The 144,179-nt window shown below is 41.3% G+C and overlaps 4 protein-coding genes across 8 annotated transcripts; 2 read left to right on the top strand and 2 right to left on the bottom strand.

Annotated features, from left to right (window-relative positions):
* Positions 1–36,490: 36,490 nt before the first annotated feature.
* map2k6 (mitogen-activated protein kinase kinase 6) lies at positions 36,491–79,764 on the bottom strand. Of its 2 annotated transcripts, XM_031750439.2 has the most exons (13): positions 79,644–79,747; positions 79,355–79,478; positions 61,022–61,088; positions 59,294–59,342; positions 58,652–58,765; positions 56,858–56,977; positions 56,329–56,445; positions 56,153–56,204; positions 54,042–54,169; positions 49,641–49,718; positions 48,733–48,872; positions 44,659–44,704; positions 36,491–43,803 (listed from the first exon to the last, which is right to left on the bottom strand). In XM_031750439.2, the coding sequence occupies exons 2-13, from the start codon at positions 79,443–79,445 to the stop codon at positions 43,726–43,728; spliced, it is 1,080 nt and encodes a 359-aa protein (XP_031606299.1). In that variant the 5' UTR covers positions 79,446–79,478; positions 79,644–79,747; the 3' UTR covers positions 36,491–43,725. The 2 variants fall into 2 exon arrangements, with proteins under 2 accessions (XP_031606299.1, XP_031606298.1); XM_031750438.2 differs by having other exon boundaries at positions 79,355–79,764.
* Positions 79,765–82,576: 2,812 nt separating this feature from the next.
* Positions 82,577–86,439, bottom strand: LOC116328599 (BTB/POZ domain-containing protein 17). Its single transcript, XM_031750420.2, has 3 exons — positions 86,367–86,439; positions 84,644–84,935; positions 82,577–83,651 (listed from the first exon to the last, which is right to left on the bottom strand). The coding sequence occupies exons 1-3, from the start codon at positions 86,416–86,418 to the stop codon at positions 82,577–82,579; spliced, it is 1,419 nt and encodes a 472-aa protein (XP_031606280.2). The 5' UTR covers positions 86,419–86,439.
* A 14,395-nt stretch (positions 86,440–100,834) lies between these two features.
* Positions 100,835–112,787, top strand: gpr142 (G protein-coupled receptor 142). The gene is made up of 3 exons (XM_039616236.1): positions 100,835–100,992; positions 106,731–106,885; positions 108,892–112,787. Exons 2-3 carry the CDS (start codon positions 106,747–106,749, stop codon positions 109,848–109,850), a joined length of 1,098 nt encoding a protein of 365 aa, XP_039472170.1. The 5' UTR covers positions 100,835–100,992; positions 106,731–106,746; the 3' UTR covers positions 109,851–112,787.
* Positions 112,788–116,930: 4,143 nt separating this feature from the next.
* Positions 116,931–127,530, top strand: gprc5c (G protein-coupled receptor, class C, group 5, member C). Of its 4 annotated transcripts, none has more exons than XM_039616522.1 (5): positions 116,931–117,149; positions 119,831–120,841; positions 122,876–122,976; positions 125,047–125,173; positions 126,372–127,530. In XM_039616522.1, the coding sequence occupies exons 2-4, from the start codon at positions 119,869–119,871 to the stop codon at positions 125,137–125,139; spliced, it is 1,167 nt and encodes a 388-aa protein (XP_039472456.1). In that variant the 5' UTR covers positions 116,931–117,149; positions 119,831–119,868; the 3' UTR covers positions 125,140–125,173; positions 126,372–127,530. The 4 variants fall into 4 exon arrangements, with proteins under 4 accessions (XP_039472456.1, XP_031606287.1, XP_031606286.1 ...); XM_031750427.2 differs by having other exon boundaries at positions 119,804–120,841; positions 125,050–125,173; XM_031750426.2 differs by having other exon boundaries at positions 119,804–120,841.
* The last annotated feature ends 16,649 nt before the right edge of the window (positions 127,531–144,179 follow it).

The following is a 144,179-nucleotide window of genomic DNA, read 5'->3' as shown; positions in this document are numbered from 1 at the left end:
ATGCATTGAGTTTTCCTTTCCAGTCACCTTTCTCACTCACTATGTGTTAATAGACCTCTCTGCATCGAATCATATCTGTTATTAATCTCTGTCTCTCTTCCACAGCATGTCTTTCATCCTGTTTTCCTTCTTTCACCCCAACCCGGTCGCAGCATATGGCCACCCTCCCTGAGCCTGGTTCTGCCGGAGGTTTCTTCCTGTTAAAGGAGTTTTTCCTTCCCACTGTCACCAAAGTGCTTGCTCATAGGGGTCATATGATTGTTGGGTTTTTCTCTGTATTTATTATTGTGCTATCTACTGTACAATATAAAGCGCCTTGAGGCGACTTTTGTTGTGATTTGGCGCTATATAAATAAAATTGAATTGAATTGAATTGAATTGAATTGTTCCTAAGCACGCACACACACACACACACACACACACACACACACACACACACACACACACACACACACACACACACACTGAGTAAAAAGCTGAACTGACACCATATTGAGTCTCCTGGGTCAAAGTCCTATGACCAGATGATGTACATATACGATTAGCTGGTATTGATCCTAATAAAATATTATATTATATTCCATATTATATGCACATGGAAATGAAGCTAGGATGCCATCTATTGATTCAGAGGCAGTTTAAAATCACCAGTTAACATAACTGCATATCTTTGGACTGTATGAGGAAGCCGAAGTACCCAAAGAGAGCCTGGACATGGCAGGGGGCGACATCCAAACTCCACACAAAGGGCCCTGCCATATGTTGGATGGTGTTAAGCAGACATTCAGTTTGTGCCTGTTGACGAGTGACGGTGATCTGATTTTCTGTGAGTCTGAAGTTTGTGAAACCTCTCGTCACTGCACATGCACATATTGACGGTGATCTTCAGTTCAGCACAGAGTACCACTTTCTCAGCACATTCCTTTTTTGTTTTGTTTTTTTAGAAATGTGCTACATAGTTTATAGACTTTCCACATTTTTAGCGAATTTTTTCCAACGTGTCTTGAGTCAAATCTATGAATTTGCTATACACAAACTTTCCTGAACTAATTACATCCCCTTCGTTTACTTAGTTCTCCAAACCAGTAAAACCTCAAGCACAGAAGTGTTGCCAAAAACCCTTTTTCTGTTTGTTTTAACACTGTGGTCCATATGCAGAGAAACTGCTAAAAAAAAGTGCAGGAGGCCTGGCAAAGTTAAAAACGGTCAAAAAGTAAGAAGTTGATGTTTAACTTGCCAACAAAGCATAACACGAGGAAAACTTGTTGCAGATGCACAAAGAACCACAGGCTTGTGCCTCGGCTTCCTTAAAATTTCAATTTCTTACTGCTGATCTATTTAAAAGTATCTAATTTAATCTCAAGACGATCCGTCTTAATGATGCAATTAAGGAGGAGGAAGGATGGCACAGAGCTTTGTTTCCACATCTAATCAGGATGGCAGGTATTAGGGGAGGCATGAGATGCATCCTGAGATAAAGAGGGGAGGAAAGAGAAGCTCCTTTTATTTGATCATCAATAGGCTGTTTGTTTCATCAGCTCAGTCCCCTTCAAGGTGCTTTTGACACACTGGGACCACAGCGCCTGGGAGAGTTCACTCTTTGTAAAACTGAGATTATATCATCTTTAAAATGCTCCACAATGACCAGCTTGATGTGAATGCTTAGAATTGGTCATAAGGTTATTCAGTACAAATCTGCTCCCATTAAGAAAGAATGCTGCTAAGGCAACACAAGAAAAGCAAAGTGAAAAGCTGAATCTCTTTAGTTCATGTTTACGAACCTCGTTCAATACTCAACTTGGAAGCATCGCAGTGTGATAGCTGAAGGCTGAAACTAAAAAGGACGCCTGTCCCAGTAGATTTACTGTGTAAATCGCTTATTTAGTGAATTCTGTAAAAATATAGGACACTAAGGACACATAAAGATTTACCCAAAACTACACCTGTAAAAAAGCAAAAGCCAGCAACTCCTTGAAGTGATGAGTCAGTACCATAAACTGGATAAAAAAGATGCACACTGTCACCCATTGGTTAAAGAGAAACCTCAAATAAGCCTGAAAGCACCTGATTAATAAACCGAGAACATCGCACACCCACTGACAAGACTCGCCAAATAGCCCCCAAAGGAAACCCCTTATCTTTATCAATGATTTTAATGAAGATTTTAATGAGGGTTTCACTTTTGTTGCATTTACTAGTTAAATACACATTCAGTTTCTTTGATTAATTCATTTTATGACAGTTCAGTGTATTTTAAATGATGACACGCACAGCAGCTCTGCTCCTTCCTGGTTTAACAAAAGAGGAGGATGAGGGTGGAGCTGGGTGAAATCCAGAGGCCTGACATGAAACAACCATCTGCTGTGAAACCAACTATCAGTTTCTCTCATTTATTTCCACCAATCATTATGATGTCATTGGGTAAATTTCTGATTATTAAGCTGGTTGGTTTCCTCATTAAAAAGATATTAGGTCTCAAAGAGAGTGCGCTTCTTCTTGGTCGGCTTTTAAGTGTCACTCAGTAGAAAAAAACAATTTAAAAAACTGTTTTTCTTTTTTTACTAATGTCATGATGGCTGTCCGTCATGCACAGTAGTCATAAATAAAACTCCCAAATATTTTAATATCAGATTAAACTGACTGATAACAGCCACATCAAACACTCACTAAAAAGTGCCGTACATTCCATATTTTTAAGAAGAGGAAGCATAAAAATGTTCCCAAAGAGCTAAAAGAAAGTTACTTTCATATGTTGATTATTAAAGATGAACATCTTGACCCTCCTCATCCTTTCTGAGCTGTTCCTGCTGGTGTTTATGTCAGCCGCACCACACACGCTGTCATTGTTCCTGTGCTGTTTATGGAAATTAACCATTAGCCCTCTAACAGCAGTTTGACATGACATGGACCTGTTGTACTTTTCCACTCATGCCACATATCAGCATCAGCGGGTAACCTGGGATACACACGTCAAAGCCACATGTGCCTGGTTAGTTGTGAAAAAAACAGAAAAAACTGAATACTGCACATGTTCAGAGAGCAGAGAGGACCTCCTCGGCTGTAAAGGACGCGTCTCTCTTTCTGAAACTGCGGACTGACTGATACGTTGCTGAGGTTTGATGGTAAGAGGTAAAAGTCAGAGGTGCAAGTCAAATTTACTGTTTTCAGTATAATAAATTGTTACAAAGAACAATGGAGAGTAGCATAAAAATGTTGTTAGCAGCAACAACAAAAAAAGGTAGTTAAAATAATTTGCAGCATTTATTTATCAAAAAAATTAGAGTCATTTTATCTAAGATCTGTGTCAAGAAGCATCATCTAATCTGCTGGTATCAGATGGCCTGAATCTTAATGTCCCAGGGCTTTTCTATTGGAATTAAGTCAGGAAATAGTGCCAATTCTGTCATCTACCGGGAACTGCCTGCATACTCTCATCACATGAGGCCAGGGTCTGACGATGGGTCTACGGATTTCATAATGATAACTAGTGGAAGTCAGGTTGCTGTTGCTTAGCCTGTCGAGGTCTGTGCGTCCCTCTAAGGACCATCACTGACCCACCACCAAACACTTTCATGTCTGTCACATGAGCTCAGGGTGAACCTGCTCTAATCTATGAAAAGCACAAGTCGCCAGTGGTGGACCTGCCAATTCTGGTAATCTATGGAAAATCCAATCTGGCAGTGAGCACCGGGCCCACTAGAAGACGTTGGGCACTCAGGAAGTTTGTTTCTGACTGTTTGGTCAGAGACATTCACACCAGTGTCCTGCACTCTGGCAGTGTTCATCCTCTTCCTCCTTCACAAAGGAGCAAACACCAGTCCTGCTGATGGGTTAAGGACCTTCTACGGCGCTGTCCGGTTCTCCTAGATTAACGGCTTGTCTCCTGGAATCTCATCCATGCTTTTGAGACTTTTTCAAACTTTATGTTTTACCTTTAAAATCAATGAGATATCATCAATAAACTGGTCAGTGCCGCACAAAATACCAGTCTGCTTTTATCTAGGCTGAAATAATACAGTTATCAGTAACGATGATGATGTCCACAGAGACATGTAGCTGCCTGCACTCTCAGCAGTTTGGCTCATAGTTAACATTGTGCATACGCTTTGTTTAGTGCTGACAACAGAGGCAGGGCCAAGCTTTCAGCACGAAAGGTCCTTCTATTTGGGAATCTAGTCTCTCGATGTGTTCTGCTCCTTTTAGATATCTGAAATGTGACAGCTGCTCTATGAAATTGTGACACTGTCTTCTAGCACAGAGTGCACGCGGATCACAATGGGAAAAACAGCTGTGGGAAATTTGTCAAATTTGTTACTTTTTCAGTTTAATTTCTTCCAGACCAGAAAGAAAGAAAGCTTTTTTGTTCTAAAATTGGTAATGCTGTGATCTTTACTGGAGATCAGTTAGACTGGTTTTATATATTGCTGTGTTTTTGAGTCCTTATTTGGTAAAAGTGCAGTAAAACCACTATTCCTGTAAGTCTGATGTGAAAGGAAACATCTCTGTCTGTTACATCATAATGCCAAATAAATTAAATAATTTGCTTTTACTTTTGTTAGTAACTTGACTCTAGGTAATTTATTTTGAAGGAAGATTGATTGTATTGTCTGAGCCTGTGGGTAGGATTTGGTTAATGTCCACACTTTTAAAGATTTTCCACTGGTTTTTAGCAGCCAAAGAGGTCAAGTAGCCAACTTGTGATTTTACGGTGAAAGAATTAACTTAAAAGGTATCATTTTAGTATCTCCATATCCATGCATTTATTTTTAAAGCTTGGTTTCTCTTACAGTCAGTTAATTCATTAAATATTTGAATTCTGGAAAGATTACCAACTACACTACGTGTTCCAAATTATTATGAAAATTGCGTTTAAGTGTCATAAAGATTAAATAAGTTGTTTTTCAAGTAACCCATGGATGGAATGGTGTCTCATGACTCTTTGTATCACTGAACTCAGTCTCGGACACCTGTGATCATTAGTTTGCCAGGTGAGCCCAATTAAAGGAAAAACCACTAAAGAAGGATGTTCCACATTATTAAGAAGATCACCATTTTCAAGCAATATAGGAAGGAAAAATGATCTCTGCTGCTGAAAAGCTTGAAATAGTTGAATGCCTTGGACACGTAATGAAAACCTTAGATATTTCCCGAAAATGTAAGCGTGATCACCATACTGTTAAGGGATTTGTGGCTGAGTCAGAGCACACACGGGTTCGTGCAGATAAAAGCACAATGAGGAAGGTTTCTGTCAGACAAATACATCAGATTAAGAGAGCAGCTGCCAAAAGGCCATTACAAAGCAGCAAACAGATATTTGAAGCTGCTGGTGCCTCTGGAGACCTGCGAACATCAAGGTGTAGGATCCTCCAGAGACTTGTTGTGCATAAACCTTCTATTCGGCCACTCCTAACCAATGCTCACAAGCAGAAACGGCTGCAGTGGGCCCAGAACTACAAGAAGACTAATTTTCAAACAGTCCCGTTTTCTGATGACTGCCGTGCAACCACCACTGCGTCCAGATGGATGCAGTGGTGGATGGTTGGTGGACAGCCACCATGTCCCAACAGGGCTGCAACGTCAGCAAGGAGGTAGTGGAGTTGTGTTTTGAGCCAGAATCACGGGGAAAGAGCTGGTCGGCCTCTTTAGGGTCCCTGAAGGTGTGAAAATGACCTCTGCAAAGTACGTGGAGTTTCTGACTGACCACTTTCTTCCATGGTAGAAAGAGAAGACCTGTGCCTTCTACAACAAAACCATCTTCATGCAAGACAATGCACCATCTCATGCTGCAAGGAATACCTCTGCATCATTGGCTGCTCTCGGCATAAAAGGAGAGAAACTCATGCTATGGCCCCCATTCTTCCCTGAATTCAGTCCTATTGAGAACCTTTGGAGCAAAGGCAAAGATCTATGAGGGTGGGAGGCAGTTCACATCCCAACAGCAGCTCTGGGAGGCTATTCTGACATCCTGCAAAGACATTCAAGTAGAAACTTTCCAAAAACTCACAAGTTCCATGGGTGCAAGAATTGTAAAACTGCTATCAAATAAGGGGTCATATGTTAATATGTAACTTGACCTGTTAAGATGTTTTTGATTGAAATAGCTTTTGATTTCAGTAAAATTGATCTACTAATGCTGCAAATTCAACAAATGACCATTTTCGATTCTCTACAACCTATAAAAACTCTGTGTGCGTAATAATTTGGAACAGTGCATTTTAAGTTTTTTAGTTTTGAAAAAAATACTGTTTGTTCAGTAACATTTGAATTATACTCTAATGGTTGATGACTCTAAAATTATGCTGGCTGTCATTTGAATCGACTATTTAGGAAAATCAGACAAAAATATAATTTGCATAATAATTTGGAACGCGGTGTAAAGTGAGAATATATGAGAATCAGGTGAAAGACAAACGAGAATAAATGGCTGGCCGAGACGCTGTGTAAGCAGATATAACGATTCTCATGTGGAAATGTGAGCAGACTGTGGCGTCAAACAAGTAGTTTTGAACTTGCCCAGGACAGCTGACCTTTGACCTGGAGTCGCTTCACCTGTTTCAACCCCCCTGACCTCTTTTGTGTTGTTTTTTTTGTGATCGTGAGAGTCCAAAGAGAATCAAAGAAAAGCTTTGTCTGCATTTCCCAGGAAGTTTCTCAATTTGCTCCTTTAGATCTTTATGAAAAATACAAACCTGTTATTTCCTCACAAAGCTGCTGATCAGAAAACCTTTTTTATAGAGTTTTTATACTATCAGACCTGTTTTCACATCTTTAAGGTGGTAAAGGAAGTAATCTTTTACTCGCATCAAACATTTGGTTTGTAGCTAATGAGCTGTGCATACTTGCGTGTGGTACAAATTTATTTAACATCATGACAATGTAATTAAAAGAAAGGGATTTTTGGGGAGAACACACTGTTATCAATCCTGCTGTGTCAGAGCTGTTAAAAGACAAATGAGGCATTTGTGAATTCCACTGATAAATAAGAATAAAAGTTAATGTGAAGAAATCATTAGTTAAAAGAACGAGAACACAGCTATTATTTATTTATGTAAACGCATGCCCTGGGAACATTTTGAAAATTACTCCCAGATTGAATCTTTTTATTTCTCCTAAGGATTTGTGGCTGTGCACCTGAACTGGAAAGTGGTATTAATTTGCATTTTATTTGCCAATTTTCTCCAAATTGAGTACGTTTGGATTAGACGCCTAGTTTCTGTCATAATTGTAAGAACAAGTGGCCTCAAGAGCAAGAACCAAGGAGAGCGATGCAAGTTTAACTCTTTACATTAACAAAATTTACAGTCAAGGAAAGCAGGGGTGTGCAACATGGAGAAAAGATGGTCCTGGCTTCAATACACATAATAATTTGTTTTGCGAGGCTATAATCTGCTAACCTGTGCTGCTGCTCCAATAACCACTCTCGTTCATGCTTTGTGGGTTTAGCTAACAAAATTCAGCAGAACCAGGCTGAGAGAGGGCCAGCGATCTGCCGCCTGGTTGGATGTGAAGGGAGGAAGACAGGACAAAAGACATGCTGTGGAAGAGAGCCAGAAATGAATAATAGCTAATGATGATCATGGGATTCTCCCAGCAGCCTACACCTATTACAGGGTAACTTAGTGAGGATTCAGCGTCACCTGATCCAACCCTAACTATAACCTTTATCAAAAAGCCTAAACCTAAAAAAGTAGAGATAGTGTCTGTCTCCTGAATCCAAACTGGGAGCTGGTTCCACAGAAGAGGGGCCTGAAAACTGAAGGCTCTCCCTCCCATTCTACTTTTACATACTCTAGGAACAACAAGTAAGCCTGCAGGCTAAGAGTGAGGTGCTCTGTTGGGGTTAACGAGCACTTACATTTACAATTTTTTTTTTTATTTATTTATTTATTTTTTTACACATAAAAACTCTGCAGAATTCATCACGTTTGAGAGGGAATCCTATCTCCCTTTATCCATCCCCGTGAAATATGGTGAGTCTAACTTAACTAGAAGACTTATTTTGTGACAGTTTGTGTGTAGGGTGATGTTAGTTATAATCCTTGATTTGTGACATGCATTAGCCTGCCTATCAGATTTAATACCTTGTTTACTGATGGAAAATGCCATTCCAGCCCACTTTAACCCATGCAGGTAAGTAAAGTCACCATTAACATTAATCAGAGACTAGAGACGAGGTTAATGGTGTTTTAGTTATGGTATTGTAGTAATGTTAATGGTATATTCTGGATGTTTTATAATGTAGCTTTATTAGAATTCTTTTTTAATATTTAATTTGTGTGCTTTTATTTTGAAAGTATAGTTACTTCCTACCCACAACTCCCCAATTAAGACAATGAGTAGTTTACACAGTGGAGAAATTTACAGCTCATGCAAACACGGGCGGCAACAGGTTTGCGTTTCTGTCTGGATTATCGTACGGAGGCTGTGGAGACGCTGCAGGTGGAGCAGGCGGACAAGAAAGGCATGAATGGCGTCCTGGTTTTTGTGCTGTGACACAGAAGGAGAGGATACCAGTGGCAGACAGAACTCAGACCTCTGTCCAAGCCTCCTTCATTATTCAAACCACACTCGTGTTAGCTTGGCCAAGTGACTGTTGCCATTTCTCTCGGCACAGGAGGTCAGAGTCTGGAATGGAAGACGGGTTGCTCCATGACAGTGAACGCTCCACTGCCCTGCAAACTTTTACTGGACTTTTAGGGCTGTTTCAGGAGGCTCTGGGGACTCTTGGTGGTGAAGATTTTATCGTTCTGGTTAGCTCCACGGTTGTAAATTTTGTAAATATATTTTTAGCATTTCATTTTATTATTTTATTTGTCCCTGGCCAGGGCTGGGTTATAGCTTTATGGTTTTATTGCTCTTACTAGCGTCTCTGAATCCTTCTTTCCCCGCCACAGTCTTTGTTGCTCTTCGTTTAATTGGAAAGATCTTCTCTTGTCCTTTTTCAGGAGGTCTGAGGAATGAACTGAGATGAGAAAATCTGTGGTTTAAGTTCTTGCTTGAGTCTTTTTTTGAGTGCAGGTGTGAGAGGCAGTTGCGGAGGACAGGGGCTGTGCAGGTGAATATTGCAGAGCAAGTGTAGACGAAGAATTGCCAGCTCTTTGTTTGCAGGTAAGTCATGGAAGAGGATCCAGCCAAGGTAAAGAGCACAAAAAAGGAGGAGCAGAGAACAAGGTCAGAAAACTAGGAAGCACTCAGTAAAGAGAGTCGCCTGATACCACCACAACGGTGACAACGATCTGGCAAAGAGCAGAGGTTGAAGCTGGCCTTTTAACCCGAGGACTGGTGAGTAAATGGGAAACAGGTGTGCAGGCTGGCTCGGAAAGTAGGGCAGCACTTCTTCTTTGACCAATCATAATCATAATCACAAAAATGCAGCTGCAACCAGTGTAAAGTTCACTGAGAGACAATGGAGGGAGCATCAAGGTGAAAACTTCGAGTAAGGCAGTTGGAGTTTAGTGTGAGCTACAGACCTGACCATCTGTTTTAGCTGCCTAACCCTAACTTGACCTTAGCCAGGGCTGACCCCTCAGAGCCAACTTTAGACTCGCCATCTCCGACAAACTCCCAGTGTGACAAAACAGAAGGAATGAAGTACAGAACTGTGCAAAACTCTTGAGCCCTCATTTGTTTTTGCTTCCAGGGAGCCAAAGTGTATTTTTAAGGTTGGCTTGAGCAATAGTTCCCCAGACTTGCAAAGTTTGTCTTTGGATGTTTGTTGTTTTTTTTTTATTATTATTCATAGCAGTTACCTGAAGGCTGTTCCCAGTAATTAGTTACTAATTTTACTTCTTCACTGCGTACGACTCTGGATACTGTCATTGTCAAACACTCACCTTAAAGGAGATAACTCGTGAGCTGGAGAGGAAATGGTGTCTCGTTAATTTAGAAGATCATCATTTAGCCTGGAAAGTTTGCTGCTTTGTAAAGAAAGAACATCTTACTATTCATCACTGGTTGAAGAAAATAAGAACATCTGTAGCCAGGCTGACAAAAACACAGCGCACTGTTGAGCCAACCATCCCTTTAACGTTAACTAGTAATAACTTCATGAACTTCACAAATAAAATTTTAACCATTAGAGAAAAATTACCCATAATCATCTCACAGATGTAACATTATCTACAGCTACTTTCAGTACCATTGATATTCAGTTAGACTCTTTTTCTCCAATTGAACTTTCTGAGTTAACTTCAATAATTAATTCCTCCAAACCATCAACGTGTCTTTTAGACCCCATTCCTACAAAACTGCTCAAAGAAGTCCTGCCATTAATTAATGCTTCGATCTTAACTATGATCAACCTATCTCTAATAATCGGCTATGTACCACAGGCCTTCAAGCTGGCAGTAGTTAAACTGTTAGACCCAGCAGTCTTAGCTAATTACAGGCCAACCTCCAACCTTCCTTCCATATCAAACATCCTTGAAAGAGTAGTTATCAAACAGCTAACAGATCATCTGCAGAGGAAGGTTTCAGAGCTCATCACAGCACAGAAACAGCTTTAGTGAAGGTTACAAATGATCTTCTTATGGCCTCTGACAGTGGACTCGTCTCTTCTTTCTGCTAGACCTCAGTGCAGTGTTGTTGACATACTGTGATATTGTTGTTCAAGTTATCATCAGCATGTACAGGAGTTCAGAGGTCACAGGTTAATAAGATACATAAAATCAAGGTTGTAGCTTTTGTCTCAAACAATAGAACGTATTTGATTTGATTTTTGTATTTTTAGAGCTTCCACACTAACCTGAACAAGCATGATGAGCATGTTGTGAGGCAACCACTTAACCCCTGCTATCATATGTATTTACCATCCTCACATATGACAGGGAGCCTGGAATACCCCCCAGTGAGCCACTGCCAGCTACAAAGCGATGTGTGATGACCGAATCGCTTTACAAATAAGTCAGCAAAAAAGTCTGATTTTTGTTTTCAGTTTCCACATGTGGGTCAGGGAGCTTTATAAGCCCCAGTTCACATGTGGCTGCTGTAAATCAGATCGCACTCACGCTCAGTTTCTGCTCAGTCATGGAAACGGGAGCATGACTGGGACAATTACAGGAAGGTGAGGGCACACAGCCTCACTAACCTCCACACAAAACCGCCTCTATTACGAGAGGATGAAATCCTTATTTTCAGAGGCTCTTTGATGGAGTGTCAAGTTGCAGAGCAGTTGCACTGCCCTTCCTGCAGCAGTGGCCGAAACACTCCCAGATCCTCTGGAATCTTTGGATGACACTGGAAACGGGTCAGTGGAGTCTAAAAACGGACGTCAACCCTCCGACAGTTATTGTCTCCTGTCCGTCACACCCTTTTTCCCTTCTCACACGCTGCTCTCTCACAGAAGCAACATGACAGCTGGTTGCAGGGAATGCGCACATTACAGAGGTCAGCGTGGTTAGGAACCACACCGAACTGTGGGAAATCCTTGGGCGGGAGGTCCTGAGAGCAGCTAATGGTCAAAAGCATCTGCCGGCTATAAAACCAATAAAGATGAACGAGGATTCACTTTTTATTTCACTTTCTTTTTCAGAGTATTTGGCACAATCGGTTTTTATTTCTCAGTCTTCCCATCATCGAGGGATGATTTCTCAGTCCGTCCACTTTCTCAGCTGCTCATCAAATCAGCCACAGTTTCATGTTGTTTTGGGTGCTTGTGCACCTCGTGACAGGAGTGTACCCCGAAGCACAGGGGTTCCCAGATTATGCAAAAGGAAACACTGGAACAATTACATAAGATCAGTTTTGACTTCTTCTATTGCTACATCAGCGCTTCTGTGGAAGTTTTGTCTAAGTGGCGACACCTGTCATTAAAGACAACATCGTCAGTGATGGTATAAATGGTGACAGTGCTGTCCGGCCAGTTGGCTCCTGACTCAGTCCATGCAGCGACCTGTCCCTGGTTATTCTTACTTAAAATCACAGACCAACAACCACACACTCATGTCCACACCTCCCACCATTTTAGAGCTTCTAGATAACCGCGGGAATAAAGAACCATTTACATGGCACTTTTCTAGTTCTATTGACTGGAGCTTCCTGTTGACGATACTTTATCTGCCTCTGTGGCACAGGAGCTCACAGCAGGTCATCTACAAACTGGAAGGTTGGTGGTTTGATCCCTGGCTGCTCTGCATGGCAAACTGTGCAAGAACGCTGCATGTGTTTAGTGATAGAAAAAAGTGCTTGCATGTGTGTGATAGGTGAATGATGCATGTTGTCAAAATTGCTTTGAGTCCACATGTAGAGAAGAAAAATGCTGTATAAGAACCAGACATTTAAACACGTATCTGTGCTGGAATGTACAAAATGTGGGAGCTTTAATGCACTCAGCTCTGCTTCCTGTGATCCAAGCACTGAACGTTTAAATGGTTTCAGGCTCATTTATAGATTTTTGTTGTGTTTTTTCTCCCAAATAACACAAAACAAAAACAAAACACCATCCTTAACATTTCAATCTTTAAAATAAAAATAAAGCCCCTCATTGTTTCCCAGTGCAGGAGGTCAAACTTGGGCTACAAATAATGATCATTTCTTCTTGATTATTCTGACCACATTTTAGAGACTTCTAACGATGAAACTACAATTTACTGTACACCAACAAACAAAAGACAAGAAGAAACACGAGCCGTTTGATTTGTGTCGTCAGTGTTTCTGAATTAACGCCGCCTCTTCGACCTTGTTTGGCTCTGGCGTGAGTTTACCTTTTAACTTATTTGCTCTCACCCTCCATGAGTCATTTGGGAGCCTTGGATATTTCCATGGTGGACAGCTGTGATCTAAATATACCGAGGGACTTCCTAACTTCAGGAAAAAGATAGAAGGAAGGGCCGGATTCAGGTCCTCCGGCAAATTTCCTGTAATCTCGTCCCTCGGTGACCAAAGAAAAACACGTGGTAAACATGCAGACATCAGGGTCAAAGAGGTCACAGCCTGGTAGCTTCGGGGGTTTTTACCCACCAGTTTGCTCACAGGTTTCAACCCCAGAGTGATGGTCTGTGTTTGCCCTGCAGCAGCCCGCAGGCGTGTTCAACACGCAGCGCTGTTGTGGCGGCGCGGTGCACCTGTCCGACTGACATTTCTGCACGAACAACTGACAGCCCGTCCAAGCTGCTGCAGGCTCACAGACACACCCACAAATGTGGGCTGTGGCTCGAATACAACATTTCACCTGCTAATCTGACGCAGGACTGAGCCGAGGCTTTAGCACAAGTATGCAATGTGGACGCGTCCTTCAGCAGCAGGCTATATCTGAATGCTTTACTCTGTGGGCAGCTATTTTATTACTCTGGCCAGAAACACGAATAAAAGTCCAATATAAAAGTCATAAATGAAGTTTGTCAGTAGGTTTGCAATCTTTTCACTTTGAGGAAAAGAGGACACAGGAGAGGTGTTTTGTGATTTACTTTAAAATCTATTCTTTAAAATCTGTTTGTTTTCCGTTTCTGGAAGATAAAATTATTGCATTTTTAAATGAAATGTTGACTTTTTTATTGATTTATTTTCTCTGACTTGTTGTGACAGGCAAGAAAAGCAGGAACTTAATACATTTATACAGTTTATACTTCTATTACTGTAGTTTACATAAGTATTTATGAATTGTATGACCTGTTTGTACAACACATGCAGTAAAATACTTGCTAGATTTGCTAGTACTGAACTGTCATTGTACTGTATACTATACAGTAACAGTTTCTTATTGTAATAATATGTTATTATACTGAATATTAGCGAATATAAGCTCAACAAAGTAACATTTTCTGATGTTTGCAGCCAGTAATGTCCATAAACTGTTATTACTGTGATATAATATAACTACATGCTCTCATGTTGAATTCTGAATTCAGTTCATTATCTCTCTTGGAATTTAATAACAATTTTAATGCACAAAAATGTATCATTTTGTGAAAATGTGCAGCAGCTTGCAGTTTAGTGTAATTGTGGCATGTGTGTGTTTAGGGGAATGGCTGCAGGTAAGGGAAAGCAGCCAAGACAAAACAATGGAGTAGTGGTATAAAAACAATGAAAATGTATTAATAGATTTCACAGAAAAGTCAAGTCTTTACAAAAAAGTATTGCCTTCAATTTTTGAGGCAATGCCATTTCATGCTTTTGCCCTTATCTACGTTCTCATTCGTCCGAGTTTCAGTCTCTCCGCTTCTTTTGGAGCTCTCCGTTACAGGCCTCCGTTTTTTCTGACAGATTGAGATGAATTGTGTGAACGAGGAGCCTTGGGTCGCTCTGGGGACACCCTTGAGAGGTGTCAGCATGACGCTTTCACCGGGAGCCGGGAACAATAGGCGGAACCAGCTGCTGCGGGAGTCGGTGTGACACAGTGGAGGAGCTGTTTACAAGCAAGCTGGCCACTCGGCTCAGGCCGGACGCTGGCCAACGTCACCTCTACTAAAAGTTTATCGCAGCTCGGCCCTACAGCGCTGCGGACCCGTGTCTATCCATGGCCTTCACCGCAAGGTCTCCAGAGCTGCACAGTCTTATCTTAATAAATGTGCAGGATTCGAAACCTAAAACTCCAGACTAAAATTGCACTGAGATGGAGTCTTTGAACTTAACATAACTTAAGGTCTTCTACGTGTTTTATATCACAGCATCTCTGTTGAACACAAAACATACCTCTTCTGATGATTTATGACAGTTTGACCACTCAGATAAATTGGCCTTTAAATGAGTGGCTGAGGATCACTTAAATATGTGCAGCAATTTAAAGTAATGAATGAAATGAGGGGAATTTCCAGCATAAATAGAATAAATGTTTGCCCCAATTTCAGTGGACTTTTATGTGACTTTATTACTCACTCACCAAATCTTTATTAGTTCATTCAAAAGCACATTTTTCTCTTGTATTTCATAATGGAATACCAAAGAAGTCACTTGGATGAGCGATGAAACGTGAAAGCGCACATGAACACCTTTATGGGAGTTCACTGAGCACTGAAATGCAGGCAGTGGCTGACTGAAGGGGACGGCGTGCAGAAACTTCTGGATTTTGCAGCTTGACTGAACAGATGGCGTCTTGTTTGGTCAAGCTTTTGAATTGTTTTGCCTGGCATACAGAGGGGCGTTACAGCGAGGACGACCTCAGTGACCTGGTGGGAGAAGAAGTCGGGAACTTATTGTGAAGCTGTAGTCTTTCACGTTTAGCCAGAGCAACTGAACAAAAACTCCTTTAAGTTTAATGGAAATATTATGCATGTAATTACACACACAATTAAAATTTAATTAAAGATGGTTATGCAGTTACTTTGCATCCTCTGACACATTTCAGCCTCCTCAGTCATTAAGACTTTATTCACTAAACCAGGTTTTTTCAGCACACCTGCTTTTCCACTGTGACTTTTTGTGCAACTCAAATTAACTGTCATGGAAATAAATGAATAAGTGTTTTCTAAACTTGAAAAGTCCAAAATGATGTAATTTATAACTTTCATTGCACTTCTCCCTTTTGTTAGTTTTAGTTAGTTTTGATTAAATTTGTAAAGTTTGTAAAGTTTTTGAAGCATTATGGTGTAAAGTGAAAGAACCATGTTCCCCTGCTTCCTGTGCAGATGGTCATCATGTAGCTAAAAACAGCTGGGCTGACCTGCTGGATGTTAAGCCTCATCATCTTGAAAGCTAATCCCACGCATCAGTCTGAGTGACAGAATATTTGTGCTTCATGTTAAGCGCTGTTTTCTGATTGGCTGTATTAGAAAAGTGAAAGCTAATAAAGTTTGAATTGAAGGACAGCACTGCTGGGCTGCACATCAGTGCTCTTCCTCTGTGGTAATTTTCCCAAAGAGAAGTTTTAGTAAACTCTTACTCAATCTCGGTAAATCAACTCTGATTGCAACAAAGTAAGAGCTGACGCAGCTTCCTAGAAATGCATCTCTTTAAGGAAGTACTAACAGCCACTGTTGCCTCCTCTGACCTCTGCTTGCATGTGTCTGTACGAGTATTTCGTGGACTGGCAGCTGTCCCCCTTTACTGACAGGTAAATTATGAGTGCTGTCTTTCTCCTAAAGGCTTCATTCAAAAATAGTTCCTTATGAGCACGTGTCAGAGATACCCAGGCTTGAGTTACTCTGTTGGTGTTTCCCACCTTTCCTATTAACAGAATGATTCCCATTAAGGATCTCAAGTGGGAATAATAGAGTATTTGCACCTCCTGTTGCTCAGTTTTCCACAGCTACAAAAAGAAACACCTGCATGGTATCATATTATTTTTTCCGAATCTCGCTGTGTAAATATTAGGGCAGGGTTGGGTTTAAATGTGCCACGTCAGTCACAGTGGAGTGATTATGACCTGGAAATAAGCTGTAGGCAGCCTCCAAACAAAGCCTGCTGAGTCATTACTGTGCCAATAGAGCGAGGTGGATCGAAGGAGGGTAAGGAAAGAGAGACGGCAGCAAATTAGGCTTATTTTTAGCATTAATTAGCCATCTGCGCATCTGTCCTACTCACAGAGGTTGATGCGTATCTTGATGTATAGTCAACAAGACAACGCAACAAACAAAGATGATAAACTCACAGCGTGACTCAGAGCGGCCACAATCAGCTGGTATTTAATTTTCATTAAGGCTCCATTTGACAACAAACATTACAAAGCAGTTAAGAAACATGCTTTGACACGCGCGTTATGATTCCCACAGGTACTCATGCACATTTAGTCTTCAGAGAATTTCTGGTGTGCAAGAATTATTTTAATTCCTGATTAATTAAAGCGATGAAGTCGCTTAAAAGAAGCACAAACTGTCCCCGCCCTGTAGAGATGTTTGAACATTCAGTTTCCTTTCATGCAAAGTCCTCAATAAAATATGTCTACATGAAATAATTGCTTCAGAAAAAGATTCATATGACCACGTTTTTCAGTTTCCTGTGCAGACCTGTGTCCTCATACACTGCATTTTTTGTATAAAACAAATAAGGAAAAATTCTATTGATTTTATTTTCATTTACTTTTTCTTAATTTTTAATGGACCTAAAGAGCTGTCGTATTAACATGAACCAATAAAAGTGTAAAGGACAAACCCCGCACCCATAAATCCCACGTTTTTGTCAAAAAGTGATGAAAATTTCTGATTAAAGGTTAAAAGTTCTGAGACATTAATAGATACTGGTTCAGTAGCAAACTGGCCATTAGGACATTTCCCGGCGTGCTGATGGTTGTTTTGGCCTGCTGTGAACTTCTTGTCTACTGATGTTACAGACTCCTCTGAATCCATGCACAAGGCCTGACTCTCGTCTGCTCTGCACACCGGCTATAATGTGCAGCAGAGGATCATAAAAATGCACAAATCCATCTGCATCCATCTGATTAAAAAACAAACTTTGATTGTGCAGCCACAGCCTTGGCACACCTGGAAAACTCAACATCCAGACAGGCTGGATGGTCGCTCGTATATTTTTGCGTTTGTAACCCATTCCTTTATGAGACAGCTTAAAAACCTTTTTATTATAACCCGCTAATATCTCCAGTTGTTTTGGAGCTTTCAGTTAAACGCTGTGCAGCAGTATCGTTGCTTTATGGTTGCTCAGACCCATCAATCAAGATCAACACCGCTTTTCACACTTGCTATTTGAAGGGATGCATACAAAGACAGGCAGACAGATGTAATGAGCCATTACAGCAGATGCTGAAGTTTCCGGGTAGATATTCAGCAAATCTAAATTTAACTCTTTCTATTTTCTTTTTAACAAGGGAAAGAAGCCGCAATGAGGGAACCTGATCGGGCCAGGCTTTTCAGACGGAAAAAACGTGACGAGTCGAAGCAGCAGCAGCAGAAAGGAGGGGAAAGAATACACCATCTCTGGGCTTTTTTTATCCATTCAGCAACTCCCCTTTGATGTTCCGGTTTTACCCCGAGACAGTGTTGGGGGGTCTTAAATTACACAGAGGAAGAGTGAGTGAAAATAGAGAGGAGCATACAATGGAAGCAAAAGGGGAGAAGTTGCGTGTGGCTGCCAAACTTCTCTGCTGCTCTGCTTTCTGCTAACCTTTGCGTGGATTTGTCTGGGAAGTTTACACTGTGGGAATCAAATCTTCCCTGCGGTCTACCATGTGAAACAATTCCATGACTTGTGCACAGTGTGGGGCTCTTATTTTAGACTTTGCTGACATGATGTTTTCGGTTGATGGAAAATGCTATTGTTCAGAGTTATTGCCCTTTCTGTAGTCTTCATATTTAATCACAAGAGGTCTTTCTGGACTTATTAACTTACGGCTATTCCAGAGTTTCCTAAGGAGTTTGCAGATTTCACGTATTTAAGTTTATACACTTGACCGTGCGCCTTCATTTACAGATGATCTGTGTATAGTCCATCTACTTGCTGTACTGCTGTTCTTGTAGTATTTGTGTCCATTACTGGCAATGACAACTAAAATAAACTCAAAAGACCCAGTTTATTAGGCACACCTGGCTGAAACTAATGGAGCCTAATAAACAGCCGCGCAGTAAAGCTGCCTTCATGAGGACAATAATCAGTTTTTGATTAAACTGTTTCAGAGCTGTTGATCCAACTTTATCACTTTATTTATCTCTACCATTACATGTGGTAAGTGTTATCCGCACGGAGGTTCCAGGTGGATAACACCTGCCATCATGCAATTCTCCCTGCAGGTTGTGCTTTTTGTAAACTGAACCTAACATCATATATTTATATAGTTTCCACTGCAAGGGTGTTAACAAGAACATAAAACTGATTTATTTATGTAAGATCAAAGAACGGCAACAAGACAAAATAGACCTAAATTTGTCTGGATAGATCCATTTTAACCCTTTAATATACGTTTATATTTGTATAAAAGGTAAAATCAGAAATTCACCCTCTCATCTTTTTTTAATGAGATCTTTACAGCACCAGCAGTGGGCGGTGGGTCCACGGGACTGCTGGCCCATGTGGCTCCTTTGGGTCAAGCTCATGGGTCAAGCCATGAGCCAGGGCTATGAGTCTTCTGATTTGTGCTTGGTCTGGATGGGGGGGGGTGAGGTGTGTCAGGAATGTCCTTGCAGGAGGGGCAGACCCAGGACACACTGGGGTAATTACAGCTCTTAGCTGGTTTGTGAATGTCTATTTGACCAGAAGAGCTGGAGAAGGCTGCTGGGGAGATGGAGGTCTGAGCTCTCTGCTTAGACTGCTATATTAGAGGTAAAGTTTAGAGTTACAGTTTGGAAGCTCAACAGAAAAACTGAAATACCAGCATGAATGTGAACTGAGAATTCATTTAAAGGTGACATCGTCTAGTTTCTGAAAATAAACCTATTTTCAAAAACAATCACAACCCTGGACAAGAATTATCTTTAGTCTTGTTAACAGACTCTGAAAGTTTTAAATATTGTTTTGTATCAGTAATAAATAGCACCTTTCTGTGTACGTGATATTCTTTGCTATTTAGAGGTTTCTTTAAAATTAGAAAGTAAACTTTTGGTTGTGGTGAAGACGCCGTGTTCTGGTGTCATGCTTCTGTAACAAGAAGCTGCCTTCATACATGTGAAGGCCATGTCAGCTTGTGACTCCAGAGGTTGTTTACCTCGAGGAGCTTGAGAAGACTTACTGAGGCTGTTGACCCCGTCCGTGGTTGGATCCTCTGGCAGGTCTTTCACTGTCACCTCCACTTTGTCCCTTCAAGCATGGAGCTGCCTTGTTGTTACCGGGTAGAGTTTCACGTTTGTGGCATAGCACGGCTGCATTGCGCTGAAATGTGGGAGAGTGGAGATAATCCTCAGTTCCTACTTCGGCGGCCCTGAACTTGTGCGACCTCGGAGCAGCCGCTGTGAGACGTGTGAGCGAGGCTCAGCGGACGGTATCAGGTTGGTCACACTCGGTGGTCTGCAAATCGTCTGTGTGAAGGTCAACGTTGATGGAGGCCATATCAAAGTGCATTAATTATATCTGTGATACACAAATAGAGCACATGCTTACCATGAACTCTTGGAGCTCAACATTATGGAATCAGATCTTTCATCATTCTTCGTTGTCGTGCTGGTGGCTTAAACATCTTTTCTCTGGTTCTACCGGTTCTGGTGTCTCAAGTTTGAGCTGCTGGTTCACATCCAAACACCATCAGTGCTGAAAGGTATATACAGGTTTCGAGCAACATCAAAAAATATGATAAAGAGGACAGAAGACTGTAAATTAGCTAGAATCCTCTGACAGAAAACAGGACAACATTCCTCCCAAAGGTCCGGCAGCTGGTCTCCTCAGTTCCCAGATGTTTCCAGAGTGTTGTTAAAAAAGAGGGGATGCTGCTCAGTGGTAAACACAGCCCTATCCCAACTTTATGAGACATGTTGCTACCATCAAACTCAAAATGAGCTCACATTGAGATGAAAGTTGTGCATTTTGTTTATGAGATTTAAAAACCATTGCATTCTGTTTTTATTTACATTTTGAACCAACCAGCCCAACTTATTGAAACAGGAGTTCTACCACTTTAGCAGGCAGGTCTCTGAAGGTATGTTTAGGCATTCAGAACATTTTATCTGTGTTCTCTTATACATAATTTATGTGTAATATGTATTCTTTGAGCTTTTTTGAGCTACCCAGGAACCTTTGAGCATTAGGAAAAATTTTTTTTCATGTATGAAATGCTTGTTGTCAATGTGTGGATGGATTGTAAAGTATTGCTGGTTGCTTCAAACATCCTGTGGGCCCATTTCTAAGCTGTGGATATAATCATAATGCATCCTTTGGATAATGTTGGATAATAATGATGTATCTGTGAGAGGTGTATATGCAAAGAATCTGAATCTTCTCCTCTTCAAACCTAAAGTGTTGGAAGTTCCCAGTAAAGAGACTTTGCCAATGCTCTTCATTGTAGGTTAGCACATGGATCAAATCCAGGTGTGTTATAGTGTGGTGTGTGTGGCCTTTGATCACATGTCATGTGCAGGTTGTTCTCAGCAGAGGAACAGGCTGCAGCTCACTTTGTTCTAATGATGGTCCATTATCAGGATTCTTCAGTGGTCACTGTGAATTGGTCGCGACCGAGTTCACGTTGGCTTCATTCTTGATTTCAGACAACTGCAGCATTAAGCTCACCTCTGATTGTTAACCCAAGAACAAGTAACTGATGAAAGAGCGAGGGAGAAAACAGCAGCAGGGTGGTCCTGGTATGTGCTGTGTGCATCATCCTCTCTCTCCAGGGCGTGTGAGGTGTGATTGCTACAAGAGTTCTGATAACAGCTGAACCTGTCAGTGCCAGCCGACCAAACAAAAGCCAGAGGGGTGGCCTTTGGCAGGGGTGGTACGCATGTTTTGGCACTGGGTCACATCACGTAGGCACAGCAGGGGCACCTACAGCCCCTCTGGACCAGACAGGCAGGCCCATACGTGTCTGAGAGGACACACAGGAATAGACCGGCTTTAGGAATCAGATGGCAGGGAAGCTTAAACACGTACTCCCCAAAGTTTTCAACATTAACCAGCAAAAGGAAAACTCTGCTTTGACTATGTCTGCTTCGTTTTGGTAACTGCTTCTCCTGATTTGCTTCTCTTCTTGTCTTCCCACCTCTGTATTGCTTTCATACTCAAAAATAAAAACTTTGCAAAAAACATCATGGTCACATGATGTTTTTTTCTTGAGCAGTTAAATCCCTTAAAACTTGGCTGCTCTAGCTGTGGTCATGGCTGCTCGGCCTGCCAGCTCCTCATCTTCTCTGCTATCCAGCGCCTCAAAGGTCCCACTCCTCTTCTTTTCACTGCTGCTCACCCTGCACTCTGGTTAACAACGCTCCATTTCCAGTTTCTTTCAGGGCCAAGTCAACCTCAAATCACCTTTCCTGTTCCAGAGCCTGCTAGCATTAGCTACAGCCATGTTTGCTCTAGAACCACCCACTTCCTGAATCGGCTCCAGAGTCACTGAAGCCTGTTCCTGCTGCTACTGTTAAAGATTCTGCTCCTAGATCAACCTTCATCTCTGGAGTTCCTCCAGTCTGCTCTCCTGTCTGCATTTTCCAAACTGTCCGCTGCTCTGTTTGCATTGAATCAGGATGGCGTTCAGCTAAATCCAGCCTTTTCTTCTGGCTAATATTAGCTGAAATGGAGACAACTATCTCCGTCCATCCAGTCTAATAAGAGACGACCAGACTTTGCAAACTTGGCAAGCTCACCATTTTTTTATTATCATCAGATAACGGCCTAGCTGCAGATTTGTAGCAGATTAGCTAACTCAGGTGATGCAGAGCTCAGTTCATTTTTTTAAATTGTATTAAATCTGCATGCAGTAATATATTTAAGGTAGGCGTACATCTTCAGATGATGACTTTTCCACAAAATCTTTCTCATTATAAACAATTTACAGTCAAATGCAAAATGGAAAAACTCTCCTTTTACTGTGCAAATGCAAATATTATAAAACACCTTTGTTTTTGTTGTGGTGTGACTTAACAGATTTTTTTTCTTAACGTGTTCGTGTTCGGGTCAAATCTGACTGATTTACAAATTTTAAAAACTCATAAATATTGCGTTTTACATCCGATTGCATCGAGGCCTTATGACATCCTCCGTACTGTGCACTTGAACACATAAAAGTGATGAGCACCTCTTTCGTTGAATTTTGAGTGTTTTAATCAACTTTGTTACATCTGTGGTGTTCCCGGTCAAAAGTGACCGCCATAGGAAATGAATGGGAATCCACCCCACCCCACCCCACCCCCTTTGGCCTCTAACCCACTGAATAGCCCACTGAACGACCCATTGCTCTACCCACTGAACTGAATTTGGTGGTGAAAAATGTTTCTCGTGTTAATTTAAGAGCTGTTAAAACTAACTGGTCAATTGTGACCAGAACGTTGCAGTTAGGCGCGTGGGGGTGCACACAACAGGAGGGTGAACGTGACATTTTTATTTTTGCACGTCAGATTTTTCTTCTTCGGTTTTTCCTGCCTTTCCTGCACAGCTGACAGTACTGTCCAGAAACAGACAGGAAGCAGGATTCCAGAGAAAAAGAAAGTATTTGCTGCTCACTGAGTTGACCGTTTCGGGAAAGCTTTTACTTTTAAGTTACTTCCTGCTCATGCAGGTGTATCCCAGCTGCAGCTGTTATTTCATTTTTGGTTGCAGCACGTTTGGGACTCCTAACTTATGTGTCCATTTTTACTTCTATTCATGGTCTCTTATTTTGTTTGATTGATTTCATTTCCCTCTGAATAAAGGGGATTTCTTCAACTTATGTAAAGTACCCCTCTCCCATTAACCATGTGATCCCTTAAACACTGCTCTACAACTAAACTTCACTGATGACTGCAAACAACCTCTTTTTCTCCCGCTCTCCAGCTTATTTCACATTTTTCAGTTTAAGCCTAAAACCCTTGATGAAAACAGTTCCCAAGCCAGAAACAGAAAACCCAGATTGAAGAGAGGCGCATATGTCCAGATCCAGGGATGAAAACATCCTGCACCTATTATCTCGATTCTGATGAGCCTCGTCAGATCACTGTCGGCTTCAGGTACAGCGCTGCACAACCTGTGGCTGATAAGGGCAGGCGGAGAGCCAGGAACATGGCTTTGTCAATCCCGCTGCTCTGTTGCATCACAGATTTTATTCAATAATTTCATAATGTCCAGTAATTTGATGTTCTCTGCAGTTTAATAAGCTATCCGTGCTGCAAGTCAGGAGGGTGTGTGTGTGTGTGTGTGTGTGTGTGTGTGTGTGTGTGTGTGTGTGTGTATTCAGGAATGTGCCTGCTAAAATGAAAAACATAGACTTTCCATTCAGGAGTGTGAGGACCTCTATAGGAGCTGGCTGTAATTTCCCGTGGGTGCTGTATAGTTTCCACCTGTGTGTGGTTGTTAGCAGGTTCACGTCTGGAGGTTCGAGTTCTCCGTTTTCCTCCGCTCTCCGCTGCCCGTCCTTCTCTGCTTGTTTTGAGACGTTGTGGGCAGGATCAGGAAGCATTTGTTGTGCACAGGATGCCCCCTAAATGCACCGTTCCCACTCGGCTAATAACTTTAACACTTCTTCTTCCCCTTGGCCCCACATACAAGTTACATGCTCACTTCCTCCTTGGGCAGTTGCTTCCTCTGTGGTCCACAGGCATGAGGAGCACTCTGTGCATGTGTGGTTAGTTCAGTAAAGTATAGCAATACTGTGTTATGCAAGAAGCGTCTCCCCAAGTTTTTTTCAATGCATTGCATCAGCTGTGCGACTCAGTCTTTACAGATGAATCAATCTGCTGATGAATCACGGCAGACAGTGCTGCTGGGCCCAAGCTGTGGGCCTTTTTAGGGTTTTTCACTATTAAAGACTTTTACTTTAAATAATCCAATGACATTTAAGGTAGTGAGAGAAAGTTATTCGATTTAAAGCCAATAAAGAAAAGAGGTTTTATTTTTCTGATAATGAAAAAAACAGTTAAACAACATTCCCATGACCCTGATATCTACATTTTTCCATGCAGCGTATAAGGTATAACTTACATACATCAAAGGCATTTTGTGGTTTACTATGCATGCTGATGATTTGGAGGAAAAACAATAAGCTGTGCAAGCCAGGAGCAATTTGATGATGTTTCCAAGCATGTTGGAGCACCACACCACGGCACTATATCCATAAATCTTCTCTGTGGTGTTCCTCGTTTCCTCCTGCCTGGAAACTCCATCCTTTGCATCCTTTGTAATATATCAACTATCTCTCCTCTGCACCCGTCCAAACCAGCTCAGCCTTGCCTCTCTAACTTTGTCTCCAAAACACTCAGCCTGAGCTGATGTGCTCATCTTCAGCTCATTCTTCTGTCTCTTTGTAAACCTTCACTTCCTTCTTTGCTGCTGTCCTTCTGTCACCCCTGCCTGTTTGTTGCATTGATGTTTGACCCCAGGTATTTCAACTCATCTACCTTCTCTACCTCTGTTACACCTGTCTCCTTCTCATTCACACACATGTATTTCTTGCTTCTACTGACTTTCATTCCTCTTCTCTCCTTGCTGCACCATCGAAGCACACAGACATTAAATCTTGATTCCTTCCTTTGCCTCGATCATATCAGCCAACTCTCTCACTTTACATCTAAAGGCCCTACTCTCACCTCCAAACTCCTGCTCTTCTTTCTCTCCCGCTGCCTCCTAACATGCCTTCCCCTTTTCCTTTTCCTTTATCTCCAGCCAACAGTAGCACCATTTCCACCAGTGCCCTGTTAACAACAGCACCGGAGGTGGTTGTTGTTAACCAAGTTCCTGACTGATCTGGTATGGAAAACTCATCTCCATGAATGATTTTGCAATGATTTTACACCGGATGCCCTTCCTGATGCAACCCTACCCATTTATCCAGGCTTGGCATTGGCACTATGTTTACCCTGGTTTATGGCTCCACGTGGCTGGGTCAGCTCAATCGTTCTAAAGGAAATTAAAAAGTGGCTCAGACTATGGACAGTTCCACACAAATTCCGGCTGGGAGAGACTTGTGGACTGAATAATCAGGCCCCATCTTATCTTAATGACCTTATAGTACCCCCTTATAGTACCCCATTAGAGCACTTCGCTCTCACACTGCAGGCCTACTTGTTGTTCCTAGAGTATTTAAAAGTAGAATGGGAGGCAGAGCCTTCAGTTTTCAGGCCCTTCTTCTGTGGAACCAGCTTCCAGTTTGGATTCAGGACACAGCTACTATCTCTACTTTCAAGATTAGGCTTCAAACTTTCCTTTTTGCTAAAGCATATAGTTAGGGCTGGACCAGGTGACCCTGAATCCTCCCTTAGTTATGCTGCAATAGACGTAGGCTGCCGGGGATTCCCATGATGCACTGAGTATTTCTTCTTCAGTCACCTTTCTCTCTCACTATGCGTTTATAGACCTCTCTGCATTGAATCATACCTGTTATTAATCTCTGTCTCTCTTCCACAGCATGTCTTTATCCTGTCTTCCTTCTCTCACAACACAACCGGTCGTGGCAGATGGCCCCGCCCCTCCCTGAGCCTGGTTCTGCTGGAGGTTTCTTCCTGTTAAAAGGGAGTTTTTCCTTCCCACTGTCGCCAAAGTGCTTGCTCATAGGGGGTCATATGATTGTTGGGTTTCTCTCTTTTTTGCTTGTAATATTGTAGGGTCTACCTTACAATACAAAGCGCCTTGACGCCACTGTTGTCGTGATTTGGCACTATATACATAAAATTGAATTGAATTGAAATATGTACTGTTTAATTCTAATTAATCATTTAAAAATGTTACAGTGGATATTTTTGGTGTATAATGTATAATGACAGTATTATACTGAACAGCTTGTATTCAGTACTGTTCTGTTTTTACAGTAATAAACTTTTGATGTAACAGTTAAAAGCTTTCAAATCCAGCTTCCAATAATGGAGAATCTTTACAGTGTACTAAGTCTACAATTGCAAGGATTTAATATTATTGAGGAGATTGATATGGAACGCGTAAAACAAGACACGTAAAATAAATGTTTACTGTATTTTGTCGTTTTCTTTGTAGTAGTTTTTTGTAGCAGCGCATCCAATTTCATTTTCCTGTTTTTCACTGGTTGACTGCTATCTTGAATTATGGGCTAAGTGAGGAAAACATGGACTGACTTTAGGCACGTATCACTGCAGTACGTTTCCTCGTTTCTGTTTTTTTTTTTGTGCATAATCAAAATCACCTTAGTCACTGTTTCTCTTCTTTTATCCTCCGTCCCTGTACTCCAAAAAAAATACATCAAGGAAGTAATACCTGCACCAGGAAGCGTGTGCACGGCTGGATGTGATTCACAAGTGTTACAGTATTTGGTTGTTGGAAATTTTGTTTTTCCCAAAGCAGGGAGCAGTTTTACTATAAAAGAAGTTGCGTCACAGGCAGCAGTCGTATTTTAAGATTAGAGCAGAGTGATGATGTGTTATTGTGTTTTCATTCTCCACATCAGGATCATACAGGCGCTTTTTCCCAGAGGGACTATTTGAATAAAAAAGATGAATGAACATGTCAGCGGGAGATGGAAGTTCCCCCTTACCCATCCGATCCTTACACAAGTCTAACTCCGACTGATTCATCTCTTTCTGTCTCTACAGTGAGGAGCAGGAAAACCCGCATAAACATTTCTGGGATGAGGTGAGGTGAAGGAAAGGAAGAGGTGGGGGGTTGCAGGATGTTGTTTGACTTCCAGATCCTGTTTTCTTTCCCAAGAAGCTACACTAATGCAGGTGCATGGGCCGCTCTCCCCCTCTACACCACCTCCAACTTCACCACCACCTCCAGGGCCGGCCCTCATCCTCCTTTCAAATAAGTCCAGCCCTTCCCCTCCTTTGTGTCAGCTCTTCTCCTCACAAATACTTTTTTGGCATGCCTGGTGTATTAGCAGAGCTTTTTTGTTTATGTAACATCTTTTCTCACCTTGAGAAGACTGAAAATATTCCCCAAACTGCATTTAAGCTCATTTCAGAGCAGAAAGAAAGAGCTGAGTGAGTCTTTGATGAGCTACATCTACAGTTAGAAGCTGTGGGGGCTCCTTTAAGGCCCCACATGTCTACAGGCTGGACATGGCAGGATGTAAAAGCTGCTTTTCGTTACCTAAAAGCATAAATTTAATGAACATTAAAAACCTTTCCCCCTTCAGAGTCCAGCACCGAACCCAAACCTCCCTGAAAAAAAGTCTCAGGGGCTGCATTTCATTATAAATCATTCTCCAGTTTTTTAAGTGTGCTGCTCAGAAGAGTTTCCATGACATCATCAGCTGTCGGTATGAGAAGCCAGTCGCTTATATTCAGAAATTCAAACCAGGGCACGCAGCAGCAACAGCAGCAGGATGGCAGGCGTGCGGCGAGGAATCTCCTGCTGGGCTTCACGTATAATTGGTGGCTCGGATCCTGCAGCACGAACGCTGTGCATCAGGGGTCAGCAATTAGGTTCAACCAGGGGCCAGTTTTTTCCATCTCCGCTGAACATTTTTTGGTCATATAGTATTTCATGTCATTTGAGGTTTCCATCAAGATTCCATATGATGGTTAACAGAGCTAGAGGGGCTTATTTAATGCTCATTTGGTAAAACGAGCACACAAAAACAATGTTTCATTTACTTATTATTATTTTGGTCGTATTTCTTTGGACAAGCTTTAATTGCACTGCAACATACAACAGAACCGTGAGGTATTAGGGAAAAATCTGGAACACAAACATTTCAGTGGAAGGCCCCTGTTTGCCTATCCCTAGTGTATATGACCATGAACTGCCAGAAAAGAGACAAAAGAGAGGAGAGCTGAGAGGTCTTTATTGCAAGAATTGAAAAAGGAAGTCACTGCAGCAGGAAAGTGACACATCCTACACTGATCGTTAATCAAATTAACAGCTGAGGTGGCTGTTTTACTCGTAAACGCCCCAAACTGGGAACATTACAGTTTCGGTGTGGAGTTCGGATTTGATAAATAATAAACAGATATAGAAACACTATTTTACATTTCTTGTGCTTAATAGCCCACATCAAGTTGGATGGATTGCACGACTCCACTGAGTTTAACATTTTGATTAATTCATCTAAATACTGTATTAAAATCAGCCTGGAAAGGCGGGAGAGAAACACATTTGTGTTACTTCAAAAGCTTGTAAAAAGCCTGCATCATTCGGGCCGACATTCTTGGTCCAGAGCTACTGTGTTTTAAACAAGTCTGTTTATGTGCACACACTTCATCCATCCATCTGTACTAGCTACCATAGAGCGGGGGGACCCCAGGACTGGTCGCCAGTCTGACTCACAGACAATAGCTCACACTTGCAGTCACACCTATGAGTAATCATCATCTGGAACTGAACATCCTGAATATTTTGTTATTGTCTTTTACCTTGTAAATGATTCTTACAACCTTCTTGCGGTCAAACATGTGACTTCTTTGCTCGTACAAACCTGCCACTAGGTGGAGCTGTCTTTACTTACAGGCTCCGAATTCGTTAGTTGTTGTTCCTCATATGAGACTAAAGATTGTCAAAGGAGTTTGCAAAGAAAAGCGTCTGGGCTTCTTTAAGTTGCTTGAAGACGTTTCACCTCTCATCCGAGAAGCTTCTTCAGTTCTAAGGTCAAATGAGTCTCAGATTTAAACCCAGTGGGAGTATCCCCCCAAAGAGGGACAAAGGACCCCCCTGGTGATCCTCTAATCACATGAGCCAAGGTGTGAAAACGCAAGAAGGTTGTAAGAAGGTGTGAAAACAGTCCCACACCCGTTTTCACACCTTGGCTCATGTGATTAGAGCATCACCAGGGGGTCCTCTCTCCCTCCTTGGGGGGATACTCCCACTGGGTTTAAATCTGGGACTCTCGGCCATTTGACCTTAGAACTGAAGAAGCTTCTTGGATGAGAGGTGAAACGTCTTCAAGCAACTTAAAGAAGTCCAGACGCTTTTCTTTGCAAACTCCTTTGACTACGATGACCTGGATGACTGAGAACCTTCACAGACGAGACTAAAGATTATTTTTTATTTTATTATTTATTTTGAAGGCTGAAGCTTCCCTTTGAGCCAGTTATGAACATGTTGGGTTCCCTTTGGTGAGCATAAGCATGATTTTCATGATTCCGTTCAATGAATTTCGTGGTCCTGCTTTCATGCACAGCATCTCTTAAGGTCCCGTCAAAGCATTTCTGCTGGGTTGAGGTCTGCGCTTTGACTGCGTCACATTGAGGTTTTCTTTTTCAGGCTTTCTGTCGCAGATTTGCTGCAGTGTTTGGGATCAGTGTCCTACTGGATGACCCAGTTGTGCCAAAGTTTTGCTGTTATGCAGATACTTTAGATCTTTACATTTACATGGTTGACATTAAATATAATTTAAAAAATTTTAAGAGTACCAAACTAATGTCTGTAAGTTATGTGCCTAAATCAGGTGCATTAATTTGCTATTAAACAAAGCAGGAACTGTTCAGTAACACATTAAAATTCATTTAATATAAATTTAATTATTTGTAATTTGTAATTATTTATAGACCACTGCTGCCATATTTCTAATGAATGTTTTGACTTTTTGAGGTTTTATGTTTTTTATGTTTTAAGTTAGCGATGATGAGATTGTAAGTCATCCGGGAGGCTTCAGGAAATATTTTCTTATGTTGGGATTTCAGTTTTGTTTTCATCCAAAATATTTCCACCCATGTTAAAAGCATGTGTGAGTCAGCTGCCAAACAGAAAACCTTTAATCCACCATATGGACGTAACTCAGTAACACACCGCATGCAAATTCTTATTTAAGCGCCTGCACATCCATCCAAAGATCAGTTCGATCAGCGGACGTTTTGTGGTTGCAAACACGAAACCTTCCATGTGTGAATGAACAATAAATCTGAATGCTTCTGTAATACATAAATCCAAGTGTTGTGTAACAGTGACAGTAAATACACTCTGAGGTAAAGAGGAAGCTCAGATGACGTGAGTGATTCAAGGATAAAACGCATTAATGGGGCATTAAAAACTAAACAAAGAAAAAAAATGTTGTTGAAAATAAAAAAACAATGTGGTGAAGTTTACTGAACAATAAACATAACATTGGCGCATGTTTGAGGCTTTATTTTAGTTTCTACGAATGCAGGATAGGGGGGTTTCCAAACTGTAGGCTGAACTTTGGTCCCCAGGGGCAAAGAGATGGTCGCGGCAGGAAGGAAGATGTTGTGTGGTGCAGAATGAAGCTTAAAATACACTCGTCTTCCCAACATTAAAGTCGATGAGTGGGCGTGGGGGGGATGTGCGTCAAAACAGGCACTAAGCAGGAGCAGGTGGTTGACATTGTCGTGGGCCTCCTCGCTCTCTCAGCCATCTCTCAGCACTCTGTTTAGCGTCTTTGTTTTGCTTTCGTAGCCCCTCACGCTCTCATCCAGCTTTTCAGGGTATGCAGGAGATTCTGTGTTTTTATTTTTTATTATTATTGTTTTTGTTGCACAGCATATCCTCACACTGTACACGCGGGGAAGTTCAACGGGTCCAGTTCCCAGCCTTGACTGAAGCGCAGCGCTTTGGAGCTGCTGCACTACGTGACTTTTTACTATACAAACACATCGGTCGCAGGCCAGGAGGCCAATCAAAGGAAAGAAAGATAAGAAAGCAAGTCTGCTGTGATGTTTAGTCTTTTAAAAATAGATTTGAGAAGTACCACGAATTACCAGGACGTCTTCATTTATACTTTAGAAAATATGTTTTGTTTTTTTTACTTAAATCGCATTTACAGACAAACATGATCTTTGATGGAAGCTGGAAACCTCAAAATCCCATTTACCCATTTTATTAATATAAAGTAATTTAGCTGCACATTGATGAAAGTGTAAAAATTTAAACAGTATGTCGTAATTTTTCTACATGTATGTAATGCAGAAAGCAATCTGTCAGTATGAGTCTTTGGGCTTAAATTGTCAGAAATAAACGTATAAAAATTGCAGAAAAAAATTCTTCCATTGCCCAGACTGTGCTGTAAAAAGTTTTTTTTTAAAAAATTCACACAGATGTTTAATTTAATCTTTTTAATTTCCTGTGTAATGTAAAAATAGGAGTTTCTACAGAAATGACATGCATTTCCACATACAGTAATTTTTCTGTTATTCTATTTTTCATCAAATGTATTATTTTATCATGTTGCTGTAGTATGAGTGGCTGTGGGAGAGATCTGTATCAGTATGAAAAAGCTGTCCAGGGGCTGGATTAGAGTTTGCGTCAGGCCCATTCTGGCCTTATGTTTGACAAAATGATTGAAACTTAAATTGTAGCATCTTCTCGGTTTTTGAAAATCTGCCTGCTGAGCTTTTGGCTATAACAAACCTGAACACACCCCTACCCCAACATGTTTTATGATAGATGTTCAGTTCTGTGCAAAGGATGAACATCATCAGGTAAACCTCTCTAATCAAGACTGAAAAAAGGAATTAAAATTTGAAACTGTTTAGCAGCAATAACTCTGTGTTTTTCATTTTACCTCTGAGACTGATTCTCAGTTATGTTTCTAGTACTTTAGAAGAGGTCTGGTGCGCTATTAAATCAATAAACAAAGGAAGGTCTCCTGTGGATGGATTGCCTCCCGAACATCTTGTTTCTTAAATTGTGCCTCAACATGTGGCTAAAGCAAAACATTAACCCTGCACAGATTGCTGGTTATGCGGTGTTACCCAGTGCTACGGATCTGAATGTTCCTCCCAGTGGCGGTCCTAGCCTGTTTGGCTGTTTGTTAGCACTTTGTATGACTTTAGTTATGGGAGGGACACTTCAGCAAGTCACATATCTCATCCATCACCTCATAGTGCCGTATCACTCCATTAGAGTACCTTGCTCTCAGACTGCAGGCTTACTTGTAGAGTATTTAAAAGTAGAATGGGAGGCAGAGCCTTCAGCTTTCAGGCCCCTATTCTGTGGAACCAGCTTCCAGTTTGGATTCTGCAGAGCTCCTTCAGTGACAGACTGCTGCATCCTCGATGCATGAAGGAGCGTTTCCGCAGGTCCTTCCTCCCTTCAGCTGTCAGACTGTACAATCAGAACTGCTCCCAACAATCATAGATGTTACATCTGCGCTGAAACTGCAATAATTTAATCAACCGATTTGCACTACAACCTGGGTTTGCCTCTTATCTGTAGTTAATTTTATTTAATTTAATAACTGTACAGTACTCTGTTTATAGTAACCATTGTCCTTGATGTAAATATGTAAGAAAAATTGTGTATGTTTCTGTTCTGTGTCCTGTGTACTGTTTGTTTGTATATTTGTCTTTCTGGCTGCTGTTACAACCAAATTTCCCCCTGTGGGACAATTAAAGGATTATTCTAAATCTTCTCTGCTTTGAAGATTAGGCTTAAAAATCATTTTGACATCATTTTGAGAGTTTTTCCTTCCTGGTGTCACCAAATGTTTGCTCATAGGCCGTTATCTGATATTGGGATTTCCTCTCCCTTATTGTAGGGTCTTTACAAAATATACTAGAGGTGACTGTTGTTTTGAACTGGTGAATTAATTTGAGTCTCATTTGTAACGTCTGACTCTAAGACGCTTTTGAAGAATTAGTAAAACCAGGGACTGACATAGTTAGCTCAGGCTGGACAGTGAATCATTTCTCACTGTGTTCAGTGAACATACGCAAAGTTCAACTGTTTGTATGTAATTTATTGAGAGAGTGTCTGTCTGTAATTCAGGGTTAGACAAAGATCAGATCACATTTATGAGGAATCGTAAAAAGGAAATGTCCGTAATTCCAGTCCAGATGTCCAAATCGCGATAGAAGCTACCGTTTCAGTGTGGGCTTGTTCCACTGTTGCATCTCCATTTTTATTGTGGTCACTGAACTCAAAACTGGAATTTATGAGTAAATTTGACATTTTTTCCATATGTATGAGAACCTCAAGCCTTTGCCCTCGATTCCTGCCTTCTTTTGGCGGCACTTTTCTTCCGTAATCCCTGATGAAGTTCTTTTTTCTATTTCTCAGTGAATAAAGCTTGACGTATTGACACTCTGGTCACACGTTTGATTTAGCTGATACAATAAAGCCTTTAGCAGTCCAAGATTGTCCCTATAGAAACCTTCAGCTTAGCCATGATCAGATGCTCAGAAACCCCCTGTTTGCTCCAAATAACAAACCAACACTTAAACTTAGTTGCCATGTTTTCAACTATATCACAATGCTACTAATACGCCGCTGATGAGTAGATCAAATCCGCCTGAGCATCATCTGAACGCTGCATCAATAGAAGGATACAACTCAAGCGAATATGACCTTTTGTCCAGTGGAGTTAACGCGGTCAGTGCCACTAATGCGCTTCAATTTAATTTGTGATCTAGAAATAGAGCAGAATAGGAAATTTTTCTTGATTTTACATGTCAGAGCATCTTGTGGTTTTAAATATCTCTCATCAGCCACGCTACTCAGCAGATTTGGCTCGCTACGACTTTGTCATCTTCTTCAAAATTAAATTCCCGTCGAAGGGTCATTGCTTTGATATACTAGAGGAGCCCCATGTGTAACTGAAAGTGTTGTAAAGCTGAACAAGAAGACAATCCTGAAGACATCCACAGCCAAATTTAAATCAGTTTACAGACCTACAGTAGATTAGAAAATCAAAGTACACTTTTATTGCAGAAGCCCCCTTAAAATCAGATACTTCACTATTCTCAGAATTCCTGCCGTCGCTGACGAGCTTCAAACAGTACACATGAAAAAAAAAACAACTTTTCTTTCACCCTTTTGAAAACAGTCTAACAAATGGGTTTCACAAATAAGTATAACGACAACTCTCCAACTTCACAATTTGGTTTAATCTAAGAGGAGTGATCACTTGATCACTAAACTAATCAAACTAAATACTAAACTCCATTTAGCAGAAGCGTGGCCAGAGGCAGGACAAAAAGCGTTCTCTGGCTGTCTCTCTCCACTCTGCTCCTGCTCTGTTTACCCCAGGGGTCTCAAACTTACGGCACACGTCACCCCTACTTGCAGACTGCATATTGAAGTGAAGAAGTATAAAGCAATTTTGCCCTTGTTGTTGAGTTAAAAGTTCTTTAAAAAGCAAAACATGATTTAACATGAAGGCGATATGAGCAGAGAGCACAAACATGCTGAGGGATTGGCTGTGTTAAAGGGTCAAAACTAATGTCTACACTCATGTCTGCATTATTTTGTTAAGTACGAACAAAATGGTGACAGAAGTGTTGACTCGTGTCTGGCCACAAAGAGAGCACCAAGTTATTTATCTGGTAGTTCAATGAAAGGCTTCAGTTAGTTAAGAGTGAGAAAAGAAACATTTGCGTTCATGTTTGCAGCTTTGTCTTGTTACAAAAAGCTACATTTTCTGAAATATTTGTGGGTGTTTTCTTGTTTGTTTGTTGTGTACTGCTTGAACACTAAAGTGGCCCTCCAATGAGATAACAGTGCCAGCGGTGGCCCACAGCTTATTTAAGACCCCTGGTTTACACTGATGCACTGACACGCTGCGCATTTACATCAGCTCCTCATCGCTCTTCTACTAATGAGATGTATCACAAAACAGGGAAGACAAAACCACAACAAAGGATGAATTAGTATCAAGGGTTTGGGCTTGCTTTCAGAGTCGTCGCATACCCACTTTCTAAGACAAAAAATGCTAAGGTGCTCTTGAGCAGAGCTTTAAATGTACACACCTACACAAACCAACAATTATATTGGCTTCATGGTGCTGGTCAGGGAGCACAGAGCCCTGAGGAGCATGCTGGGACCTCAGGTCACCCTCATGAAGTCTGTTTCTGATCATTTGGTCAGACACATTCATACTGGTGTTCAGCTGGAGGTCATTTTGTAGCTCTGGCACTGCTCATCCTGTTCCTCCTTGAGACTGTGCTAAAAGACACAGCAAACCTTCTGGCAATGGCAAGTACTGATGTGCCATCCTGGAGGAGTTGGACTATCTGTGCAACCTCTGAAGGGTCTAGGTATTGCCTCATGCTACCAGTAGTGACATTGATCCTAACCAAATGCAAAACGAGTTAAAAAAAAAAAAGTCAGAAACGACAAGACAGGAAAAAATGTCAGTGGGCTCCGCCTGGAAAACCATTCCTATTTTGGTGGTTGTCTCATCGTTGCCCCTCTAGGTGCACCTGTTAATTTCATTGACACCAAAGCATCTGAAACTGGTAAACAACTCCCTCTGCTACTTAACTGACCAGCTCAATATCCAGCTTGATGCCTCACTCTGATTAAAGTCTTGCTTTCATTTTTTTGAGTATAGATGCTACACCTGAACCTGAGAGAACTTACTCAGGGGGTTCTGAGCTCAGATCCATTTCTTTATGAGATGTCAGACTTTTGTCCTGCTTCTTGATGTCCTAAAGAAAGATGTAACCAACATGGATTCCAGGAAAATATCTTTTTTTCATGTAGCAATAAGTACTTCTTTTAAACAGAGTTATTACTAAGTGGCTTTCTGTCCCAATCTATCCATTGTCTTCAATTTATGTGAAGTTGAGTCGTGGTGGCAGCAGACATCCTTTGCCTCAGTGGTTTTCCTCCAGACAAGATGTAAAATCTTTCCAGTAACTTTTGCGTCTGCTTTGAGGAGTTTCCTCTTTCTTGGGCGTTCTCGGAAGGGCTAAAGTTAGCAGCTAATATTAGCAAGCTTGGTTATCAAGCTGCATGCATTAATCATACTGGTGCAATTGCTGCACACATGCAAGAAAGTTCCAAGGCAATCACTGCACACAGCGTTATAGAGAAACAGGTCACTGACCACGTGGCGGGCAGTTACCTGGGAAAAGTGTGTCACGCCCGGTTGGTGACTGGTTGCTGTCAGCTACTGTAGGTGAAACTGGTTGCAAAGAGGTGCAGCTCCGAAAACCTCCTCCTTGCAGTTTCCTTACCTGCTAGCAGGTTGCTCCAGTCAACTGTAATTTAAATGAAAGATGCCCTGTTGTCTGCAAAGCCATGCAAAATCAATACGAACATTTTAGCCTAATTTTAAAGGTAACCAAGTGTTCTGTATAATAAATGCAGTTGTAGCATTTGTATTAAACCAAACGGTCCCATTGAAAACTGTCTGCCGTCTCTGCCTCCATGACCTTTGACCTTATAGAACAGATTGTAACAACAGAGCAAACAGAGCTTATTGTGTAAAAATACCTTTTTTATTGAATTTCCATCATTACAATTGCACACAATCAGTTTGAGCAATTTAAAATATTTATAGAAATTCATTGAGCTCTAAATGAACAGTCATCAGTCTTTAGCAGAGGCTTAAAAGACGTGTAAATATACTGAGAACTTCACTTCCCGTGGGGCACAGCATCCCGACCCCCCGAACCCACCCGACAGCAACAAAAAAAGGCCCTCTTCCACGTACAGTAGCATCTCTGGATCATTTTGCAACCTCCCACCCCCCCTCCCCGAATAAAGGAACACGACACCGCAAACATCACATACAGCTGTGTGTACCAGCAGTTTACCACCTGCGACTGAGAAACAGAAAGCGCCACGGTTCACAAGTCTCGTTGTAGTTTTCGACAGACGGCTCAGCACGGTTCACAGACGACAGATTTACACTCGATATAATCCGGCCAAACGCACGTCCAAAGGCCTGGAGGAGCCTCCCACACAAAGCAGGCTTTTTGATGTATTTCATTCATCTGCTGACGCATTTGGAGGACGAGGAAGAAGGTGAGCAAAATTTCCTGATTCTCTGTCTGACATTCAAAATCAAAAAAAGAAGAAATAAATAAATGCGTGACGTTCCAGTAAAGAACAATCGTCTACTGGATTTAACGGATGCCTGCTGTTGGATGCTGCACAGATGAACTTGGAGGTTAAGAGGGTGAATTGTGGTGGGATGTGAAAACAGATTGCTCACTAAGGACAGTTTCCACTCGGACATCCTACCCTTGCTGACCCACAGCGACCGAGGTTTACTCAGCAGGTGAGAGCGGGTCACAAATAGACTCATGGATGGGAATTCCCACGTGCAGGCAGGCAGCACTGAAACAAAAAGGAAAACCGTTCTCTGGGTGCAGCTCTGACGAAGGAGGAGAAGCATGATGACTGTTTTATTTGGCAGCATCTTCCCAAAGAGGAAGAGCAAAGTAAAGATAGCAGAGTTCTCTGGCCAGCACACCGATGGATAGACAAATGTGCACACACACACACAGAGGAAAATCCCATGTGACGTGTGATTAGACTCGACTCTTTTCTCATTACAGCCTATTGAGAAGTGAACATGAATCAACTGTGGACCAGAAATGTCAGCGCTGAGCAGAGGAAACAAAGAGTTGCGTGGAGTTAGAAGGGTCTCAGACAAAACCTGCTGTGTTTCTCATTAGTGTGTGTGTGTGTGTGTCGTCTGTACAACTGTCCTTCGTGGAAACCCAAATATATAATTTAATAAAATGCTTCTTTTCAGTGTAAGAGAAACTAAAGTAGCTTTAAGTTATGAAGAACTTGATGCACAAACTGAACAGCAACCACGTAAAGTCAGTCTCGTGCTTCTGTCTGTATTTCAGTAGCACGTGTCCCATTAGTGAGCTGCATACATTATATATTCTTGTGTTTTGGCAGAACAAGCAAAATTACACAATTCAAATGATTTCTTCAACACAAATCTTAAGATTTTTTTCGGAATTATTTTGTGGAAAAAATTTGTGAAACTACAAAAAAAATGCAATTTAGCATGTGCACATTGTGTGGACATGTTTGGGAAGCGGCGTGCGATCCAAAAAGATTTTCCAGGAATGTCATAATTCTGACTTTTATGGCTTCATATTGTACAAACAGTGGCAACTATAAAATATTTAATTTAATCTCCTCTGAACTGAAACCATAAACTTAAATTTTCCCCACACTAAACCCACTTAAAGTTGTACAAGCTCTCGGCAGACGTTCGGTCACGCCGAGTGAAGCCATTTTCACACGTGAACGCAGGTCAGGACGCTGGCCGAGGCTGCCCTCGCACCGAGCAGACAACAGGAAGCTGCCTGTCTTCTGACACCCAATCAGCAGTTAGTCAGCTCTACACTCACAGTAAACTCTGTTTAACCTTCAGGTGACTGAGTGACCTCATTAATAACCCCGGCCGGTTTAAAAAGATGCTGCCACATCTTTTTAAACCGCTTCTCCTACAGAGTGTCGTTTAGAGGAATTGGCCTCGTGGTGGAGCAATGAGTTTAACGACTACATTGTGATGTTTGTGGTGAATCAGCGCTAACAGAACGAGCGCTGTGATTTACTGCTGCGTAAGGCTTGAAGCAAATACTTGAGGCCAAAAGTCAGAGTGAAATAGCTGTGTGGCCTTTGTCTGCATCAAAGACAAAAAGACATCAGAATCATTTAAAAACCTTTCATAGATAAATGAAACAGGTCAGGTATGATAAACAAAATTAGTGCAATACAAAATCAGTCCTGTGTAAAAACAGGGTCATAAATGAGACTGAGGCTTCAGGTTTACGTTTGCATCCTTGCAGCCTGCAGAGCTTGTGTGAAAATGGCTCATTTTTATTTAGACTAAAGGGTTTACACTAAATTTACACTAAAGGGTTTTGGTTTCGTTTCCACGGTGGCACCAAATGTTTCCACTGATTTATATTTGTGGGCAAGAATCACTAGAAGGCTGCGAACCTGTAACATGATAACCAAACGTGATCGGCTTTTGCAAAAAGGTTTTTCACAATAAAAGCCTTTGCTCTGTAACAGGTTTTCGTCGGGTCAGTGTCACCCTTCATCGTTGATGTTGACAGCTGTACAGACTAAGCATGGCTGACCAGTGCAAACAGCAGCAAAAACAAACTGAGCAGTTGAAGAAAATCTTGGTATTATTTGAGAATTTTTACAGTATCACAATTTCAGTTAAATAAAAGTCAGAGCCTCTAACTCCAAACTCTCTCTCTCTCTCTCAAAAAAAAAAAAAAAAGATGGAAAATGACCACACAGAGGGCAACCCTTCATCGACTGAATGACTGCTTCCTTACAGTAACACACTCGTAAATGTGACAATGTGATATGACTCCTCGGTACAGTGCAAAACATCACAGCAAATTGCAGTGTCAGTGGGTCCAGGACAGGAACTGAAGGACCAAAACAGTGTTTAAGCATCAATCACGAAGACAGACAAGTGTTTCAATGTAAATGTACACCACAGAAATGTACTGTTAGGCACTTAAAACACCTACAAACACCACATAAACCTAAATCCACTGCTCCGAGTCCACGCGTGCCATGACGAGTCCGACTACCTTTCCCGGCCCCCTAAGCCTGGCTCCAGCTCTTTGGTCACATTTGCTAAGTTAGTGAAAAATGGTGATTAACCTAATGGAAAAAAAAGATTCTCGAGGCTCGACCTGTGACAGATAATTTCGCTCTGCTTCCAAAAAGTGTGACTTGAATTTTGTTAATTTCATCATGGACTAAAAACACTAGGGGCAATTAAAAGTCTCTCCAGTATATTTCCATCTTCGGTACAGAAATGCACTAATGAGGAAGCCCTTAAATGTCCTCGCCGCGGTGACTTCTGTCTGCCACCAGTCCTCACATTCAACTTCACCACAGAGAAACAGTTGGTGAAGTCAGAAAATGAGAACTATAGACGAAAAATAGAGGACGGTGAGAGCTTTATAAAGAAAAATAAGGAAGCTTTGCAAGGCGGGCATGGGCGTGTTCGCAGTACTTCAAGGAATTATCTAAGCCAAAGGTTGTGGGACTGGAGCCCAACGGGGAACAGGTTATAGGGTGAAAGGAAGGTTTTTACTCTGCATCAAAACAGGAAACTTCCCTGATAACATGACAGAGCGGACTGTACTCGACTGAGGGCAGGAGACTTTGTTTTGGAGGCTGGCAAAACAGCAGAGAGAACATTATTTCTTTTAAATAGAGCCCCAGATGTCCACAGATGATGTTTTCGGGGTAAATGTGGTTGCTCAGTCGTAAAAATGTCCTGGTTGACAAAAAATAAAAGCTAAAAACACATTTTTTCCAACCATGAATCCATGAGTTTAAAGTCCGTTAGAAATCTCAAACATGTCTAAGCTCTGCATCGACTTCAGTTTAGTTCAATAGCGAAAGGTTGATGGGCGCCAACGTTTCTGCTGTTCACTTGGTTACGAGACGGTTCGATCAGACACCCACATGGGTCTCACAGCGTTCCGGATCACTGTGTTGGAGTCCGTGGTGACTAATTTCCGGACAATCAAAGGTGTTGTACCCGCACGCTGAGGTAGCATGTTGGAGCAGCGCTGCCTCCCAGGAAGAAGATCCGAGTAAGCTGAAGTGTTGAGGAGGAAACGTGTCCTCTGACTTCTTAATCAAAGCTCATCATTATTCAGACGTCTTCTATGAGTTTAACATGTTCTTGAACTTCAGGGAGGACAGCTAGTCGGGTAAAGGCCCAGTGCCACACAGGTTTGTTTATTCCGACTACATTTCCTGTGTGTTTGAAGCCTCTACACAATGAGGCATCAAGTCCAACTGGGTCCTAAGTCAGCTTTAATCGGGTTCAGGGAGGGGTGTGTGTCTGTTTTGCTGCTGCACGTCTCACTTCTGTGTTTCAATATCTGAGACCCGGACGGATGCGTGCACAGTATGATCCTGGAGACAGGAACGCTGGAATGGAAAACTGAAGTCTTCTTTATGGACGTGGTAACGAAGAATTAGGAGCATTGTCATCTCCTTCCAGTTTGTTAACTGGAGTTTGTGTTTTCTCTCAGTTAGCTCTGGTTACGGCTGAGATTGTTTGTGTTTGCAGGTGTGTATACCGGATCTGTTCCGATATTAGCAGCAAAATCAGACCACGCCTGAGGGAGTGTTGGCAGACATGAGTGTCTGGGGGAAAGCCTTTTGTTGTGATTGCCTAAAACAGGAATAGATACAGCTTTAAATGGTGCTGATGTCCAGAGTTTAACAGCAACCCTAACAGCTAAATTGACTGAAGGTGGACCACCGAGTTTTAGGGTTTGTGGTTGTATAGTGACGATTTATCGATGCTGTAACGTCGAGCAGAGTCGGGGCTAAAAGTCCTGTCAGTTCATTTGGTTGTCAGAACAGATTAGAAGTGTTTTTGGTTCAGTTTTTGCCACAGTTTAAGGCCCCAAAAGTCAAAATTAGAAGAAACTACGTGATAATTCAACAATATAATGTTTAAAAGGCGTGAAGATGATGTAAATCCTCAAACCAGGACAAAGCCTTGCCGCTCTGCCACTTAAAACACTTCAAGTTTCCCGTTTTGACATCAGAGTAATTCTTACATGAAATCTAGAAGGCATCAGCTCGGCCTCCACAGAAATCACTGCGAGAAAGAAGCCAAGAACAAAGGCAACGAGAGAGATGAACACAAGCATAAAAACATAAAACACAGACAATCGAGCATGAACTACAGTACAACAAGGAACACAACGTGGGATTATGATGCCATGCAGCGTGTGAGGAGGGAGGGAGCGGATCCCTGCATCATTCTTAACATGTCATTTTCCTTAGACGGTTTCTATATAGAGGCACACAGAAGGCTTGCAAGTTACAGATTAAAAGCATTTCACGTGTTTGAGCCAAGAAGAACACGACCAAAAAAACAAAGAAAAACAAAAACCATACACAGCTCACACAAACACATGAGAAGAGTCTCGAATGGTTCGGTCAAGTTTCCAAAGGGAAAACAGCAGTTATAATAAATAAGAGAAACTGCAGTAAGTATGTCGAAGGGGGGAGAAAAAACCTGGATCTAAATAATAACAATAATTAATATTAATAATAATAATAATAGCAATAGTATCCAGTTCTTTTCATGGTGAGTGGAGAGGGTTGTGATTGGCTCAGTACAGACAACAAGGAGAAAATCTTCCCCCACACAGTCCACACGCACACACAAACACACACCCCAGTGTGTGTGAGCGACACGAAGCTGCACGGCTGCGACTCGGCTCCGGCTTTGTCTCAAAGATCTGCGATTCAGCTTCACGCAGGGCCGATCAGGGATGGAGCAGTCAGTGGCTTCAAACCAGCCAAAGCTGCTGGACCTCAGAATCTCATACCTTTTGGAATCTATTGGAATTTGGTGTGTTTGGCTACATTACTTTACAATATTACAGTAAAGTGTAAAAATTTGATCCCTATTCTGAACTTTCATTATTCTCACATCTTTTGTTTGGTTTTTTTTTGGGGGGGGGGGTCAAATTAAAAATACATTAAAAATAAATGGGCGTGTTTGAAACCAGCAGTCATCGTTGAGTTTGCTGACACCCCGACCACATGGGCACAGTCACACCAAAAAGCACAACTTCACAATTTATTTAGACACCTTTCAAATTACAGAAGGTTGCTGACACGGTGGCGTCATGGTGGCCATTTCCATCTTTAATATACAGTCTATACTTGTACCCGACTACCGTACTAACTAGTTTTAAAATAAAGCTCTTTATTACGTGCTTCACATTTGAACATGACGTGCAGATGCACAGCCGCCTGTACTGTTAAAGCAACCTAAGAGTGTAGCCTGCCTGTTGAGCTCTTACAGGCACAGCGAGGCTGCAGAAAATCCATAAAAAAAATTTGCGGAGCACGAAAACTGCATTTTTACTTGCATCTGGAGCCGTGCAGCTCTGTGAACATGCCCCCCCCACACACACGTCATGCACGAGCTCACACACATTCACGCTCACAGGCAGCCAAGAGCCCAAAACGTGTAGTTGACCTCCACTGTAATCAGGGGGGAAAGCAGTGTAAGTGCAGTACCTCTTTGTGACCACTGGGGGGAGCCCCTGAAGTCAACAATCGGACTCTCCGTTCCTCACTGGCCACATGAGCCCGTTTTTACCCAGAGAGATATTCTGTACATGCAGTCAATTAATAATCTGATGCAACACTTGCTTCGAGTATGCAAACATTTAGATTATACACAGATAGATTATATCATTCTTCTTTTTTATATAATCTGCACATCTTCTCGCTTCTGCTTTTCAGCAAAAAGAAACTATGACTCGACCCTTGTGGAGGCCACAGAGTCAGCGCGCTAACAACAGCGCTCGAGGAGGAGCACGGCGGCGGGGCAAATCGAATCAAAGAGGGAGGCTTTGCATACACACATCATAAATTACTCCAGATTTTGTGTGAGGCTCCCGTCTCCCAAATTCCTCCCAACGTGCCAGGTGATGCACAGAGGGGGGGCTGAGGCCAGGTGGGGGGCGGGGACAGACTCCTCGTTCTGCTTCGTCAGCGGCTCCTCTGGGCTCCGTTTGTCTGCCACTGGAGGGAGGGGTGAGAGGGAGTCCTGCGGGTAAATGGGATGGGGGGGGGGGCTGCGATTGGTGCTTTTTCTTGGATTTTTTTTTTTTTCCTCTTTTTTAACAGATCCCCCCCCTCCCTCCAGTGCACTCAGTCTCCCAAGATGACTTTCACAAAGCTAGCCACGTCGGTTTCTTTGGCCTCGTGGGAGGTGAAGAAGAGATGTTGCTGAGGAGGAAACGGACACCGAGTTAGTCGGGAGCGAAATCAGAAAAAAGCAATTAAAGCATCAATTCCTTGAGCTTTGAGGCTGCTGTGTTGCAGTTTGCATTGTAATTATGATAATTAGAGCTCTTTTTTTTTTTACCTGTTTTGAATCTAATTTTAGTTTTTGACACTTGGTTTTAAATATATTTGTTGTCATCTCTTGCAGTGACACCTTTGTTACCTTTTCTGGTCAATTTGTAGCTGGTTGCCATAATTGTAACGGCACTTTTTGCATCTTTATGTGGACATTTTGTATTTGTTTTTAGTCAGTTCATGAATCTTAGTTGTAAACAATCCGATTGTTGCCCTTATGCACCGATTTCACATGTATGTGCATCATTTTGCTTCTATTTGTGCCACTTCGTTGGTGACTTTGCAGCTCTTAATTCTGTGTCTTCTGTTAATTTCTAGTCATTTGGGTTTTATTTTGCATCACTTGGTCATTTTAGACCTTGCAGGACGTCTTGGTTAGTGGTCATTTTGCACATAAAAAAAATCATTCAATCATCATTTTTGTGTCTTTTGTTCATTTGTATCCATTTTTGGGTCTCTTTGTGCTTAATTGATTAAGCTGCAGCTGTTCAAACACCTGCACCCCCTCATACTCTGGGTCTTTACTCAGTTCTGGACCTTTAGTAAACCTTCCATGGATGAGACCACTGAAGCATCTTGGCTTCAAGCGTCAAATACGGGATTTGTAAATAACAATCATAGTGCACCCCCCAGTGTTTGATTAACAGCATTACAAGGTGCTTGCAGGGAACTCAGGCATCTAATCTGCTAACACAGCAAGAACGTTAACACGGAAACACTCACCATGAGTTCTGTGTAAGTCGGCCGCTCTTTGGAAACTTTCTTTAAGCTGCAGAAGAAGAAAAAAAAGCAAAGATGAACATTAAATGGTGGATTGCACCACTCTTGCCACAGTTCTGTTCCAGCGTCTGATTCAGTGTTATTCTATAAAAGCGTCTGAGAAGTCGCAGACTGCCAGCCTCTGTGGGTTTCAAGGTAACAGAAAAAATACAACCAAGCACGCTGAGTCACCGAAGCAACAAAGAAAATAGTCACATCAGTGTCTTTCTGCATTCTGAGTACTGCTCAAAGAGCGGCATCATCTTCTGATATTACCAGGAAACAATGAGTGAGGCCATTAAACTGGAGGACGACTTGTTTCTCAGTGTGATCGAGTGTTATTTCAGGTCAGCAGCCGTATATCATGTAAGCATTTCAGATTCACAGAACACCATCAGGCAGGCATCTGACCATCACATGTTCATTCAGCAGCTGGACATTAAGCCTGAATCTCCCATAGGAAACCAGATGAACATGGACTACTCCAGCAAATAGCCGGCCCCAAAAGAAATGTTCAAAAAAAGCCAAAAGAAACATTACAAAGAAAAGAAAAAAAATTCCATAATTTGGCTTTGCTTAAAGGCAGCATCACTTTACATTAGTGGCAGGAAGAAGAAGTCTGTTGGTGTTAGCAGTGCTGGGTGAAAAGAGTTCAGTATTCACATTACTGCCACAACTATGCAGTTTCCACATTACAAAGGTTCTTCAGTTATTTGCATGTTAAGCATGTTTGGGGGTGCAACACTTGTGCTACTCTCAGGTTATTTCAGTTCATGTGGCATGATCTACAGCTTTTAAGGGCTGGAGAAATTAACTAACTGCCCCCAGGACAAAAACAACTGCATCATACTGCTAACGCTGCTAACTCCAGCTCTTTGCAAGCTTCTGCAAAGACAGCACACTAACGCAAAGCTAGCTAAGCACCCAGAGTGATGTTAAAGCTCAGTGTACGCTGACCTCAGCCCTGCAGCCAGAGCACAAACATCTGCAGGTAACAAAGGCAGCGATGAGCTTTAGCCTCCATTTCTACCTGCAAGTGTTTCTACAGTAAATCACCATGGCGATCACTTTAAAGTGTCTTTGTGCTGGTTGTCCTCAGCTTTGTGTTCATAAGTAAACACTAAATGATTGACTGTACTTGTTGGGGATGGGGACTGGTGTTGATCTGTGGGATGTAGCCTACTGGTTTATATTGTTAGTTAATATTTATTTGACAAAATGTTTCAGATCATTTTATAGAGTAATGACAAAGTAATGTAATGGGTATTGTAAGGAATTACTTTCTCCAGCAAGTAATTAAGTAACAAACTGCATTACTCGTTACTTTTCTTAAAAGTTACAGTATGTGTAATAAATTACTTTCTTGAGTAACAGCCACAACACTGGGTGCTACGCAGAGCTTTACAGACCAAAGTCTATATGTCGTAGTTGTGTACTGTCACCGAGGGCAACGTCAAAGCTATGTGGAACAACCAGTAACAGGAGATATTCTTGTCAATGTTCCAACTGCTGTCGCGTGTCATTGTAAGCTCTCAGTCTTCCAGAGGCAGCCAGACTTCTTTAAGCTTCCTGAAGACATTTCATTCGTCTTCCCAAACACTTCTTCACATCATCTAAAAGTTGATGTCACTGATAACTGAACAATACAAGAGTCAGCTCTTCAGGACAAAGCTCAGCGATATATTTGGACTGACAAGCAGAAGAGACACTCTCCTGAGGATCCAAACATTCGCATTCTGGACAGAGAAGACAAATGATTTAAGATGGCCCTACATCCATCTGGCCCACCTCCAAGGTGACAGCCCATCAGCTTTTAGGAAACCTCTCTGGTGTGAAACATCTTCAAGTACCTAAAAAACAGACCAGTTGCTTTTAACTCAAGTTTAAATAAATGTTATTGCATTTTCAGCTTAGTCCTTGCTGCAGTGCAGGTGGAGTGAATCAGGATTTAAAATATGGGCAACCACCAGTCTACCCATAAGCCTTTCTTCCTGTTAAAAGGGAGTTTTTCCGTCCCACTGTCACCAAAGCACTTGCTCATAGGGGGTCATATGATTGTTGGGTTTTTCTCTGTATGTATTATTGTAGGGTCGACCTTACAATATAAAGCACCTCGAGGAGTCTGTTGTAGTGACTTGGCCTCATTCTCAGGTCAGTGCATTCACAAAGCTTTCAGAAAACTTGGACAAAGAATGAGATCACTGAGATTCAAACTTCGAGATTTTTAGCATCAACACCTATGGTATAATTTTGACAATCCTTGATGACTTCCTTCTTGAGTTACTGCATTCACAAACTTAGGTGTCCATGTCAGCTGCCCACCAGTGAAACAATACCCCATCAGCCTTTTACAGCTGAAGGGTAAAAGTCACCAAATCTGTCCACTGAATCTGCTTTTCATCTGTGATTTTTAATCTCTGAAGGTTCTTTGCACTTCTTCCTCATTCCTTCTTCAACTGCGGTGGCTGTAGCTCAGGAGGAAGAGCAGATCTGCTAATCGGAAGGTTGGTAGTTTGATCCCTGGCTGCTGCAGCTTGCATGCCAAATATCCTTGGGCAAGATACTAACCCCAAGTTGCTCCCCAATGCATCCATCAGAGTATGAGTGTGTCTAAATGGTAGATAGTATTATAGAAAAGCGCTGTATAAGAATCAGTCCATTTCCTATTTAACCAGTCGACATTATTACTGCATGAAGCCTCATCACTGTCCATCACAGCAGCTTCTGCAATGGCTGGACTTCCAGAGCTATGCATGAATACAACTTCTGGCTGACTGGACATCATTTCCACTGGAGTAAGATGAAGTTTACACCTGCATCATCACGGCCTTCCTTTTCTTAAAGGCAAGGTTGTGATGCCCGTGTTGAGTTAAGAAAATCCTTTCAGCTCACTCGGCGTATGTCTTCCCGCTACACAAATACCTGCATGTGTCACTAAGCAACAAAGAAAGAACAGAACAAAAAATCCCCAGCAGGAGGAAACATTCAGAGGAGCAAATATCCTCACGTCTCACAGGGAAACTGCAAAAAAGGCAAGAAAAACACAAACACGCCATCTCACGCCATCACCTGCGCTACAGACATAAATCCAGATGAAGCGAGCGGGGATGACCGATCATGTGACCGGTGCTAAGGTGCAGATCAGGTTTTACAATGTAGAAGATCTGAACTTGGAGGCACAATCACAATAATCTCGTTCTCAATGGTGCAGTTACAGTTTGGAGGAGTAACACTACAGAAGCGGGATGGATGCACGAAACATCCGCTCGGCTTCTGACAAACGTCCGAAAACGATACGCAACCGTTTCAGCTGCTCAAGCGAAGATATCCCGCTTTTCTCTCTTTACTTTTGTTTATCCTCCATCTCTCTGTTCTCTTACTCGCAACAGGGGCTTGATGAATATCTCAAATATAATTATGTTAGTTTCCAACAATTACGAAAACAAAATAATCAAAAACTATACTCAGTGTTTAGAGACTATTAAACTATTGCTCGTTACTAACTAACCACCGCTTAATTTTTACCGCCATCATGTCAGTCTCACATTCATGCAGTCATCTGCTAACAGCGACCTGCGCTCTCCTGTCATCCTGCCCGTATGACCCCCAAACCTGCCAGCCTCCCGCCTCACCTCTGTGCACCCTCACTGGTTCACACAGCATTTATGCTCACAACAATATTTGCAGCTCAGTTCTTGTAAATACAGTGACACAAAATTACAAAATTAGAGTAATTAAGCTAGTACGTAGGGATCAGTAAAAAGTGCACAGTTGCATGTTTTTATAGCATATTCAGACACAGTCCCATCCTGTGAAAACAAGAATAACAAAAACAGCAACAATGAAGCCAATCTAATAAAGGGGAAATCATCTGAAGCCCACTCAGCTGGGATCAGTACACATCTCTCTCTGATCTGTAGCAGCTTCGCGACTCTGCAGGCTTCTCCTCTGGAAAGATCCGTGGGTGTTTTTCTGAGACGTGGATCAGGCTGGAAGAAAGTGGGGCAAAGCAAGAAAATAAACCAGAAAAATGCGTACCACTGAGAGGTGAAGTCCACAAACTCAGGGGAGAACTGGTCAGCGGGAAGCTGGGGCGAAGGCTCTTCCACCACCTGCTTCAGCTGCTGGAAAGGTGTCCCCCACGAGTCGTACGGGAAGCGCAGGATGGCGAGCTCGATCTGAGCCAAACAAGACAAAAAAAGAGGTCAAGGAGCATTTTTAGTGCTTTAGTGAGCACACACACACACACAACCTGACACAAACTGTATCTGCACAGCTGCATTCATGTGATTTTTCACCCAAATTCATCCCACGTCGCAGCGTTATTCAACGACTGACCCCAAAACAAGCACACTCTAAAGATCCCACTCATCTCCAGAAGAGCAGCCCACACGTGGCTTCCCAAACATCCGTTACTGTTTTTAACACTACTGTAGTTGTTCCTCTCACTGTTACTGCAGCATTAATGAGTTTCCCACTAAAATCTCATCAGCTGCTTCACCTCCTTCAGTTCAGCTTTCGAGGAACAACAGGTGCTCCAACAATCAGCCCCCGGCAGGTTTTATCCCACACACTGATCGCTCAATCTGTCTGGACCACTCATTCTTCATTTTACAAGTATTACAAAAAACACTACTTCCACTACTCTGAAATCACAATTTTCCTCTTTTATTTAAAACCCATTTTGTGCTCTTTTAAAATTCAGATTGTGCTGGAACATTCGCTGCTCGAACAGCCGATCGAACAGGCAGAGACGAGCACGAGTCAACTGCTGAATCCTTGATGCCAAAATCCTCCTCGGTCCGGTCTGAGCTGCTAAGCTATGAATATTTCACGAGTTTTTCATTTTTCACCGCTAATCGTGTTTGCCCTCGAGATTCTCGGTTTATTTTGCAGCGATGCAGAAAAGGTGAACAAACGTATGCATGAGCGCGAGGCGGCTTTACCATCGTGATTCCTAAACTCCAGATGTCCGACTTGACGTTGTAGCCTTTCTGGTTGGTCTCAGGATTGATCCTCTCCGGCTGTGGACAGACAGAAGGTCACATGATGATGTCAATAACGGCAGCCGTTGTCAAGGATAAGCAGCCCCGCTGCCCCGTAATCCCAAAGCTCTTGTGCACACACAGACCGAGCAACTTACCTGGCCTTAAATACCACTCAGCCAATCAGTAGCCTGCCGAGCAGTTAAAGAGTTACTGGCTCATTAAACATGTGGATGATAATGAGGGACTCGAGGTCGCAGTTATAAAGAGACTTTAATGCACAAAATCTGCTTTTACAGCCAAAACCAACAGGAAGTATGTTCTGGTCTACGTTTTCCCTCCAAGGTAAAAATACTTCCCTTTGTTATCCGTCCAAAGCGGATACTGGCTCACGTATCCAATCCCAGGATGTATTATCATACTTAAAACATTAAAGTCGTAACATTCGTCAACATTCAGGCTGACATGGGTGCTGCTGCATTTTTATGAGCGCAAATCCTCAAAATTCAAAGAAACCTCTGAAGACACCAACACTGCAGCAATAACAGTGTCATTAACAGCTTGTGTTTAAACAGCAAGACAGTTTTCTATGGAAGTGTAAAGTAGTCACTTGTACTTTCCAACACAGACTTCACACGGGAATCTGTGTAGTCTGTCTGTGTTTTTGTGTGGAAAAGTCTTGAGCCACCCAGAAGTTCTCTGCATTTCTCCATCCAGGCAGTCAGACGTTCTTGTAATGCTTTTTTAAAGCGGCCTTGAACAATAGTTCTCCGGCTCTCTGGAGATATTTTAGAGTTTTCTTTTGGACACTTTTTCAGCCCAGTCCTTGTATCTGACCATTTTCAGAGGAATGCTTTTTGGTACGCAGCTGAACACTGACCTATGAATCACTGAAGCACTTTAACTGTTGTTGTGAATTGGTGCTATATAAATAAAACTGAAATGAAGCATGACAAAGGGCACCTAATTCAAAGGCTGAACCAGTGTGGTGTCTACACGTTACTGACAACTTAGCAAAGAACCAATTTTAAGTCGTGCACGTAGACACTTTGTTGCCAGCAGACACAAAAACACGTCACATTTGTTCACATAAATCTTTAAAAAACTCAGTTTGATAGACGTAAAGCACCAGAGCGAGTGTCTGTGAAGCACAGTGGAGGCTCCATCGTGTTTCGCGGGCTGCATGTATCCAGTGACTGAATAGATTCGACTTTTACGAGCACCAACAGATTTTTATCTTACTTAAAATACTATCTGGAAAAGAGCTGACTGGCAGCAGCTTAAAGTTGGCGGTTTATGTAATTTTTTTATTAACAATCTTCATCTAGTTTTTCTGACCTGCATAGACTAAGTCCAGGTGCTGCTGCTCTTCAGCCTGACCTTTAATTCTTTGTGATTCCAAGTATCGGCCAAAATGTATTTTAGAAGCAAAACCTTAAATCTGTGAAGCGTGCCAAATGATGTTTGAATGAGGTGCGTGAGACGAATGTTTCCTCCGGTGGTCCAGAGAACTGGTTGAGCTGAACAGGCTGGGCATTATGTGTTTCCATGAGACTGAATCCTTGCGTAAACTAGGAGCCTTTCTTGGAATTTTAAGTTATCTTGATCGTTCCGAAAGACGCAGCATTATTTCATTTTTATAAGGAAGTTTTCCTGGAAATCCAAAGAGTCGCTTCTTCAATCCAGGAAAACAAAGCCATGTTTCTCTTAATTACACTGTAGTTGTCTCTCGTCTACGAGGCCACACACACTCCTTTCAGTTTTAGTAAAGTGTAGAATTACTGCCTCGTAGTTAGATGCATCAGCCAACCTGCTGCAGTTTATATTTATTGGCTTTCCAGATTATAAAACACATGTAGCGAGGCCCTTGAAGGGATTTAACAGGTGGCCACCAAATCAGTATTCAAACAATTGTGAAATAAGGTCAAAGTCTCGCCTTCTCTTCCCGAGTTGTGTGCTTTTGCAGAACGCCGTCGCAGTAAAATGACCAGTGAACTTTTTGTAAATGTTACAACTCTGAGACGTTTGGCTAAAGCATATGAATTCCTGAGTTATGGCCCAAAGAGTGTTTTGTAAGGTCAAAGTGACCTCTGAGTGTCAAAGTCCATTTTAGAATCCAGACGAACGGACGATCACATCACCGGCATGCATAACAGAGAGCAGGAGGAGGGGGGTGTTAGGGACGTAACAACAGGTACACAAACAAAATGATGCCAAAAGCCAAAAAAAAGTCTCTAATACCTATAAATATAATGTTTTTCATATAGTTTCCATTTGTAAACTACTTCTGATTCATTAACAGGTGTAAAAGTTTCAGTACTTGTCCTACAAGAATCCAAAGCCTTTGCTGTTTTAAACTTGAATAATCTCCTGCTCATGGTCATCCTCTCCTGCATCTCTGGACACAGCTGCTATCTTTAGATCATGTGACTGAAGCCCTCATATGTCTCCTTGTGTTTGTGCCCCTGCAGTGAGTGCATTGGGCTCTCCTCCTGAGTCAAAGCCGTGATCAGTCTGGACAACAACTGGACACTGTGCATCCTCTTGGTTTTGCTCCTCACCTGCTGAGTTACCTTCTGGTTTGGAAAGTTTGGACTGATAAATACTGCTTGGTTGTATCAGGAGTAGAGATGGACCAATCCGATATTACGTATCGGTATCTGTCCGATACTGACCTAAATTACTGGATCGGATATCGGCGAGAAATAAAAAATGTAATCCGATCCATTAAATATCCAAAAAACATCTCACAAAACTTGCAACACGGTGTAACTCAGCTCATAACCGTAGCATGTCGGAGCAGTGTGCTCAGTGATAGAGCGGCTGTGTGTATTTGTAGCCTCGCTACCAAACCAGCATTTCATCTCCGAGGAAGTTATCCCAGAGAGAAGTAAAGCAAGTGTGTAAGTTCATCTCTGAATGTTTATAAAGCGTTCCCACGTTAAGCTTAACAACCGATATATGGAGCGACTGACTCTCTCTCTCCCTCACCTTCCTGCCGCTACTTCAATCGTGAAACTGCTTAATGATCAGCTGATCGGCTTTTCTGTCGCGAGTCCTTCTCTCTTCTTTGTTTTTGGCCCACTTTGCACCAGAAAGAGGAAACCAGCAACTGAACAACAGCAGCACGTTTAAGCTTGATAAGCTGTTGTTAGAATGTATTTAATATTACTTTCTACACCAGGATCCTTTTCTACGCAGCTGACGGCTGGTAACTGTGCAGGGGCGGATCTAGCAAAGTTTAGCCAGGGGGGCCGATAGGGCATGAACAGGGAAAAGGGGGCACAAAGACATACTTTTCTTTCTTATTCTCATTTAAAATATCTAGCTTTTAATAAATAATTATCTGAATCTTACACCCAAAGTTTTAATCTGATGTAAAATGTATAGAAGTCCATTACTATATATAGTAACTGTTAAGTCTAATATACCCTAGTAAGCTATAGTACTTTTTCCTTTGGGAAGGTACCATCTGTGCAGTCTGCAATTCTGTTGAAGAAAGATGTTGAATCTATTTAATTATTCTTGAAAAATAATTTATTTCTGTGCATTTTTTTCACTCTGCATCAAATTAAAGTTGATTACATCGATTAAGCATCATGAGGTGGAGGGTGGGGGGGGTGGTTCCCTATTTTTTTTTTTGCTGGGAGTTTGCAACCCTATTAGTTAGGTTGCTTAATATTTCTGCTAAGTACTCTTTAAAATACCAGAATAGGAAGGATGGAGCAGGTTTAAGTTTATTAGATTGATCAGTGTTGCTGAACTATGAAATATTTTGGGTGCAGTGTATTTTTTACACACAGGTATAACAGAATAGCTTTAGTGTTGTTGTTTATTTAAACTTGAGTATGAACGTATACAAAATGCAGCAAGATATTAAAAAAACAGTTTTATTGATTAAAAAACACACTATATCGGATTCATACCGGTATCGGCAGATATCCAAATTTATGATATCAGTATCGGTATCGGACATAAAAAAGTGGTATCGTGCCATCTCTAATCAGGAGGCCCAGCGTTCATAACTAGTAAAGATGAATTAAACAGAGTTGATGTTTGCAGTGTCTAATCTCACCACAGAACATCGTGAAAGTGGTCCGAACGGTTTCCAGAAATGGTGTTTGGATGACGACAACCAGACGTCGTATCTCTGCAGGGAGCCGTCAGCTCACACATTCAGCTTCACGTTGGACATTATAACATTATAACTAATATTAACCAAAGAATCAACAAAGTGAGAAAATCTTGAGCTGTGTTTGGTGGCTCTTTAGAAAGCTCACACTGGACTTTTTAAACTTTTAATTACAGAAAGAATTTTATTTTGCGTTTTCACTTCAGTCCTTAAAGCATTGCGCTGCTTACCGCCATGTAAGGTTTGCAGCCAGCGTCCATGGTTTTAGCCACAGAGTCCACCAGGTAGCCGCTGATGCCAAAGTCGCACATCTTCACTTGGCCCTGAGTGTTGATCAGGACGTTGGAGGGTTTCACATCTGGAAAGATGGCCAAACAAACAAGACTTTTATCGAACAGTCGCTCTGTTAGTTCTGTTTACTTCCTCTGAGAGAGCAGCTGGCTGACCTAGCTGCAGACTGCGGTCGCTGTTACAGACCGACGGGGTGTCTTCATTTCTGTGACGTATAGGTGCTTTAAAGGTTAACGGTGACTTTGACCCAACAACAGTAGCACGGTGGTAACAGAGGTTTGACACAGGAAGGATCAATTCTTAAAATACCTGCATGAGGTTTGCAAGATTTAGCTCTGTGGCTACAACATATTAATTCTGCAAAGCTTCTGCTGCTCATCCTCAAATGTGTGTTTTGACAAAATGTACTTTATACATTCAACAAAATGTTAAAATTATAGAATTATACTGAAAAACCACCAAGCTTAAAGTAAGATGCTTGCAAAACATAGCAAAATATGTATTTGGTTACCCGAACATACTAAAAAAATAAAAACAATCACAAAATACTTTGATAAAAATAACATTATAAAATAATAGATTTAAAAAAAAAAAAACTTTGATATTTGTTATCCACTGCAGTGAACACTAACATTATGTGACAGTGTATTTTACAGACAGCCACTGTATTTGTCACCAATAAAAAGACAAAATACACTTAATTTATCACATATTTGGGAAACTATTTAAGAATTTCATAATTTATTTTGACATAAATGTAATAACATTTATTGATAAGTGGTGTAACGATTCTCCAGACTCACTGTTTCTGTCCCACGCACGTGAAAACGTTTTTATTACATTATGTGACATAAAACTGCATTTTTATTCTTAACAACTAAAGACTCTATGAACCACAAAGCAGAGTGAGAATTAGTAGCATAAAGTAAATTTAATTAAAATATAAAATTATGCCAAACTTTTTGCTTGTTTATGAAAAATCTGAGCATTTTTATTTTGAAGATCTGTTCAAATTATCGACAAACCTCGACTAATTTAGGCCTTCCTTTACAAATTTCAGCTTACATTTCAACATAACATCATATCACCATCGCCTCTGTATTGACAGTGATTTGATAATAATAATTATTTTAAAGCAACACTAATAAAAAAAGGGCTCATTTTCGAACGCCAGTGGACTTGTGCGCATCTTGAGATGCGTTTGGGTTCCAGTGCAGATCAGCCAGTGATGATGCTTTAACCCAGAGTTCCCCAACCTTTTATGCGCCATGGACCGGTTTATGTCCAACAATATTTTCACGGACTGGCCTTCAAAGTGTCAGGGATAAATACAACAAAATAAACCAGTACCTGTACAAAAAAAAAGACGATTTATTCATAACACACGGGAAAAGACCCAGCGAAACCGAGTAAACGATAAAAACCCTGAAAACCACAAATTTCACACCCAAGTCTCAACTCTCGCGGCCCGGTACCAAACGACTCACAGACCGGCCCAGGGGTTGGGGACCGCTGCTTTAACCGCCACAGACCAACTAGCCTTCATGAACATATCAGTGTATAATGCACACGACTGAATCTCCACACATATTTACACATTTGCATTTTAAGGCAACACAAAAGTTGCTGCTGTTTCACTCCAAGGACAAAAAGAACATTTTCATTAATTTAGCAGAATCGTGTTATTGTCTTAAATAATCCAACAGCTAATGTTCAATCTAACTGCGTTCGATACTTGTGCTGTCATATGCACCCCTGCTAGGCAAGTGCTCTGAAGCGGTCGGTCCAGTTCAGCGCCCCCATCGCTGCTGAGGCTGCACCAGCCGGCCTGTCGAGCGCACACGTGAGGCTGCAATCCACCATTTTCTGACCCAGAACCAGAGACGGAAGCTCGTTTAACTGCTTTAACACAGACGCACTGCTGTGGCTCTCCAGAAAGACCTGGCAAGAGTCTGAAGGGATAATGGAAGCGGAAAACAGAAGCAGCCGCATGCAGCTGAGAGGAAATTGGCAGTGAGAGTTTAATGGGTCTCCAATCTAAGGCTCTTACCTCTGTGTATGACTTGCAGATTGCTGTGGAGATGCTCCAGAGCTTTTACTATCTGTAATGAGAAAGGCCATCAATAAGCAAATGAGCGTTACATAACCCGTATGTGTCATTAAGCTAAGTTGAGCGTTCGCATTAAATTTTAATCATTCACATTATGCCGCTTTAAGTGAACCTACTGAGACAGCGATCTTTCCCAGGATGTCCTCGGGGATGGTCAGGCCCTTCTCAATCACCTGCTTGTAGAACTTGTCGAGGGAGGTGTCCATCAGCTCCATGCAGATCCACACGTCGCCCTGGCAACAGACAGGCAGATTTGGAAACAGATCAGGACAAAAAAAAAGAAAAAAAGGCGCCGGCCGGATTCCAAACAGACAGGAAGTGACAGATTTTCCAGTGATTCAGACCCAGTGAGGAAATCCTGAACATCCACTCACTGCTGCAGGAAGTTTCTGCATCAGACAGTCTGCAGAGGTGCCCCCCGACCCCACTCTTAAACTGTTTTAGTCTTTATATCTATTACTTCTTCAACACCCCTCTGTGAGAGATTTGAATAACTCTGTCCTGACTGATTGAACAACGGAGAGTTCAATGTTTTTGCACTACGGAATATTTTAAGATACTTTCCTTCACTCCTCTCCCCAAAAAGACACGCCGCCACGAACGCACAAAGAAAATGAATAACGAGCAGCGTTTCTGTGACGCTACCTCTCTGAATAGTGCCCCGTAGAAGGTGACGGTGTAAAAGCAGTCCACCGTCCTCATGGAGATGTCCAGATCCATGAGCAGCCTCTTCTGCTCCTGAGTGTTCACCGTGGCACGAATCCGCTGAGGAAGGATGACAGGAAACAAACCGTCAGAGCGAAAGCAGTCACACTTTGTGTTGCAAGAAATGTGCAGCTTATTCACAGGTAATGTTATCCTCCTGGTCATGAGGTAAACAGCAGACAGGACATTTTTTATTCTGGGTCAGAGATTAGAGAAAGGCCAAAAACTGCAGATGGGGGAAACAGCAGAGCAGCTCAACTCAAAGTTTAAAATAAAGTAAAACTAAAACTGAGTCTGAATGTGATTACATCCCCACCTGAGCTTTTCACTTTGACTTTTCAGTTCCACAGAACTTCCCCATACCACATGTAGAAAAGACACAATAATGAGGAGCAGAGAAATACAATATTTACATCCTCCAATCACCATCATTAGAAACTTAAATTTTAAAAAAAAAGACTCGTGGGTTTTAGCTTTGCAAAAAAAACCAATGCAAGAGAAATATGCAACAGAATGAATGAAGCAATAAATGCCCAGGAAGGATCTTTGCAAAGTGTTTCCTCTGGAGTAACAATGGTCGGTAAATAAATAAACGCAAAGCTCCAGCTATAATACCCAAGGTGGTGACGAAAAAAGAGAAAAAAGGTTTGACTTTAACACTAAATCAGAATTCAGATTCAGAGTAAACTGGCAGCTGGATGGCCAAGAACACCTGATCTGTCAGCCCAGCAGGAGAAACCCAACAAATGTCCACAAGAACACACAGTTTGCTTTACAAACCACTTTACTGTTCACTTCACTGCCATACGTAGAGTGATGTGTGGGGTCAACACACACAAAACTGCACTTTTATGCTCATTTCAAAGAACAGCAATCAGGATCATTAATCAAGCAGGATGTCAGAAATCCTTCATAAACTCTGAAACTGCTGAACGTATAGAGCCAGAATCAGGTTTTTGACACAGAATGGGGGAACCACAGATTAAACCTTTTGTATTTCTATTTGTGGAACAAAAACTATGGAACAGTTTTGTAATTTTCAAGTCTACAGCAAGACAACAAATTAGTAAATATATATTTATACTGACCTTTATATGTATATTTATACACAGACTTTTCTTTGCCTTGTTGTCTCTCTTTTGTGGGCCAAGTGTGACAGACATGGTAACTCAACAGTGGATAAATGAGTGCATACATCTTCCTACTCCAGGACTGAGTTGTTACTTTATGTCATGTAGATTGTGTTGATTGTGTTTGCGCATGTATGTGTGTATATATCAGTATGTTTATATTTTGGTTTGATGTACAGTGGTTTTGTGGGCCTACAGTTCGATCATCATCATTAACATCATGATGAGATGATGCTGAGAGTCCCATCCTGACCTCCTTCCCTGTGCGCTCTGCAGTTTTTACACGGAATAAAACGAGCAGTTTCCATTTCCAAGTCCAAAAGCAGCGCATCAGGTGAGGAGCGAGACCAGGACCACACTCTACGTTTTTGTATCTCCACTTTCTTATCAAATTCTTTAATGGTATTCAGTTCACTCTGTGAGAATTGTTGAGTTTAAAGGTTAGAGGTTAAATATTCTAGTCGTGCATGTGCGTGGTTTGCGCACAGAGTAGAACTGAAACATTCGGACGCACATTTGTGTTTTTGTGTGTTTGTCACTTTGCTTTAATGGGCTCGTGGTTAAACAAACATTCCTGAAGGCTGGAAATCGTCTTTCCTTTTACCTTAACAGCCATGATCAGGCCACTCGGCACGTGTCTCATCTTGTCCACCACGCCGTACGCTCCTCTGCCGAGCTCGGAGATCTGCTCCAGGTCATCTGCCTTCACCTCGAAATTCTGCACAAACGGAGGACAAGTTCCAGTGGACACCAAACCCACAGGGCGAGGAATCTCTCATGTCTCTTTTAAGCCATGCAAAAGTCTCCTCCACGATGCAGTGGGATACTTCCTAATTTTTTTTTGTTTCCAATTGTTCAAACACAAGAAAAAAAGAAATCTCTTTGACTTGTGGCCAACTCGAACAGAGAACGAGCAGCCAGCCCTGCCAATGGAAAATTCCACTTATTTGAGGAGTTTAAAATAAATATTTTTACTGCCTGATGGGCAATAAAAAGCATTCCAGTCTAACCACAATCAGAAGTGTTCAATTCGGCTGTAATGTTCATCAGGGCATTCTTTACAGCCAACAGAGCCGCGATTAAGCCAACCTATGTGGATCAACCAAAATTACACTGGGAGGAGGAAAAAAGTAAGAAGTTACGTAAGAGACCGCGACAAGAGGAGGAAAAAAAAAGCATCAAACCCTGAATGGGATTAGGAAAGGTGGAAAAGAAGACAGTAAATGAGCCAAAGGAATAAAATTACCTTCTCTCCGATTGTTACACAAGCTTTCGAATCCAAATCTCTGGGGGGTCTGAAACACAAAAACATTTGGTTACATATGAGCGGGTTAAACTGTTCTTAAGAGGACACGTCGCACATTTCAGGAACAAAACAGCAGAATTTATTCTTCTGCAAAAACACCGACTATGAAAAGGTGCTTCTGGCTTTCAATTCACTTCAATTTTATGTTATTTCCTTAGCGCCAAATCACAACAGCAGTCGCCTCAAAGTGCTTTGTATTGTAAGGTAAATGTCCTTTGCTTTGGGAGCAGCGATTAAAATTTTAAAAAGACAGAATCCTGAAATAAATAACGGAGCTTTTTTCCCATCAGCACCAGTGGAGAGAACACAGACTGTATATAAGAGACGGAAGCAGCAACATCTGTTTGTTATTAAACCTAAAACTGAGTATTTTTACGATCTTGGTTTTGAAACAGGATGTAACAAGACCTGGCTTCAATTCAGTTTTATTTATACAGCACCAAACAACAGCCGCCTAAAGGTGCTTTATATTATAAGATAGACCCTACAATAATACATATAGAGAAGAACCCAACAATCATATGACCCCCTATGAGCAAGCACTTTGGCGACAGTGGGAAGGAAAAACTCCCTTTTAACAGGAAGGAACCTCCGGCAGAACCAGGCTCAGGGAGGGGCGGGGCCATCTGCTGTGATTGGTTGGGGTGAGAGAAGGAAGACAGGATAAAGACATGCTGTGGAAGAGAGCTCGACTTTTCAGGCCTGGAAACTGCATCCATCCTTTATACCACAGGGGTCGAACTCCAGGCCTCGAGGGCCGATGTCCTGCAGGTTTAGATGTGTCCTTGATCCATCACAGCTGATTTAAATGGCTAAATTACCTCCTCAACATGTCTTGAAGGCCTCCAGAGGCCTGGTAATAAACTAATTATTTGATTCAGGTGTGTTGACCCAGGGTGTTTTCTAAAACCTGCAGGAGTTCGACATCCCTGCTTTATACTATTCACTTAACCTGTTTATACTACAGTGAAAAAAACATAGTAAATAACTAATAACAAAACTATATAAATAATATTAGATTAATTAGATATAGTAAATAAGATGCAATACACAAAATAAGAAATTAAAATAAGCAGAAAAATACTACAATATTAAACAGATACTTTTATAATTTAAAAACAATGACAAGCACAGTTAAACACAATAATGTAGCCACAGTGTTTCTGACATTTCATCTACAAGTTGGCTGTGAACCAGAAACGCCTCTGCAGCTGCAGGTTTCTTAATGAAAAGGACTCAGTTTAAAAATACACTGAACACTAATTTTTTTTGTTTGTTGCAGAAAACCTGTTCTTATCAAAAGGCAGCTGCAGACTGAGATTCATGTTATCAAAAAATGTGGAGAAAGAGGTACAAACAGAGGCTTTTATTGTGGTGAGAACATGCAGTTATCAGCGTAATTAAGACCAAAGAAATGTACTCTTTCATGTGCACACGCTGCTTGAGGGTGTGGCTGACTGTAAAAGAGTGCTTACAGAGAAAGATGGTATTAGTGGGAGTGTAACTTCCTCCTCCTATTTCCTGCTGCTGCACAGATTTTCATTTCACATATTCAGCATTCTGACTTGATTTAAGAAAGGGTCAGACATGTGCAAACCAGGATCAATAATAACACAGATATAAGCATGCGTGCATGTTTCAGTAACATTCTGCAGAAATGAGACTTACACTGAGCTGGTACTGGTAGCCTGCTCAAACGCCTCCTTGGGGAGCTTGAGCACCCGCTTCCTCTTACCTAAAAACAAACACAAAACAACACGAGAAGCTGTGAGAGTTACAGCCGCGTGAACAGTTTGAAATAAAATACACCAGGAGACGTCGTCAGAACCACTGACTACAACAGTAACTGGGGAGTATTTGATACAGCTTGATGATTCAAGCCACACTGACCGCCAGCATTAATGGTACAAGTTAATTGTGGAGCTGCAAGCTGCTCAGATACAACAGGGCAGCTGTGCATGTGCAGCTGTGCATGTGCAGCTCTGCACGAACGAGGAGAAAGGAGGCTGAGGGAGACAGACACTGGGGAGTCTATTTCTGTCTCCCAGTGAAAGAACAGCAAAAGCTTTTTTTTTTCCCCCAAACTAATTGTTGACAAGCAAAACCTATCCATTATCTTCCAATTATCCAAAGTTAGGCTGCTGTGGCAGCAGGCTCAGCAGGGCATTCTAGACGTCCTTGTCCCCAGCAGCACTTTGCAGTTCCTGCTGGCGTCTCCTCCCAGCTGGGCGTGCCCGAAAACCTCCAAAGGAGGCATTTAGGAGGCATCCTAATGAGATGCCCAAACCACCTCAATTGGCTCTTTTAGACATGAAGGAGCAGCGGCTCTACTCCAAACTCCCTCCGCATATCTGAGTGCCCTTACTCCGTCACCCAGAAGCTCGTCCTGCTCGTGCCGGCAACCCTATTCTTTTGGTGACTACCCGGAGCTCACAGGTTACAGGCTCTCATCACCACAGCAGTCCAGTACAACCTCATCACTGCTGGCTCAGCAACACTGTTTGTTTGTTTGCATCACATTTCACTTCAGGGATTTTTGATTAATGAAACTCAAAATGGTGAAAATCTTTCCAACTTTGTTGCACATGCAATAAGCGTCACTCTTAACACAGAGCTGAAGTGTGGAAGCAACAATTTATTCATCGTCTACCTGATCTGTCTGCCGGTGCAGAGGTTAGCTCCTTGAACTGGTTTGTGGGTTGCCAAGATGTGGGTTGAAACTACACAATCTGGCAACATTGTATATGTATTTTAGTTGTTCATAATAAAGTCTGAGAGCCATACAAATGACTAAATTTTACCTGCAAGGATAGGGAAAACTGTGAGATTGTCTTAAAACGTACAACTTCTCTGTTCACAACACAAACAAATATCAAAGATCTGTGACATCAAACCAAGAGAAGAATTCTTTCGACACTTCTAGAAGCAAAAACCTCAACATGACATTTTTGGTTGAATTACAGTAAATCACATATCTGCTGCAACTCCCTGTATTTGTGCAAACTTGTGTAATAGTGGAGTCTGAGTGACGCTCAGAGCAGCACAGAGCAGACTCATGAGGCTCTGGAGGATGGGTTCACTGGCAGTGGAGCGTACTGCAAGATGAAAGCATACTTAACTTCTTAACATAGCTCAGGATGAGAGATCAGTTCATCATCCTGCTCAGCCTTTGTTTTCCCCCCTTCGGCAACACCAGAGCGCTCGCTCTATAAACCTGATTATGTGCATTTTTCTGTCCATTTAGTCGTCGTGCAGCTGTCAAATCTCAACAACATTCAGAGCACAAATACCTGCATATATCTGCACTCCAGGACCATCAACTGTTCAAACACAGATGATCTGATACTTCTTCAACAGCGACCGGCCACTGAAAAGCCAAAAACGCCCACTGCTGTAAAAGGGATCGAAAGATCCCGCAGTTAGCACTCCCTGACCTGGGCCGGATCAATCTACAACGCGGGTGCTTTACGACTGCATTTTTCCATTTTCTGCTGATACAGCGTCTTATCCGTACTCACACTTGGATGCAGTGGGTGAATCCAGATCCTAACTGACACTAAGACACAAGAAGCCGAAGGAGAAAAGGAGATCTGGGAGCCCAGGTGTGCTTGCTCCATGTGGAGATGCTACACTGACAGTTTAACGGCCATACGCCTCGTTAATGCGCGCACTCGAGTGTGTCGATGCTCTCCTCGTCTGCAGGTAGCAACTGGCTCCAGCCTCCTCAGACTGGCTCTTAGCAGCTTAGCCCAGCCTGAGTTTGCTCATCATCAGATTCATTTCCTGACGGGTCTTAGGGGGAAGAAATGGATAGATACTATGCCTCTGCTCACCCCCATCAGCCTGCTCTACAAAAAACAAAACCATGCAGTTTACACCCACATGCAGGTCTGACCTTTGGTATGAGACACCTGCTTTCAGTTTAGCAGCTCAAAACAAATGAGAGGAAACCCTGGTGTCTATGCATGTTCAACGGGTCAGGAAGTGACCCACTAACATGAAAATCTGCATGTCTGAAGAATAACAGAAATGTCTGGAGTCAGAAACTTTGCTCTACAATTTCACATCAATTACAGAGTAAATTGTCAGTTAAATTTTACCACAATAAAGACCAAATATGGGTCAGATTACTGCCGTTTCCCAGTAATGAAAATAACCTGCGGTGAATAAACATTAACAGGAGCTGAAGTTTAGCTCGTTGTTTCCAGCTGTTGTGTGGATCCTGCTGCAGACACACATTTATGTGCATTCACTAAACACCACTGCACACCGCTGGTAACCTAATGAACTATGACAAATTCCTGATACGTGAACGCTGGACTGATCTGACAGGCGAGCAGTCGCACGCAGAAAAGTCTAAAATCTGCCGTTAAATCATTTATTAACGGTCATTAGAGTTTTACTTATTTTTGCTCAGTTTAGTTTTTTATTTCATTATAATTTATAACTGGTAACAGGTTGAGTGCCTGAAATGAATGAAAGCACTGTGTGAAAGAAGCTTGCACTAAGAAGCACTTAGAGTAGAAAAGCACTAAATTAAAGTAAACTACAGCTCCGTAATAGATGACTGTAGTTACTGCGAGATCATCGTCTCATTTTAAAGCCTTGAGATGAGCCTCTTCATCACCTTCACCTTAAAAAAAACAACAAGACTTGTAATTGACCACTTCTTAGCCAATGAATGTGTGGTTTCACAACACAAACCCTCCATTTTGAAAGATTTTCAGAATGGACTTTTTTTTTTTTTATGAACCTAAATGAGTAACTGGAACCGGAAACTGGGCAGGAAACGGCTCACAGACTTCTGTAGAACCAGAAGCCTTTTTGCAACCACAGCCATCAGATAGAACGCAGCTTTAATGCACTTCCACGCAGGCTTCCTTTTTCTGACCCCGAAGCTACGTCCGCGTTTTATTCTGTCCGTGCGATAAACACGTGTGTCTGTACGGTTGTTCTTCATCTGGGTTGTGTGAGTTTCATCAAACTGACAAAACTACAGCTGTTTGAGCACAACATGTCATTTCAGTTTGTTTTTTATTATTCTAAAGACATTTTTGCTCATTTAAGTGTGTATGGACACATTTCTATGTGGCCTTAGTAATAATAACTACTTCAATGTGGCAGCAGATAGTCTATAATGCACATTACACACATGCACACACAAAAAGTGCACTCAATAATTACACAGCCTGGTGGGGATACATCCAACAGGCTATATCATGTGCAAACAGCATCCCGGAGGATGAAATAATGAATTGTCATTGTCCTGTTTCTTTATGATGAACACATGGAGAGCACAGACATGTCTGTAGATTTTGACAAACTTGCGTAATTCCTTCCTTCCTGTACTCGTAATGATTCTTTTTACTCATAGAGGTTTACACCCACATGTGTATCCGAAATGCTGAGGAAAGCCACGTGCTATATGCATAACAGCGAGCGCTGAAGTTCTCATTAATAGTCTAATGACAAAGTTAGCACATTTTATTGTAAGTGGCTGCGGTCAGAAAGGTTAGCAACACTGTGCCCAAAGACACAGTCGTCTCCACACGTTCACACTTGTGTCATGTCGAAAGTCATATGTGAATGAGACGTGCACGGACTGGTTAAGGTTTCTTAAACAGTCCAACTATCACAGAAAAGTGGCCGCAGTGCTCATTCAGCCACAAAATGACCCACTCTCACTCCCACAGAGTCAAACACAGCTGCCGATCTGCAGCTCCCGCTGCAGCACTATTAGATGCAGAGGAAAATCTGCTCAGCGTGATATTCTGACACACGGGCTAACCGTTCTTCATGTTGTGAATGGACAGATTTAACTCAAACCACAACCTCTTCTGAAAGTTGACCCGTGAGTTTTGGCCCCAAAACCAAACTGAGCTGTGAGTGAAAGCAAAAGTAGACAAGCAAGTGAAAATGAAAGTAAACAGTGGCTGAAACAGGAAAAGAAGAGCGGTCTGAGTTCACCGTCTTGTGATTTATCACCGCCATATCACATGGCCCGTAATACGCCCTTTTAAACATGTTTCAAACCTGACAATGATGTTTACAAATAAACCTAAAAAAAACACCTTTTATTGATGATTCTTATCATGCTGCCAAATTTTACATATAGTGACTGATATTGTGGCACCTTATGTAATGTATGTGCTTAGTTTAATGCTCAGTTGCTCAGAATACACTGCTGCTGCTTATGGCCCACATTTGTGGGCAAAATTCAAGCCCAATCTTAAAATACAAACTTCAGATTCTAAATTCAAACATGCTCCTTTAGGCCCTCAGAGACAACAACAGACTGAACAATTAAGAAAGTGAGTGAAGCTGTAGTTTTTCTGTGTGTATCACTCGGCAGAGCTCATTCAAATGTATTGCAAAAAACTGTTATTAATACATTTATGAGGACTCAAAGCATGAAGGCTGCTTGTCAAAGGGTAATCAAACCACAGCTTTTGCAGCCAGGCAGCCATGTTGGATCTGCTTGCATACTTCCCTGTGAATGGATGGAAAAGCATGCGATGCTTCGAGCAGCTGATGCGCGCTCAAAACTAACATTTGAGGAAACCACAGAGTCTGCTGCCCTTTGATGTGTTATTTAAAGGAAAACTCAAGGTGTGGCTCTTCAAAAAGCTGACGAGCACTATCAGAGGAATTACTCGAATTTCTCACATTGCTATCCTGAGATAAAACAAACACAAGTGGCTGTGAGCAGATCTGTAATTTAAAAAAATAATAAATAAAAAAGCTTAAGTCAGATCAAACACACAAACACACACACACACACACTCCTGTGTGCACACATTTTTTCCTAAGAGGGTGTGACGCCGCTGTGCTATGCGGCCCTCCACCGGTGGCCTCTTGCTGCCGGCCTCCTGGTCTCCACTTTCCAAAGATGCTTTGTTACACCAAAATGTCGCTGTGAGCCCCTCCTACATGCATTTACACAGACAACAATAGGAACTGGAAACCAGCACTGTGCTAACAACTCACGCTGAAGACCAGAAAACACTCATAGAGACGACACCTGCACAGAGTCTGCACAACGCACTTAAGCAACAGCCTTGTAGAGACATACTTAAGTATGTTTTCAATGTGCGTTAACAAGTCTGGTGGGTCTCTGGCAGCCAAGGCGGCTTCAGGAAATACTTCATTCCTGGCAGGAATTTTAGGTATTAGTCAAATAATTCTTGGTTAAAAGCTTCAAATGAGTTCCACTCCTGAAAAAGTGGAAAGTTTCAGTAGCTTTTAGCACACCAGGAGGCAATTATGTTTTATTAAAGTGGTTTATCACATTAGCAACTAAACAAATCCCCCTTTTTCCCCCAAATACTTGCATAGATAATGGAATGTTGCACAATCCCCATAAACAATTATTATCAATGGTGCTGTGAAGTGAACTGCAGTGTAGTATAAAGCAGTGAGACCAGTGTAGATACTGTACACCTGAGTATCAGCAAAATAACAACAAAGTTGAACTGTACCTGTATACTAACCGTACAGCCAAAACTACCGTTCCCTTAGCAGCCACTCCAAATGTTAGCTTCACGTCTCTGCTTTGTTATAGTCTATGAACTGTTTGATATTACACTGAGATAAGTATCAGAGTTTTGGGAAGCTAGTCAACTACCATTCCCCCATATATGATTTTGTTTGTGATATGTTAGCAAGTAAGATATAAATAGTGAGCTAACTGCAACTTAGCTAAGCTGTAGAAAACAGCTAATGGGTAGTTCATAACGATTAAGCAAGTGGATAATGGCTAAGCAAGTTAACAGATAAGCCCTGGAATAAATTAGGGGATTCTTTCCCTTCACAAAAGTATTTTACTTAATGGGATAGCGTGCACATTAGCTTTAGATCAGATAGAAGAAAGACAGCTTAGGAGGGTATTTGACCCAAAAACCAAACAATCCTTTTAGGAATCAAATAGCAGCCTAAATCGTCATTCAGTCAAACAGGCTTCATTAGATAAAACACCTTTATTCTGGTTTATGTTAGCTAAACTTGTCTGCAACATCCGTTGATGCTTATCACAGCAGCTACCTGGCTAATCTTAGCCTTTCTCCTTGGCAGCAAAACACTGCCTGAAATAGTGAGGACTGCATTTACTGGATATATTGTAAAACATGCCTTAGTTTATTCACCTGATAAGGCTGTAGTATTTCTAACAGAGACCACATGGTTATTATGGATATGGTTATACTTTAAAGTTTCACTACATCTCAGAGAGTAAAGGGCGAGTGTTTCCAGACGCATTGGCATCTTCTACACAAATGTTAGGCAACCAAACGAATCACACTGAGATTTGTGGTGATTTCACCTGGCAACAGCCAGAAACCTCCAGGAACCAGTCACCAGCTGGTCAGGAAATACACTTTTTTTCGTAAACAACTACCTTTTTCCAGGAGGTCACAAAGGTCTCTAGGCCTGTATGACTGAGGTCTTAATAAACTGTGCTCAGAAAGGAGGAAGAGATAAAAATACAACAGAGGAAAATCCAAAATTCATTCCTGTTATAATGTAACAAATACATTAATTAATAAAGCATATTCACAAATTCAGTCCTTTTATAGAAGCTCAGATTTACCATCTTTTGCTCTCCGCTCACAGCACCATAAAAATAAACATGTAACTTCTCTTTGACTTGCTTTAACACATCAGTCCATTGATAAAGATCCAAAGATCCCTCCATGTCTAGATTTTACCTGAATATACAATGTTTACAGCAGTATATTGTAAATAAACTACAAAAAAAATACAGCATTAAAGCATGAATGAATCAAACCATCCACTTGACAACTGCCACAGTTTTTTCTCCATTTTAACATCAGCCGCCATACTAAAACAGCATTCAAAGAGAGTGCTGCCTGGACGAGGCCAAAAGATATTTAAGGAGATAAAGTGATATTTATATGATGGAGAGATTTCAGACGCCAAAGCATGACTGCTAATTTGCCACAAATGCTTCTCGCTAGCTGACTGGAATGACTACAAAAACTCCACTTCCTGCTGTTACAGTAACTTCACACTGAGTGCAACACAAACAATGAAAGCTGACAGGACATGGACCATTTCATTTCAATAGTTTAACGCTGTTTTTAATTATTATTACTTGCAAAAGATTTGTGAATGCAAATTTAAAACTGACAGGAATAAAAGATACGATCATATACAACACTAGTGTTTCCCTTTAGGAGAAATGGGTGGATTCTATCACTATTCAAAAAAGATGCAACGTGATGAACAATCAGTTTAAGCACTAAACACGATCAAAGAAACCGCAGCAGAACAGAAGTAATGAGTTCACATTTAACTTTTGTGAAAAAGGCCAAGAGCACTTTTTAACGTAATATTCTCTATAGGTGAGAATAAGAACTGGGAATAACAACAACTCATCCGTGCTTCTCAGCCTGATGTAACTTGAATCGGATTTAAAAGGTAACCTGGTAACAAACAAATAAAAACACAACCGTGTAGCAGAAGTAACGACAAGTTCCACATTAAGAGAAAGGAAAGATTAGCACTGTTGTATGCATTAAGCAGACCTGGAAGTTTGTCAGATGATTGACCTCAGTGTCAGGACAAAGGCCTCACTGTGTGATCACACTGAAGCGACAGCATCCTTTTTCCTCCAAAAGAGAAAAATGCTTCTGCCTTACAGCAGCAAGGAGATCATGAGACAAGAGGCAACATGTTCCTCAAAGCCAGGAGACAGCGTTATTCTCCACACCTTTGCAGGAATATTAACATGCATGGCATATTCCAGCAAAATCAGTGGCAACATGCAGTAGGGCCAACATGAACAATAGATGCAAATTTGCATCTAAAGCAGCGCTTTAGATGCATTTTGAGGGCTGCACAGCTCAAAATCTGCTGCAACTCTGATGAGAAATGACAAGAAGAGAGGAGCAAACAGAGGTGTAGGAAAGAAGCCGAGAGGAGGTGGTGGAGAGTTGGAGGGGCAGAGCATTATGTAATCTCTGTGGCTGGAAGGAAAATGCACAAGCTTGGCTTTGTAACAAAATACAAGACCACATCCTTAAATTATGCTTCAAGTAAGGATGTTATAGTGCCAAAAATTTGCAATCAGCAATTTTACAATTTTTGCTACGCTCTTTAAGTAAAAGGACAAATGAGGGAAATGAATTTAAACAATAGACCTGCTCATTGGCAGGTCTACCAGAAGAGATTCAGACGCTTTTCCTCACACTGCAACTTTTTATACCCCATCGTTTAAGGGCCACGTCTTGATATCTTGGTTATGTAACGTAACCCCAGGTTCTATGAGTACAGGCTCCCTAACAGCTTACAAATGGTAACACAAAAAAGAAATGCTAACACAAAGAAAACCCTACGTTACATGGTACACAATACTTTCATGCAGCGTTGTTAGCATTTCCCAAATTACCTGCATCATGACAGCTAAAGTCTCTGCTAGCCAATGCTAGCTAAGTTTAGGCTGCACTACAAAGTAGCCCACAGCAGGTCAGTGTTCACTGGCTTCAGATCAGATTTTAAAGTTTACACATACTCCACAGAGCTTTGGCATTCATACAGACAGCTAACGATGATGCTAACATTACACACATTAACTGTGCTACCTCCTAAAACTAAAGATTTTTTTACACTGGATATTGCAATAAAAAATAAAGAGCTTATTTGGCTCACATCTGAAGGCGAGCCATGCAAGCAGCATTTCCTATAAAACAACTCACTTTGCAGTGGACTTTGGGCTTTCTGACTATGCAGACCTTTTACACACACTAGAAAACTTTAGCACTCACGCAAGTAAAAACTTTATACATACAGTCCATTTTATTCCAGGTTAAAGAACAAATTGCTGCAAAGCGAGAGCTACCACTCAGGTTATAGCCAGACAGACAATGTAAAGCTAAACCAAAAATCCATGTTAAGGGAAAGTTAAAGGCTTAAAAGCCAGCGTGCAAACTGTAATACAGAATTTGGATCGAAAGGAGGAAACAACTCAAACTTATCAGATCTGAACGCCTCAAAGAGAAAGAGTGTGAACACAGTCTTTCCATTCAGCTACTTTCTTCCTGCTTTGATGCAGAGAGTCCTGGTAATTCATTGACTATGGTGCCGACTTGTGCAAACTACTATATTTCAGTTTGATAGGTAGTGGAGTGGAATTATAACATAGCATAGCATGATAAACTAAAGTGCTTATAACTCAAGACTGCCCGTCAGTAAAGTACTTGCATAAAAAGGCATTTCAAAGCATACAAGGAAGTATAGTGAGCAAGCTAAAACTATTCTTTCTTCACATTATGTTACATAACTCACATGCACAACTCCTTCTTTTATTCTTGCTGAGCTTAATATCAAACTTGAACACTGTGGTAGTGGCGGTGTGGGTTAATTAAAAACAGCAGTACATATCATTCCCGGTGATTTACAGCACATGAGCTCAAGTATGCAGTGAAATGCCAGAGGGAGGCCGCAGGAGATGAGCGCCTGCACGGAGACACTCCTTGTTCCCACTGAAACCGGCGAGAACAAGGAAGGTGAGTAATTAGATATAACACGCGCAATTATCTCCTTCTCAAGAAGTGACGGTGACAAGAGAAGAGCCGAGGGAGACAATGCTTCCAGTTTCTGCCCCACCCAGCATGAGCATGCAACCAGCCTTGCATGTCATGCATGACAGTTTGAGAGCATGAAAAAAGGAAATAATGCAGAGAGGAATGTTTGCAGGAAAGACAGTGCTGCAGAAACAGAGGCAGAGTGCATGCAGAAAGCCTCAATGTGTGAGGGCCTGAGGGCTAATGAGCCCGGATGACGGGGGGAACGCATGGTGCCAGCTGCTAACCCACACATGCACTCCGGCTGGAATTCCAACAATCCCAAGAGTTCCTCAATGGAATTCCACAGAGCCAGAGGAAGAGAGATCAATCACAGAGGGAGGGAGGCAGCAAACAACAAATACTGACACAAGGACAGTAAAAGACAGCAACACAGAGGGGAGGGTGGCTGGTAGCTGGTTTGAAAATAACTCCAGCCAGAGCCCCTCGGCTGTTTGTCCCCCCTCCGACCGCTCTGGCAGTTTGTGAGATACTCTACACTTCCAAAGATTGCAGCTCCTTTAGGTTACAGCTGTTGGAACCTCCTTTGGGAATCATGTCGTCACTGGCTCCTGCTACACTTCCTTTGCACTCAGCCTGAATGATTCGCAGAAAGCGGGGTGTCGACTTCAGGTCACTTCAGAGCACAAATGCTGTTTCAACAGGCTGAAACCAGGTCAGATACCTGAGAACACGACCGCAAGGCCTCCCAAGCACCTAAAGGCTTAAATACGTGGGGATATCAAAGATCTTGCTGGCTTAAACGCTTCGTTTTGTGTCTACTTGGCTGGCTAACTGATTGGTTTGCCAATAGAGTTGTCCCATGGGGTCAAACTAGCATCACAAGTTTAGATAAAAACCATTTAAAGCTTCTCTTAGACGATTGGAAAGAAAAGCGAGTGGACTTCAAGTCTCTTGAGGACTTTTCACCTCTCATCCAAGAAGCTTCTTTGTCCCTTTAATGGGCCGTTGACCCACTATCGATCATGTGCCCCATCACACAAGCCAAGGTGTGAAAAAGTGTGTGAGTCATTATCAGCCAAGATTTCAGGTGAAACCATTGTGAGACCTTGCTTCACCCCATCATGTGACCTGTTGAGATCAACTGAGGCAAGATGTGAGCGGGCGTTAAGGCGCCTGGGAAGGATCTCAAAACTGGATTGTAGGTGGATTGTATGAGAGGTGAAGCATCTTTAAGAAACTTAAAGAAGTTCAGTTGCGTTTCTTTCCAAGCTCATTGGATTACCATGACCTAGATGACTGGCATCTTCCCGGTGCTATTTTTTAATTTGTTACTCAACAAGTTGGAGAATATTTTCACGTGAACAACTACAGACGACAACGTATATCAAAAACTAGATAAATTACTGACGTAGTTGGGGACCAACATCCTGGACAATCCAGGAGCAAAGCCAACCCATCTCTGAAAAACAAATGTGCATGTAGATAGATATTCAGTAATTAATTACTGGGCTATTTTTCAAACCAGTAATGACAAACATATAAGCAAGCATTCAAAATAGCCACAGAAAAAAAATCACGATTTCTCTAAGTGCTTGCTTTTTTCCACCTTCATATTCAGTCTAGGGACTAAAATATTATGTAAAACCCTGCCCCTCCCTTGAGATACTGTCTAAAAATGTAAATAACATGAAGTTTGAATCCTTTTACTGATCTACAGCCCAGCTTTTTTTTAATCAAGCACTTTTCAGAATTAATAAATCAATCCAAAGCTGAATAATTACTTACAAAAGTTTAGTGACAAAGTCAAAGCAGCTACATTTTTACAGCAATTCCAAAGTGACTCAAGTCTGACAGGCTACATGACAAATACGGCTATTTTAATAATGTACCCACCAGCGGGGAAGTGTGTTGACTGTCTCTTGTACTCATGATGGTCAACAAATAGGCCTTCACCTCCAGAACACTTAAAAAGACTGAGTCACTGATGCAGCATGAACTATAATTTCTGCATCCATACAGTTAATATGGGAGACCGTGTCCTTGCATTAAGCGTCCTTGTAAGATAAACCGAAATTAACATCTGTGACCTGTTTTAGATTACATATGGCTGTTTGTGTTGCTCCTGCAACTGCAACTGCTTTGCAAATTGAGGGAAAATACTAAAATAGGACATGTAATGTATTGAGATAAAGAGAAGCCACATAAAGAGAAGACCATGGGGGGTCAAATCAGTGAAAAAATCTGGGAGTAAATCTGAAGTTATTCATTGCTGTCAGTCAGTTTTTGCCACATTAACTGTGGATTAAAATACTTTTCAGGTTGGCCTTTCTTTGCAGCCGAGACACCTGTAGACACATTTCTGCCATGTGCATCTTTATCACTCCCAAGGTGCCAAGCTGTGACAGAATGAAAACCTGATTAGTCAGTTACATTGATGGTCCTGGAGCCTTCAATAACAATATGAAAATATCAAACTTTGCCCTGTGATATCAAGGAAATGTATTCATCCATTCCAAGCCAAAATTCGATCCAGGGTTGGAGCCAGAGCATGTTGAATGAACAGGCAAACAACTCTGATGGAACTGGTTACATTTAGTTACTCATCAATTCAAAAAAGAAAAGAAAAACAAGGATCAAAGGCAGAGGACATGAGAGTCCATTCATTATGTCTTTACATGCAATCACACACACACGTGCACAAATTAGAGAAAAAGAAAAGTTAAATGTACATTTAAAACAGTACTGTAAAGGGCAGTCCATTATAATTATAAACACACTGAACCACAACAAAATCAAGGCTAAACAACCCATTTTAAACCGCGTCGTTAAAATTGCAGCCATCTGCAGGTAGTACTCTCATTGAGAAATCTAGCTGTTACAGTGCATGGTGGACAAAACATAAGAGACATTAATGAACTCACAATTGGACATTTTGGGGTCAGTAGCTGAAGGTTGAGACTGTCCTCAGTAAAATATGATGATTTGATGATTAAACATGCAAAAAGAACCAAACGGGCAAAGGAGAAACATGTTGTAACTGTGATTACCTAAATGTTCTGTTAAATCCAGCCACCAAAAAAAATGTATTTTCTTTCTGTATGTGCGCAAACATGTAACCAAACATAACCTGGCTGAAATTGTCCTTTTTGTCCATCCACTGCCGAGGTGCTAACTGCAACCGGTGATGGGTTGTTTTATTCAACACAAGTGGAACACACAAGTGCTTAAAAGAATAAATGGGTAAAAGCTGTTGACTGCTGGGTAATGTCAGCATGAAGAGTACCTTCAGACTGAACTCATACAATTTATACAGATTTTAAATTCTAGGCAGAGAAAATAGCTGCCAGTAAAACCACTTTTCTACATTGCCGTCTAAATGAGGAGTGAAATGCTGGAGAATAATTAAATTGTCTTCAGGCACACGTTCGGCATTCAAATCCAGACAGTCACACATCGCCCCACTGAAGGGGCAAAAGGATGATTTCAAATGCATGGTGCTCAGTGTTTTATGGAGCTGGCATGTAAGCAGGAGGACTGATCATCAATCTTCATATATTTTTCAGGCAATTCTAAATTTAGCAGCACAGACAGAAGAGCTGCAGGTTGGAGTCAAAAAGCCCACGGGTAAACATGCAGCAATTACAAGGAGTACATTAACATCTGCATCCATCTGCACTCAGTTTATTTGCCTTCACTATCTTACAGTGCAGGGCTGTGTAATGAGATCCTCGCCCTCATTCTCATCTCGCCTCAGCAAGAAAATCTCAAAGCCTGCTGCCATTGAGACATTTTCTGCACAGCACACACACTCTGGAATATCTCATTATTCTCTACACAACAGGGCTGGAATAAAAAGGAATGATTTGTTGTCTGGATCCAGTGGATCATCTGAACAATGCTCTGAACAACTCTACTGTAACTGCAAGAGGGGAAAAAAGCCACTACAGAACTGGAAGCAGACCAACAATCAGTCCGTCGAAACAGCAAATTTAGTATCCGTGCAGCTGAAAACGCAGCCTCCATTTGCATGACAAACGGGACGTTTGTGCAAGGGGTGCGAGGGCCGGCCGGGGCTGCAGGCGGGACACGAGCTGGGAGGGCCATCACTGTGCACAGTGCACAGCAGTCAGGGTAAAAACCTTGTTGAGCAACATTTAAGTAGAAGCAGCAGCAAGACTTTTAGCCATGTCAGAACAGAAGGAGAGGCGGCTCAAACCTCATCACATTCTCTTCTTCAGTCACACTTCTGTCAACGTTAGTTTTTCCTAAAAAATTTGACTGACCCTCCTGCGCAGCAACATTTAAGAACACGAGTCGTTTCTCTTGGGGAGATGAAACATTTGAATATTTACCTCCCCTGATCATTTGAATCCAGTCTAGAATGCATATGTGAGCAATTTCTGAGCCCCTCCCAGGTAATAATTACAGCTGAAATTACCTCCTGTTTTCCTGCGAAGCTGCCGCTCTCGCTGTAATTTAAATCCCATCCGGCGCCGCGTCCTTACATTTTACAGTAAATCTTTCAGTGTTTAGTGAGAGGGGAGACATTTGCTTTGGTAATGTGGGCTCCAGGTAGGCCTTGCTGTTCTCTTCCAGTCTCATTTTAGGCCTGTATTTGTTATTCATTAAAAGCATAGAGGAACATGCATTGCATATGAGTGTAGTTCACATATTACTAATGAAAACTAAAGAGAAATGGTTACATAGTTACCTTGATGATACACATCAGTATGTACAAATTAATAACACTGACTCCGGTTCACTTTTGGGGTTCCACAAGGTTCAGCACTAGGCCCTTTTAACTCTTCATATTGTACACAGATGGCATGTGTTAAAATTCACTTTATTTTCTGCTGACACTAACATATGTTGCTCTGGTAAAAGGTCTGGAACAGCTGCGGAATAAAGTGGAAAGGGAACTGAAAGTTTTAAAGAAACAGTGTGGCATTACTAAAATGTATCAACCCAACACATGGAATAGGGCTGTGCCATATCAAACCATCCACAATAATACTGGTATAGTATTTTATGATATATAAATGTGTCATATCACGATATCAATGACATAGCGACGCCATGCCTATAACAGCACAGCAAATACACAAGCCCAGACATGTCTGAGAGCGAGAGCAGCATGCCAGCCTGTGATGGGGATTTAGTATCCAAAATGGGACTGTAGGTCAGACCTCCAACTCAAGCTGAACTCTATATGACAGGAAGAACAAGCTGTGGATGGAAACTACTGAACACCTGAAGAGGTTATATGGAAGGTCAAAAAGCAACGGGTTAAAAAACGTGGCCCAAGATACAACATCTCAGGTGGAAAGTATAAAAAATTTCAATTTTATTACTGTGCAGCTTCAGAGTTACTTTAGTAAGCAGTTGCTTTCTACTTTTACTTAAAATGTCCAGAGAAAGCACTACCCAGGCTACTTTGTGCTACTTTTTCTGCATCTGGCACATTGATAGATTCACACTCTGAATTAGGTAGTTTATCATACCGATGTGTCTGCTGTGACGACCCCTTAAAAAAAATAAGGGAGCAGCTGAAAGTTGCTTTATCATCAATGACAGTAGCTGGTTGAAAATTCCCTTTAACTTAGTTTGCACTAATAACTGTTGGTTCCTGTATACTTCAGTTACCTCTATATCGTCATAAATGGCATTACTGCAAATTTTCTTGAAATATCACAACATAAATTATGAGGCTACTGATAGTAAGTAATATTTAGTACCAATAAACAACATTGTGATGAATAATGATGAAATATAGTTCATGAAAATAGACTTTTTGGGTGTGATAACCAAGCATAATTTATGTTGCAAAGCTTACACATTTACTTTATAGATATTTTTCAATAATTTCTTGCATGCGTGCATATGCACTGCTGCAACAAACAGAATATAAACCCATCAGAAAACACTGGATTCTTCTGTTTACATAGCAGGTCAGAAAATTCAATAAGCACCTCTGAACTCTATTCAGTTCTGTATTTGAGCAGTATTTTGTCTCTTTGAGTCAAAATATTTGTTGGTTCCAACATCTCTGGTATGAGAATTTGCTTTTACTAGAAATCAGAGCTGTAACAATTATGAAAACCCAAAGATAACCAGCGTACTATGATGTACGACAAAGTAAATTATAAAAACTCTTTTTTTTTAAAGGTCTAAATAATTGCTATAATTGACTTATTACTGCTCTATATTACCCTAGTGTACAAAGGTGCAATGAACAAAATGTATTCTAGGTAAAAGGCCTTTAGGAGTCCTTTTATTTCATGTTAAAATGTATTTTTTATCATCATTTCCTGATGCATTCATGTCTAAACAGATTTTTACCATAGTAGTTGGTGGAGCTATTTTTAACTCTTTTATACACAGCTTTGTGATTTCATCAGTCTATAAAAGATCGCATTTTGTAATCTGTTCTAATCTGATCACATATGTGACACAGCATGTAAAAAGCCAAGAAGAAAATGAAGAAGAAAGAGCCAACCAATGGCAGAATCAGAAACAGCCGCACTTTCCAACATTTGCAAAATCTGTTTTCTTAACTTCACTTTCTGCAAATATCGCTGAGAGTTTTGTCTGAAAATGTAGCTTAAGGAACAGCTTTTGATGCATAAACTGCAAATACACAGCGCACCTCTGCAGCATGAGGCGAAAATACTCGCTCAGCGCAACCATAGACACACACACACACACACACACACCTGGGGGCGCGACCTGGCCAGCCAGCCAGCAAAATGTGCCCCCGTTAACAATGCTGCCAACTTTTCCGTCTTTAGCCTGTGGCGATAACGCTGTGTGCTCTGTGATCAGCCGAAGGGTTCTTGCAAACCTCAGTGGAGTTTTTAATCACAAGTTTAATCATTTACAAATGTACTACGAGAGCGTATTTATCTATTAGTATTGTTACAAATCCACAGAAAGTCAGAGAAACAACACATCTTTTTAATTTGTTTTGTTTTTTGTTTTAATTTTATTTAAATGATCGGTCTGAGGCTAGTTTTTACCGTTTTGATGTTTACGGTTTCACACTAAAGGAGAAATATTTGTCAGGTCCAAGATGTCAGAAGCTTTGAGCAGATGTTATAATGACTTGTCATCATGCAGACGTCGGTAAATATATTCACCTACTGAGAAAAGCTGCAGAGCGATCACCCAATCATCTCTCAGCTGAAAGGTGACCAAGTGGATGTAATTTTAAATCGAAGACGAGATCTTAACTGGGCCTACATCCACTTTTCGTGCGACTGCACATGTGCAGTTTTCTGCTTCTACCGACGTCAATGGATGACAACAGAAACCGACTTCTGCTCTCAGGAAAGTCCCAAACCAACTCATTCATCTACAAAACATAAATAAAACGTGTTGCATTATTCACCACGCGATAAGCTGGCTGCAACAAGACAGTTCCTCCGTGTGGGTGGGTGGGTGGACACTCGACTGGAGCAGATAAACAGGATCTGACCATCAGGGGGGCTCTTGTTCTCTCCTACCTGTTCACCTCCTGTGCAGCCTCTCAGTGCGTGCATGTGTGCGTGTGTTAGAGAGAGAGAGAATGCTGCATATTGTGCAACAAACCAGCCTCACTTTGCACTTCTTGGAAATCACGTTGAGGGGAGTTTGGGAGAGAAAAAAGGCCCGAGCTGCTCTCACTGCAGCTGTTTGGCTCTTCCACTGCAAGCTCCATTCACTGATGATCTTAAAGAGGCTGCAGGGGGGAGGCTGAACACAGCTCCTCCTCCACCTCCTGCTGCTGCAGGGTGGTAAAGTTGGGTCAAAAGTGTGACAGGCATGCAGAAGGGGAAAAAGCTGCACATCGGTGGACACCCAGGGGTTTGACACATATCCAGTTGCTGGACAGAAGCAGCAGCTGACACACTTTGCAAAGCCCAGAGAGTGCGCCCTGTTCCTGAACCCTCCACCTTAAAGCTCGTGGCTCGTTTTGCCATCAGTTTGTTGCATTTTCTCTCCTCACGACCTGAAATAAATCTGCAGCCTACAAACACACAAACTTGTCCACTGACAGCTGCAGGTTGTCACGTCATGCCACCCCCCACCACCCCCTTCCCTATGCACCAAACCACATATTTGTAGCCCTGCACGCGACATGGCTTTCATGATTTACCCCGAGCAGCGTGCACGCGCCACGCGTCAACTCGTGCAGAGTTTCTAATAAAGACCGTCTATCTCGTGACTATTAAGGCGCCCCGTGCTCTACATCCCTGCCTGTGCGCTGCTAATAGCGCCAGTACGAGTGAGTCCACACAGCATCGTCTTACCAGGAACTGTGCAAAGGGGAAGATCTCAAACAGGAAATGCAACTGACCCTTCTAAGCCGTCTAACTTTAAAATGCACCGGCCGTTCTCGACCTGCAGCGGTGCACGTTGCAGCTCGTGCAGCCGTGATTGCATATCGCTAGTTTTGCACACATCGGTTTCATATTCTTACCTCCCTTCGGCTGAGACATTTCCCCTTTGCTTTGATGAGGGGGAGGGGAAGCACAAAAGACTTTGCCTTCTTTCTCACTCCCTCCCTCCATCGCCCTCGCACTGGAGCTTCAGCGGCTCGCTTTCTGCAACAAAGATGCAAAAACACAAGCCTCGATCTTCATGCACTTGGAGCCTTTTCGCGTCCGAAGCGTGCGCGTCCGTGCGCAGGGCGCCGGGACGGATGCACGGCCGTCGGGAAATCAGGTAATTCTGCAAATGCACTGCAAAGAATTCTCCGCAGCACTTACATGATGGGCCAAGGCTGGCAGCTGAAAGCTCCTAACTTGGATCAGTGTGAGCCCCTGCGAGAGAACGTTCTTCCTGCTTGGGCCGCGGAGGCTTGTGGGAAATGTAGTGAGCGCTGCAGCGTTTTATTTTCGAAACCGCAAAGACGCTGAAGTTTGTAACGTATGCTAAAAAAGGGTGGGTGTGGGTTTCGTCAGTGCACACATCCAGGAAACACTGACCGTTATATTCATTTCTGGTGGGTTTTGTACATTTTCAGCATCGATTTCATGATGCAATAGTTTGTAAAACACATAAAAAAAAATTCTTGTACCAGCTAAGAAATCTACACATTCTGTAATAAATTCAATCTGTATTCGTTCAAAAGTCACTCTCAGCTTCTTTTCTTATTATTCTATATTATCCTTAGAGATATTAGAGAGTGAACCCCTAAGAGAGCTCTTGGCAACAGCAAGGAGGAAGAACTCCCTTTTGACAGGAAGAGACTTCCATTAGATTCAGACTCATGCAGGGGTGATATGCTGTGACCTTTGTAGGGTTTTTGCTTTCCAATATAAAGCTCCTTGAGGTAACTTTTGTTGTGATTTGCCACTAAATAAAAAAAACTGAATTGACTGGAGACAAAATTAGAAAAGCAAGGCTGAAAGAGTTTAGACGTGCTGAGGAGGGATCGTGGATACAATGAACAAAGGATTTTAAAGATGAAGCTGCCAGGAAAAGAATGAGGATCACAGATGTAGTGAAGGAGGACATTCTGAGGGTTCAGGACAGGGTGGGATGGAGGCCGGAGATCCACTGTGCCGACCCCTATAGGGAACATCCGAAGGAAGAATTATGATTGAAATTGGTTCAGTGTTTTTTAAATTAGCTGATTAAATCATACCACAGCTCACAGTCAGCACAGAGAAAGCAAAAACAGTCTGTGGGAGAAAGGTGAGTGTGGCAGGTCAGTAAGGTTTAAACCCGTGGCTCTCAGGGATTACTCGAGCCTGCACTGATTTCTTTATTTGTGACTGAGCAAGTTTAATATGAACAACGAGCAAAGTACAAAAGTTCAAGCACTGATTATGCAGCAGAATTATTGCTGCATTATTATTACTGTTGCTTTCTTTTCTGTGCAGCTTTCTGCTGTTGAGCTCTGTGTATCACTTTATTATTTATAGAATAATCATCTGCAGAGTCAGCAGTGATGTCAGTGGAGTGAAAAGGAAAAAAATATGAATTTACATGAAAGGAAACTTGATCAAATGAATCGCAGGTGTTTTAAACACTCTTTGTTCAGGTCTCTGCATCCATACAAAGAATCCAGACAGGAAACGCAGTGAACCGTAGAGCAATAATATCATGTTAATAAGACGTTACAGGGGCTCCGAGGTACAAAACACAACAATATTTCAGAAATCACAACAACACTTGACTTTACAGAAAAGTTCATGATGTTTTTTCCGTTTCAGAAGATGAAACCAAGTCCTCAGTGACGAGCTCATGTCACTTCTTCTTTCTGTTGTCTCAGCATGTTTTTGCTGAGTAAGTTTGAAAGAGGAGGATGGAATCGACGTGATCCGTTTTCTGAATTTTTGCCTTACACCTGAGAATCACGGTAGAAGTTAAACACAGAAATAAATCAGGATTATTCTACAGTACAAGGTAATGAAGCCATAATAATACATCCATGTATAAACAAAACAAAAAAAACCTTTAATTTGCTTGTAAAGGAAAATTTTTGTGGTTTTAATAAGAAAAAACATCCTAATAATTTTTCTTATTTATTTTATTTCTATTAGATTTGGAGGGGATGTCACGTGTTGTGACCATCTAAAACAAACATTTTTTTGGTCTGCTTAAATGAAGCAGTTGCAGTATGTTTGTTCTTCTTACTTACGTGTTTTTTTAATATCTGAGAAATAAATTTGATAAAGTAAAAAAGAACAATTAATAAACTGACATTTGCTACAGTATAATTTTTTGCATTTGGTGACAAAACATAAGCCGGATGACAATCAGGACAATATTCAGTTTAGTTTTTAAAACTTAGGAAACAATCTTTATTACCAGGTGACACTGATTAATGCAGCAGTGGATGTAAGTAACAGCATCGATCACATTAATGGATTCGCTAACGAGATGCTGCGACATCGGTGAAGAGTACAGGTTGGGTTTCTAAATAAGTTATAACATACAAGCAGAAGAAAAATGTTTAAAAAATCAATTTACTTCCCAGTAAGCACTGAATTAACAATTTACTGATTTAAAAAATTGAGCCATCTACAATTTTTCAACCATATTTCACAACAACACAAAATATAATCACTAAAACAAAAACAGCTAATAAAAATCCATCAGCAAACATTAACATCAGGGTATAATTTAATCAGCAAAGCTTCAGATCAGTGCACACCGGGCAGTGAATATCAACTGTGACCCCTGTACGTGTAAATGGGGTATAATAGCACCAATAACAAATCAGTGTATGACAAAGGAACAACCTCAAGAATAAAGGACGAAGCTGGTGATGTTCTGCATTTTCCTAAGTGCCAATAAATCCCATAAAAAGACCAAAATTATTAGCGTGTTAGCCCATTCCTCACTTTAAACTTTAATACCCAAGGTTTTTATGGTGCAGTAATTTCCTCAGCTAGTTGGATGTGGTGTTTTTATTAAACACTATTCAGACTGGGTGAAATGGTGCATTTCTTGGGGACTATTTTCAGTGGCAGATTAATTTCTGTTTGGTCCTCTAGGGAGTTATTTTCAGCACTTGGACAAGACGAATACAGACTATCACCATCTTTCCATTATGATTTTACCCTCACAAAATGCTCTCAGGCAGTCCTGAATCAGGATCTTTGTTTTTTAGTTGCTCAGTGACTCAAATGACTCAGGTCCACGTCTCCATGATGGGATATGAGTGAGGGTTGGAGTGAGGTGAAGAGACTTAATTCTTGGTGCTTATGAGGGTTTGGTACAGTGGCTTCACAACAATATGGAGGAACAGGGAGCTGTCCATGAGATATTCAGACGTCCGGCGGTACAGGTCAGCTTCGGCCAAGAAATCACCGTTTTCCTCTGTGCTCTGGTGGAAGTTGTAGACGTGCTTCACCACCACCTTCCCCTGCTGCTGAGCCATCACCAGCACCGTCTTCTGGAAGCTCACTCCAGCGAAGTCGGTGCTGGACGTGGCAGGCGTGATGATGATGCGAGGACGCCCGCCTTCTACGCGAGTCGGCTGCATGGCGCCCGTCTCGGTGTACATGGGCCTCATGCTCAGGGGCAACCAGCGCGGGGAGAACAGGACGTTCCAAGTCACGCGTTTGTTGGCGTCATGGTTGCTGGGCCCCAGCTGGGTCTGGAAACTCATGCTGCGGTCGTCCCGTGTCGGGTTGTTGATGATCCAGGGGGACCCCCACACTGGGGACAGGTAGTTCCTGGGCACAAAGAGGCTGCAGTTCACGTCAAAGTATTTGGCCATCTGCAGCGGCGAGGCCGAGTGAAACTGGTAGGACATGTAGAGAAGGTCGCGCACCGACTCCTGATAGCGAGCCAAGATTGTGGACTGGGTTTGGAGGAGGAAAAGCTCCCGTGGGGGGATCATGGCGTAGCGCACAGCTCTCAAAGCGTTTTCAGCCGTCAAACCGTCCGGATCGTTCTGGATAATCCACGCCTCCAGGGCTGAGAAGAGCTCCATCTCACTCTGCAGGATGAGGTCTGAACGCTGCAGCAGGGACATAAGCAGCTGGCTGCTGATGGTCACCCACTCGCCGCTCTGCAGCAGTGACGACAGGTTCCAGGCCATGTACTGAAGACAGCTGTCCCTCAGAGTCACATCCCCGGCCTGCAGGGCGTACTCGTACCAGCCTGCCACGTGGCCTGACGGGGTGTCCCTGGCCAGATTCTGGGTCATGTACTGGGTGATGCCCTGCTGTAGACTCAGCACCTGATACTTAGTGGCCAGCTTGTGTAGAGGAGTGGCCTGGTCCAGACGCAGAGAAAGCTCCCCACAGTACAGATACCTGCACAGAGAAGAGAAGCAGACTCTATGACCACTGAGTCTAAAATGGTCTGCTGGGTTTATTTTAGACATTCATAGAGTCATGCTAAAGCTGGAAAAGCTGCATTTTCATAGCAGACATCTTAACTCTTAGCATCCACTGCCAATAAGTCTAGAGTTAGGTTTAGGTTTAGGGTTTTGACTATGATACCTTTCAATAAATAACAATAAATCCCAATTTAGATTAACACAGAGAAATGTTAGCCTTCATTTGCCCCCTCTTAAATCCATAATTTACTTAAAAATCCCTTTCCTCACATACAAAATCTTGAATCATCAGGATTCGTAATATTTTAAAGACCTCATAGTGACCTCAGGTGACTCTGAACCTCTCTTGTTGCTCCAGCAGCTGGAAAGCATTCTTTGTTGATAATGACTGAGAATGAGAAAAAGTCAGAACAGTGGCCTCCTTTCATGATGATTTCACCCTCACAGAGTGCCCTCACGTAGTCATGAATCCAGTTATTTTTGTTATTTATTTAATTTTCCTTAAAGAAAAAGCACTTGGATGAGCAGATTAATGATCCAAACATCAAACCAGAGGCATTTAACAGAAAATACACCTTAAGTTAACATCAAAACAAAGTGGTTCTCTTTAGAACAAGAAGGTTTAATCGAAGCAGAATAAGAAAAATAAGCGTAATGTGTGTTTTGATTAATCTCATTAGCAGCTGAGATAAAAATAGATTTGCTTATTGATTGCTGCTGCAGGCTTCTCGGTGACGTGCTGCTACACTACAGCAGATGCTACTGAACAGCCCAGCAGTTTCCTCATTAGTCAATTTGCTTTACATTGTACTCATTAATGGGCTCATATTTAGAGCTGCAGTTTCACACTTCCTCCCTCTAGAGGGTGTGCTAACTCAATCAAACTTAGTTGAAGTGACCCTGAAGGACAAAGGTGTATGTTCCCCTGATGCTGGGGGGGAGGGGCATCCTCTGTTCCCGCCTCACCTGATGAACTTGTCAAACACAGAGGCACAGTCGGAGCTCTCTCTCAGGACCAGCGTGCTGCTGTTGCGACTCAGCAGGATCTCCTCAAACACAGGACTCTGCAAGGACAGCACCAGGGCGTGGGCCTGGATCACCTTCACCTCGTCCGCGTTGGGTGTCTCCACCCGCAGCGACACGTCGCTTCCATTGCCCTGAATCAGGAGGGCCTCCAGATGCTGCACCAGGACCAGGGAATGGCTGATGGTGTCCCTGTTGCTGCCACCATCCTGGGCTCCTTCAGCTTTCGCCATGCCTGGGTGTTTTTGAGAAAGCAGAAGGAGCTGATGGATTTATAGGATTGGATGCATTTCATAAATAAAACAAAGCTGTGTGTGAGTTATTTATTAGGGCAGATAGTGGGGTAGTATCATCCAAATCCATGCCATTGATCAGCCCAGCTGCACTCGCTGTCTGGATAATGAAGGATTGTGGGTCATGTTTAATTAAAGCTTTGTCTCAGCTGAGGCAGTTGCATCGCAGCGCACCCCCTCCACCCCTCCTTTCTCTGTTAGACCACAGAGTTACTGTAACTGCAAGGATGTGAGCCTTGATTCATATTCTCAAAGTGTAGTTCCTCTTTCTGAATCATTATAAATATTTGACACTTTCTTCCCCACGCTGACACAAACAGAGCACGCTGTTAACTTCTGTCTGTCGGCTGTGATGTTCAAAGGAGTCCGAAGGAGAGGAGACCATCCTCAAAAGAGTCCAGATGATGAGGGAACCACAGCAAACAGAATATTAGATAGTGTGTTTGACTACATATTTCAAGATTTAATACTCAGTGAAAAAAGTCTCTCTGATTTTTGCACTTTCTTGGGGAACTTACACAAAATATTTGGTCTGAATCATATGTTTAACTTTAAAAAAATGTCCCCCACATATATATATTTTTGTTGTCTGGACTTAGAAGCTTTGAAGGCAACTGCTTTTATTTACCTATTCCGCCACCAGTTGTGTTTGGTTAAAATCTGCTTCTTTTTAATAATTGTTTTAGCAGTTTTGAACACCCAAAGTTGTTTTTTTCTTTACCTATTAGCTTCATATTTAACATCAAATAAAACCCCAACATAACCCTTGATGGATTCCCAGCAAAAAGGCGGATGTCAAGAGTTTAAAAAAAACTAACAGTAGAGCCACTGTTACTGTATAGATCTTATTATTAGAAATAAATCTACTACTCATGCACATGAGAGACCAGTTTCAAATGCATGTAGGAAAGTGCACCAATATGAACTATTTAATTGTAAACTGCTAAAAATAAATACCAGTAAGCCCGAGTTCGAAAAATAAAAAAACCTGCCATCACTGTGTCCCAGAAAATAGAAGAAGGTCAAGTCACTTTTTCGTTCATACAGCCCCCAAAATTTAAAAAAGGCATCTCAGAGAAAACTATTTCTTGCTCCTTTCGCAGTTTGGCTGACGTAGCTCTTCAAATGTACTTCTGGAAAACACATCCTTTGTACTCATTTGCTCTCACTCAAAATCAAAATCTGTTTCCATGAGCATTAATTCAGTTCAATTTATAGAGAGATTTACAGATAAATAAAGCAATATTACAGAGAGACAAACCCAACAATCTTCTAAGAGCAAGAATTGACTTTTAACACAAAGAAACTGCTGCATGTCTCAAATGTTCTGTATTTAAGTGAAGAGAGAGAAGTGAGTTTCCAGCTGAACGTACCTGCAGCAGCAGCGGCAGCCTCCATCTGAAGGCAGACAGCCAGAAACAGCATCCCAGCGTGGATGCGAGCAGCCTGTTTCACCATCTTCTCTCCTGCCTGTCCTTTCCCGTCTGTCCTGGAATTCTGCTTCCTGTTGTTCGGAGGATGATGGGGTCTGCGCCCGAATGACGGATAAGACTGGGGGTTCTCCTCACCACGTCCAGCCCACCACCACCACCAACACCATCGATTTGTGGGTGGAAGCAGGCCGGGGTTGTTTCCATGACTACCGCTTTGATCCTGACTTTCCTATCCTTGGGTATCAACGCTGGCTGGACATCATTGATCCAGTAGTGATGCTGCGGGGAACTAACAGAGCTGAGACTGGGGAGGTAGAGCTGGGATGTTCAAAAAGAAGAAAAATCATCTGATAATTTGTTGTATGCCTCCAATCATCCAAATGGTTAAGCTGACATCAGTCTCTCTCCAGGACAAAAACACAAAAACACCTCATATAATCTTAATTACTTATACTTACTTATATAACAAAACAAAGCAGTCCTGACCCTGAAGGTGTGCTGTAGTATCTGGCAACAAGACGTTAACATTAGTTAAGTCCTGGAAGCTGTGATAGAGGTCAGACATGGTCTGGAGCAATGCTTAGGTAGATGGACCGTGGTGACCAGGCAACCTTCTTCCATTGCTCACGTGCCCATTGTTGGTGCCTTTAGCGGTGGACGGGGGTCAGCATGGGCACCCTGACTACTCTGCAGCTGTGCAGCCCCATTCATAACAAACTGCAATGCTCTGTGTTTTCTGAGACCTTTCTATCAGAACCAGCATGAACGTTCTGCAGTTTGAGCTACAGCAGCTCATCTGTTGATCAGACCACACTCCCCACATGCATCCGTGAATCTTTTCTGCTCGTGACCCTGTCGCTGCTTCACCACTGTTTTTTCCTTGGACCCTTTTTATAGATCCTGATGATTGCAAACCAGGAACACCCCACCACAGTGGAGATGCTGTGTCGATCCATCACCTTTTGGCTCTGGTCAAAATCACTCAAATCCTTATGCTCAGCTTTGAAGACAAAATGTTCAGCATGTTAACAAAGAAAAAATGATCATATTTAAAATTGAAGCAATAAGTAACGATGTGGGTTGTTTGAGCATTCTTGTTGGAATGGTGTGTAGATATGTTGATGGTTAGAAGAAGAAAATATCGAAGTCTGTGAGAGAGCTGTCAATATTTTTTTTCTAATGGTTAAATTTTTATTTGTTAAGAAGTTCTGTTTTAAAAGAACATAAATCATCGTTTTGATTTTTGAGTCCACACACATGGAGCCACAGACGGGGGGAAAAAGAGGCATCAGAAAACAGCACAGTGTGTTACTAAGTGATGGAGCTGTGAAGGCAAGTTTCATTTATGTGTGCAGCCAGTTTTATGGCAGCAGGTAACTTGGGATCTGGGAAACAGGCTAAGAAGGAGCTGCAAGAACAAGATTATTGATTTAGATTTCAGATTCAGGGCTTGTGAAGCGGCTGTGAGTTGCTTTGTATGCAAGTTTACTTGTAGAAGCGTAATTATTTTGCTTTTACTTACTGATGATTGTTTCAGGGCTTATTACAGACAACCTATATGTGAGAAGGCTGCGTGGGACGCATTACATTAATTTAGACTAAATTAAAGCATGATAATAAATTACATATGCCTGGCCCTGAGTGAAACTGAATCACTTAAGAGTTCTTATTAGGAGTCCAAATGCAAACAGAGGCGTGGGAGACCTCTCGAGCGGGCTCACGAGACTGTTAGTGGTGCTGTCAAGATTTAGTGGTGGTATGGACTAAATAGTCCTATTCAGTTACTGTAGTAATCCATTATGTCCAGAACAACTCAAATCCTTAATTTAAGACATGAAAGCCAATCAGTCCAGAAAATTACAAAATCCCACGAGGGCTGCTGCTAACAGCGCTTCAGATCGGAGACCACATCAATGCTTCCTGTAGTTCAAGCAGCAGACACATCAGCTGCTGCGAGGAGATTGAATCAGGCCTCTGTGACAAAACTGCTGCAAAGAAACCACTACGGGGGGAGACTGAGGAGAAGGACAGAAACACAATACATAGACTTTAGAGCAGTGAAGTTCTGGACTTTGGGTATTTTTGTGTGTTTTTGGGTGATTCAGAGAACATGATTGGATGGTATCTGCATGTGGAGGAAGAGCAGTGAGGATGTTTACAGCACCCTGCAGAAACACACAGTCCCATTTGGTGGAGATTAGCGGGGCAACCATGGGCCAAAAAACATCTGGAGGCTCTGTAACAGCTGTATCCCATAACCTGACCTCCAGAGTCAATCTAAACCCACCGGAGATGGTTTGAGTTATAGACAGGTAGCCACTCACTATGCCTGGAGACTCCTCTAAAGCATGATCACTGGACCTTTGTTCTCTATGACTCCTATTATTAATATATTACACAGGATAGCAGTAGGAAGTGCCCCGAAGGTGTACTAGTTTGGTGGTGAGGATGTGTGGCATTATGATGTTGAGTTTTTGAGTCTTTTTCATTATCAGTGTATTTTTTTCCCCAAAAAATGACCCCAAAATAAATTGTACAATACATTTTCAAGCTATAAATTAAAAAAAAAGGCAGAAGTAGCGAGAACGATGCAAATTAAAACGCATATTTACAGGTTAGTATTACATTTTTTTAATTTTTAGAAAAAAAGCTTAATAAATACTCCACTTTCAAAACCATTTTTCGTAATTATTTCATTGTTCAGGCTTTAAAGGGTTAACAATCTGTAACAAATGTATGAAGTTACTAAAAGAACAAAGAGATTTTTAACTTGTGAGTCTGTTTTTCCTGCATTCATTGTGACGAGGTTACATTTGTTGATGTGGTTTTCACTTTAAATTTGGAAAAATGAAACTTGACAGTCTGTAGTTATTTATCAAGCCAAATAAAGACCAGTGAACTAACATATTTAAAGCATAGCAGTTTTATCAGGGATATCCTTCCGCCTGCATTTACAAACTCCACATCCTGATAAGTGTGTCAGTCTGTTCACCCTGTTCACCACATGTGCGTGACACAGAGACACAAGCAATTTATTCACAGCTCCAGGCTACAGCACGCTTCATCAGGACCACGAGTAAGTTAAACTGTCGATAACTGTCTCTAATTAAACTCCTCATAATGTCCTTTTAAATATGTATAAAAGCAAACTAAAACTCAGAGTCCACAGCTGATGTCTTGGCTGTTTATGTTTATCGTGTTTAGTGCAGTCGATCCTAAATGATGTGATCATGTGACTGTTCTTATCGCGGTCTGACCCTGGATAGAAACAAGGTCTCTGTGTCTGGATGTTTGCCAGCAGGTCAGTCAGTGATAGTAGCCTTTTAGTGGCCTCTCCTTCCTGTAACACTATTTACTTAAATTATATCCAGTCACATTCATGGGAGCAAACATTTCCATCCTTTAGAAGATTTACAACCAGTCGGGCTTGTCGTCTGCCTCCAGGCTTCCAGGTATCTCTGATTTATGTCATAACATAATAAAGTGATAATGATAAAAATTCCTCCTGTGATGCTCACAGCTTTCTTTTAATTCAGCAACATTTCTTTCCATAAATAATGCTTTGGTGAACAAGTACAACACCTTTTAATAAAGAGAGAATTGGACTAAACAGACACAAAGAGGGAAGCGGAAAACAATGTTAGAAGATCGTTCAACCTTACCAGCCAAAGCAACACTGGATGCAGAAAAAGGCTGTGACAAAGTCTGCTGGTCCTTCCTTTTTGGAGTTCTTCTTCTTTGGTTTTGGAAAATCGTTCATTCCTTGGATAACAATTTGGATATTTAACTCCAAAGGCTACAGTCACCACTAACGGGATAATATGACAAAGTTTTACCCTTAAAAGAGGGACAAGACAAGCATTCCCACTCTCACTTTTACTTTTTGCAGTGTTCATAGAACCGCTGACCATTTCAGTACGTCAAAATTTCAGCATCAAAAGGTATTTAGTTTAGAACACAAAATTAATGTATACACTGATCATCACGTGGGCCGAACGGACTCAAATGCAGACGCAAAGAACTTGGAAAAAAAGTCAAAGGGTTTATTTAGAGAACACCAGGTGTTAGATACAATGTGCAGGGTAGAGGGCTCCAAGGGTCCACGGAAAGGAGGGAAGGGTAATGCACGCTTGACTGCGATCACACACGCCATGCTCCTTCTCCCTCCACGCCACTCTGCCAAAACACTCACGCTCAGGAATTCAGGAAGGGAAGCAAGGACAGGTCCAGGTAATCTATATACAAGAAACAGACGATTAGATCAGCGCTAGAGAAGCACAAGAGATGAGAGAGTTGAATTAAGCCGGAGCTACACTAATGCAGGTTGCACAATGATCCAGCGATGAGAAGCAGTGAGCCACTGCCTTAGGTAGTGGCCATGTCTATGGTGTGAAGATACGAGATGTGCAGCACCTGAAACTACGGATACTGGATGCCTGTGCTGGCATTTCTCCTGCGGTGTTGCTATCAGTGTGTGAAGAGTGGGAGAAGAGGGTTGCATTGACAATCCAACACAATGAGCAGCACATTGAACACATTTTATAAGTGGTCAGAAACTTGTAAATAACTCATGAAAGAATAAAGTTACGTTGAAACCAAGCACACCATTGTTTTTCTTGTGACATTACCAATAAGTTTGATGTGTCACATGGCCCTCTTCCTATTGAAAAAACAAAAGTTGTATCCAAGATGGCCGACTTCTAAATGGCCACCATGGTCACCACCCATCTTGAGGAGTTTGCCCCCTCACATATACTAATGTGCCACAAACAGGACTTTAATATCACCAACCATTCCCATGTTATTACGGTGTATCCATATAAATGGCCCACCCTGTATTTCAAAGATTTGGATTGGGCAACAATCAAAGGTTTCCTACACTTCACAACCCTTCACCCTCTACAAACATCTACATTTGTAAAAGAGATCTCAGATCTTTAACTTTAACAAACAAACAAAACTCTCTCAACACTGTGCAGAATAATTTCAGTCACAGAATCATTATCCATCTCCCAAAGGACCTTTCAACTGTCTTTGGAGCCTGATTTTTGGACATAGAAATTCACAACTCATTCAATGCAAAATCTTAATCACATAACACAGGTTGAATAATATGGGTTTCTCTGATTCTGACATTTGCACTCGATGTACTCAAAACACCACAGATGCATATTTCCATGCATTATGGCTCTGTTCACCTTTGCAGCATTTTTGAGTTGAAATCCCTAAAAAGCTTTCCTCCTCATTTGTGCTTACTTGGTAGCATAACCTCAATTTATCTTTAACTGCTCTAACCATCAACAAGAAAAAAAACTTGTTAACTAGAAAAATTAGCAAATGTTTAGTATTGATACCCTAATAATCTCCTAATTAATCACATATCAATGGAAAGAGTTTTTGCCTCCATTAAAAAGAATCACAGCAAGTTAATTGGGTGAAATGAGATCTCTGTTTAACACATAATGTACAAACTACAAATATTCTTTATTGTCAATCATAGTAAAGACAACAGGTCGCCTGTATGTTACATGCTGCGTCCACTAGAGAGCAGACTGACTGCAGCCAACAGTCAGGACTGCTGTGAGGGATCACTGCATGGAAACACCAGGGATGGAAAGGAGTGCAGCGCTTTATCACTGTCTGACATGTAGTATCATTGTGCAGATCAGCTGGAGACTTTTAGTCTAAATAGAATAGAATAGGCCTTAATTGTCATTGTACATGTACAATGACATTATGGGTGCTCCACAACTGTGCAGGAATAAATAACAAACAGGAGAAATATATACAAACCAGAGGAATATGTATAAAACAAGAGAAAGGCACACATTGGAGAACAAACTCCTTGGAAGTGCAAAAGGACTTGGTCTGAGTACAGAGACTGTATGTGAGTGGACAGAGTGATGAGGGTTACTCAGACAATGGCTCAGATTGGTGGGCAGGGGTGGGGTGTGGGGGGATAGTGTTTGGAAGAAGCTGTTAGTGCAGCTGGAGGTGTGGGACCTGATTGACCTGAGGCGCTGACCAGAGGGCAGGAGGTCGAACAGGCGATGGGCGGGGTGCAAGGGCTCACCTGTGACGGCCCGGGTTTTTAGGGCAGTGTTAATTACCCTCTGCGCAGCCTTCCTGTTCCCAGTCGTGGCCCCTGTGTACCAAACACTCAGGCAGGAGGAGAGCATGCTCTCCACTGAGGAGTGGCAGAAGACCAGCAGCAGCTTCTGGTCCAGGTTATTTTTCCTCAGGACACGGACACCATTGCCCATCTTTACCAGGGCGATGGTGTCGTGGGTCCAGGTGACATCAGCAGAGATGTGGGTGCCCTGAAGGTGTTCTAGTTTGATGGTGAGGATGTCTGGTATTATGATGCTGAATGCTGAGCAATAGTCCACGAAGAGCCTCACGTAGTGCTTCCTGTTCTCCAGATGGCTCAGTGCTCTATGAAGGGTGATGGTGATGGCATAATCCGTGGACCGGTTTGCTCTGTAAGCAAACTGGTGGGGCTCGGGTGAGGGGGGAAGAGAGTCTCTGATTTGCTGAGACACTATCTGCTCCAAACGCTTCAGACTATAGACCTGAGGGCTACAAGTTTGTAGTCGTGGGCTGTCTATACCAGACTTTTGGGGATGAGAATGATGGTGGAGGCCGTCAGACAGGTGGGAACGGTAGCCTCAGTCAGTGAGAGGTTGAACAGCCTGGTGAGGATCCCTGACAATTATGAATAACACTACATATAAAACCAAACCAAAAAGAATACAGATGCTTATGCAGTGTGAAATTCTCATGCAGCAGAAATTCAACAGGATCTTAACAAAGCATCATAAGAACAGTATTCTGCCTCGTGGTGTCATATCTTCTGTCTGTTTCTCTTTGTGGTTTGGGTCTCAGTTACACTACTCTGCTTTATTTTGGTTGTTGGTATTGTCTGACTCCCGTGTCCCCTTTTCAAACTAACAAGGACAAAACTATTAACTGTCATTATTGATTTCTTAACATTAAAGTGCAGCAGCTGCTTTACTTCTCATGCATAATTAATTTGAGTTTTTGTTACTTTTAAAAATCAATAAAATTATAATTATGTGTACTAATGATTAGTAATGGTATATTTATGTTGTGTAATAAATTGCTAAGATACACCAATTAAAGCTGCCGTTGACTGCTCTGTTATTCACAGGGCAGTGACTTTATGAATTACTTTACATGTATGCACTGTCGCATAGCTGATAAGAGGCAGTTACTATTACAGTTTGGTATTTACACACAGATTATGGATTTGTTTACTTTCCCTCTGTGTCGAATATGCAGTTTAGTCAAAGTGAAATCAAAATCTGTGCGTTGATGCTGACTTCAAACCAACCTGTTCTGCTTCCTGTGGCTCATAAAGTAAAGCAGGTCATCTACTAATTACAAGGTTGTTGGTTCAATTCCAGTCAGACACGAACCCCAAGATACTCTTAGATGCATCCATCAGTGTGTGAATGTCAAGTAAAAAGCATAAAGTAATCTAAAAAAGAAAAAACTGCTTGATATTGTTAGTTCATTTTTAATATGAGCATCCATCACTAAATCAGCACAGAAAAGTGACGCAGGTCCCCTATAAGCTAATTTTTCAGCATAAAAGGTTAATGGTTTTTAAATGGGTGCATTTGGAAGGTTTTAGTTTCTACTGAGTTAATAATGCAGCGTTAAGTGTTTTTAGTGTGTTAGTGTTTTGAACCCACAAATACACTTATCATAACCTAACCAAGCTTTTTTTAAAGGAAAAGAAAGGAAAGGAAAAGATTTTCTTTTAAGGAAACTAGATGAAGAGCATTTTAATATTCCCACAATTTTTACAGCACGGTCAGAAACTGATTTATAATTCCAGGTCAGTGTGGTTGGGATGGGGGACACAGTTTTCCATGGATGCAGGCATGTTTGAGAGGGCTGTAAAACATGTGATTTATAAAACCAAAAGCAGCGAGTTGTAAATTCATATTTACGGCAATTTAAGTCAGGGTTGTGTTTACATTTCTAAACTACCATGGATTTGGGACGAAAGGCAAATATAATGAAGTTCAGATTCAGAGTGAAATAGTTTTGCCAGAGGGCCAAATTTGGCTCACATGCCTTCCACTGTTCTAAAGTCATGTCTTATTATTAATGATATTCTCAGGCCTGATTGTGTTGTCCACATCGATGTGTTTAAATCTAACCGTGTAATCAGATTAAATAATGATGTTATCATGATCTGCTTGTTTGCTTTACTGCAAAATGTCACACAGAAGTCGTTCTTAAATAAATAACAGAGAATCGTTGCCAGATAGACTCAGTGCTTTGGTATGACTTGAACAAATAACACAGAAATGTAATATCAGTCATGGCAGGGGCAACTACTGATTACTGCTGCACTTATGGCAAACATGCCAATTATTTTATTTTATTTCACCTCATATGCACATATGCAAGCATGAAAAATAATGAAGTATGAAAACACGCTAATGAATTCCAGCCAAAAGGAGAGCATGAAGTCATGAGTGTGTGCGTGAGCGGTGATAAGGTGGTCGTGTTTGTCTCATGTTTCAGCCTTTGAGAGTCTTACTGTCTGAAAGCTGCACAGAGTGACAGTGTGGAAAACTGAGGTTACAGCAGCATCCTGGCGGAGGTGACCTGTGAGACGGGCCCAGCCTCCGCGTCAGTTTATCTCCCCGCGGCGGCTCCATCACTTCTGCTTCTGCTTTCTTTTTGGTCCTCCCACAGCTGCCGTTGTTTTCCGCCGGTTGATCTACAGCATGCAAACAAAGGCTGACTATAAATCACAGCTGACTCTACAAGCATGAAATCAGCTCAGTGAGTTATACATCCTCCACAGATAAGGTGACTAAATAATTGAATACAACCGCCTGGTGTCTAAACACAGACAAGAAACAAGAGCATCTTCTAGAAAAACATCTGAAGGGTTATCGTTTCATGAGTAACAAGGAGCTATTAAAGACAATAACCATTAATGAAAAATACAAAAATGTCTGATTAATGGAAGATTAACCGCCTTAAAGTTATAGTGGGTAATTGAGGTTTTGACATTTTCCTTCTGACTAATTTTTAGTCATTTTATGTATGCGGCTACAAACTACCCACACCTGCATGGATCAAACACAGGGAAATGCGCATAAATATGCTCATTTATTCCACATATTGTCCCAGTTACTTATTGTCAGCAGATTAGATATCAGACCCTCCCATCTCCAGACACTTGCCTAACATTACGCCAGCTAATGTAAGGCTCGAGTGTCCTAAAAATCATACTTTCTCTAAAACAGTTTGATTACATTCCCACATTGGTTCGCTAAACATCAGAGTCCAACAATGTTACGTTCACTTTAAAGAAAGCTTCAAAAACGTCAGCAAAAGCACCTCACAGAGCTAACAGCAGCTAACAGCAGCTAACAGCAGCACTGAGTCAGCTGCTCTGACTCATTGACCAGTAACAGACTCTTTTCACAAAGTTTTAAGCCTCTTTCAGAGTAAATAAAAGTAAACACTTCTTACTTGGATTTGACAGCTGAGGTAAGCTGAGGTGGATTGACATCCTTCCACAGATCTACAGTTTACATACTTTAACTTTAAACTAACCATTTCCACATTTTGTCATATCATTATAGGAAGTCCTTCCAGGAGGGACAGTCAGCACTTTCCTGACAGTTACTTTAACTAGGCTTGCTAAAATGCCGGTGTTAAAACCAGGTGCACTGGTAACATTAGACCAATTATGACATTCCCTACCAGCATCACAGAAAGGCAATGTCAAGTCATAAAAATAAGAATAATAAGATTTGATTCAGACAGTATAAGAGAGAGACGTGCTACTTAAAGTACACAAAATTAAAACCTACAAGAGAGAGAGAGTCAGTAATAACACAAACAGTGATAGAAGTAAAACTTGCAGGTTATTTAAACCTTATTTTTAGCAAAGTAAGGAAAATATAAAGCAAATTTAGCTGAACTGATTTTTAATTCTAACGATTTAAATAAAGTTAATTTAGATAATGCATAAAAATGACTGAGCAAATAAAAGTCTGGAGGCTTACCACAATGCGAACTGGCAAATCCTACTTCTAGAAGGACTTTTTGTCACATAAAATATTCCAAATATCTCGTCGTTTCTTCTGCACAAAGCTGACCGTGTCAGGTTTAGATGTGTGACTGCCAAACTGTGGACCCAGATGCAAGATTTGGATCACGGGAGTAAATATAAAGCAATCCAGTCCTTTAATGCTGATTATACCAAAAGTAAAGTACAAATCAGAGAAGCCACACATCAAGAGATGATGACAAGCACAGAGCTGAGTGGGACACCATCAAAAAGGGAGACTCAGACAATATATTGACAAGGAAAGAAGACTAGAGGAAAACAGGCAGGAGAGACAGAGGGAACAAATCAGGGATAACGAGACGAGGGAAGAACAATACACATGAGACAAAATAAAGCAGGAAACAACTTACGACAAGATGAAGACTCAAATATGTTAATTATAATATATTAATATTATAAAAAATGTATTATAATAAATATATAAATGTCACATGGAAACACACCTACAGGAGGACTGGAGGAACAGAATGGGAGCTAACAAACATTTAACCATGTAAAGCAAATAACTAAAGGCACAAATGACAAAAAGCACTGAGGAATATAAGATAAAACAAAACATGGACAGAAGACCACGCACAAGCGGTGTGATATAAATGAGTTTACAAAACCCCCCCAAAAATCACAAAACTTAAAAACTCTGGCATTTTGCTGGCATGATTTGGTCCGCTTGTCCTTTGAGGCTGCAGGGTCACTGCAAAGTTGTTCTGGGTGATTGCCTCTGTCCAGTGATCAAATATTTCTGATCTGCTGAGAGCCGTCTCTTCTGGGATTACAAAGTCGTAGGGAACAGAGGGACACGCTTGATTAGGATATATAGGAGCATGTCATTCTCATTTTAGAAGAAATCAGGTCACTCCCTAGTAAACTGCTGTACCCGGTCATATTAAGAAGATATAGGAAGGAAATTTAGTGGTCATTATCCCATTTATGATTACCACTATATTACTACTACGATGAATGTACCTTTGTATTAATACAGGCTGTTACTTAAGTGATAAAATGTGGATGTTTCCTGCCCATAAAAGGAGCCGCACCTCAGCTCGCTTCACCAAAATCAGCAGAAATGTATTCTCTGTGCATCATCCAGCAGGACTGATCAACAACAAGCCGCGTCTGTGCATGAAGGCTCATTATTTCCTCTAGTGACCCTCGGGGGCACGGCGGCGTCCGAGTTATAACACCCTATGTGAACTAAACACACAATGACATGCAGCTGCAGGGCGAGGGCAGCCATGTTGGGTCAGAGCGAGCTCACGTAGGGATCAGGTTTGCAGATGGTTTGTCAGCAGGCTTTGGATGAATTAGTTCTTGAGATCCGCTCGTTTAACGCACTGTTTGCTTTGGAGCTTTGCTATCGTCAACAATTTGCAGACGTGAGACGGGCTTTCTCAAAGGGTTTAGCTAAATTAAGGGCACATTTGTCATGTACGAAACAACAAGTCAGCTCCCAGATCCCCTGATGTCAGTGATTTCCTCGCTCATAATCATGCTAGTTTCAACTGCTGTTGAGAATACATAGAGGAAATTAGAAAGCTGTTGCAGCTCAGAGCAATGAGACAAAGGGCAGCATACATCATAATGAAGACTCTGTGTTATTATATGTTTATTAGAATGTAATTGTTTCTTCTTTATGTGCTTAAGATTGTGTTTTGTGCATCAGATGCTGCTTTGGAAATTTAGAAATCAATCCTGATGTTAACGTTACTTGCTCAGTTATTTCTTCCAACATTTGATTTTTGTTACATCGCCGACAGCAACAATTTTTAAATTCTCCATCTTTTCTTGCTGGAGGTGGATTTTATGTTTTTATTGTGCACTGAAATGTGGGCCACCAGCATCCATCGACATTACCGTCAAATTTAATCTAATAATACAGTAAAAACTAAATCACATTTTGCCTTTTTAATCAGCCAAAGCGCGACATTAAAAGTGTCACAGGATAAAAACCTTAATGTCAAATAAAAAGCAAAAAGTAATCTAAAAAAGAAAAAACTGCTTGATATTGTTAGTTCCCCAAATACACTTATCATAACCTAACCTTAGCATCTCCTCTCTCACCCATCAGTGGCCTAAAAACCTACTACAGTCAGTGTGTGTGCATGTGTGTCTTTGAGTGTGTGTGTGCATGGGTGGGGCTTGCTGAGCCTTGGCGCCTATGGGACATGGTTATGGAGGGAGGGGTTCACCCTCCCCAACACTCCCCCCACTGTTGGTGCTGGAGTGCGTGGCTGGATGTTCTGCCGTGGTCGCTACATTAAAGTTAATGTAGTAACTTTAATAACATGAATAGAAATGAAGAAATAACCAGATAAACCCTGAATCTCTTTAGCCGTCAAAGCTTCACTCAGAAATTGTTTTGAGTTTTGTAAACTTTGAGATTTTCCTCTATTTACTTTCCAGCAGTGGGACTCAGTGGTTTGTTGGCAAAATATTTAGTGTTTATTCTCCATGCTGACATTTTGCAGTATAATTTATTTAGTCATGTTAGCTACATAGCACCACGGGTGCTGCGTTCTTGATGTGTTGGTGACCAGAGGGTGTTATCAAAAAAGGAGTTGACCTTTCTGTCTCTAATAATGAAAATAAATCACAAAATGAACTTAATTTTTTATTCAGTTTGATTTAAATGCTAAAATAACTCATCGGGAAAATGATTATTGAGGTCACAGAGAAATGGAGACGAGAGTCATTTTCTAGTAGATTTGTATACAATCCAATCTTTTATGTATCCAGAAGACTCGCCATCTACTCATCATTAGAAAGCGTGTAGATTTATAGTACTTCCACTTTACTTTCCAGTCCTGAAAACTATGGCCATCTTTAAAAAACCGTACACACTCAGGCCAGCCTCGGATTTCCCCACACAACAGTCTCTAAGGTTTACAGAGAATGTTCCGAAAAGGAGAAAATGTGGTGACAGATATGTAAGAGAAAATACCTTGGTGATGTCAGATCTCAAAAAATAAATGGCCAGACTGCTTTGAGATGATGGGAAGGCAACAGTAACTCAAATAACGACTCATTAAAGCCAAGGTTTGCAGAAGAGCATCAGCAGCAGAAGACCACACGGGTTGCCACTCACTATGAAAGCATGGATCCATCCTGTGTTGTATCAATGATTAAGGCTGCTGGTCTTGGTGTAATGATGCAGGGGAAATTTTCTTGATACATTCTGGGGCCCTTAGTACCAACTGAGTATCATTTATATGCCACAGCCTGTGAGTATTGTTGCTGACCATGTCCACCCCATCTCCTGATGGCTGCTTCCTGCAGGATAACACACCATGTCACAAAGCTGGTTTCTTGAACATGGCAGTGAATTCGCACCAAAGCACCTCTGGGATGTAGTCCAACAAAAGATTCATTTAATAGATATAGAGCTCACAAATCAATGTCAACATGGACCAAAACTCAAAGCAGCTCTGACAACAAGAGTGACCAATCCAGTACCAACGAGGTGTACCTAATAAAGTGGCTGGTTATCTATAAATATGGTATAGCAGTGTACAGCCTTGCCTCTCGCTGTGTGGATGTGCTCCTGTCCTGACAAATATTTATTTTTGATTCATATTCCATTTGCTGACATGAAATTCTAATTCTCACTAATCTGCACATTTTAAAATGAAAAAAGAAATGCTCTGAATTAAAATCATAGAAATGTTTTTGTCACTGCTTCTGTGTTTCTGCATTTCTATCTCTGTATTTTAATCAGGTGGAATATTCTAACCTCATTAAAAACAATTTCTAGGATGGCTCATATTTTGCTGGATATTCCATCTGCTAACATGAAGGAGGTGTGACCAGATTCACAGCAACAGGCATCTACGGGGTGATGGAGACACTTCCGTTGGAGACCTGTCACATTTGTCATCAGTATCTAGTGTTTATGATGTAGCTGCTGCTTGGAAATGTTTCACATTCTCACATCCAGTTTGCTGTACGTGTCGTCACTCATGTTGCTGGTATATACTTTGGAATGTGGATCAGTCAGACAGCTTTGACGGCTTATTTAGTTTGTCACATTTCCAGTGTGAACACACTTCACACCGAAATCCCGACGAGAAGCTCCAACATGAGAAATGATCACTTTTTGTTCCCACTCGGATTCACTGTGATTTTCCATCTTTTTTCCCCGCACCCTCTCAATTTATTTTGATCCATTTCCTGCCTCCTTCATACATCAGTTCCCTCCCTCACCCTCCCCTTTACTTTCACTCCCCTCTTCCTCATTTCTCCCCTCTCTCGCTCTGTTCACTCATAGCAGTAATGTACCGGCTGCCTGGACTCTTCTCCTCCTCCTCCTCCTCCTCCTCCTCCTCCTCGTCTCCTAACCGGATTATCCAGCAGGGACTCTGTAGGAGCCTCTGGGGGGAGTGACAGTGCAGAGGACCGGCTGTACCGCAGGTGGAGAATCCACATTGAAAACTGGATGTGAAGGTAAGTCTGCTGACGATGAGACTAAGCCAAAGAAAACCCCTACAGTTCACTGTTTGTGCAGAGTATGTTGTAACAGGGTAAAGGTTTCTGTTTGTCCTGCAATTAGACTTGTTCCAACTTCAGATGCTGGATCAAAGTGCAGTTATTATGAAGTCATTTGACTTGGCTTTGACCTGAAGTGTTTTTCTTGTTATTTCACCCCTTAATCTGCTATGAAGCAGGCATTTTTCATCATACGTGCCTGTTATTTCTGCTGCCAGAATGCTCTTCTGGATTCCATCTTCTTAACAGCCACAGCGGTGACCGTAGCTCAGGATCTTGCAGCAGCTGTGCTCCTGATCAGAACAGCTGGGAGATTTCTCTCCACTGCTTCCTGTAAGGTTCTGATTTTCACAGAAAATCCTTTTCCTGATTTTAAACACCAAACATCTTCAGACCTGCTGCCTCGTGAAACCCTGATATGTTTGCAGTGAAGTTATGCTGCCAGCACCCTTTATCTCCATGCACTGCTCTTTCAGGTGCGGCGTCTCTTGATGAATAATTAAGAGGAGTACAGATAGAGTTCATTTCAGCTTCCTGGGCACTGAACCCCCCGCAGAGCTCCGATAGCTCCAGCTGCATTTGGATCCTGGGAAAACTGCCTCCCTTCAAAAAGAGAGCCTTAATCAGAAACATGCCTCTGACGTGCACTGACTCTACTGTCCCATCTGTGCTGCTGACATACTGAAAAGACTGTAAATTTTAGGATTTAATAAAACACCTCTAAAACTCTGAGCTGCATTCCCACCTCCAGAATCAATAGCACCCGCGGGACACGAGGTGTAGATGTGAATGTCTGCACGGGAAATTTCTAAGGGAGTGGAGACACAGAACTCTCCAAGCTTCAGGATTTAAGAGGTCCTTGGCTGGCGTATAACACGTCTGCTGGGTTATTGACTGCCCGGAGTAATTACGGTCCCCTGTGCCACGTTTTTCTGGCAACCACTCGACCTTCATGACGATCATCTTTCCCACTGCTGCTGCTGCAGGCAGCTCACGAGGAAACAGATCAGGTGTCTTAGTAGATAAGACCGAGTGAGTCTCGTGGGTCCACAGTGGATATTTCACCTTTTTTCATATGCAGCTTATTCAGCTTAATCTGTGATATTACACTGTAGTTTCCATTTGATCTAGGAACAGTACTTCTGCAATAGCAAACATTAATGTTTTGTCAGAATGCAGCTCTGATGTGGAAAATGTGATGAAGTGTAAAATTGTACCTGCTGCGCGGTCTTCTGTGCATGTCTTTGATGGTGAACAGTTCCAGCCGCTATCAGTAAGTAAATAGATAAAATGTCAGGGCTTTTATAGAAATAATTACACAATGTCAATACAATGGTGTGCATTACAAAACAAAGTTGATTTAGCGATAACTTGAGTCATTTTTTAAACATAAAATGAACCAAAACAAATGAGAGAAAATAGATTTTTCTTCCAGTAAAACACTACATTTTTGAACTACGATACGGTGGCCCTGAGGTAACAAAGCCAAACCCAACATTAAAACACAAAACAATAAGATCAAAAAGACGAATAAAAATAAAAACTGTCATTTTGTTGCTATTTTTCTTGTTTTTATAGCCACCATATTATTCAGTATGCGCCGCTGCGGCAAACATGCACGACGGTGTATCGTCCTGTCTGAGGTCAAAATGCATCTCTGCATACACCTTACACCTCCTATGGGAGCTGAGCATCTATTAATACTAAATAAGACATCCTATCTGAGCACGTGGGAAGCTGTTCCATAACAAAGAATGGCATAAGAGAATATTTCCAATTATAAACAAAAAAGGGTTGTAATGATTCTATTTTGTTACTTCAGAATCTGAGAAAAGTCAGAGGATGCAGCTTTTAATTCATAGCCTGGACTTAAATCTACTTAAATGTAATTCTGAAACACAAATACTCTGGAGCCTTTGGTCATATAAGTACAACATATAAATCCTCATATTTGTTTTCTTTACTCTTTTGCTATAAATTTACAGAAGCTTCAGAGTTAAGGATTTTAATATATTTGTAAAATACCTGTTTTATATCCCTTTACGTGTAAATAAATGTAGTTTAACACTAAGTTTTAACTTAAAAGACTCTCATAGATCTTTTTAGCAGGTGGCTGAAAGACCTTCAGGTGATGTTATAATATCATGTTGTAGGTTGTGGATGAAATGTGCGTATCTCTGTGAGTAATTCGCTGGAGAGAAGACCCAAATGCACTGAAGTAGGTTAAACAAACAAAAGAACATGCCTCTAACGGCTGATATAAAAAACAATAAAGATGCAGAAAGTCCGGTGGGCTAGTGAAGCAAAACAGGGGAAAAAGGGGAAGGAGTAGCAGGACAAACAACAGAAGGACAAACTGACGAGTGACAAGAGCAAGCATGATCGTATTTACACACACAGGACTGACTGGACACTCGTGAAAACAATAAAGCAAATGTGAAACTAATGAGGGTGTCATAAAGAAGTGATGAAAGGGAAGCACAAATGTTATTACCCAAATAATACAGGAAGTCACTGAAAAGATGAGGAAGACGTAAAACAAAAGCACACATGGCACTGGAAGGAAACCAGAAACTTCTATAAAATAAAATAAAATAAAATAAAAACCCAATGGATCGCACAGGGACCAGGACAATCTCCAGTTACTGATTTCCACCATGAGACAATCACTAAACAGCATCCTGCCTGATCCCAATCTCATTCACAAAGTACAGATTATATCACGGACGGCTCTCTGACATCTAAAGCTAAGAATATCTTGTCAGACTGCCCTTCAATTACGAAGGGTTGTGACAGCAGCCAGAGCCCGTCATAGACTGTTCACTTCATATTGATCCAATTTAAAAAAATGACTGCAGTTCACCTAGGGGGCGCTCATGAGACTGAAAGAACTAAATGCTGTCCTAATAAAAGATTCCACATTTAGTATTATATTTACATATATCAGTACTGAACTAAAAAGACACGAATATCATTTTTGATTATTTTCCAGGAACTTTGCCTTTAAACACAAGTATTAGCTAATGCTTGCTGTTTGGCTGTTTAATGAAAACATCTCATACGTTTGTCAAATGCTGTGTGTGGTGATTAAAGGTGATGTACCAACCAGCTGTTACTTACTTGATAAAAGAAAAGAAAATGTCAGATGCCAAAAAATGACTCTTGGTGCTTAAACTATATAAACTGTTTCTGTCCCTGTTGTCTAAAATTTCACCCCAACTTCTAGTGACCAAAGAGTTGGTGAAAGACGGGACTCTCCAACTAAAAAAATATCAAGCCATCTGGAAACAAACTACATAACTTATCCTAAAACAGAATTATTATAAAGCTAGCATCTGGAGTTAAATAGAGATTACTTTGTTCCCAAATCTCGTTTGGTTTAATTTTCACACTCTAATACTTCCATCGAGTTAAGATTACGGTTTGGGTGTGACAGCATCCACCGCAGCTAAAGGTAACATCAGTCAGTCCATAGTAGTTTGTGGAGTGGGGTCTGGTATACTTCTAATGTCTAAACTAAGACACTAATTCAGAAAATTTTCACATCATATCAGTGAAGTTTGGAGGATTTGTGGTGAGTTTCCCGCGGGAACAATTTAAGACTCTATTGAGAAGAAAGGCATCAGGCAGCCTCCTTCATGTTGACCTCTCTCCTTTGTACACCGTGATTTACATCGTTGATCTTCATGATTGCATTTCTCTCCCGCTGGTTTATCGGGCTGTGGTGAATTAAAGCTGTTGTGCACTGAGCTATTCGATGCTCCTCGAGTTTACGATCATATTCCTGCTACGGGCCATAAAATGTGCCAGTCATATAGTTCATATGCAGGGCTTTGGTGCATAAATAGCATTTGCAAGGGCAGTAATTTAAAAATGACTACACGTTAGTGATAGTGATTGTCCCGCTTACATCATGAAAACATTGACAAATGGGGTGATTGTGGCTCTGTGATAATGTTTATGTTGGTTGAGCAACTACAAATGGTTTGTCACTGAAAGCTCGAGCGATAACGCAGTCCAAATATTGCCTCATGGATGAGGGAAGTAAATATGGAAAGCAGGCAGATGGAGAAAAACAGGATGGCTGGCGCCCAGGTGAAAAGGTTAAATTGGGGACGGGAAGATAATGACCTGTGGGGGTGGGAGAGTGGAAGGGTCATTGCTGTCAGCCCATCTGCTGTTGTTGTGAACCTGCAGTTTAATTGACTGAGTCCAAACTAAGTGGCTTTAGCATATTTTTGTTTCCACGGTTTATTTCTGAAACAGTTTGGCTGAGCAAACATTGTTTATCAGACGTCACCGAGCAACTCAGAGCGGTGCATCGTCCGCAAACGAAGATCTGTCATCATCTTGTTCCTCCGAACCAAATCCATGTAAACCAGATTATATCAAAGAACCCTGGTTAGGGTTAGAAAAATAACATGAATACAGTTTCTTGGTTTCTAGAATCAGGGATCCATACTGAAGAGTTTCAAGGTCGTCCATATTGCAAACATCAATGTCTGCGTTACATTTAATCTCATTCGCTTGGGCTCTGCAGCTTTCAGTCGTGTTATCAAGTAAAAAACAATCATGTGAATCTGAGGTTCGTCAACTCTGTTACAAAAAAAGGTTTTTTGTCTCAGACACTCAATTTGTTAAAAAAAATAACTTGAAAACATGAAATTCAGACATTGTAAGAATTCAGAAACATACTCTACACCAACACACTCTTAACTACAGGCAGCTCCACATATTTCATATGACAGATTTTTACACCGGACGCCCTTCCTGACACAACCCCCGAGGAATTTGTATCTCCTCCCAGGATCAAACTGGGGATCTTTCACTTGTTGGGTGATTGTGCACATCACTGCACTGTGGAGCCACTTCTGCTCAGTATCACAGATGGCAGGTTTAAAACACAGAAAAAGACTAAAGCCAACAACGTATGTTGGTTTTAGTCTGTGTCTAAAACTGTGTGACAGCAAACGGCCTTTGGCTCTCACAGAAAGTTGGTAAATCTTTAAGAAAAACAATTCCACACATTTTCCAATTACAGAACAGTAACTTGATAAAACATCTGGCAGTAAATGGAGTGTGTGTTGAGGACTAATTTTGAGCAGTGGATGAATCAAGATTTGCTCTAGTGAGTATTGAAAATAAACTAAGTTAACTTAGTTAATTCAGATTAATGGATACGTAGGAACAGGTCACCCAGTGGAGCCTTGGGGACACATTTAGACAGAGATGTGTCTTTAAGTCTTGTGTAAGTCAGTCATGACCATTTTAGTCAATCAAATGTTCTAGAAAAAAACAGCAAAAATAAAATGAATTTTCATTTTAGAAGCAACAGCTAGGTGATCTTCAATAACATGAGGGGTGGGTGGGTGGGTTACATTTTAATAACCAGTTTGGCCTGGTTCTAGCACAAAGAGCTCCAGGAGGGAATTTTTAAGAGAAATTGGTTTACACATGTTCACAGTGGTCTCCAAGGGTCTGCATACGTCTTCCAAAATCTGTGACTGAATGCACTTCAAAACTGAGCTTTTCGATGGATTTAGGGGTGAAATAAGGTCTGCTTATGAAGTGCATCAACCCCAGATGTGCTGAAAAAGTGGACTGAACTTGTTTTTTGTGGCGTAGTGACCTGATGTTTGTAAAGCTCTCCTTGCTAATCAGTTGCAAACATAGCTCTCTCTTTTTAACTTCACCAGGGGACCCGCCAAGGTCATGATCGACTGGCCCAATGTGACGGCGTCCAGCAACCAGGAGCTGGGCCTGAAACCTGAGGAGCTGCAGAAGTCCAAATGTGTCCTGGGTTTCATTCCCGTCATCTACTACAGCATTCTGCTCTGCATCGGAGTACCAGGTACACTTTTGAATCGGGCCAGCACGTAAACCGATCACAAAACAGGGAATCGCACATGACTCAAGAGATCAATATAAATGTGAGTTAGAGGTACATTAATGCTTCTCTAATGGGGACTGGATAGTGGATATAACACTCAGGGATGTCTGTTTTCACAGTTTATGTTAATTTCATCAGCTGATAATGAGGTTGTGTGGGAATTTACCCAGTTATTATCCCTCACTCCAGCCAACCATGTTAGGACCAAGTCTTACATGTCTTATCAGACAGCACTCACGCCAACTACGTCTTCATTATCATGTTTCACTTTTACAACTCAGTGATGACGTGGAATTGATCCAGCAGGGATTCGGATCTGATGGTGTTGGGGACAAGCAGCCACATCCCCACAGCATTCAGATGTCCTCTTTGTTGTTTCACATAACTGTTCCCAAAGGGAAAAAACTCTCAGGGCCGAAGAGCCCACGTCTGCGATCCTGGAGGGTCGAAAACTATGATCCAAATAGCTACAGTGGAAATATCTTACTGCTGACAAGATGTCTGAGATGAAATAGTACAGAGGAGATTGTGTGTCCGACGGTGTGCAGAGAGACCAATAAAATCAGTGTCGTGTAACATGTTTTTTTAAACTTACCTTAAAAAGCAGAAGCAGAAACTCTGAGTTTGGAAAACAAGGATTTAAATTGAAAGATTTTATGCTTTTTTATTAACTGTGACGTTTAAATATTAATGTGATCTGTCTGAATAATTTAGTCTCTCAAGGAAACTGCAATGCCAAATTGATTTAATTAACTTTTGGGCTGATTTAATGTTTACTATGTGATTTTATACTAATGAAAACAAACTCACAGTCAAATGCTACATAGATTAAATACTGCGCTTTTGCCACTGACCTTTCATTGACATCACCAACTGTTCTTTAGGCCTGTGTGAGGCCTTAACTTGGTTGTATTTATCCTTCCCAAAGGACACTGCCATGCCAAAATGTATTTTTCTTTGCTTTCATTACGAATATCCATAAAATACTAAACAAAGATGCTGTCATGAATTACAAGATGAGAGCCCAAATGCAGACTGTTAGCGAAATGAAGTAACAAAAGGCAACATTTCATTTCAGCAGGTAAAAGTCTAACCAAAAATAAAGGCAAACAGCTGATATAAAAAAAAATAAATCTCCACTTGCAGTGTTGGTTTGTCCTTCAGGTTTGGGTCCTCCACCAGAGGCCTGGGAGCTTGAGGACCCTGGACTCTATCTTAGTGAATAAAACTGAACATTTTAAGACACAGAAGACAACTAATAGCAGTACATCAAGTAAAACATGAAGAAAGTAATAATTAAGCAGTCAAATGCGTGCACAAAAGTAAACTTAGCATGATGAAAGCACAGAAGGAAAACACACGAGGGAAAACTGAGGGAATTAATTAATATAAACAGTAACTGGAACTAAGAACTAAAGACTCAGAAGATGAGGAAATACACAAGGAGCCCCTGCCACAAATGTAAACAACACGCAAACTAAGAATCAAAAAGAAAATATTTAATAATAAACAGAATTAGAAGGTCCAAAAACTAAAAGCCCCTGGGTTTAAGTCTGAGACTTAAACCCAGGATAATGGCCCAAATAATGATTGAATTTCCCCTCAAATTCCCTGAAAGCTGTGCAGACATGCAGCACAGTGCAGCGCTTGTTCTCTCTGCCTTTTAAGAAAAAGATGTAATGAACTGTTCCTATTTCACAGGTTTCTTTATGCAGCTAAACCAAAATCCTCGTAGGATCTAGTCTTGCCAGAACACCTTGTTGGGTTTATTATTTGGGCCATTATCCTTAGGTTGCTTTATTTCAGTATTCACTGGGACATAAAACTGATAACCAGTATCACCAGTCAAATCTAATAAAAACCTCTTGAAAGGTTTATTAATCTACACCAAACTACAGGTTTAAAGAGCTTTTGTTTTCATGACTTTTATCCTTTTAATCTCATTTCTGCTTCTTTGTTTGTCCCAGTAAACATCCTCACAGCAGTGGCCTTGTGCAGACTGGCGTCCCGCACTAAGAAGGCTCTGTACTACTACCTCTTGGCAGTGACAGCCTCAGATATTCTCTCCCAGCTCTTCATCATCTTCGTCGGCTTCCTGCTGGAGACGGCAGTTTTTCACCGGGATGTCCCCACACTCCTGCTGCACTCTGTCAGCGTCGCCGAGTTTGCAGCCAACCACGCTTCCATATGGTCGACCGTACCGCTCACTGTGGACCGCTACGTGGCGCTGTGCCACCCCCTCCTCCACCGGCAGATCAGCTACCCGGCACGAGCCAGGAAGATCATCGCGGTGGTCCTGGCAGTATCGATCGCATCGGGCGTGCCTTTCTTCTGGTGGTCAGACATGTGGAGGGACAGCCATTCGCCCACAGCGCTGGACGGCGTCCTCATATGGACACATGTGACTATCATCTACTTCCTGCCGTGCAGCATCTTCTTAGTGCTGAACTCTCTGATAATCCACACACTGAGGGTGAGGCAGAGAGAGCAGCGCTGTCAGGAGGAGCAGGGGACCAAGTCGGTGCCACTGCAAAGACTCGGGAAAACCACGGCCATGCTGCTGGCCATCACCTCAGTGTTCTCAGTCCTGTGGGCGCCCAGAACCATCGTGGTCATCTACCACCTGTATGTGTCCACTGTTCATCAAGACTGGCGCATCCACCTGGCCTATGACCTCTCCAACATGCTGGCCATGCTCAACACCGCAGTCAACTTCTTCCTCTACTGCTTCGTCAGTAAGCCTTTCCGCAGCGCCGTGCGGGATGTCATACTGCTCAGGGGGTCGCCGCTCTACTCTCGCCGCACTCTGCCCCAGCAGCAGGTCCCCACCAACGCCTCCATTTCCTCTCTGTACAGTGGGAACAGCAAGCGCTTTCAGCGGGACTTCACCCCCTTGTCACCTCATGGGGCCAGAAAGCCCTCATGACCCCGTGACTTGTCCCCTTAATCCAAAACACCCATCATCCCACGGTCCCGGCGCACTCATCACCCCAGGGACGCGTACTGTGTTCCAGCTATGACTGTGGGCAGTGACCAGTCGGCCCTGGGGCGCTCTCAGAGGGCCTGATAGCGGCTTAGCATGATTTTTGTCTTACAGTGTTTGACCTCGTGTTGTTTGTCCATGTAAATCAGATAACGTGACAGCCTATTTATTTTTCTTGAGAAGAATCTGAGGAAATAAAAGTAGATTTTTTTCCATACATGGTAGCAATGTGACTGATTTGTTTATATTTTTATTAAAAAAAAACAGGACAAAATCACTTTTTGAGCAATTATGTAAGCCCAGATGTAGATTCATGTTAATATTAAAGAATTTTTGCATATTAAGTGCAATCAGTGATCGCTGCTGTTCCTTCGGTCATGCAAAGTGGTGTGACATTCACTCTGGATGCAGCAAAGATGTCAGAATAAGAGTGATAATGTGGAATAAACTGTTTTTGCTGTAGTTGTATAAAGATACTGTGTGAATCAATAGGCAGTGTGACAGTACTCTGTCTCTGCACTGTTCTCCCAAGCATTAAAAACCATCCAACTTGATAAAGCCTCAAATGAAAGCTCAATTTTTTAAGCCACAGGAGTGAAGGGCCTCCTTTATAGACGACTATCACTGATAGTCTGCACTAACACAAACACTACACTCACAAGAAAGTGCGGACTCTTTTGCACGCACACCCACTGCATTTCCACCAAACAATGAAAAAGTTTGCTTCAGTTGCAACTGTTCTACCGTCTAATTGTAAATATGCACAAGTTAAGACTGTTGCTGACCTTAAAAGAATTGAGTTCTACTCTCAGAGTTTACATGTAGTCCATTTTTAATGACAGAGTATATATTAAACATCGGCTGTATATAAAAACTGAGACATCCCCCACTGGTTACTGAAGATCAGTAGTAAAGCCTAGAAATAAAGCATTAGGCGTCTTATTTTTCTGAAAGTAGACGTGACTGCCGGGCAGACCTGACTTAAACGATCAAGAGGTACTGCACGCCCTTTTTGTTATTTACCATAATTTACAAATGAGCTTTATGTTGTGTCCATTAAGACCTCAAATACGTGATTGAGTCAATGCACTCATCACAAAACTATTTACTGAAGTCCTATCATGAGGGAGCCGAGGGATGTTTTCCCCTGGACATTTATGTAAACAGATGTGTTTTTGCGATGGTGAGATTGTGTGGACTGCACGCTGTGCGTGACAGCAGCCTTCGTTCCCTGCACACACACAGCTCCAGTCATACCAGTTCACTCTGACACAGCTGTCATATAACCGTCTATTCTGTAGGTTAAAGTAAACCTACTGCAGGACGGCACTGATTAGAAACAGCTAAATTGGTACTGAATAATAATTAAATATGATTAATTAGCTTAACAGGCTCGTATTTCTCTTGCAGAATGGTGAGGGCAGCAACATTTTAGCATCCAAGTTGCCAAAAGGGCACATTTCTACTTTGCAGACCCAGAAGCTCCAACCTGTATATGCAAACTATGATATAAAAGAACAAATCATTTTGTTCATCCACACTGCTTTCAACATCAAACAACACTGGAGCCTCATTTCATCCTAGTTTAGACCATAAGTGTCCTAGAATTGCACGTTAAATATCAGTTTTCATGGAGTGAGCTCAGAGATGAGAACAACTAGTGTAACTTAATGCGTTTGTCAGTTTTTTATTTGTATTGGTGAATAGTTTTTTCCTGTGGTTGGATTTTCTTTGATGGTCAAAAATGATTTGCATTCAAACAGAGATGGATGAGTCACGGATGAGCTGTAGATATGAATATATATATATATGGAGAGAGAGAGAGAGAGAGAGAGAGAGAGAGATGTACTGTGCAAAAGTCCAAGTGTACCATATCCAGACCCGTATTTTCAAACAGCTTAACCACAACTGGAAGGAGCACAGAGCAGTCACATGACTCAAACACAACCACACTGGTATCTGTATCTGCAGTAGTGATTATGACGATATCATGCTGAACATGTGTGGTCAACATAAATAGTGTAACCGCTCTAAATATCAGTAATTATCAAATCATACCAACAGATAAATGACAATTCATTCATTCATTACATTATTCCTCTTCATGGTTTAGTGTTTTTTTTATTTTAAGAGAAGCAGTAAAATAATGCATAAGTTTACATGGACCTAAGGAACACAGAGTGTGTGATTTGCAAACTTCATAAACCCAATTATACTCCTAAATATTTTGAATTGATGGCAGTGACATGTATATACATTTCAGCCATGATGGTGCTTTTCCAGATGTACATAGGAATTAATGCAGCCCCGTACCTGTGAACTGAGTGCTGATAACAAGCTGGATGGTCCCCCTGTTCTTTAGTCTGGACAGCATGGTGTCCATGTTGCCTCGGTACGTTTTAAATGAACTTTGGTCCCGAGAAGATGACAGTGTTTCTGGAACATTCATGTTCACTTATTATTTGCATGATGGAGCTTTAACCTGCATTTGTGGACGACACGGTCAGCTGTGTTTCTGAGCCTGAGTCTGTTTTTGATGCAGTGCTGCCCGAGGGCCCGAAGATCACGGATATCTAGGGTTTATTTCTGGCCTTTTCTCTTGTTCACAGACAAATGAATTTTTTTGATATTATGTACTGTGGCTGATACTGTCTACTATGGACATTTAAAGTCTTTGCAATTTTACATCAAAAAACATTATTTTTTAAATTGTTCCGCAAGTTGTAGATGCAGTTTTTCCTCTCTTACACGTTCCTTTATACCCAGTCATGCTAATGACCTGCTGCTAATTAACATGATTTGCTCCAAAATGTTCCTCCAGCTCTTTCTTTTAGTATCACTGACTTTTCCAGCTTTTTGTTGCCCCATCCCAACTTTTTTGAAACATCCAGCTACCATCCAATTCAAAACTGAGTAAATACTTTTCTGGGAATGGAACATTTTCTTCTTTCAAACATTTGACGTGTGTTCTGTGCTCTATTGTGAATAAAAGATGGGTTTAGGAGATTTGTGACTCACTGTATTCTGTTTTTATTTACACTTAATACAAAATCCCAGATGTGCAAACTGGGTTTGTACATCTGGCCAGCCTTTCAGGTTAAAAGTTTCTAATCCAAGCCCCCTGCTGACCCTCGTCCATCCTCAGTCTTCGCCATGTTTACTGTAACAGTACATGACGCAGCGTTAGCGCCCCACCAGCCGACTCATGTGGCCCTGCTCTCGGCTCACGCTGAGTTCTGAGAGTTCGTACGGAGATGCAGATACGAACGGTTTCTTTGAAGATGACTCCTGCTGCCTCACAACAACAGAGGGGGGTGTGAGAGAGCGTGTGGTGGCAGCAACCTTACGGTGGTGATGACAGTGGGAGTCAGAGATGAATGATCAAACATAATGTGGCGCAAAGATGTCCAAGCAGGCTTTGATTTACTCAAACAGAGCTGCTGCTGATCGTATTAGGCAGCAGAGCAGTGAGGCTGGGGGAAGGGCATTAAAGGGGAGGTAAACCCCGGGAGCCACACGTCCCCTGTCTGCCTGACACCTGTCCTTTGTGCCTGTTCAAACACCTGCTGATGGCCCCCCACTCTGCTCCCATTGAGCCCTTCCTGTTGCTTAGCAGGTGTCACAAGGAATCAAATGAAAAGACAGAGCACAGCAGAGAGTGATGGCGTCCTATCAGATGCACTTATGCAATAAACACAGGAAGTTTACACTACAGAACAAAGGGAGGAAGTTTGCCCAATTTACTTACTACAGGAAAAGTTCAGATTTTATGTAGTTTCAGTAGCAATGCAGGAAGTAACGCTGGCCATGAGACACTTCACTCACTTTTCTCTGAGGTTGCTGGTGCTAAAAAATGCTCATCTATTGCAAAGGCTTTCATTTAACCTGATTTCAGGCTTTCATAATTAATAATTTTATGCTTTGATGATTGGAGTTTCTGCCACACAACATCCACTCAAGAAAAAATTACTTATTAAATAGCCCATGACTTTGAATCTAAAGACAATGAGTGCATGTTGGTTTGAAATGTATCTGTCATGCAGATTGATCCTGCATGTAAACACTGGGGAGAGTTTCATATGGAGGGAAAATAAAGGTTTAACAAAGGATCGGTGCTGTTTATTTTCCATTGTGTAGTTTCAGGTGAGGACGTTGTGTTAATTTGAATCTGGACATTCAGACGAAAAGAACTTGTTTGAAATCTGGCCTTGTCGTAATAATTATAATAATAATAATAATAATAGCTTTTGACCATATTAGTAATAAAGGAAGATGCCAGGTGATTACACTGTAGGAGGATAAAGTTGGTTTTATGGACATCTTTTAGTCCAGCACAGTGAATCCGAATAATTATTTTAATCTGTCTTTACATTATCTGTCTTCACTCTGACTTTTTCTTCGGTTTCAGATTTAATATCCTGTTGAAATAAGAGAAAAAAATCTGAGTGATGAACTGGGGCTTGCCAGAACAAAGAATAATACATCACTACCTCTGCAGGGATTTGCTTTAACAAAATATTTCTGATCTTTATCTGGAAACAGACAACTGATGGACACCAGGGCTCTGCTGGAAGGAAGCAAAGAGAAGTTTAGCTCTCAAAGAAAAACTGTTTGGTTCCAAGGCCAGGTGAAGGACCTAATTTTAGAGAATGGAAACCTGAAAGCATAATTCCTATCAGTGATAGCCAGATGGAGGAGCTGAAAAGTGAGAATGAGAATGGTGAATAAAGAAGCCAGCAGCCTCACTGAGGTAAATGAGGCAGGAAGCATCAGAAGTTGATTTACAAGCACGAGAGTCTGTGTGGACTGGTCTTTTAATCATTCCCCCAAAACCTCACATGCACCTAATTCTTCACCTGTACTGTCAGCGCTTACAGCTCGATTTCAAAAGAGGTTTTTTACTGCATGAGAATCACAGAGGGTTGATTATCGCACATATATACACATTCCTCACCTGCAGCGAGCATCACAACATTCTGTTAGTGGTAAAGAGCTTTTAAGACTTTCTAGCTTCTGTCTGTGTTGAGGCTTTAAATAATAAAAGTGTTGACATTTTGGTTGCAGTTGCAACAATGTAACAGTCAGGATGCATCATATTATCAGTGTCCATCCTTTCTCTGAACTATAAAGCGAGCTCATTGCTCCAGGTGGGCTGTAGCCTGACCCAGGACAGGTCGCCGGTCCTAACTGGTCACAGGGCATTGCAAAGAGGCAGTCTGCCTCATACTCTCACATCCACGGGTGCTTTAGAATCACTAATGAACCTAATATGCACGTCTTTGGACTGCATGAGGAAGTCTGAGCTTCTTACTGTGAGGCCGCAGTGCTAACCACAGCAGCTCTTTTTATCTGTGAAGCAGCATTAAAATGATTGAGAATGAGTAGAAAATGAGCTTGCTGCCCTCTCTGGGCTAACAGAGGTATCGCCAGACAGCAAAATAAAAGCTTTTCTCGAATTGTCAAAATCTGGACAAACTGGCAGCTTATCACATCCCCCATTTAATATGAAACTGTGCTTCGTCTTTATTGAATTCTGATTTACTTTTATTTATTAACTTTACCAGGATTTACTGTTTGGGGTTTTTTTTTTTTTTTTTCATTTGATGGTCAAGAAACTAAAAATGAAATGACGAATGAATTTTGCAGAAAAGAAATAAATGTGTCGTCGTGAACTTTAATAGCCTGCAGAGATGGAGCTCCTGTGTTTTTGAAGTATCTCTGAGCATTGCACAGTATAACCTTCCGGTGAATTTGCTGGGATGTCGACTCCTGGGAAGATTGTGGCGATGTGTTAACACACACCTGAATGCTTCAGACCAACAAACTGCCAAAACCTCTACAGAGGCGCTAACATTTGATGATGAACAGTTAATCAATTAATTAGAAGTACATTTTTCCCATGACAAACTTTTTTTTTTCACAGGACTGCATTCAGATTTTCTACAAAGGAGATTGGAGGAGAGATTCTTAAAGATGATTTGTAGAAATAAACGCGAGCAGGTGTTGGCGTCCTTCACCTGCTGCTGAATTCTTCGAATCCTCCACTAGATGTCTCTACACACCACTCACGCGTTCAGGTAGACCAGCTGTTCACTCAAAATGTCTGTTTATCAATTATCAGTGGAAGAGTGACTTAAGAGTTGGTTGTGAGCAAATCCAGATAAAGTGTCCTCTGTGTGTGACCCTTTCAGGGACGCTTTCAGTGGGGAAAATGCGGCAGTGTCCTGGAAGCTACCACCACAAAGCAATAAAACAGAAACTGTTCCTGTGAGTGAAGGCTGGGGCTGAAATTGGCTGAGCTCACAGCTTCTGTGTGGAAGCCTTTCAGAGGGAACAAATAGAAAAGGTGCCATTTAAGGTGTGAGGTACTCATACAGAACTGAGTGACCTTTCACTGGAGAAAAACATGTTTATTACTGTGAAGGGCGCCACAAGTGAGAAAATACTTTTATTTTAGGTGTATTTTGTATTTCAAAACTTACAGAGTATGATAATGACTTCTATCAAGAGTCTAAATGCTTCTTTAATTTCTTTTGCAAATGAGGTATTTATACAAAACAGTATTTACTCTCTTTTTCGCCTGTAGCCGCTGCTGCACATGCCCATTGTTCCCTGCACTAATCCACACGCATTTCTAGCACGTCACGACTTTTGCCGTTTTTTAAAGTTAATGTGCTAATGTGTTTGATTTACAGTGCAGCTGTAGCCTTGCTGCTACAACAGATAGGAGTCGATAACATTCAGTGTGTTAGGATGTGATTCAATAATATTAAACAATATTTTGAAGGCTGTTTCTAACCTGTTTTTATGGATATTTGTGCTCAAAGCTGTGTAACATGCTACATAATATCCTAGAATATTTGATACAAATCAGATACAAATCAGGCCATAAACGCTTCAAGAAAATGATTCGTGGATTAAGGTTCGGTTAAGTCTCCCGGAAGTGAGGGTAGGTCGCTGTAGTGTCCTCTGAAGTGATGAAAACAGCAGTGCGCGCGTGTGCGTCTGCGTGCGTGCTCGGAGAGAGAAAGAGGGGAGAGGTGGGAGAGGTGGAGAGGGGATGACGAGAGTCACACTGAGAGGAAAAGCTCGTGAAAGGATTCATAAACTTGGGAGCGGTCGGAGCAGCTGTGCCGCAGTTTGTTTCTTCTCCGGGTAATTTGTGTCCAACTATAGCGGTGCGTTCGCAGCAGGTGAAAACCAACGAGCCGCGCCCAGGAGAAATCTGCCGAGAACAGCCAGGTAGTTAAACTCCTCACAGCCATCACAGCCTTTATTCACGTTCACTGAAGCTTTGCTGCCTGTTTCTGAGCTTTGCTTCAGATTGATTTCAATATTTTCTGAGTATTTAGAGAGAGAGAGAGCAGGCAGGGTATCAGGTGTGGAAGACCGTTTGTGCCAACTAAAGAAAAGTTATTCACTGAAAACAATTCTATTAAAATAGATTTTGAAAATGCTGTGTTTAGATGGGAAACAAACTCAGCACATAGACACGTTAGCTCTTACTTTCAAATACTTAAGTTATACATTGTTGTGTTTGATTATTGTACAGCTGAAAGTTTAGGGGGGGGTGCAGAATATAACAAAGATTCAGTTGTATAATGTAGAAAATCAGATTTAAGTAAAGTTCATCCCGACCCTTGTTGTCTTGTAGAATTGCAGCATGCTCTTCAGTTCATACCAGGACCAACTCGATCTAATTATCCATGCGGAAATAATTTGATTTACGTTATTTCTACTTCATTAAAATATCCGTTTTCCTGATGGAAAATCCACTCCTGTGATCCCATGGTCTCTGGATAAGGTTAGATATCAGTATGAGAAATACACGACAGAGTTATACCTAGACCTGAGGACAGCACCACAGCAAATGGATTAAAATGTACTATACCTGTGCAGGATGCAATATGGGCCTCTGTATTACCTTCAGTCACAGTATTCTGTGTCTGGCACTTGGCTTGTAGTCATAGTAATGCTAAACTTGTCGTCCCATTTTAGTGTCACCTCATAATTTTGACTCACTAAGTTATTCTGACTGTTATAAGTGGCTTCTTTCTTTATATACACATTTTTTTAAGCTACAGTGAATAGGATTAGTAGGTTGACTTCATTAAAAAGGCCATATAAGAGTTTAAAGGAGTAGAGGAGTATTAGCTGGACTGTTAAATTTAGTACCTCGAGTGTAAGTCTTGTCTGTGCTGGTGAAAGTGTAGAAGCCTGATTGAGTCTTGCCTGGCAAAAAAACCATCTAGAAGGACACAAAGTAGGTTTTACCTGTGCGAGTTTGTGGTAAAGTAGCTAAACATATATCATATATTAGAAAAAACTGAAGGACCTTTTGACTCTTTAAAATCCAGTTTACAGATTACATTTCTTTGGTTACATTTTCAGTTATTACAACAATCAGATTCAATGTCTTGTATTAATTCAGGGGTGTGGGCCACATATAGCCCACTTTGATCCTAAGTGGGTCAAACGAGTGAAAATCCCCTTTCTGTGAGTGTGAAGGAACTTCACATTTAATCCCTGAGTTATCTCAATATAAGAAAAATAAGTGCAATGTCAACGGTATATCTCAGTTTTTCCACATGATAAAGAAATGCTGCTGAAAGAAATGAAAGAAACCTGTCAGCGTGACTTAATTTCTTAAAATTAAAGCAGTTAATGTCCAGAATTACAAAAAGTCTGGTAGCTCATTGCCCAGAATGGCCTGTTAGTATAAAGTTGGATGATTTTTTTAATTCACAGGAAAAAAAATTAAAAAAATTGACATTTCTTAAGTATATAGTGAAAAAACAAGAACTTCTTTGTTATTTGATTGTTTAGCTATTACTTTATTGCTGTAGTATGAAAAAGATGTCACATGTATGAAATTACAGCTACAAGCCCAAAATGTATGCCCTTCTTCACATTCTCCAAACATAGCCAACAGGCTGTGTACCCAGTTGGAGTTTTTACCGGGCCGATTCTGGCAAGACATCATTTGACATTCTCCAAAGTTTCACCGGCAAAAAAATCCTCAAAAAAGGCCTAAAAAGTTTAGAAAACAAAAGTATTGAAATTGCAGATGTGCCTTAAATATGCGTATAATATTTCCCCCCGGGAACAGTTACAACAAACAACTCAACAAATATTGAAATGAATGGTCTAAGAACTTTGTTTGATCAGTGGTCACACCCTGAAACTGGGAGTAAATGTATTAGTTCTCATTCTGTCTATTTGAGGGGTGACAGAGCGGAGGACATGTAGAAAAAGAATATATTGGCCTCTTTGTTCCACAATGATCCGTCTTCCTGATTGAGTAACAGAAGGTCAGAAAGACTGAATGTCCGCACGGCGCGTCTATCGATTTGGCTCCGAGACCGTCCTCAGTTTAGTGTAATTGGATCTGATGGGGACAAAGAGAAACAGCCAGACAAGGCAGAAAGACAAAACCAGAATTGCAGAGATGTTTATTCCCAAAACAGATGCTCAGATTTTATGTAATTCAGCAGGAAACACTAAAAAAGCAACACCTTTGGATTTGATTTGACCAGTTTTACCAGGTGAGCCTCAGGTTCAACGCACTTTTTTCTCACTGTTGTGTAAATGTACAGAAACAATGTCTGTTGACAGATGTGTTAATCATTAACATTAGAGTTGGGAAAAAGCCCAGCGTTGACATTCCTCCCACATTTTTGAAGTGTGACTGCAGACCTCTGATTCTGTGAAGCTCTAAATAAAAGCAAAGCTCCCTTTTACAGAACATTTTCCAGGATAACATGACGACATTCTGTCTGTTGACTCATGCAAGTGTGATATTTGCTCAGCTGGGTGTAGGCAACTGTATCTTAATGCAGCTTTGGTGACGTGGTTTAGCTCTTTGTTAAAATCTGTCCCTATCATGTCTCTCCCAGACATTCCCTGTTTGTCCATCTGAACAGGTGCTGCTAGAGTCCCAGAGCAACTCGTCTCAGGCTCCATGGCCAGCAACATGACCCCTCAGGGCTGCGGCCCGAACGTGGATTCCATTTATTACAATCTGTGTAGCACTGAAGCTGCATGGGGCATCGTGCTGGAGGCCTTAGCGGCAGCTGGTATCGTCTTCTCCTTCGTGCTCCTCATCTCGCTGCTGGCCAGCCTGCCCTTCCATAAAGACTACAACCGCAAGAGCTCGGTGGCTCTTCACGCCTTCTTCCTGATCTGCACTGCTGGTCTCTTCTGCCTAACCTTTGCCTTCATCGTGGGAAAGAACTTCTCCACTTGTGCTTCACGGAGGTTCCTCTTCGGGGTGCTGTTCAGCGGCTGCTTCGCCTCCCAGCTGATGCAGTGTGTGAGGCTGAACATCCTGGCCAGACGGAACAGCGGGCCTCGAGTTTGGGTCTTGTGTCTTGGGGCGCTGGGGCTGTGGCTGGTGGAGGTGATCATCAACACAGAATGGCTGATAATTACAATTGTGTCTTCCAACACCACAGCTCAAACTAGCACAGCTATAGCCGTGCCTTGTGACATTGCTAACGAGGACTTTGTCATGGCGCTCATCTACGTGATGGTGCTGATCCTGGCTGTGATGGTGGCGAGTCTGACCATCATGATGGGCAAACACACACAGTGGAAGAAGGAAGGCGCTTGCATCCTTGTGACGAGCCTCTTTTCAGTGGGTATTTGGGTGGTGTGGATCGTCATGTACGTGTATGGGAATGGGAAAACCGGGAATCCGACGTGGGATGACCCAACCTTAGCCATCGCTTTGGTAGCAAACGCCTGGGTCTTCATTATCATCTACACCATTCCCGACATCTGCTGTCTGAACAGTGACGATGAGAGTCAACAAGACTACACAGAAAATTTTTACCAAAACCAAGGAGTCGGATACGAGACGATCCTGAAGGGACAGTCCTCCCAGAACGTGTATGTGGAAAATAAGGCTTTCTCCATGGACGAATCCAACCAAGGTATGTAGCTTAGCCTTGGAGTTGCTGTAGAAAACCTTCAAACAAGCAACTTCACAAGTACGCTTAACTTTGAAGGGTTTTATTGGTTCAACTGTTATAAAGGGATTCTAACATCGTCATGAGTCTTTATGGTTTCAAAATTTTGCACCTGGTCCAAAGTAGATCTTCAGATGGGACACCTGAATCCACAGAGGCATCATTTAAAAGAATCCAAGGACAAATAGACCCAAAGCTGGTTACAGTGGTCAAAATAAAAACCAGTCAAAAGACCTAAAATTAGATGAGGAACACAAGACTGAGCATAATTTTGACAAGGGGGATTTTAAGAGTCTTAGAGCATTAAAAATGAGTACATAAATGTCTAAACTAACACGTGAGATCAGTTCTCCAAGTGCTTAAGGCTGTTTAAAATACAGTTTACAGATTTTTTTATGGATGTTTCGGTGATTTTTTACTGAATAGATGAATTCATGAATGACCCAATGCCACATTTTTACAAACTTACAATTCTGAACCTTAAAACTAGTCTAAAGTTTAAAAATCATGTTTTGGAATTTATAAGCTATGATTGGGTAAAGGTGTGGATCTCACATCAAGGCCAGTTTGAGGCAAACAAGAAAAAAACTAAAAACAATTTGGATTTTGGAAATACATGAATTCATCGATTCATCTTCTCTCCTTTGTGAAAGAGATAAAGACTACAAGCTGTGGTGATTTTGTCCTTGTTAAAGCTGCTCACGTAATTTCCAAGAAGAAATGTTGTGTTGCTTCGAGGTATTCAGTGTTATTTGTTTCATCAAAGCAAAGTGGAGCTGATGTTTTTGGTGGTAGTTGAGCTCCGTCTTTTATTTCCTTGAATGTGATGCAATAACATTTACATAGCAGCAATAAAACCAAATCAGAGGTTCACCAGAAACAAAAGATATTCTGAGCTAAGGTTGATGATTACAGAAAATATTCCTGATTTTCCTGCAGCAGCCGTATACAATATGACCGTGAAATAAAAGTTCTTCAGAGCAGCTACGCACGATTTGTTTCCTAAAGGCAAACATTTCCCCCGGTCAGCAAACCGAACGGTGTCGGAGCTCTTCAGAGCATTCACCCTGACGCATTTTCACACAATAGCCATCCTTATGAGGTTCGCTTTAGTGTTATTACAAACTCTGCCTCTCACGATGACCTTGCGCTGATGAGTGAATGTTTTCTAGCCCTCAAAAACACCAGAACAAACAAAATATGCAGCAAAATGTCCTGAAAAGGTTGTTTTCTGCCCACACGATGACTCCACAGAATCTGATCTGCTGATCTGAGCTCAGCCCAAAGGATCAGAGCAGTAAGTCTGATAGTTGTCAGGGATCGCTAATTGAAGACGGTTCACAGTAACAAGGAAGGTCATGTGTACTTGTTTATAACCTGTAAGGGGTTTTTTTTTGTATTATTAGGTAGCTGTGGTGTAGAGGTAGAAAGAGTAGCTTTGGCTTTGTGCTATGCTATGGTAAGCTAAATATGTTACTATACAGATAAGCACAATGTGTAAGAATGCAGAGGAGGTTCTGTCTCTTATGTACATTTTTCCTGATTAGCACAGACTAATGTGTGTCATAAAAAGTCTCAGAATTTGGTTTGAGCACATTTGACTTTAATCATTAACTTACATTACGTCCTACAGTATGACTAAACTGCCATTAAATGAAAATCATCATTCCCCACCTAATATTTTACCTTCTGAATCATTCTTGTTAATAAGTGTCTGACTACATCTATGAATGCTGTATCACTCCCACTAGAATCATTACACCATCTGTTTGCGCTGTCTCCACGGCGACAAAGGTGTGGCAACTGTTTAATATGGGGGTTAGTGATATATCATGTCCATCTCTGCAGGGCACTTTCTCAAAGATGGAGGGCAGGCAGGTTGTAATATGAAGATGAAGGGGATTATTGCTGGGTAGCACTTAAGAGGCCACAGATATCACACACTGATTGTTGGGTGATTAAAAGATTTATTTTCTTATCTCTGTCTGTTCATCACAGACTCCAAGCCTGTGTCTCCATACAGCGGCTACACCGGTCAGATGCGTAACTCTGTGTATCAGCCCACTGAGCTGGCGCTCATCAGCAAAGGAGTTGGAAATGTGAGTATAAAAGTGATACATTCACAGAAAAACACATTTGAATATGACCAGTCCACTCGCACACATACCTGTTTTCTACACTAAGCAAATTTTTATGGAAATAAGGAAGTGGTGACAGTAACCATTTACAGTTTTTGAAGAGCATGAAAACCTCAATAACACCAGATACACATAACACCAACAACCATCACGTCCAAGGCTTTTTTAGTCCATATTTGCATTTTGATTAACAACAGGCAAAGAAACATGGGCGTATGAATAAAACAGGTGGACATTTAAAAGTTGTTAGGAGCACGTGTGGCTTAAATCACAGCTTTAATTCTAATGTCACAGATGCCAGGTGTTAAACATCCAGCTGGAGGCGTTTCCTCAGGTTATAGAAAAAAGTCCATTATATAATCATTAGATTCAAGGCTCATTTAATACAACATGGCATTTATTTTGTAAATTATGCGCACCATTAGTGTCTGTAAAGACCAGAACACCAGGGACACTTTAGGGTTGAGCCAACCTCGTGACTAAAGAGCATTTGTTCTTCTTAGAAAAGCAAAAGTGCAGAGGTCATGTGATGGTTTCAACTTCTGACCACAGTCTGTATATAAATGAGAGACTTTCCCAACTGATCAGTAATGATTTAGACCCACCTTAAACTAAACTGTAGTAATAAGGACACAAAATAAACATCCTGTCAGCATGTGAGGCCTGAAACTACCGACTAATATCACAAACTCCTTAAAAATGGTGCAATGAGGTCACAGATTAAAGTAACTGAACGAGCTAACGTTGTCCACCATATTGCATGTGGTGTGACCAGCTGGTTGGCAGTAGTTCATGATGGTTTCAGTGTCAGTGGATGAAATCTGTTGCACCAGAAACCTCCTTGAGATTGATTTTGTTGCCTGTAGTTTTTCCAGCCAATCATTTTCTGCTCTCAGTCCCCAGCAACTGTTCACAACAATCTCTGGGAATGCTCATTTTTCCCAAACTACCTTTGGTTGCTAGATGGTCGTGGCTCTGTCTCAAGGCCTGTGTGACTGGGCACAATCAGATTTCCCCACGCTGGTGTTGTTCCTATGTCATGATAACAATTTTGGTCCAGGATCAATGTTGCAACTGACCAATCACATTGGCTAAGCAGTTAGCGTTAGCCAAGAAGTTAACTAACATGACTAATATAAATCTGGCTAACAGCAAATCTAACTTGATGAAATATTTATTATACTCCATAAATTAATAAAGAAAACACTTGACATGCTGACCATTTGTTCCAGAAGAGCCTTTTATATAAACAGAAGCATCTTTTTCTTTTTCCCCCATTTTCCACAACTAACAGCAACACCAGGATATCAGGTAACACCGTGTGACGGGCCGTTATTCAGTTGATCTGATATTGTCACACATCCAAAATGACCGAAGTTATCTAATCTAACTTTTTGTCTAACCATAAAAGAGAATCGCCCCTGCTGTAAATTAAACAGAATGTGCACTTTTGATACAAACCATGAAGTGAAATCTGTGACAGAAGCTTTTTTTTATACAGTGTTTATGTCAGTGGTATCTGAGTAAGTACTGGAAGGTGAGATTTAGTCCCTTAATGACTTTGTATACAAGGTCACCATTGAAATGCATTTTAAGTGTAGTATCAGTGCACAGTCAGGGTTTATTTAGTGGAAAACACAGTTAACTCAAAATCCTGGCAGCTATCTAGTTAGTTAATGCTACAAGTGTACATGCAGAAATCATATACTGAAAGGTTTTAGTGTATTTTTGCTTTCTGTGCTGCTTCCTTTGCAAGCAAAATAAAGTCTGCTCTCTCATACTTTTTCAAATGTCCGGTACCTGCTGCGGTAATATCTGAGACACATCTCAAGAGTTAGTATGCGATTTCTGTGAAAAGGTTTTTTAAAATGACCCATTTGTTTTTAAATGCAGTGAACCACCAGGGGCATGAAGGTTATGTTTCATGTAAAAGCTTTAAGAAGTCATTTGAATTCAAGCAGGCAGTTGCAAACACACTCCGTCCCTATTCTTGGATGTTTTTGTCATGGCCCTTCTTATGACTTCACGCAGCAGCAGCTACCGGACCCGTCCTTTGACATCGTCATTCCCAGAGCTTCCATTGGCTCTGCGGCCAACAGCGGGAGCAGCACCCCGTCAACATAAAACGAGGCCGGGAACACAGCACGCACAGACGAGTGTAGGTCGAAAGCAGCTGCCTCGCCTCCTTCGTCACTCTGCAGTTCTCCTCTTTATCACCTGCTTGACTCCAGATGCTTTTCTTTTCATGGCCTCTGCTCATTTCCGACCTCTCAGGTCCTGCTGTATCCATAGCAACTTCTTCTACAGGTTGACTATGAATCACTTCTTTGTCTGGATTTTTTTTTCTTATCTTGTGCCGTTCACTCTCTATAGGCCTTGTGTCTGCCTCTTCTGTGCATATGCTCTTGGACTGAGCGCACTCTGTACTTCTTGTGTCATTCCTCTGGGAAAAAATCAAAGAAAAAAATGTTGATGAAAAAGGTAGTGCTTGATTTGGGGGACTGGTTTTCACTATGCTTATTTATCTTAAAAAAAGTGAAATTCTTGCCTGAAGGCTTTAAAGGTGTCTCTGAAATGTGTGCAGCTCTCATTCATGGAGGAAGGCAGCTAGTGTTTCTACGTTTATGGGCTACAAAAATGCAAAATTAGACTTTTATTTGTCACTTTTATTTAATATAATTGTATTAGTTAATGTAGAGAATGACTTAAAGATGCTAAAATATGCATTTAGACTTTTTCAGGAGTGCTTAGGATTTATATATATATGTATATACATATATATATCTATATATATATATAGATATATATATGCAGGTTGGACTGTGAGCATGTCATTAGAAGTGTTTGTGGTTTGTTTTGGTTTTTACATTTGCAAAGAAAAACAGCCACGTATGTGCTGCCATATTTTAAGTAAATCATGAGCATGTGAATGGTTCCAAGTAAGTTTGTTATTTTTAAGTTTCTATAAATATTTCTTTTAGTTTTTCAACATCCAGTCAAGTTCAGGTTAGTTTGTATCCGCAGGTAGATTTAGCCGACAGTAGGTGATCGTCCATCCTCGCATGCCCAAAACTAAAATAAATCAATAATGGTTAATGATCCACATCATACAATGCCACATTTTGTAGACTAATACTCTTACATAATGTAAAAGAATAAAAGAATAAGCAAACAAAATAGTAATAAACCCACAAAGGGTGCAGAAGGGAAACTAGGGAGTGGTTGCCAGTGATCATGTAACTCTGCTGGTGATATCCACCATTAGTGAGCAAGCTGTACACTTCCAGAGTAGCTTTTTAATCCTTCAGAGGGTATATAACACCAAAAAACAAATCATTTCTTTCTTATTTTTGCAGGGGCATGGACTGCAGAGGACATCCCAGTGGTGAACGTGCCACAGTTCGCCAGACACCATCAGAGTAACTTTGGTTCACATTTTCTCGTTTATACTTGCTGACCTTTTGTTTTCTATTGTTTGCGGTTCCCTAAGCTGGTCCTAAGAGGAACCTTCATCCCCAATACATGGAGATGAATGGGAGGTCATCCCACTGAGGAACAGATAAACCTCCCATTGACTGATTTATTATGTTCCCCTGGGTATCAGACAGTCAAGAGCTTCATTTGAAAGTCAAAGCGCAGGGATGAAGCTGCGGCTTTGCTGCAGAACAAAGACTTGTGCAGTGGTCGGCTTTTTCTGACAGGGAAGCGCGAGCTCTCTGCTGGACACAAACACACAGATGAAAGTCACGTTGCTGATGCCACAAAAACTGGGAGGAGAATCGTCAAAGCAAATGTTTCAAGTGTCTTTGGCTCAACATTACTTTCACTTTACACATTTAAGGTAGATTGCATTCACTTAGATTAAAAGGATAGTTTGCACAGATAAATTTAATTATTGAAGTCATGTTTTTGAGCCTGGGTTGTGATTATTGTTGATAACCACAAAGTTAACACATGAAATTAAGCTTTTGAATTAATCTAAATGTACAATGTTGTCAGTGAGTCATTGGTTTTATGATGCACGAATGTACTGGATAAATGTATATATGCAATACTGTCTAAAGCACTGCTGTGCCATTTAATTATGTTCAGTACATGTTACACTGAAGAGACCTGCCTGTGGTTAGCCTGTTTTACTAGCTTATTGTTAATCAGTATAATTCCTCATAGAAGACTTTTTTCATTTCTGAAAAATCAGCTTTTGTGTCAGTATTTTTGGATAAAATAAAAATTTAAATTTCATTTGCCCAAAAACTGAATATATATTTAAATATATTTTTGTTATTCTTGAAGAAAGTTTATCATAGAGTCCAAAGTTGTAAATGTAACTATAAGAACGTCCCCCAGAGAGGGGACGTTATTTAAGTATGTGGGTGTTAATGAGCAGAATTTGCCATCATGTCTTTTACATTTTAGCTTTCAGTTACCTTTACTAATAGTCCTATGCATTCTTTCTTGTACAGTAGTTGTCCTATAAATGTCATATGCCATAAAGTGAACTCTACTCCACTGAAATCTGTAGTCCCTGTTGTTTTGATGGGTGTGCCCATATCCCGTTCACAAAAGCTCGAGCTGAGAGCCCAGCAGCTTTTTCTGGTTGCTTTTGAAGCTAGCATTAGCAATTAGCAATAATCTTCAATGATTTATCATCTTAACGCATACGTTTTCTCTCACTAACCACCTTGACCAACATGTGATGCGGAGGAATTATTGTGCAGGATCAGGAACTCCTTTGGAACATTAACCAAGAAAACATTAGAGCTCATACCATGGGTGGTTGAATAAACGAGCCAAGTTGAAGCTGTGGAGGCTGCATCAGCATTATAACATTAGCATATATGAGAAATAATTTGGTTGACTCGATGCAGTAAGTTTAGCTGTTTCACACCACCTTTATTTTTCACTAATATTTTTAATCCCTGGATGTGGATGCGGCACTGATCTGTGGTGGTGAAGAGAATGCTGAGCATAAAAGCAACCCATGCTCAATTCAGTACAATTTTATTTATTTTGTGCCAAATTACAACAACAGTTACCTCTAGGAACTTTATATTGTAAATTAAAGATATAGTATCTATCCTCCCTTAGCTATAGGGTGAGGAGATTAGTTATCTGGGAGGGATCAGAGTAGAGCCACTACTCCTCAACATCAAAAGAAGCCAGGTAAGATGATTTTTCCATTTGACCAGGATTATCCCAGGACATCTCCTAGGTGAAGTGTTCCTGGCATGCCCTGGTAGGAAAAGTCGCCAGGATAGTTTATACTGGAGATCTCTCAGATGACGGGCGTGAGATCACCTTGGTGTTCAGGTGGATGAACTGCAGATACATGCCAGAAAATGGATGGATGGATTTTTTTAAAGTTGTTACATTTTATTGTCATTTTGTCATCATCTTTGCTGGTCTTTTTATGAGTCGCCACTAGTGTGAAGAACTGCTACATTGATGCAACTGTCAAAGGTTTAATGATGTGAACAATGTGCCAGCACTATATTCACTGAATATGGGGTCATATAAGTATGGAATATTAGCACTGACTTGTTAGAGTGATGGCATCCCTCTTAATGATTATGTTTTCTTCCTTTTGCTGCCAGCTCTGTACATTTTAGCATCAAGTCTGAAGAGTTTGATTTGACAGTCCTAATTACAATGGATGTCAACAAACTAGCGAAATCTGTAATTACAGTCACGTCAGTGTGAAGTTAATGCTTCATTTGAAGGAAGTCTTCAGTTTACAACAGCTTCTGCAAATTCAGTTTAAATACTGACACAGAAACACAATTAAACATGAAACGTTTCCAGGGGAAAGCATGTCTAACCGAGTTTAAGCAAGAGAAAGTGGACTTTACTGCCTTTATTGTGTGGAATTACACAGCCTGCTAGCACAGATAGTTTCTAATGTACAGCAAATAAAATTCTCTTGTAATGTTAATTACATGAATTGCTCATATGTACACACAGTTTCTAAGAATAAAAGATGAAATGGCCAGTTTGACATGTACTCTACTTGAAGTTTGACTTTTTTCTATCGCAACAATACAAATAACATATCTGTTTGAATAAAAGTGCAGCCACTTGCTGTGCAGTAACATGAGGATGTAGTTGTTAGCATGCTGTGTGGATGTTACATGAGAGACATAACCGCAGGAGCCAAATTCAATCATGTTCATCAACTGGTGCAAACCAATTGATCGATCCAGCCTTGCATCAGACGGCTGGCTTCATCAGAGGAGTCTGAACTCATCAAGGTCATCAAAGGAGAGACATAATTGGTTCTGGTTTCAGTTATATCCCGCAAACATCAGTTGACTCTCTGTGTAGAACAAAACAGAGTGACATATTTCAATCAGCGAGTAGCCTCTAAATATTAAATCTGGAAGGATTCAAGGCGGTGCAGAGAAAGTTCACAGAAATCTGAAACAGTATGATGTTGACAATGTCAAACAGCCTCACATGGTGTCTGTTTACTCAATACAGTCCAGCATATGTGAGTCATCTCAGCTATTTAGGTGCCAAATGCCAGCTCTCCTGATACACCTCAGAGCCTTTCAAAGGCAGACCTGCTGACTGTGTTGCACATGCCGTCTCTGAAAGCTCAGATTAGATATGGTTATCATTAAAACTACACATGCTTTTGTTTTTGACTGTTAACCTGACAAAACAAACGCTTTGGTTCAAGTGTTAATGTTTATTGTGTAAATTTACTTTCCCACGAGACACAGCTTTGCATTTTTAACTGGCCTTACTTTTTTTGTTTGTTTACTTTCTTAGAAGATTTTCCTTCCATACTTAAATATTTGTATATTTAACTTATTGCATTAGAAGGAAAGCGTAACCAGTGCTGCTATGGCTCCATAACCTTCAGCGATTTAAGAGCTGTGATCCTCTGACAGAGGCGTGTGAGTGCACTTCCTGATTAGATAATATTCATATCAGACCCAGGAACGATCGCGCTGCTCCCAAACTCCAGTTGGTCTGTCCTCACATTAATTTTTCTTTCTGACATCTATATCAATACGACACTTGACTTAAAACCACAAGAGATAAATATATTTACACACACACACACACATATATATATATATGTAATGTAATGTAACTCGTATACACCAGCAAACACACACAATATGTAAATAGCTTTAGAACATTGTCACAAAGTAGGCCGTTTATTGCTTTATGTGTAATTCGTGCAGTGTAAAAATGAACCACATCAGTGGATTTGAGTATTTTCTCTTGTAATGATAGTGGATTTGATTTGAGATGCTTTCATCTAAATAAATATCCAGTTTTATTTCTATTTGGAAAACATGATCATGAGTTATTCAGACAGAGAATTTAACTAAAAGCTATGCAGTGATGAGAATTAGATTAAGCATCACAGCAGAGCTGAGACCCAGCAGTGCTAGAAAGTGGAGCAGGATCTCCCAGAGTTTAGATGTTGGTGGTGGTGAAGATGAAGATGGAGGCTAGGATGAGGCTTGGGAGGCTGGTGAGTCTGAAAGCCACAAATTAAATAAAACACATAGCAGAGACTGACTGGCTTGCAGAAGGCTGATTTAGATCTTAACACACTGGGAAACAGGCAAATGAGTGAATACAAATCTTCGTTACTGAACTTGCACATAGAAAAAAGAGAAAACCATACTGCTGTAAACACTAAACTAAATAAACATGTGAATGTGTGGTGTGTGAGGGAGAGCTGCTGGGTGCACAGGCACAGGTTAACATTTGCAAACGAGAGATAGAGAAAGGAGGAAGTGAAGAGAAACACATACACAAACCCTGCAACCTACAAATGCAAGAGTCACAGGGTGGAAGAAATGTAAAGAAATTAAAAATAAATGAATAATTTTGTTTGCTTTCAGTCACAACAGTAGGAGGAATCTGTCTATGGTGCTCAAGGTTATGATGTCTGTAAAGAAAAAACTAACTGTGTAAATTTCTATTTTCTTTTTCATATTTTTTGTTATTCATCCCTCAGATTTCCTGGAAGGAACTTTTATCGTCCTGTGTGTCCCCTGTGGGGATTCATAGGTTAGTATCAGTTGGATCATGTTAGTCATGAAAACAAAGAAATAAAATTAACTTTCAAAAACTGCTAAAGTGAAGGTATTATCATAATTATCATAGTTTAGATGATAGATGTTTAAACAATAGTACATAAGAGTCTATCATCTAGACTTTCACCCAGGCTGGAAATAATACAGTGTTGACATGCAGGTGTTACCAAGAGCAGGCAGCACCTGGACTGAACCTCTTCTCTACATCACTGATCTGAAAAAAGTCAGACTGGATACACTCAAGACCCAAGAGTCGTAATTTATTAAACCCTATAGTTTTTTCATATTTAGTACAATCATATTGCAGCACTGACCCTTTGACTGAATTTCTTCCATCAGTTCAAAAGCACATTTTACCACATTTTCAATGCTTTTATATAATTAGAGGCTAAATGCTTTATTTGATCCTCTTCCTGCTTCCCACTGACTGTATCCCCACAGATCTCGACTACCTTCGCCCATGCTCATATTTCACTTGTCTTTATTAAACCAGCTCAGGCCACTTGATGCTGTGGGCTGTGATTTATAACCGAGTCAACTGCTGTGGCCTGATAACCTCTAACTGTCCTGAGGCGGTGATACAAGGCTGCGCTGTGGATCTATTTTAGGCTGAAAGGTCTCGCCTAACACACGTGTGTTTTCACCAGAGGTTATCACATCCATATGATGGAAGGTGTAATGAGAATTCTGTTCAAAACCTCGAAGCTGCTGAACAGATAAGACAGGACAGGAGAACATGTTCTGGAAAAAGTCAAATGATAAAGCACTGACCTCATCTTGTTATTACTAAAAACAGAACTTACATATTATGCAAGGTTTGCAGGGTCACAAGAGGACATGTAGTTCTTCATTTGAATTAAATGAACTTCTTTCTGATGGCAAAAGCACTTTGTGTGTCTCGGGGAAACACTGAAAATGAAGGCTGGGATGACAAGTCTCCTTGTCTCCTATTAAAGTCGACATTTTAAATTTGAATCCAAAAAAATGGAATGAGACGAGAGCCCATCAGCTGAATGGGATGCTGATCAGGGCAGTTTGCATGTATAACTGATTTCATCAGTTTGTAATGCTAACACAGTTTTTATTTAAATACGCCAACAGGTTAGAGAGCTTAATTTGGGTAGAGAAACCAAACATTCACATAGATACCCTGGTATCAATAAACATATACACTCACAGTCATACCTAGAACCAGCTTAGAAGCACAGGTTAAGCTAAATGGGAGAGAACGCATGCAGGACCCCAGAACCTCAGGAGGAACCCATGGAGACAAAATTTATACAGCTGAAGATGTCATGGTCCACGGGAGCAGCTCAGGGGTTTTGCGTTTTGTCATCAGGATGTTCCCTGGCTACTCTCCTAGGCGGAGATGTTCCAATTTTTTTTTTTCTTCTCTTGCTCTCAGCGAAGGCGGTCGCACTTTATTTCCTCCTCCTCTCCCTTAGCTTCCCCGCTTAGCCTCTTGTGTCCTTGTCTAGTCTCGTGTTTTTTGTATTACTTTTCCCTGGAACACTCTCTCACAGTCTGTTCTCTAAAACCTAAAAGAGGAATTATGGATTTGATCAGCTGGTCCCTGAATGCAATTGACACTCCTTTCTCAACGAGAAGTCTGGGCTTGGGTGAGCCTGACTGCTGAAGATATCCACCTATTTGGAACCATGATAACAGGGTTCTTGCTGATCGGAGCTGGCTTGGCCCTGGCTTATCGAAGAATTAAGGAAGCGGAACCGGCTGTTCAAACTCCCACAAGGCTGCCCGCTGGGATTGAAACGATGGGACGAGGCGTGAGTTTCTCAAAATGGGCTCATTGAGTGCAGCACGGATAAGATCTTGGAGAACCGCACGGCTGCCGTGAACACTCAGAACAAGACCTCTGAGTGCAAACTGGATCACATCTTGGAGAAGCTCACTGCGGTCGTGAGTTCTCAGAACCTGCTCTTTGAGCACAAGAATGACAACATCACGGAGCGTAAGTCTGATAACATCATGGAGAAGCTCGCGGCTCTCCAACCAGTGTCGGACTGTTAGAACAGCTTTGAAATTCATATGAGTTGTTCGCAGTAAAGTTAAAACCACCATCACTTCATGCGGATACCTCTTCGGCGCCAGCTGCGGTCTCAAGGCTGGAGCTGAACAACAACACCCTGATAACGACTGTGTTGAGACTGTTCTTCCCATTCTATGCAAGGCCACCTGGGTTGGCTGGAAGACTGTTTACTTAGCCTGGCAGGGTGAAGGACACTGTCTCAGCTGAACTCTGGACACACACACACACACGCACACAGACATATATACACATGCAGATGTACACTCATCCCCCCCCTCCCCCCTCCCCCCTCCAAACGCCTTCGACGCTTATTCCCTTCCGATGCTGACAGTGGATCATGGAGACCAGCGCATAGGCTGCAGGCCCGGATGTACTGTCTACATCGGCTGTCTCTCACCCTTTACCCATCCCTGTTGCTTGTCATGTGTTTCTTTGGTGTATTAAGAGTTTTTTTCATGTGCTATGTGCAGAGGTGTTTTTCTGTTCTCAGACTGATCTCCTGTTGGAGCTCAGTCTGGGGAGTTATTTTTTCTCCTTATCTTTACTCATGTTGTGCTTTTCCATGTTATACCCCTCTGACCTGTCTTCCCCATGTGATGTTTGTGTAATGTATGTATGGTCGGAAGGGTAAGACGGCGCTGGCACGGCTGGCAGCCTTAACCTAATTTCCCTCGGGATGAATAAAGTATGATCGATCAATCAATCAATCAATCAATCAATCAATCAATCAATCAATCAATCAATCAATCACACCTGAGCCCCATCTGCTGTCAATTACAGGAGGACTATTTAAGCTAGCGCTGCCTTCTACTCATCGCCACTTCATTCAGTCACTTACTGGGGTAACTAGGCCACGTCTCGCCCTGTCTTTGTCTTTGTCTTTATCTCTGCTTCCTTGTGTACAGGTCTCCGCACCATTCCACCTTGGACTCACAGCCTGTTGTTCACTTCCTCCAGTGCTGGCTTCCTTGTTCCACCTCCGTCATCAGCTCTCATTAAGGAAACCTTCGTCTGCCTGTCCTCCTGCCAGCCCCGACGCTCTTGGCAACTCAGCAAACCATTCCTTCCCACGCACTGCCTCTCTCTGGATTCTCCCACGGAAACTCTCCCTGAAGCTCTTCAGTCTGGCACTGCATGTAAGCCAACAGCACCTCGTCATATTCTCCCTACTCACCTAGTCCCTTACTTGCCAGTAACCACTTCTCCCTCTGTTGCAGAGCTTCCGTGGACCCGATCGCGGCCTCTCAGGACAGTCTTCCCTATAAGCTGTGCCCGTTCCCACCGGCTCCCGCTTCACTCTTGTTTATCCTTGTTTTATTCCCATTCTTTCTGTGAATAAAGTCTTGTACATAATTCTCACTGAGTGCACTGAGTCCGCTTTTGGGTCCGGCCCTTGCACAAACCTCGGTTCATGACAGAAGAACAGTTTAACGTTCAAAAGACAAAGACAAATGCTGTGATACATGTTCAGTCCACACGGACAGTGGTTTGGCACAATGGGAAATCATACATGGACAGAGGATCGGGAAATAATGCCCTTGGTTATTATAACTGCACAGATTATTAAATCATTATTATATTTCATTGCATGTGATCTTAAGCTTATTTTTCTTTTTGAGTTTATGCTTGTATTGTATAATTGTTCACTGTTGCCCAGATCACAGAATTTACCCACTTCTACTCTTATTTTTACATATATTGTATCTACTGTTTGCTACTTCCTGTTTTATTTTGGTAATTGGTTAGCTTTGTTGTTTTACTTCCTGTCCTTGTCTGTTTCCCTCCTTAATCCTTACCTGCCTGCTCTCATGTTGAATTGATACACTTATATAATATATTTATATCATCCTTCCTTTCTCTGTGTATTTCTTCAGTGTGTCTGTTTTCCCATTCCCATTTCTTGGATTTGTTGCTTATTTAAACTGTTTGAACTACTCTTCCAGACTTTATTTTTTGTGGATTTTTGGAAATTGAATCAGTTTTAAAATCATTCTATTTCTGCCTCGAGTTTGCATCTCAGTCTCCTTCTTGTTTGGTGGAAAAACAAGGACTAGAAGCAGAAATGCAGCTCTTGAATATCAAATCACTGTTGTTGTTAATAGACAGCCATGCAACATGCAATTCAGACAGAGCATAAATACAACTTAAGGACTGGTTAAGAGCTAACACCTGTGGAGCATCCAGGTGTGAGACCTGTTTTCAAGGTTTACTTAAAGAAAAGTAATGGACTGATTTACCCTTTCAACTCGACGTTCTTGTCCTTTCCTTCCTTTATTAAAAAGTGGTGCATAAAACTTAACATTATTCAACAATGTGAGAACGCCTGTGTCAGGCGTGCGACAGACATCTCGCTGTGAGCTACTTGGTGCTAGAAAAATCCTCAGCTTGCATCGTGCTGACAGACCAGGTATGTGAGACACGGAGCAGTCTGTCCAATCAGTCAAACACAAACACATCTTGTTATTGAGCCTGGAAATAAACAGAGGCAAACAAGAAACGACGCTGCAGCTGAGCCTTTAATATCCATAAATGCCACTTAGGTTCTGTAAACACAGAGGACGTAATGTACAGTAATGGACTGTTTACACAGTGTGAAAGGCAGCATCATGAGGTGAGGCACACTTTCCAAGGGGTGCATTAGAAAGGCAGATAACCAATTACAACACCCTAACAAGTGTTTACCAAAATTCACAGTTTACCGGAGCTGATAAAGAGCACTCACACACAGGCAAAAGTTGCAGCACTAAGCATCTTTGGGATTTGTTTGAGTGAGCGTACTATTAATCAAAATAAGAGATCTTATAAGTCATTACATTTATCCTGTCTCTATAAATTCCCTTGAGATGTTATATCTCATGTTCATGGAGTCCTAACAAACATTTATAGAACAAGCAGTAATAAAATGATACATAACATGGAATATAACAGAGCAAAGACAGGAAAAAACAAAGACAGGGTCACAACACAAATAACATCAAACTTCATACAAAGCACGCCTGATCATTTGTTCACTTAACATAAAATAGAAAGTTAGTGTTTAATTTCTTATTCAAACAAAACATGTTTGAGAAAAGAAATGACAAAGAGCAGATATTTGAAGTTGTGGACCTGAAAAATGAAACACATAAAAGGTTTTTAGTTAACATCTCAAAATACGAGACATTAATGAAAAGCAGTCTGAGAGAGCAAATCTTCACTAGCACACCTCACTCCCTTTTCTTTATGTTTAATGCAACAGCGTTTCATCAAATTTTGTCTTTATTTTTCTTTTCTTTGTTTTTCTAAATGTAATTTAGGAAGTTTGTGATGCAGTAAAAATCAGATAATTCCAACATGTCATAGATAATTAGTGCTGATTTGTAAATAGCTGCACATAATTTGAGCTTATTATAAACTACAGTATATTTCTAACTAACCAGGAAACTCTTTCTCTTTCTCTTCACAAGACTTTATTTAAAGATATAAAGATATTTTGGGATTAACTTGATAAAAAGGCAGGTGTGAAATTTAAAAGTGAGGTCAAAGGTCAAATGTTACATACTATTTGGATGCGGACTATATTGTGATATTTAGAATCCCCATATAATGGTATTATTTCCTAAATGTTCCAAATAGAAATAAAGATTGAAGAATTTTAAGCATAATTTTAAAGAGTAACGACATTTTATGACAATTTGACCTTAAAGAAGAGGTCAGAGGTCAAATGTGACATGATATTCTTATTCTTTATACAGCACTTTCTGTACACGCCACACTCGTAAGATGATATAAGGCTTTTTTCTCAATTTTTGACCAATTAATCATTAATTTAACCTTGAATACCTCAGTGGATGTGAGGCAAATTTTAATGGATTGTTAACGTGACCCCACTCATCACCTCTACATAGATTTGTCAGTTGGCTGGGTCTGTGCTCCAGCATGTTGAAGTTTGTAGGCTGTATGTTTATTTGTATTTGTTTCCATGTTGTCTGGGCACAGTGTCTCGTCTTCCCTTCCAGTTTACTTGTCCCCTTTTCGGGCTCTCTTCCATGTCTTGTGATTCCTCCCTCTGGTTCTCCCTCGCTCCCTCGCTCCGTCTCTCGTGTCAAGCCTGCATGTCCCAGTTTACATCTCAAACGGTTTCCTGTTTTATTTTGAAAGTCTTGTGTTTCCATGATCCTTGGGTTTAGTTTTGTTCCCCCTGTGACATCATGTTCATTTGTGTCAGCTGTGTTTCCACTTCCCTCATTACCCTTATGTGTTTTTCAGTCCTCTGTCAGGTCGTCTGTCTTCCTTCCCTCATGTTCCTGGGATTCATGTCATCTTAAGTCTGGGTTTTTGCAGGTTCATGTTTATGTTTATGTTTATGTTTCTGTCTGGAGTTTTTCCATGTTTAGCTTTAGCTTTTCCCGGTTTAGGTTATAGTTTAGTGTCGCCTGTGTTCACCTTTGTCTTTTCCTTTTTGTGTTTCCATCAGCCTAAATAAACCGTCCGCTCCTCAAACACATAAGCTGCGCAGCCGTAACAAGTTTTATTACAAATTATTCAAACTTTTTAAGCTATCATGTTTAAAGACAGAACAACATGCACTCATGCAAACGCTGCCAAAAAACATACAAAGCAAGCAAAAAACGACAAAGAACACATATTTTAAAGGGAACTTATTCCAACTGGAGCAGCCCTGAAACATAAAGGCTTTTTTTACCAACCTTTGTAGACACAAAAGTTAATTACCAACTTCAAATACATAAAACTAAATTTAAAAAAAAATTAGACTGCAATAAAAGTTAAAGTTAATACATTTAAAAGAACTGCTTGATCAGAGTCTGCAGAGTCCATTATGTGTAATATTAAGAGGATGAAGATCAGTTTTAGATGCAGTCTGATAAATTGCGTCAGCTAAACTGTCACTGGTAATAAAACCAATGAGGCAAGTCTCTGTCAACATTAAATAATGTCTGTAATGATGCAGAACACCAACACTAAGGTCAGCTTCCTTCCAGACATAGTCAATATGTAACATAAAAGTAATTTGACTTTGTCCTTCGTTTGTTCCAGGAATGACTGATAGATTCTGCTCGGTGTACTTGGCAGCCAGACCCAGACTCTGGCACTTCACAGCTCCAGTCAAAGCACCTCTGTCCCTTCAAAATATCTCCCACCGCTCTGCTGCCCTCCAGCCCCTCTCACTAACCAAACCGAGCAGGACATCACCTGGTGGCCTCACATCAGCGTTCAAATACGCGGTTATGTTAACATTATAATTAAAAAAGACTAAACCAAGCCCATCTTTCATGAATATTTTCATGTCCTGGTGTTCCTATCGAGATAGGAGCTCCATAGAGTGATGGTTTATACCTTTGCCTGGTTTGGAGACACAGGAGGAAACACAAATGTCTTTGGGGTTGCATCAAGAAAGGCATCTCTGCCAGCTGAAACGTGCCAAGCTAAACGTAGCCGTCTCCTTTGGTGATAGTGAACTGTGCTAAAGGTGGCCCAAGTGTTAATATTTAAGGCATCTGGTTGGTCAGTGTACCTGTGCTTCCCTGACAAACACTAAAATAATTCAGTTTGCTTTTGCTCAACCGTCACTGACCTTCATGTGACCTCAGCGGCAGCGAATGATTTACCAGCTGGCGCACCTGAGGTGAAAACACAGAGTTATACAACAGTCTGGTTGGAAGTTCAGCCTAATCTGTCAGATTCAAAGATCGACACTATTTAAGTTCACCTGGAAAAGAAAACTACAGACTTTTCAAAGAAGCTGGATTTACAGTTAAGCTATTCCCTGATTTTTCACATTTATATTCTACTACAGTTGTGGATGTTCATATTAAACATGTATAACCCTGGTTACAAATGTTACAATAACACGATAGGAAAATAGAACAATAAAAAACATAAAACTGGAAGTTATAATAAGTAAAATTCTTGTTCTAACTAATTCATAAAAGGCAGGATTCTGGATTTCCCTGATCAGACTAGCACTGAACTGACTGTGTGGTGCTCTGGACCAGGATATCGAGTGATGTCATGTCCTGATGTTAGTTTCCCGTTTTGAAAATGGATTTCGACCGTGACCAACTTAAAGGGTCAATTCACCAAAACAGTGATTTCGGATAACATTTGATTGCTCATACAAGAAAAATTAACTCACACCGCTAATGTGGCTTTATTGACTCTTCACAGAACAAATCTCTTAGATTCTCTTAAAAGAAATGGATTTTAAAATACTGAAAGCTTTAAAAGGATTACATATACATTTGTTTTACAGTGGCATAACTGCTACACATGGTCAAAGTTTAAAATATTGAGGTCAGAGTATGAGCCAAAAGCCAAAATCTAAAGTTGGATACAGAGGATGAATGAAAGGCTCGAAGGCCCAGAATAATTGATGATGATTAATCGGGATTTTTTTTTTTACTTTTAGCTGCTGTAGTTGTCCAAAAAGCATATGGTAAGCACACTTTAAAGCACAGCAGTGTAATAAAATAAATGCGACTACAGCAGCTGACTCTGAGTTAGCGTTAATAAAACTTAAAACGACAATAAGCACTCTTTATATTGAAACACAAAGTGTTACCACACATATAATCTGCTCCTCATGTATGCACTGCACGTGTTCAAAGTTTTCAATAATGAAATTACACAAGCACCCGGGTTGATGCAGCTGATGTGCACCTGCAGAAACAGTAGCAGCAAAAACACCTCATTATGCTTGAGGTTTATCTTCTGACTGCATTTCTAAAAAGCTCTTGCGGTTTTCACCTGAAGGAGCTGCCTCCTCATTTGGGCTTAATTAGACACTTCCTCCACCGACTCACTCTTGTTTACTTTGTTACTGCCTCGTCCTCTGAGGGAAAAACCCCTCATTGTGCTGCAAAGTTCAGACAACATAAGTGCAGTGTGGTGTGCTTTTGTGTGGTGTGAGGGGATAAACAATATAAGCAAATGTGATTGTTTCAGCTGATTTACAGATTTCAAAGACCGTTTTTACAATCATATTTTCAATAGATCACCTTTTTTAAGTTACTGCCTAACATAACACACAGACACCTGATAGATGAGGTGTTTCAGGCATGTTCTACTGCAAGGAGTGCCCAGGGCAGATCCACAAGAGACTCGAGAAATGATGTCTCTGCCCTGTTGCCCTCACAGGATGAAGAGCAGTGGGAGGATGGATGGACTTGTAAACGCTAGTTTAAGTCTTTGAAACTCTAATATTTGGGAAAATGTTAAGCTTACATGTCTTTTCTGATCTGCACAGAAGTAAAATAAACTTATAAACAATAATGTTGCCATGGATACAAGGTACCCAAGCAAAAACACTGGACTGGACTGTGTGCTGCAAACCAAGCCTTGCTTACATTTCAGATAACAGATGACCATAAACTGCCTGTTACATGTTAGCAGTCATGACTGCAATATGTACACTTCCATTCTGGATCCTGATTATCAAACATTATCAGATAGTTTTGTCATAATTGAAAGATAATGTGCAATAAAGTTGATGTAATCGGATTAGGTCAACAACCAGTTTGTGTTGTGATGTAGTTTTTTCCATCACCAACAGCAATAATTTACACTGATTCCTTATTCAAAAATACACTTAAATCCAGTTCAACACTTCATTTGTTTTCCTGGTAAACTCACTCACATACACAAATATTTTTCTGCCACTTCTAACCATTCACTGTTCACTTCCTTGTCATTTTATGGAAGCAGCAGCTCCACGAGTGAGTGAACAGTGTGGTCTTTGTGCGCTCAGGACAAAGCTGGTGCTGTGAGTCAGCCATCAGGACCTTGAGGAAGGACACCTGAGCACCAAAACACCTCCATGCTACCTGTTAGACTGAGCTCATCGTTGCAGACTCACAAAACAGCGGGAGTTATCGGTGCCACTCTGACCTGTTTGCCCAGACTGTTAACACACCAGCAGCAAAAAAACTGTCATGCAGTGCTGCTCTATCAGAGGTGCATTACCAAGTAAACCTATTCTGCACCACCAACCCATAGGAGAGGAAAATATTCGTGCCTCATATCTGAGGTCAGACAGCATGACAGAAATGATAATCAACGCTTTGCTGCCTGTCTGAGTTTCTCTGTGGTCATTATGAGTCTTTTTGTCCCTTTGTGACTGCTTTTAGTCTCTTTTCTGTCATTTTGAGCCTTGTTGAAAGGATAACAGAATCCAGCAGATGACAAAATCCAGGAGGAACCATAGAAGCAGGAACACAGAACAACCAGAAACATTACGGGAAGTGTTAGCTAATGCACTGACAAAGAAATGGGAAAACTTAAGCTTTTTATTCACACGGGGCTACAAAAGAAAGTGATCGCAGCTGCGGGGAACAACAGAGATGCCGATGAAAACCGAACACAAGGCACAAAAGACAACTGACAAAATAATACAGGAAGTGAAACGTGATAACTCAACACAGACACAAAAGAACCCGAAACAAAGGAGCTGGCATGGGACAAGGAAGTGAACCGTAAACAGCCAGAAACTGAGAACAGGACTAACCAGGAAAAATTCATAAAGATAAATATATCAAAAACTATGGCCAGGAATGGAGGAAAAGGAAAACATGGAGTTAAAGACAGAGTAATCTAAGAAGATACCAGAAGATAATCACATAAAATCAAACTAGAAAGTTCATAAATTCAAGACATGTGCTTGTTTTGGTTCCTTTAGCTTCATTTTGAGTCTCTTAGTTGCTGTTTTGAGACTCAACTTGTACTGAATTTATTCTTCTTTGTGGGTTTTTGTGCTTTTTTTATGACTATTTTACGTCTCCTTGCTATCACTTTAGTCTGTCATTTTTTTATGTCTTATTACTTTCACATTTCTTACATTTTTATCGTTGTTTGAGTTGTGTGCCTGGAAAATATTTCCCATACATAGTGGGACAGCACAAAGCGGGTGAATGTGCAACAAGTTGTTAGAAATACTCCCAGACCTTTTGTGCACCCAGGCTTTTACCAGGATTATCTGTGATAAAGCTAATCCTGCAGAAAGCCTGCAGCCACTGCAAAGCTGCAAAGCTGCATGTTGTTTGTGTCAAAGAAGTTTCTAAAAAGTCAAAATGATTTCTAAAGTTTCAGGCTTTTATCCTTTAACCCTATCAAATTTCACTGAACACTTGTCAGCTGTTAAATTAAGAAACTCCCAATAAAATAAACCCAAACAAAAAAATCGCACACCAGTTTTACTGTTGGTTTGTTTTTCGGTCCTTTGGGCGTCTAATCCAAAAACTGAACGCACATTTTGCTGCTGGTTGGATATTAAACATTGAATACCTGCTAATGAAACCATCCCACACAGAGAAACTTTGCTGTAGTAAAATAACTCATGACTCATCTTTGCAGCACCTTGGGGAATTCCCAGAAAGCCCAGAGGAGTGCTGAGACTACACTTTGGGGCCATGTGAAACTTTTCCCAAATCAAAAATAGGGTTGAGGCTGTTCCTGAGGAAAAAAGCTGGTGGCGCTCGTGGAGAAAACCGACCCCTTGGCCTCCACTGCACTCACATGCCTGGCATGCTTCAGAGGTTCTCAAAGCTCCCTGATCATCTTAACCATGACTTTGCATTCCACAAATGAATCAAACTTTTGTTTGAGTTCACATAAAAGCAACATTTTGTGTAATATTTATTAGTATTTGTTATCATGTCTGTATACTCCTGTGCAGACTGCACTCAGTCAACAACACAGTTTAAAAGGCTTTTGTGTTTAGTTTTGTGGCAGGACGTGTAGCGATTAGCAACCTGTGTGGGTGTCCCCCTGTTTCACCCCACAGTCTAAAGACATGCACCTTAGCTTAAATGGTGATGCTAATACAGCCGTGGGTGTGGGTGTGTGTGGCTATCTGACTCTGTGCACTGGCCCTGTAATTGACTCGTGACTGGATCTATTTTCAGTTGTTTTCCATGTTTTGGTGATTGTGTCTCTTTGTTTGTTTTGTGTCATTAGTTTGTAATCTCTATTTTTATATATGTTGTCATTAAGTGATTGTTTTGTTTCTTTGTGGTTGCTTTGTGTCACTATGGTGAGTCTGATAGTTTTGGATGTCTCTGTGTATTATTTGTATTTCAACAGTTTGAGGGTTTTGCCTGTGTTTTTTATATCACTGTGGGAAGTGTAAGTGTCTGTCATTATTTTGAGTTTGTGTTTGTTTGTGGTCATTTTGAGTCTTTTGTGATTGTTTTACCCTTTTTTGTCACCTTTTATGCCGCTGTGGCCATTGTAACTGTCGCTGTTACTTTTTTGTGTCTTGGTGTTTCATTTGTCTATTTTTGGTTGTTGTATATCACTGTGGTAATCATGTGTGTCACTGTCATCATTATAACTGACAGACATCACTGTCTTTGTGATCATTTTCGCCTCTTTGCTTATCTTTCTGCATTTCCTCGCCTCTGTCAGTGCGCCCAGGGTGGCTGTGGCTACAATGTAGCTTGCCATCACCAGTGTGTGAATGTGTGTGTGACTGGGTGGATGACTGGATGTGTAAAGCGCTTTGGGGTCCTTAGGGACTAGTAAAGCGCTATACAAATACAGGCCATTTACTATTTTACCATTTTATTTTACAGTGGGAGCTGATCAGATGACCCCGTGTAATGTAAAAGGCATCTTACTATGTGCATTATGATGTGACTCCATTAATGAGTATCTTCTTTTATTTTGGGAGGATCACAAACTGTCGGGCACACTTCCTGATAACAAAACCTTTGTGGGATGGACTCTTTTTATGAAAACCATAAGCCATTATGATAAAACTGAACTATTGAGCCATTTAAACACTAGGTGTGTATACAGCTACCATTCAAAGACTAATTGTTACTCTGGTCTGTTTGCTCTTCTTTCAAATTAACATTGGCAGCCCTTAAACTGAGCTTGTCTTTATGTGGCTGAATAAATGTTTGAGTTTTCATGCAGCATGACGGCGGCTGAGGGAGCGCCTCTCCTCGGGATAAGTCACAGTGGGGACTTCTGCTGAGAAAACATGCCCCACCACACACCTGGTATCTCATGCCAGGCTGAGCAGCTGCTGTGTTTCCACACACGTTACCATGGATGTG

This window comes from Oreochromis aureus, linkage group 8 (assembly GCF_013358895.1).
Source record: "Oreochromis aureus strain Israel breed Guangdong linkage group 8, ZZ_aureus, whole genome shotgun sequence".
In the NCBI taxonomy this organism is placed as follows: Eukaryota; Metazoa; Chordata; class Actinopteri; order Cichliformes; family Cichlidae; genus Oreochromis; species Oreochromis aureus.
This window is presented reverse-complemented; position numbering and strand designations above follow the sequence as displayed.

Coding starts and splice junctions, on each gene's coding strand:
- map2k6 (XM_031750438.2), bottom strand. CDS start 79,445: ATGGAGGGAGGGAGTGAGAAAGAAGGCAAAGTCTTTTGTGCTTCCCCT. Junction 59,343..61,021: donor GCTACCAGTACCAGCTCAGT/GTAAGTCTCATT, acceptor TTTGTGTTTCAG/ACCCCCCAGAGATTTGGATT. Junction 56,205..56,328: donor TGGGAAAGATCGCTGTCTCA/GTAGGTTCACTT, acceptor TTCTCATTACAG/ATAGTAAAAGCTCTGGAGCA.
- LOC116328599 (XM_031750420.2), bottom strand. CDS start 86,418: ATGCTGTTTCTGGCTGTCTGCCTTCAGATGGAGGCTGCCGCTGCTGCT. Junction 84,936..86,366: donor GGCTGCCGCTGCTGCTGCAG/GTACGTTCAGCT, acceptor AAAAACACCCAG/GCATGGCGAAAGCTGAAGGA. Junction 83,652..84,643: donor GTGTTTGACAAGTTCATCAG/GTGAGGCGGGAA, acceptor TTCTCTGTGCAG/GTATCTGTACTGTGGGGAGC.
- gpr142 (XM_039616236.1), top strand. CDS start 106,747: ATGATCGACTGGCCCAATGTGACGGCGTCCAGCAACCAGGAGCTGGGC. Junction 106,886..108,891: donor GCTCTGCATCGGAGTACCAG/GTACACTTTTGA, acceptor TGTTTGTCCCAG/TAAACATCCTCACAGCAGTG.
- gprc5c (XM_039616522.1), top strand. CDS start 119,869: ATGGCCAGCAACATGACCCCTCAGGGCTGCGGCCCGAACGTGGATTCC. Junction 120,842..122,875: donor CATGGACGAATCCAACCAAG/GTATGTAGCTTA, acceptor TGTTCATCACAG/ACTCCAAGCCTGTGTCTCCA. Junction 122,977..125,046: donor TCAGCAAAGGAGTTGGAAAT/GTGAGTATAAAA, acceptor GACTTCACGCAG/CAGCAGCTACCGGACCCGTC.